The sequence below is a fragment of the Xenopus laevis genome, chromosome 8L (assembly GCF_017654675.1).
Source record: "Xenopus laevis strain J_2021 chromosome 8L, Xenopus_laevis_v10.1, whole genome shotgun sequence".
In the NCBI taxonomy this organism is placed as follows: Eukaryota; Metazoa; Chordata; class Amphibia; order Anura; family Pipidae; genus Xenopus; species Xenopus laevis.
Genome location: NC_054385.1, coordinates 5,379,633 through 5,523,811, shown reverse-complemented (window position 1 = coordinate 5,523,811; position 144,179 = coordinate 5,379,633). Strand labels below are relative to the sequence as shown.

The window sequence follows — 144,179 nt, the reverse complement described above, 5'->3', positions numbered from 1 at the left end:
CATTTGGGTGGGTTGGCATAATTGGGAAATAGCTTGGGCAGATCAGGGTGTAAGTGACGTGTGTATTTTTACCAACAACCAGTAGGCTAATAATCTGACCCTTGTGGGGGAGGGCCCTGCTAACTTCATTTGTGGCCCCATAATTACCTGCGCCTGTCTTGTCTGCCTACCCATAATTCCGGCCCTGCAGTCAATTCATTTGATCGGTGGTCTATTGTTCAATGTTGGACCAGGATGGTCACTTTGAGCAGACATCTCCTTGTTAGGTGACCCATTGTGATCCAATCATTGAGCTTGGGTGATCAACGCCCACTCTGCAAAATGAACGGATCTTGCTTTGTAGACCCAGACAAACAAGAGAAATCTAAGCAAGGCAAAGGCAACAACTCCACAGCAGTTTTATAACCTGTAAGTGAGCGGTGACATTTTCCGCCAGGTTTTGCCTTGAAAAAAAAACGCCCCTAGGCCGTACTACATGTAGTACCCATTGGTTGTAGGTAGCTACTGACATTTTATATGTCTTATTAAAGGGTAGTCACTGTCCCTTTAACAGGAGAATGGAAGTGATATCTCCACTGACCCGGAATGATGATATGACAAGGGACGGGGCCCCATTAGCAGTTGAAAGGAGCCTGTCTGACACGGAGCTGCTTGGAGGACCTTGTGCCAACTTGCCGCATGCAGAATTGTCTCAAAACGGATTTTTTTTGTAAAGAAATGTGCAACGTACTCAGCAGCCCATCTGTCCAGCCCATCGATTTCATGTCTATTTGTTTGGAAACACTTCATCAGCATCTCTCCCTAATCCGCACTCGCCTGTCCGGGCAGAACCTTATCTGTCTCCGCCGGATGATATCATTGTGCCAAGGCAATTAATAAAGGGCCGATTGCATTAGGATGTAGTAGCAAAGCGTGTAAGAGCCAATTACTGCGCCGCCTTGATTTACAGTCAATTGGGACCATATGTCTCCGGCACGTCACTGTATTATGTAGTCTTCCCTCCGGCTGGTTTGTGGGTCGGTATCAGAAAAGGAATTCAGCCTGTGGGCCCTATTTGATTCAACATCGTCAGAATGGACCTGTCTGTGATATCGTATCAGGAACCAATAGCCAAGTACATGTGGCTTTAACATAATTGGCATCAGGAGGGAAATTGCAGAGAGCTAATTTACTTACAAACTCCAAACCACAAACTTTAGGCCACAATTCCAACGCTATTGTTTATTTGTGGCTACAGAACCTCCCTACGGACCTTTATTATCTCTCTCATTTCCAGCAGGGGACCAAGTCTCCTCTCTGTTATTAACCTCCTACATACTTAGCAGCACTGCAAGGGGCTTTTCTCTTTCATGACTGTGGCATTTTCCAAACGATTGCATCCCATAATTGTCTGCTTCTGCCAAGTTGTCTGAGAAGGCCTCTCTCTTTCTCACATACACTTAGATTCAGGGAGGAGAAGGTGAATGAGGGGGGGAGGAAAGTACATAAGGGGGACTAGAAGAGAGATTGGGATTACAGGTGAAGGTACTAGAGGGAAACAAGGGTGTAAATGGAGAACAGGAAAGAGAATGGCTGAGAAGATAGGAGAAGAAGGCGATATCAAAAGAAGAACAGAGGATGGGGAAGAACATTAAAAGGGGAATAGAAGAGAGCAAAATTGAACAGGAGAAGAGAAGACGAGATGAGGAAAAGTTTGGGTGTGAATAGTAGAAGGGGTAGAATTAACAGGGGGAACTTGCTGGATAGGGATTTGGGGAGAGAAGGCGATAGAGAAGAACAGAAAGTGTAGGTGGAGAGAAATGAAAAAGGAAACAAAAAGCACAATTACTACTGTAATAAGGCAAAGAAGGTAAGAATTCATGGACCTTAATGAAGCCTCCTTTGACCATGAGCTCCCTGACACCTTCTCAGACAGGACTCGTGTTCTCATGAAAGCCATTGCCCAAGGGACAGAACAGAATGGCCTATGTAGAGAAGACAATGTAGGAGAGTGAAGAAGACCCAGCGTTACTTGGATCCCAACTGTCCCTACGTTAAAGCAGGGACCCCCTGATTACATACTGCCTTAAATATATAGGGGATCTTTATAGAGATTAAAAGAAGTTTGTAGAATTTATCATGTGACAGTATCTTCTCATGTGACAGTATCTTCTCCTGGTCTGGTTGTCCCTCCGTCGTCCACCTAATGACGGCCCTGCCTCTTTATTGGTCTATCCCTGTGAATGTTCTAGTCTCTGATTGACTGCAGGTTGCTCTAGCTTTCTGAAAATTCTGTTGCTTTTGCTGCTGGTTGGTCTAGCCCTGTGAAGGATCTAAAGCTCTTGTTGGCTACAGTTTGGTCTATCCCTGTAAATGTTCTAGTGCTCTGATTGTCTGTGGGTTGGTCTAGCCATATAAATGGCCAAACGCTCTGATTGTGGTGCAGTTCGTCTAGTCCTGTGAATGTTCTCAGAGCTCTCATTCGGTACATGTGGGTCTAGTCTGTTTAAACCAACTCTGGTAAGTGTTACTCAGTTAGTCAGTGAGTAGGACAAGCTCATACCATCATATACGGCAGAGGAACGAGTCTTGGTACTGTTATGTATCAAAGTTGAAAATGTTGAAATGATTCCCCCCTCTCAAGTCACAGATGATTTAGAGACATCAACAGACCTCCTTTTTGTTTTTTCCTGTAGGAATAGAAGTATCTTCTCCTAAGGAAATGAGCCATGTTCTCCCTCCAGCTCACCATAGGGTAACTCCCTGCAAGCCTCACACTTCTCCCCTACTCTCCCCATGTCAGCACTTTCCCAGCTTCCTACACTGCATGAAATAATGTGCTACACCCAAACTGTGGTCACACTCTGCCTTTTATATACTGATCTACCTCCTGTGGATGAAATAAGCCATTGCTTCCTGAAATCCTGCCTGGTTTTACATAAAAGCAGAATTTACACATTTCATGTCTATGTTTTAGTCTCCGTGGTTTCCCATGTTGTCCCCGAGCCAGACATTGTCCCAGTTATTTATAAGAACTGTTATTTATTTTTTAACAAGAGTCTGATTTAGCCTTAAAGGTAGAAACATGGTGCCGACACCCCCAAATCCAGCCCCCCATAGACTTGCAATGAACTGCAAGTGACTGCACAAACCCTACAGGTGATTTATCCTCAGAGGTGTTAATTAGAGCTGAAACGATGATGATGATGATGATGATAATGGGATGATATGGCTGATTCTCTAATGTACAGTTAATGGTATAATGTACTGAACATATGGGGAGAATTTAGTGCTATAACAAATGACAGAGCAGAGTATATTGAGCAGTTATATTGGCACCCTGTTTCCATCCATCTTCTCTCTGCCCAATGGAAATGAGGGCTGACAAGTGTCTAGCCGGCCAGCTGTGCTCATGTTTCTATATCAAGTCTCAATCTCTATATGATGAGAATAAAATAACCATTTATTTCCCTGCATGCTGGACAGTGTATACAAGTATTATTGTGCCAATGGACAATGGAATTGCCATATTGTTTCCCTTAGACAGTACATTATGAGGGTATAGCTTATTGTGTGCCCAGAACATTCCTTCTCTGTATATTTGTATTTATACATATGGGAGGAGGAGGTGCCCATATTGATTCCCTTAGACAGTACAGTATGAGGGTATAGCTTATTGTGTGCCCAGAACATTCCTTCTCTGTATATTTGTATTTATACATATGGGAGGAGGAGGTGCCATATTGATTCCCTTAGACAGTACAGTATGAGGGTATAGCTTATTGTGTGCCCAGAACATTCCTTCTCTGTATATTTGTATTTATACATATGGGAGGAGGAGGTGACATATTGATTCCCTTAGACAGTACAGTATGAGGGTATAGCTTATTGTGTGCCCAGAACATTCCTTCTCTGTATATTTGTATTTATACATATGGGAGGAGTTGCCATATTGATTCCCTTAGACAGTACAGTATGAGGGTATAGCTTATTGTGTGCCCAGAACATTCCTTCTCTGTATATTTATACGTATAGGTTGTGTGTATATTGTGACTGCTCACACCCCTCTTGTCTCAATGAGATTATGCACAAGGAGCAACAGTCCGGGGCTTAATTGGTAACAATATCAGACAAGGACAGATGACTCACGTGACTCCATATTGGCTCCCATGCTCTACACACAGATGTCGCTGCAGACTTATCCGTCTCCTGTCACAAAAGTTTTATGGTCTGATTGGGCATCGGAGGGGAACATTTTATTGGGAGCTGATGGCGGCAAACCAACCATAAATAATAGGGGGACCCTCAGGCACAGGCAATCAATCAACAGATGATCCCCCCGCCCTTCACTGTGGGGTGCTAGCCACCTTCCCAAAAGCAAGCAGCTTCTGCCTTCCCCTCCCGAGAAAGGGTTAATGATCTTTGTCGTTGACCGATTTCATTCCCATGGTTTTTCCTGAGCAACCATTGCGACTCCCCTTTAACTCCATTTGCCGTCAGTGAAGTAAATGTTGGTTTACTGGAGTCGGTCTATATTCCCTTTATTCCTTTTTTTGGTTTATTGATATCATGGGGAGCGGCCATGTTGTTTCTCCTCAGAGCAACCAGCTAACTGTCATCTGCACTTGCAAACTAGGATTGTCACCATTTGTCAAGTTTCTATCTCATCCCACCTTCATCCAGATGATCCCTAGTGATGTTGTAGTAACCACGGAAACAAAAAATCCATTGCTAAGCCATCCCCCCCTCTCATTCCCCTTGATAAAATAATAAGTGAGTATACAAGAAAAGAGTGACAAGGGGGGGGAATGTCTACCGAAGACGTTTGAAGGTCTCTGACGTTTCAGATGATGCGTTGAGATACGTTGCTTGGAAACCAGATGACACTATATTACGAATGCAAATTGCAGACAGTAAATTAAATTGCTCAGACGGATACTTAAGTAAATGGATGTTGGTCCATCGCCACCCCCTCCTCGCTTGTCTCTCATTCCCTTGAATCCCGCTCTGAAAGAGACGTGTCCTTCTCAAAGGGAAGAAAGCTCAATACCTTGATGCTGTGTTTATGGATAGACATCATTTTGGCAGTTGCTCACAAGTTTATGAAGGAGTCTCAGCTACTGAATTGTGGATGTCCTTTGACAGACATAAGGGCCCTTGACCCACATGACCATGGAAGGGATGTCCTTCAAGAACATCATTTAGCATTAGTCTTGTCATAATCATCTCCAATCCAACTCCAATAACTGAATTGTATTTGCCAGTCCTTGTTCAAGTCAACTGCAACCTCACAAGCCCTTTCTTGTCTTCCTCATTCTTGTCCCCTCTGAATACTGGCACATCTATTTATAATTCTTGTGATTATTGAATGGAAAAGTTGATGGCCTTCAAGTGAGGTCACCAGTTTGTTGAGTCAAGTATATTCTTTGCCAAGTCAGTAGTGTTCACCAATGCCTCCTTAGATATCTAGATATTTACACCGCACACTAGGGCAGTCTTTTAGTCTACATTGCCTAGTTCCATAGGCACTTTGCTCCCCTTAGGAGACCGTTTACCTTGGATGACAACATGCTCCATGAAGTGGACAGCTTCTGGTGCCAAACAGTTTTTCAATCTCAGCAAGGCTCATTGTAATAGGTATCACCCAAATTGGTAAGAAGTCATCAAACTCTTTTTAGAAAGTTGCCTACAGCTTTACCCACTGAATGTCTCAGACACCCAGTTTCTAGATATCAAGAGAACTTGTTGGTCAAAACTCTTAAGTTCTTTTGATGACACCTGAAGATGTTTTTTTTTGGCACTCTGTCCTTTGACTGTTGTGTAAATATCTAGATATCTAGAGACCTGTTGGCTTTAGCACTAAATAGCATACAGTAGAACCCTCGTTTTATGTAAAAATCCAGGAAATGCAAAATCCAGGAAAATGTAAAATCAGCGAAAGGTTTTATGCATAATATATAGGTGGGACCACAAAACAACAATGTAAAATGAGGGAAAACTTAAAATCAGGGTTCTTCTGTAGTTGCTTGGGTTATTTTTTACCCAAATGCAGTTAGGTGCACATCTCTGACCCGACCACAGGCCAACTAATTCTCTCCAGTGCATGTACTGAGAAACCATCTAGTCAGATATCGACCTTGCTGCTCAACTGTTTGTGTGTGTACCCGCATATTCAGAAATCCCTTCTCGATGTGCCAAAGCCTAATGGTGCAGATTCAATAGGGGCACCATTAGATCTTTTTGGTGGTATGGACATTAGTTCTCTGTTATTTCCATTGAGTGCTGCTTGTTTTGGCATTTGGCTTAATAAATTAATAAATGGACCAGAGCAAGTCGTACAGTTGCTTCAAGGGGTGGGATCAGTCAGCCAAGAGCCAAGTAGTCCCATGCATGGTCCCCAGACAGCACATGGTCCACAGACCAACATAACTCAGGGTCGAGTTGCAGAGTTTTGTTGTTGAGTCCCTGTTTAAACTCTAAAATATTTATTTGAAATAAGTTGCCTTAAAGACAAATATTGTATATCCAGGATAGGCCATGAAGAGAGGCATGCAGTGGGCGGTGGTGGGACGTCACATCGGAAAAGGCTGAAAGCCCATCAGTGTTTCTCTTGGAGGGGAGCAAGGCAAATGCCTGTGACTCTCTAATTAAGAGAAGAGAGCTCAGCATCTCCATGGCAAACTGCTCTGCCAACAATAAACAAACCACTTGAAGAAGCTGAAACGCTCAGAACCTTCGAAGAAACGTTTGTCTGGGCTTTATTTTCTAAATGCTAGAAACAAAAAAAAACAAACAAACATTATTTTGTCTAAACTTTCCATTCTCCTGTATTCATTTTTGTTAACCCTCACAATTGGGCCTGAAGTAAAAGATACTCAACTAAGTTCATTATACACAATGCAGTTCATGAATGCAGTTCAAGATAGAGCTCTTTATTATCCCAAGGCAGTAATTCCCATGTTGTGGGACTGATCCCTCTAGGTGAGCCCACAGTAGAGCTAAGGGCAAAAAAATATGAAAGCCAGGTGGGTTGAGATACGGATGAAAATGCCTTTTTTTTTAAAAAATACTTCTGGGATGAGGGCAAGTTTTGGGGTGAACTATGACTGAGAGCAATGTTTTCATATTTCTGATGCTGTTTATAAGGGGAACCATGACCAATATTGGACTTTAAAGGGGGAATGAAAAAAATATATAAAGACTACTGCCTTAAGGTAATGCTTCCTTCTCCATTGACTTCCCCTAGGTAATAGATAGCGTTTAGCAAAGCAAACCGGGAGCCTTCTATCAGACTTTCTTCTCAAACATGGAACTGGCCTTGGGCACAAAGGTAGGCAAACCACCCATCTATCTCTCTTGTAAAGTCATGGTGCCTCTTTCCGGTACTTCTTTCTGGGTAAAGACTTGATGGGGCAGCTCAGTAGGCCAACATTGACCTTCATCTTCTAAAAAGTTCCAAAATAAAGGTGGTTCCTGTGATGGCACAGCTGGGACCAACTAAATTGCAAAGCTGAATGTAGAGTCAGATTTGGAGACTGAACATGGCCGATCAGTCTAGACTCCCAGACAAATAGAAGATCTCCCAGTGGGCCACTGTCAAGCAGATTTCCCATCATTTTATCCACCTTCCATCTATGTGACACCTATTCAACTTAGCACTGTCTCTTCTAATTGAGTAGGTCCTCAATGTCAGGTTGGTTCAAGGAGGCCAAGCCCGACCCTGCGCCTGAGGCATGCTTACCTCCATACTTTGATTCCAGTTGTCCATTATTTAGCAGCCCACATTAACTTCATGCCATGTCTTCATTTTCCCAAAACGTCATGGACCTCTGGTGGTTACAATAACTCATAGTCTGGTACCATGGTATTTAGGGCTTCTGGCGGTAAGTGTTTTATATATAATTGTCCTGATGACCTGATGACTCCCTAATGTTTACCCCATTACTTCCACGTGTATCAGTTAGCTACAAGGGGATCTTATGGCACCCTAATACTCCAATGTAGATCCAATTGCCCCATCAAGTAGCACCACTGGTCAACCATAGTCTATAGGACCACCGTAGGTTCAATTCCAGCCAGGACACACAATGGTTTGACTGGTTTTAACAGTTGTCCATACTGGGTCATAAAGAATTATGGGAAGAAGGCAATGCATTAAATCATATAGTGCTACTGAGGCTGAACAGTAAGCAGCATTCTGCACAGCTGAAAAAAGGAAAATTATTTTTAAATTCTCATTTCTGAGCCAAAATAAAATGACTGTACGTTGCCCCGAGGTGAGTTCCGTACCCCACAAGGTCTGCTCTCGCTCTCTGCACATTATAATTTAATCAGGAAAGAATGCAGAGACCGTCTGGTCCCATAAAAGGTATTCTAACCTTAAATCACATTAGGCTGTTGCAGACATTAAACCGGGGCTTAGGGGGAGAGAATGCGTGGAAGACTCGTAAAGAGACTTTGTGTAAGAGTCATCAGATGCACCGTTAACCCCTTCAGCTTCAGCAGCTGGTTGTGCTTTTGCAAAGGGCAAGCTAACCTTGCAATAAACAATATATTGATGAATTCACTTTCAGATGTAATTGCTACTGCAGGTTCCGACTCCAGAAGCAAAGTCGGCGAAAGGAGCATTGAGTTTTGGTTCTCGCTTCAAGAGTCAGAACCAAAAAAGCGACATAGAACTTGTAGCCAAAGCTGAGTTCCCCAACTCTTTATTTTTCTGTTACTTATTTCGGAAAAAGCTTTCAAAAATAATGGACCCTTTTACAAAGGATCAGTGTGTTCTTTAGCCGGAATGCTAGAACATACAAATAAAAAAGAGACATTTCAGTGAAATGCCGGCCTTTTCAGTTTCCTAATAGCAGACTAATGGAAAATTCCATCCCAGCTTGCGGGGAGTAATGGAAGGGTTAATATGGGTTTAAAGTGTCCATTATTGCAGGCAGCTAATAAAATCAGCGGCGGCGCTCCATTAAGCCTCCGCCGTTTGGTAGTCGGACCATCTTCTGCCTTTATTTTGTTTTTTTTTTTCACTCAAAACCCGCGATTTCCACCCATTTCTGCACATTCCCAAAATAATAATAATAAAAAGAACCCTCGCCAGAGTGACTCATAAATGTGCATGAATGGGGCTTTTGTGCGGCCGCTCAAAAAGACGAAAACGCAGTTGGCTTAACCCCTTGTCTGCTGGAGATTTAACAATGGAAGGGTCGGAACATTGGGGAGTAAACGGTTAATTGATAGGTGGTGGGAACATGACTGGTGCTCCCATTCAATTTTTGGTGCACCCAGTAATCCCAACTCAGTTTCCCAGTATTTGGCGTGTTCCACTGGGGGTTGGCGTCTAAGGAATGGGGATAACATTGGTTGACGGCTTTTGAACACCATTTAGTTAATGGGAGAAAAATACAAAGATCCCAGTGGGGTACCGCACTCCCCTATGGTCTTGATTTAGGCACAGTCCAAAGTGTATCCCCAAAAGAGCTTAGCAGAAAGTGGGTGAAGTTTGGAGGGGTGTAAATATGTAAGAGTTATGGGTTACCCCCTGTTGCCAAATCTGCTTCCTGGTCAAGGAGACCCAACAGGTAGTCAAGGGGCCCCCTTGAGGGAGAGACCACACTGGAGGGACAGGGTGAGGGGTGACACCAAGTTTTTAGTGTCTCAATGCAACCTATCTAGAGAGGGTTTATAGGGCACTCTCCTTTCTTCACCCATCACCCTTGAAACAACTCATTGGAGTCTTCACCTCTTTGGTGGAGGCCAACCCTTCTGGGTTTATCGAAAGTGTCCCTCTTTCTAGGTGGAGCAAGATGATGTCATAGGGTGCCACGGCCAAAAATCTCCTGGATTTCAATCCTGAGGGTAAGACCTTTCTCTCTTGAGGTCTCTGTCCAGTTTGCCTTGTATGTAAGAGTTATGGGTAACCACCTGTTGACATATCTACTTCCTGGTCAAGGAGACATAACAGGTAGTTAAGGTGCCCCCTTGAGGGAGAGACAACACTGGAGGTACAGGGTGAGGGGTGACACCAAGTTTTTAGTGTCTTAATGCAAACTATCTAGAGAGGCTTTATAGGGCACTCTCCTTTCTTCACCCATCACCCTTGAAACAACTCATTGGAGGCTTCACCTCTTTGGTGGAGGCCAACCCTTCTGGGTTTATTGTAAGTGTCCCTCTTTCTAGGTGGAGCAAGATGACATCATAGGGTGCCAGGGCCAAAAATCTCCTGGATTTCAGTCCGGCGGGGATGGCCTTTCTCTCTTGAGGTCTCGGTTCAACTTGCCTTGTTCTTGTTGAGTTAGAGGTCCAAGTGACTGGGTACCTGTGCTGGAAGATCTCTGGGTAGATCATTTGGTACAGCCACTGTGCCCCCTGCTGGTTCCACTTATTTGCACCTAGTTGTGACCCCACTTGGAGCAAAATGCCCAGTATTATTCTGTCTGTTTAAGGGGGAAATAAACCACAGAAGGTAGAAGCAGGTTAGTTCTCACAATGAAACACAGACAAACCTTATGTACTCTATGCTGCCCAGACTTGCTCACTGTTGACTGTCAGGCAAAGTTCAGCCATTGTCAGTCACTGTCATGTACTGAGCCAAGGGAAAGCCCTCAGTTCCTGCTCCGCCCCTGGCCCCGGGCCCTTATTGAAAGGCCTTTTTTAACCCACTCACCCTCGAGCATCTGCTTCCCTTTTATTCAGAAGACAGGGAATGGCTTCAGAATACAACCCCTTGATGTGACCTCTCTGGGCTGATTGGCTCTCACTCTGTTGAGCTCCTAATGGATCATGAGATATAGCGGTGTAGCCTGCGGCACATTGCCCCAACACCTTTCTCCTTATGTTCTCACTAGAGTGGGCTCAGATTTCACCGAGGGCCTGTCAGGCAGCCTTGTCCTGAAGCTTTGAACTCCCATTGGGTTGGACACAAAACATGATGCCTTAGGGGGGTGTCATGGGGCTGGGGGACCCCTTGTACACGGATCTGGGCAGGATCCTACATGTTTTCAGTGCCTGTTAACAAGCTTTACACTCAGGTTAATCCGCCCATGATGAGACTGTAAAATCCCCTTTTATCTGCTGTGTTGGAGCTCCTCAATATCCTTAGATCATTGGTCTACCCCCCCTGCATGGATTTTGTCCAAAGGAGGCAGCTCTCCTGTTGTTGGCTTTCTAGGAATGCTGGGAGATGTAGTTTAGCAATAAACAGATGGAAGTGGGAAGTTAATATTAACTTCGGCAGTCCAGCTGGAGGCCCATGGCCAAGTTGTGGCCCTCCAAGACTTTCCCGCCACCGCACCCTGAACCCCGCAGACTCCTTTGTATGTGAGCTTCATAGTTATACCCCTGAATTTTCCATGTGATAACTATGGGCAGCAGAAGTGTTTCCCAACCATCAGGGCAGGTATGATGTCACAAAATGAGTGACGTCACAATTGGCAGCCAGTAGCTTAATTTCATGTGTCGATTATGTCACTAGGTCAAATCTACTAAAAAAACCCCCAAAACTGCCCCAATACAGGGGTAATTCTATACGGCACCCCAAGGGGCTTTACCCATTACTGTGTATTATGATGGAGCAGAAGAGAATGGAAAAGGGAGAATAAGAGTGAGATTAGTAAGGCCTCATCTACCATTTCATAACTGTATAAATATAGCACAGGGGCAGTCTGAGCCCCACCCAAAAACTATCTGAATTGGCAATAAAAAGGCACAAGCTCCCCCGTGTTAAAGGGGAACTCCACCCAAAAACTACCCAATGAAAGATCAAAGAATTCAATCTAAACAACTTTCCAATGTCCCTTCATTCCTCATTCTAGAAAGCTGCCTCAGTCTGATCTCTTTTGAAACAATGTATCCGAGGCCCCAGAGGAAAACCAAATTCGGCTACATTGTTTCATGAACCAGAGACCAGAAATGGCGAGACAGACAATCGCAATGGCAGCTCCACGTAAATATAAACCAGTGAGAATGAGCAGCGAATGGATATTGGGAAGTGGCTTGGAATGATATGTTCTATCGGTAGGCAAAAAACTCGTTTAGGGCGTAGTTGCCCTTTAAGGCGGAAAAAAAATATCTTTATCAGTCCCAAACAACACATGCCTGTTTCCCAGCATGCATTGCGCCACAGCCTGGCCTCTCACCGGGACTGGGGGGGTTAAAATTTTAACTAATTTCACATGTTTTTTTTCTGTTAGTGAACTTTACGTGACACCCGCAGGCATGCAACTTCTGTCATCAGGTTACACTTCCACCATCACCCGTAGCCTCGCACAGTCCTACTTTGTATCAATTAAACGCGCCGTTTCGGAATCGCGGCCTCAGGCAAAACTTTCTGGCAGAGAAAGCAGAATTAGAGCTCGGGATAGAGAGAAACATGTAGGAATGGGGTGGTGAAAGGGGATTTTATGTTGTTTGGAGCCAAAGATATTGATTTATGTGGGATAATGTACCCCCTACTGTAAATGATAAGGATATTAGAAGTCCCTGAGGGGTTGTTCTGTGACCATATAAAGGCACAAGGGTGCAGGCTGAGTTATACAGGGAACTCTGAGTATCACTCATGTATTATAAGGGATAATGTACCCCCTACTGTAAATGATAAGGATATTAGAAGTCACTGAGGGGTTGTTCTGTGACCATATAAAGACACAAGGCTACAGGCTGAGTTATACAGGGAACTCTGAGTATCACTCATGTATTATAAGGGATAATGTACCCCCTACTGTAAATGATAAGGATATTAGAAGTTACTGAGGGGTTGTTCTGTGACCATATAAAGACACAAGGCTGCAGGCTGAGTTATACAGGGAACTCTGAGTATCACTCATGTATTATAAGGGATAATGTACCCCCTACTGTAAATGATAAGGATATTAGAAGTCACTGAGGGGTTGTTCTGTGACCATATAAAGGCACAAGGCTGCAGGCTGAGCTGGGTTGTTCTGTGACCATATAAAGGCACAAGGCTGCAGGCTGAGTTATACAGGGAACTCTGAGTATCACTCATGTATTATAAGGGATAATGTACCCCTACTGTAAATGATAAGGATATTAGAAGTCACTGAGGGGTTGTTCTGTGACCATATAAAGGCACAAGGCTGCAGGCTGAGTTATACAGGGAACTCTGAGTATCACTCATGTATTATAAGGGATAATGTACCCCTACTGTAAATGATAAGGATATTAGAAGTCACTGAGGGGTTGTTCTGTGACCATATAAAGGCACAAGGCTGCAGGCTGAGTTATACAGGGAACTCTGAGTATCACTCATGTATTATAAGGGATAATGTACCCCCTACTGTAAATGATAAGGATATTAGAAGTTACTGAGGGGTTGTTCTGTGACCATATAAAGGCACAAGGCTGCAGGCTGAGTTATACAGGGAACTCTGAGTATCACTCATGTATTATAAGGGATAATGTACCCCCTACTGTAAATGATAAGGATATTAGAAGTCACTGAGGGGTTGTTCTGTGACCATATAAAGGCACAAGGCTGCAGGCTGAGTTATACAGGGAACTCTGAGTATCACTCATGTATTATAAGGGATAATGTACCCCCTACTGTAAATGATAAGGATATTAGAAGTGACTGATACAATAGATAGTGAAAGGGCCGGTTGGTTTCTATCTCTGTCTGAAATACCCAGGCTGATAATTAGGTCTCTATAAATGAAATCCCTGTAATTACATGTTTAGATGAGATGACTAATCAGCACAGATGGAAACAAGTTGAAGTTATTAGCAGGGGCCCCTATGTTGAAAATAGAGATTTACTTTTAAATTCTTAAATCTCAGGCGCTTGTTCAGTTGTACGTTTCTCCCTTCCGCAGGTCCGGACTGAAATGCTAAATAGTCCCCGGCATTTCATGTGCACAGAGGCCCGAGCAGCGCCCCCCGCAGACCCCGTTTGGTCACATGTATTGATTGATTGTGTTTCCATCACACACAGATGGGATATCAATAGTCAGCATCATGGTGACCTCAATGTAATTATCTGACTGTCCCACTGACCAGTTATCCCCTGATTGGTTAGTAGAGAGGGAGGGGCAAAGGTTACCTAGATATAAGTTATATAGGGATGGAGGGGTTGTCACTTGTACAGAGGCTCATGGGAGATCAGGGATGTTCAAGGTGTATTTGTTGGACTACAACTTCCAGTCTTTGGTTCTTCAGGGGTTGCTGGCAGTTTGCAACTGGCACTTAGGCTCTATTAGATTCATATCAAGCTCTTGTTGTAAATATAGCCGCCGCATAAGGGTCTGAAAATCTGCCGGCTTCTAAAAATAGGTTCCAAACAGGAGTGTAAATATAGAGAAGGAAGATGCTGGGACTGCACGGGGAGCCCAGATGGTGTAAGGGGCCCAATGAGCAGCTGATTTATAAGAGGCCTTATCAAAAATGTCTCATAATTAAATGTGGCTGGGCCCTAAAATGATTGTGTTGTGGATTCATAAAATTCTAGTGAAACCACTGGTTCCATGACACTACCCTAAGGGAATCAATATGGCACCTCCCTCCTCCCATATGTATAAATACAAATATACAGAGAAGGAATGTTCTGGGCACACAATTAGCTATACCCTCATACTGTACTGTCTAAGGGAATCAATATGGCACCTCCTCCCATATGTATAAATACAAATATACAGAGAAGGAATGTTCTGGGCACACAATAAGCTATACCCTCATACTGTACTGTCTAAGGGAATCAATATGGCACCTCCTCCTCCCATATGTATAAATACAAATATACAGAGAAGGAATGTTCTGGGCACACAATAAGCTATACCCTCATACTGTACTGTCTAAGGGAATCAATATGGCACCTCCTCCTCCCATATCCCATATGTCACTTTTATTAAGTCAAAAGAATTTGAAATTTCAGAGACACATAAAAAATGTGGGAAGGACTTTGTTTTTCTTGCTGAAATGTAATATGTAAAATGTAATATGTGACTGATTGTAACTTTTTTCTAGTTTGATTGATTTATTGTAAATCTGAATATTTTTAAATAAAATTCCCTCCTCCCATATGTATAAATACAGATATACAGAGAAGGAATGTTCTGGGCACACAATAAGCTTTACCCTCATACTGTACTGTCTAAGGGAATCAATATGGCACCTCCTCCCATATGTATAAATACAAATATACAGAGAAGGAATGTTCTGGGCACACAATAAGCTATACCCTCATACTGTACTGTCTAAGGGAAACAATATGGCACCTCCTCCCATATGTATAAATACAAATATACAGAGAAGGAATGTTCTGGGCACATGTAATATAATAAACCACAGTAGAGAATTGTGAGTGCCCTTCATGGCATTTCATACAGGAGACGGGGGTCAGTATAGATTTCCATTAAACAAGAAAATGTACATTTATACTAAGTAATTCATAAATCTTCCCTTTGGCTTGGGGAAAGCAGCAGTGGCTTGTCCCTCTCACTCTCTATAAATGTAGAAATGTGCGCCAGGCTGCCAACTACATTTTCTTACTGTTTTTTTTTTTTTATTATTATTGTTTATGTTAAAATGTTAAATATGGTGATATAGGATTGAGGCTATTTATCATAAGACTAAAACTAAGGCAGATATGATGAATAGCTCAATTACGTACATAATGCTGAATGGCAATTTCAACTAATATTCTGTCTTTGTTTGATATAGTTTGGCTTAAGTATTTCTCCCTCTGAAACTCTATTTCATAGATGGTGCCTATAGTAACAGTGTGTAATAGTCTCTGGGAAGGGAGTGTGATTGTGGGATAGCAGGTATAGTAGGGAGAGATGGTGCCTATAGTAACAGTGGATAATAGTCTCTGGGAAGGGAGTGTGACTGTGGGATAGCAGGTATAGTAGGGAGAGATGGTGCCTATAGTAACAGTGGATAATAGTCTCTGGGAAGGGAGTGTGGCTGTGGGATAGCAGGTATAGTAGGGAGAGATGGTGTCTATAGTAACAGTGGATAATAGTCTCTGGGAAGGGAGTGTGACTGTGGGATAGCAGGTATAGTAGGGAGAGATGGTGCCTATAGTAACAGTGGATAATAGTCTCTGGGAAGGAAGTGTGACTGTGGGATAGCAGGTATAGTAGGGAGAGATGGTGCCTATAGTAGCAGTGGATAATAGTCTCTGGGAAGGGGGTGTGATTGTGGGATAGCAGGTATAGTAGGGAGAGATGGTGCCTATAGTAACAGTGGATAATAGTCTCTGGGAAGGGAGTGTGACTGTGGGATAGCAGGTATAGTAGGGAGAGATGGTGCCTATAGTAGCAGTGGATAATAGTCTCTGGGAAGGGGGTGTGATTGTGGGATAGCAGGTATAGTAGGGAGAGATGGTGCCTATAGTAACAGTGGATAATAGTCTCTGGGAAGGGAGTGTGACTGTGGGATAGCAGGTATAGTAGGGAGAGATGGTGTCTATAGTAACAGTGGGATAATAGTCTCTGGGAAGGGAGTGTGACTGTGGGATAGCAGGTATAGTAGGGAGAGATGGTGTCTATAGTAACAGTGTGTAATAGTCTCTGGGAAGGGAGTGTGACTGTGGGATAGCAGGTATAGTAGGGAGAGATGGTGCCTATAGTAGCAGTGGATAATAGTCTCTGGGAAGGGGGTGTGATTGTGGGATAGCAGGTATAGTAGGGAGAGATGGTGCCTATAGTAACAGTGGATAATAGTCTCTGGGAAGGGAGTGTGACTGTGGGATAGCAGGTATAGTAGGGAGAGATGGTGTCTATAGTAACAGTGGGATAATAGTCTCTGGGAAGGGAGTGTGACTGTGGGATAGCAGGTATAGTAGGGAGAGATGGTGCCTATAGTAACAGTGGATAATAGTCTCTGGGAAGGGAGTGTGGCTGTGGGATAGCAGGTATAGTAGGGAGAGATGGTGCCTATAGTAACAGTGGATAATAGTCTCTGGGAAGGGAGTGTGACTGTGGGATAGCAGGTATAGTAGGGAGAGATGGTGTCTATAGTAACAGTGGATAATAGTCTCTGGGAAGGGAGTGTGACTGTGGGATAGCAGGTATAGTAGGGAGAGATGGTGTCTATAGTAACAGTGGATAATAGTCTCTGGGAAGGGGGTGTGATTGTGGGATAGCAGGTATAGTAGGGAGAGATGGTGCCTATAGTAACAGTGGATAATAGTCTCTGGGAAGGGAGTGTGACTGTGGGATAGCAGGTATAGTAGGGAGAGATGGTGCCTATAGTAACAGTGGGATAATAGTCTCTGGGAAGGGAGTGTGACTGTGGGATAGCAGGTATAGTAGGGAGAGATGGTGTCTATAGTAACAGTTGCAGGTATAGTAGGGAGAGATGGTGCCTATAGTAACAGTTGCAGGTATAGTAGGGAAGGATAATGCTTTCCCTCTACACCAGTGTAAAATGAGAGTAAAAAAGTAAATTTATGGCTCATAATAAGAACGACGACTCATGGTTTTATGTTTAATTTTGGAGTCCGTATCCCAGTTTTATCTTCCCATTCATGTTGCAGTTTTTGTATTGCGCAGGGGAGACAATTAAGCCCCCGTGTCTGAGAATTAGAAAAAGCAGCTGTTGTTGAACTGGAGGGTGAAGCGTTGGGAGAGTTTGTGCATATTGTCTAATTGCCTAAATTATCTGCTCCGGGCAAATTGGAAAAAGGAGGGAGGACGGAGTCAGAGGGAGGGAGAGAGAAAATCACTGAATCTTTTGCTAATTAGTTAAAGAGAGAAAGGGGGGAATAATAAAGATCTAAGGAGCAGATGCACCCCATTGTGTTGCTTTTGCTCAACAGCAGATTTCTATTGCATAGCAACACAGGGAGAAAGACAGAGTAAGAGGCCCCTGAATGACAATGGAAGACAGAATCATTTTTTAACAATCTTTTCTCTCCTCTCTCCCCCCCCCCCAAATATCAATGCCGAGAGCTGCCATGTATCTCATGAACTGGGGAGGGGGGCATTGTAACAGGACAAAAGAACCAATCTGGGTCTGTAGCATCTTTCCTAATGGAATCCAGAGTAATGTTTAACTCATTCATACTCCTCACGGTCAGTTTGTCAGGAATATCTAGAATCTCAGCTGCCATAAAGCAAGACAGGACTGCTGCTTACAATGGGGATCAGATAGGATCTGTGCAGCCACTGGGACAGAATGCTCTGTTATACAGATAGCTAGAATCTCAGCTGCCATAAAGCAGGACAGGACTGCTGCTTACAATGGGGATCAGATAGGATCTGTGCAGCCACTGGGACAGAATGTTCTGTTATACAGATAGCTAGAATCTCAGCTGCCATAAAGCAGGACAGGACTGCTGCTTACAATGGGGATCAGATAGGATCTGTGCAGCCACTGGGACAGAATGCTCTGTTATACAGATAGCTAGAATCTCAGCTGCCATAAAGCAGGACAGGACTGCTGCTTACAATGGGGATCAGATAGGATCTGTGCAGCCACTGGGACAGAATGTTCTGTTATACAGATAGCTAGAATCTCAGCTGCCATAAAGCAGGACAGGACTGCTGTTTACAATGGGGATCAGATAGGATCTGTGCAGCCACTGGGACAGAATGTTCTGTTATACAGATAGCTAGAATCTCAGCCATAAAGCAGGACAGGACTGCTGCTTACAATGGGGATCAGATAGGATCTGTGCAGCCACTGGGACAGAATGTTCTGTTATACAGATAGCTAGAATCTCAGCTGCCATAAAGCAGGGCAGGACTGCTGCTTGGGTAGCACTTATCTATAAAAGGTATTGTTGATCGCACATCCTATAATCATAGTTATGAAGGAGGTTGCTCATATCTCTCCGATGTTGAGAAATGTGTTGTTCTCATGTGAAGCCCCCTCTGAATGGCTTTGTGTGGATCCCCCGCATGGTGGTTTATCTGTTAGGGAAGGCTCATTAGTCCCTGTCAGGGGGGTTTCTCTCATTCATAACACCCTGTGTCAGTCTATCAGCTCAGTCTTTACACCAGGCCGGACCCCTGGGGTGTCGCTATGTGTCTGGTCTAAACACGGGGAGGTGACCTGACTTTGGTATTCGGTGCTGCCGGGATGACCCGTCTTTGACCTGGGGGCTGTTGTCCCCTCGAACTCTTTCTCCCGTGTGGGACAAAGCAGGAGGGACAGGACTGTTAGAGACAGTGTAACGGATGAGCCAATGAGGGTGGGAAGCTACATACACTAATTATCTGTACTGTATATACAGTATATCCCCCAGGTACAGAAACAGCTCAATATCTGCAAGTTTTGGGGCTCCCAGAATTATTTTGCCGTGGGGCCCCAGTAATATCTTTTTTCACCCACTCCCAGATTAGTGGGAAGGCCAATAGGCTTAGGGAGCAGATAGAGTGACAGTGGATGTTATCAATGAGAGAAATAACTGTTGGGGCTGTTATACAGTTTGGGGGGTTCCTTTCGTGTTTCAGCCTAACAATGCTCCCCATGCACAGAGCCAGGTCCCTACAGAAATCATACCTCCCAACTGTCCCGTTTTTAGAGGGACAGTCCCGCTTTCGACAGCTCAACTCCCAGTCCCTCGTTTGTACTGGAAAGCCCAGCTTTTCTCTGCACGGAACAGCCAGAAAAACAAAGTTTCTAACTTAATTGGCTTTTGGCAGAGAGCTCAGAACAACCACAACTGCAGATAAGATACTTTTGTAACAATTTCTAGATAAGCAAATAAGTAATTGTAACAATATAAGATAACAGGTCCCTTGGGAGAAGTCAGACTCACAGCTTAAAGGGCAATTCACCTTCATTAGCAAAACTGTAACAACTGAAAAAAAACACAGAAATATGTTCAAAGTTTCATAACCTGACAAATTTTGTAAAAGAAACATGGTAATTAGGGGGTGTGGCCACAAAAATGGGCATGGTTAAAAAATTGAGGCAACTTTTTGTCCCTCTTTTTATTTCCAACATGTCGGGAGGTATACAGAATGGGTTTGCTGAGATGAGAAGAACCTCATGGAGCCGTCAACCCAACGGAACCCCTGTGGGATGAATTGGACCCCCGACTGTGAGCCTGATCCCCAACATATACCCAAGGGTATGGGCCATAGTTGAGTTTTAGGCCAGTAGCACAAGATTAAACCTCCAATAGGGAACACACTGCCTCACCATCTGGAACACCACTAGAGTAAACAACGGGTACATATAAATCTTCTATGTAAAATTAATTTTAAGGCTGATATTTTTATATTTTCACCCTCGCTCACCCTGGAGCCATTACACCAACGTTCCCCAGCGTTCTGGGGTGTCACTGGATGCTAAGGCTCCACTCCCTGGATTAAGGGGGTTCAGCAAAGCTTTCTCTATAACCAGTGAGAGGCTTCAAGCTCAGACACGTCCCTTGGGAGCTTGGGAAGCGCACTTTATTAAGGGAAGATTATTAGGGAATCGGGTCTGAGGGACTAACCAGCTAAGCTCTTCTTCTCCACCGGAAGTGCCAGTGATTTGGGAGGTCCCAATTCCGTGACCCTCATTCCATTTGACGGATCCCTCCTCTCATTGCCCCTTACAGTTATCTACAATATTTTTGGGGGTGGCAGGGATTCTAGTTGGATATCAGTCAAGTTGCTCAAATTAAACAATTTGGCCGAGTTGCCTCTTAATTCTACCCCACTTGCCGCCAGTTTCTGATTTAGTCAAACTCGTTCATCCAGTTCCCATCCCTCTCCTGTACTGGGAGGTGTGTGGGCGCCCCAGAAGGAATAAATGAGGCCCCACCAATCATAGCACCCTGGCTGGAGTTTATATAGCAGGCAAAGTTAGAAATGGGTGCAATTCACTTTAAAGGGGAACTAAGAAGTGCTAAGAATTGTTTGCGCTATGGCCAGTGCATGGAGCTGCTGTACATGAGCAGACATACACTAGCTTGCTCAATTACTGCCCTGATCTGCCACTAATGGGGCCTGTAATGAGAGTAATGGCAGGTAGAGCTGTCACTCAAGACATATGGGCTTTTCACACCCCCCCCACCCCCGAGAGGGGGGGTTGATTTCCTATTCACCCTTTTAACTCGAACGACAATGTTCTTGGATCCTATTGCTCCAGTGATCAGCCTTTTACTTTTTCTCTGATTAAAACAAACAGAAACTCCACCTACATTGTTTCAGGAGTAAGAACCAGCAGTGCATTGAATATAAACAGACAGACAAAGCAATGCAATGCACGCCCCAGTGAGCAATGAATGGTTATTGGGAAGTTGCTTAGAATGACATTCAATTTCATAAGGCAAAAAACAGTTGCTGGGTGGAGTTCCCCTTTAAGTAATCCCTCCATCTAAAAACTGCTATATCTGTGTCCCTATTAAACCATCTCTTCTTTACCAAACAACATCCCAGCACCTGTCAGGGCATGTTTAATAGGAAAATACACACAATGTATCTGTAATATTTACTTTTCATTTGTTCTCCTTAAATAGTGTCATGTGAGGCTACTGCTGCTACTGCTGCATACTGTCTGCGTTTGTATGGGAGACGCCATGTTTTTCCCCTAGAACTCCCCTCTGTCTGGGCAGGTTCCATCTGTGGTTCCTCATTCTGTATGTATCCCTCACTTTCCCCTCTGTCTGGGCAGGTCCATCTGTGGTTCCTCATTCTGTATGTGCCCCTCACCTTCCCCTCTGTCTGGACAGGCTCCATCTGTGGTTCCTCATTCTGTATGTGCCCCTCACCTTCCCCTCTGTCTGGGCAGGTCTATCTGTGGTTCCTCATTCTGTATGTACCCCTCACCTTCCCCTCTGTCTGGGCAGGTTCCATCTGTGGTTCCTCATTCTGTATGTACCCCTCACCTTCCTCTCTGTCTGGGCAGGTTCCATCTGTGGTTCCTCATTCTGTATGTGCCCCTCACCTTCCCCTCTGTCTGGGCAGGTCTATCTGTGGTTCCTCATTCTGTATGTACCCCTCACCTTCCCCTCTGTCTGGGCAGGTTCCATCTGTGGTTCCTCATTCTGTATGTACCCCTCACCTTCCTCTCTGTCTGGGCAGGTTCCATCTGTGGTTCCTCATTCTGTATGTGCCCCTCACCTTCCCCTCTGTCTGGGCAGGGTCCATCTGTGGTTCCTCATTCTGTATATACCCCTCACCTTCCTCTCTGTCTGGGCAGGTTCCATCTGTGGTTCCTCATTCTGTATGTGCCCCTCACTTTCCCCTCTGTCTGGGCAGGCTCCATCTGTGGTTCCTGATTCTGTATGTGCCCCTCACCTTCCCCTCTGTCTGGGCAGGCTCCATCTGTGGTTCCTCATTCTGTATGTGCCCCTCACCTTCCTCTCTGTCTGGGCAGGTCCATCTGTGGTTCCTCATTCTGTATGTGCCCCTCACCTTGCCCTCTGTCTGGACAGGGTCCATCTGTGGTTCCTCATTCTGTATGTACCCTTCACCTTCCCCTCTGTCTGTACAGGGTCCATCTGTGGTTCCTTATTCTGTATGTGCCCCTCACCTTCCCCTCTGTCTGGACAGGCTCCATCTGTGGTTCCTCATTCTGTATGTGCCCCTCACCTTCCCCTCTGTCTGGACAGGCTCCATCTGTGGTTCCTCATTCTGTATGTACCCCTCACCTTCCCCTCTGTCTGGACACGCTCCATCTGTGGTTCCTCATTCTGTATGTACCCCTCATCTTCCCCTCTGTCTGGACAGGCTCCATCTCTGGTTCCTCATTCTGTATGTGCCCCTCACCTTCCCCTCTGTCTGGGCAGGTCCATCTGTGCTTCCTCATTCTGTATGTGCCCCTCACCTTCCCCTCTGTCTGGGCAGGTCCATCTGTGGTTCCTCATTCTGTATGTGCCCCTCACCTTCCCCTCTGTCTGGACAGGCTCCATCTGCGGTTACTAGTAAGTAAATAGCGAGAGTTATTATTCCTGTCTTGGGTAGGTTTTTGGAGCAGTGTGATGAGAATTGTTTTCTCTTTTGAAATGTATCAAAGGTCTATACTGATTAAGTTCTTTGTGTCAGACATTCTTAATTCGAGTTTACTTCCCCCTTAGTTAAGTGAAACAATAACCCCCCATGGTTACAGATACAAATACCAAGACTCTTCCCTAAGAAGAGTAGAAGGGTAGTAGAAGGGAAGGGTGGCTGGCGAGTGTTGTGTAACTGTGCCCACTCTAAATATAGTCCCCTGTGAATCTGCCTCCTGGGTAGAACTAGGGTTGTCACCTTTACTGGAAATAAATACCGGCCTTCCTATGTATTTCTCTTCTCTTTTACCTATTAATATTATTGGGATCAAGCATCATGTTTAATGGCCAGGCCAGTAAAATACCGGCCAGTGGCAACCCTAGTTAGAACTAAGTGCCCTCTGTACCCAGTGCCGTCAGTAATTGGGGTATAAAAGTCTGAGCACAGATCAGTATTGACAGAGGCTAGAGAGGCACACGTTACACGTAACACGTTACTAATGCACTTTATATGTACACAGACTTATTTATACAACACACACTGTTATGGAATGAGATGTTCGGCCGCTGGGCGAGGGACTCACAAGTAACAAAAGTGGCGCATTTCATAAACACTCTGTGATTGTACATTAAACAACCCGCTGTCCCCGAACCAGAAATACACACGTGTGCCTACTGGCCACATACATGAGTGTGACTAAAGTTTAGCAGGAACAAAAGCCAGTTAGCCTCTAGGAACTATAAAACTATGGCAGCATAGGTATTCCCTGTACTAAGCACAATTCAGCAGGAACAGCCCCCTAAGTTTGCTCATAGTCTGTACAGAGAGATCCCATAAAACTATGGCACAATAGGTATTCCCTGTACTAAGCACAATTCAGCAGGAACAGTCCCTAAGTTTGCTCATAGTCTGTACAGAGAGAGATCCCATAAAACTATGGCAGCATAGGTATTCTCCTGTACTAAGCACAATTCAGCAGGAACAGTCCCCTAAGTTTGCTCATAGTCTGTACAGAGAGATCCCATAAAACTATGGCAGCATAGGTATTCCCCTGTACTAAGCACAATTCAGCAGGAACAGTCCCTAAGTTTGCTCATAGTCTGTACAGAGAGATCCCATAAAACTATGGCAGCATAGGTATTCCCTGTACTAAGCACAATTCAGCAGGAGCAGTCCCTAAGTTTGCTCATAGTCTGTACAGAGAGATCCCATAAAACTATGGCAGCATAGGTATTCCCTGTACTAAGCACAATTCAGCAGGAACAGCCCCTGGACCAGGATTTTATTTAGGAACAATGTCCAGTTACAAGCTGAAAGCGCTTATGAAGTTTGTAACCTAAATCTGAACTTAATCTGCCTCTGGAAAAAAAAATCCTGTTAAATTCAATGTACATTCCTCGCTCTGAAGAACAGGTTCAGATTACAGGGGGAAAGCCCCAGCATTGCTGTTCTGACTCCATACATCTGTTTTATGTTTAAATCCATATCTATTACAATAAGTTAAAGGAATATTACATTGTGGAAGCAATAAATCTGTTTTATGTTTAAATGTTCAGATATTCCATGTGATGCCAGGAGGTTATTCTTTTTTGGGGTGGGGGGTAGTAAAGCCACTGGTCAGGCTTTGCTTAAAGTTTCTAACTTCTAGATGCCCAATCAATATGAATTGCTGTTTGGTTGCTATTGGCAACTGCACCTTCATTCATTATGCTGGTGTTTGTGATGCAATTAAAGGGTCACTATATAATAGTTGAGGTTGAAGCAGACTCCTGTCCGTCAGGTTCAGCCTCTTGGCTCCATTTATACCATCTTAAATTCCCCAATGTTTATATTGATATAAGAAGGGTTAGTTCTCCTTTAAATTAACATACTGTATACGTGATAAATTGCAGTTGGTCTCTGGTTCTTGGCATCCCATTTTCCCTAGCAACAGGTGGCAGTTTGAATGGCTGATAAATAGCAGAGGGTCTAAATTAAAGGGTAAGTAATAGAAAAAAGGATTCCAACATGGCATTCTAGCATTTTTACATACGAAATCCCCAATGGGGGGCGCTTGTCACTAAGTGAGGAAGAGTTGGTAGGGAGGCAGTGGCGGGGTGATAGGGGGGATAGGAGAGAGAGTCCTTTGCCAGGCAGTTGAAGATGAGAGAGTCCTTTGCCAGGCAGTTGAAGATGAGAGAGTTCTTTGCCAGGCAGTTGCGGGAGAGAAAGTACTTTGCCAGGCAGTTGAGGGGAAAAGTCTGTGCCAGGGAGTTAGGGAGGTAATGGCAGTGGCTTGGCCATTGCTGCATCCTTTAGTGGGGCTTCTATTGAACTGAATTGCAGTCCTATTTCCCTTATGCTGGTCTGTTGAGCTTGCACCTCGGTCTGGGGCCCAACTCTGGTTTGGTTCTACTTCCCCTTTGTCCCTAGCAGTCCCAAGGTGCAGCTCATCCTTTTTTCGATTCTGTTTAATGGCTGCCAGCCCACCTCCTTCCTATCCAGCTCTTATGAACCACACAGCTCCTGGGGCATGCTGGGTAAGGGTTGCTGGTTGGCGGTTTCTCAGCCAAATTGGGATACTAATTTAAAGGCCAGTCGGGTTTTGAAAGTACAAACTAGCCAAGGTACAGATTTGGGCTACTTTTGGGGCCTTTGGCTGGTTTGTACTTTCTTGCTCTAATGTGCCAAGCCTGCGTCTCCCAATGCATGTTGGGTAATGTAGCTTTTTTTATTAACAATTTGCCAACTGCCAAGTTTAATGTGAGATTACAATACCCAGCATGCAATGGGCCTGACTTGTGTAGAAGCCGGGAGTTACCAGATTTTGGGCTCTGCATCCCAGTCTCCCGTCATTCTTAAACATTTTCGCATCTTCCGGTGACTTTCCTCAATTTCAAAGAATTTTTGGGGCAAAAATCTGCTGGCCGCCAAAATGCCACGAGGTTGAGCAGTTTCCCCAATATTTATTGAAATTATTTATGTATTAGGCCTTATGGGGTATAAGTGCCTATTGGCTGGTTTTGTAGCCGACTTTAGCTGGTTTTGAACATGAGACCTGACATCCCTGATGCTGGGAGTTGTAGTTCAGAGCAGCTGCAGAAGCCACAGGTAGAAAGGGATCCGGCTCTGATACTTTAAACTGGGGAATGAGCAGAGGGAAAGAGCTGCCTGGTTGGGGGGTGGTATCTTTATTCTGCCAGTGGAGGGGGCAAATTGTATATACAGTTTGGCAGTGTAAAGGTTAAATGATATCCTTATAAACTGCGACTAGTGATGTCATCAGTTAGAAATGGTGAGTAGTGATGTCATCAGTTATAAACGGTGAGTAGTGATGTCATTTCTGTCACATGACTCACTGAAACTTGTGTATTATAATAAATAAAGTAGCCCTTGTTGGAAAATATGAGAATATTATGAGTAACTTCGGAGTTCCATGACCTGTATAAAAGCACTTGTACTCGTAGGTTCATGGAACTTCTCGGTGACATAATATCCTTTTAATACACAAAAGCCAGGAATATCTTGTAAATTATATTCTTATAAACGGTGAGTTCTGATGTCATCAGTTATAAACGGTGAGTTCTGATGTCATTTCTGTCACATGACTCACTGAAACTTGTGTATTATAATAAATAATGTTCCCCCAGTTGCAAAATATGAGGATATTTCCATGTCCTCGGCCTTATGTTTTTATGTTTTTATATGGACATGAAACTCCTCGTTGACTTATAATATCCTTATAATTTACAATAGGGAGTGATTTATGGTCTATATAATGAATGGCTCACACTGAGCTGTAGTGAATCCCATAATGTACCATTGAGAGGTGAATAATATAGTTTGTCTGCCAGTGACTGTGCCTAATTGTGCTTCAGTTAAAGGCTGTGGCACTATATAAATACATAATCATATTTATGATAATAATAATAAAAAAATGAGTGCCCTGCTCTGCAGCTGTGAATGCAGTATTATGTGTGTGAATGCCGTGCAGTTTTTGGGTGAGTAAAAATTGCTGTGACACTGGAGCAGCATTATAATGAATGGCATTAGTGCGACAATGCGCCAGGGCGAGTGATTTCGCGCATCATTTCGGAAGAGGCGCATTTCCAAGTCCCGCCTGTAGGGGGCGGCCGCGCAGTCTTTTCTCCCCCTCTGAGCTGTGTCATTGGTTCGGCCGTCGCTTCTCCCCTCGGCGGGGCCCCGTTGCTCTGCAGCCCGAGGAGTTGGAGCGGGAGGCAGGACAAATACTTTCCTTACATTGTTGGTGAGTTTGCAGCAAGTCCTCCGCCTGGGCCCCCGACCCTGCTGGATCCTACTGTCCCCGGGGCCCGTGGATTCCCCACTCCCTGGCCGACCCCCGCTCTCCTGGCCGACCCCTCGCTGTGGGATTGATTGAGATGAGCAGTCTCTGGGCATGAGTTCAGCAGCCATGGACACCAAACATTTCCTGCCACTGGGTGAGTACTGGTCTCTTATTACTCTCACTGACCCCCAACATTCACTCCCAGCCCCCCTCACCCCCAGCAGTCACTGGGCACCAGAACGTGGCTACAAGTTATTGGGGTCACTGTCACACTCCTTCCTCCACAACTCAGGGGCTGCAGGGCATCATGGGACTTGTAGTTCATTCCTGCAGGTACAAAAGTTATTTGGCTCAAGTGTAAGTTGGGGGGGTCCTGCCCTGTCACATATGACTGATCCCGGGACGTATAGACTGTCTCCTATTTTATCCCGTGAATGTCGCTTAACCCCTTTTCTGGCATCACAAAGCTGAGACCATTGTTAGAGTTGTTGCACTACAGTTCCCAGCATGCTTCATTGTCCGTCCTGGGACTTGCACTTAATCAGAGGCTACGGGGGTACGTGCAACCCTTAGTAGACATGGCCCTCTGCGTTGGACAAACTTCACTGATTTTATTCGTCTCGCCGAACACTTTCCTGTGCCCGTCACCAGCACCCTCTCCTGCTTCTGATTGCAAGCATTTGGGACAAGTACCCATAATCCCGTCTGTTCTGTGACCCTGGGGAGCAGAACCACGATCACCCCTATAAATGCCCATCTAGTGCCCTCTGATAACCATGGGACCGGCAATGGAGACGGAAAACTCATTTTTTAGTATTTTATTCAGTTCATGCATGCTGCAGGCTGCACTGATTTCTGTTTTTAAAGTACCGCACTCAACGGGAATAATACTTGTGAAAAAAAATCAAGATTTATTGAAAAAAATCAGATGTTTCGAACACCAACTGTGCTGTTTCTCAAGGATAACAAACCAGACTGTGACCAACAGTTTTATATTATATATACAGTATAAATATATATATATATATATATATACACATACAGGTATGAGGCCTGTTATACAGAATGCTCTGGACCTGGGGTTTTCTGGATAACGGATCTCTCCATAATTTGGATCTTCATACCTTAAGTCTACTAGAAAATCATATAAACATGAAATAAACCCAGTAGGCTGGTTTTGCCTCCAATAAGGATTAATTATATCTGAGTTGGGATCAAGTACAAGGTACTGTTCTATTAATACAGGCATGGGACCTGTTATCCAGAATTCTGTGGACCTGGAGTTTTCCAGATAGCAAGTCTTTCTGTATTTAGGATCTTCATACCTTAATTCTACTAGAAAGTCATATAAACATTAAATAAAGCCAATAGGCTGGTTTTGCTTCCAATAAGGATTAATTATATCTGAGTTGGGATCAAGTACAAGCGACTGTTTTATTATTAAGGAGAAAAGGGAAATAATATCTGATTATTTATTATTCCTGTAATTCTGAGCTGTCTGGTTAACAGATCCCATACACACACACATGCCCAAGCTCAGGGCTGAGAACTGTAAATCACTGGCACTTTTTTGGGCTGGTGTCATTCTGATCAGAGGGTTGGTGGTTTCATGGTGCTTCTTCGTTGGCAGGAAGATGCCCCGTGTGACTTCGGCCTGACTGCTGACGTCACAATGTAACTGCATGCTGATACAACACTGGGATGTCTATGGGATAAGCCACACTGGGTGATCACACCTGTTTCTGCATATATATGTCTGTCCCCGTCCCTTTTTTTATTCTATTCAGTGATGGGTAACGCCAAAGGCACAGACTTTGCCCCGGCTCAATCTACTGCACCAGAAAATGAAATAAACAAAAGCTGAATTCCTTCCCAATTAGTCGGGTGCCTATGAAGTTGCAGTGTGAGGGGTCCATGTCCCAGGATGCAGTTCTCTGCTGGTTGGCACATCTGATTCCCACGGCTGATGCCCTTTCCCACCAGACTTCTCTTCTCCCTGAGAACCTCTTGTCTCTCAAGTGTTTTGCCCGGCACCCAAATGACGTACGAGAAAAAAACATTGGGGCAACTTTGGGCCGGGTACCTTTGTGCTAATGAGACTGTCTCATGGGAACGGGAGGATTGTGAGCGGATACTTGTTATAATGAAGGGCAATGGGCATTGGAGATGCCAGGCACAATCAGCTCCCTTTGGATTTTGTAAATTAATTGCAAACAGATCCCCCTGATCTCTGCGTCACGTTAAGGACGCTGCACCCTCAAGGGCCACACATGTTGCAGCTTAATTGTGACATCAGATTCGGGTATCAGTGTGGCTACTGGATAGGGCAGTGTATATGCCAACTTGAAGCTCGTCGGGCACAGGGCAGGGACAGGAGGGAGGTGAATATTCCAGGGTGTAAAGTCCATGAGCAACTTGTTGTGCAGTGATTCTGCTGATAACTGTCTGAGTGCCGGCCCCCGATACTGAGCTGAGCTATAGCAAGAGGTGTCTGAGGAGCCTTTCTCTATAGGATTCATTTGTTGCACCCAGCAGGGCCCTGATAAAGTAATATTTAATAATATTTAATAGCAACGGGCCACAGGAGTTTGGTGTCCCAGATCAGGCCCCCTCCCAACTTTACTATCTTAGTGCACCGCAATGCAACTGTATTGGAAGCAGCATCTATCCTCTCACTGTCTGTTTTGACCTATGAAACAATGTAGCAGAAATGAGTTCCCCTCCAGGTCAGGGAATCTGCTGCCTTCTGCTACATTGTTTCAAGAGAATATAAACATAAGATAGTGACAATTCCACATAACTAGTGAGAATGAGGAATGAAGGGATATTGGAAAGTTGTATCAGGAGTCAGAGGCAGCAGTGCAGAGAAGAGAAAGGGACAGACACAATGACAGTTACACAGAACTATAAACCCAGTGAGAATGAGGAATGAATGGATATTGGGAAGTTGTATCAGGAGTCAGAGGCAGCAGTGCAGAGAAAGGGACAGACACAATGACAGTTACACAGAACTATAAACCCAGTGAGAATGAGGAATGAATGGATATTGGGAAGTTGTATCAGGAGTCAGAGGCAGCAGTGCAGAGAAAGGGACAGACACAATGACAGTTACACAGAACTATAACCCCAGTGACAATGAGGAATGAATGGATATTGGGAAGTTGTATCAGGAGTCAGAGGCAGCAGTGCAGAGAAAGGGACAGACACAATGACAGTTACACAGAACTATAAACCCAGTGAGAATGAGGAATGAATGGATATTGGGAAGTTGTATCAGGAGTCAGAAGCAGCAGTGCAGAGAAGAGAAAGGGACAGACACAATGACAGTTACACAGAACTATAAAACCAGTGAGAATGAGGAATGAATGGATATTGGGAAGTTGATTAGAATGATATTGACTTTCATAAGGGAATAAATAGTTTTTGGGTGGAATTCTCCTTTAACCGGCTTCCAGCTCTCACTGTCATCCAATCAGAGCTCAGCGTAGGCCTGGGGAGCAGGTTTAGCAGTTGCAGTAGTTGTGAATGGACGGACACAGTGAGATTGGCTTAACCCTCTGGGGGGGGGACTCGCATCAGCTGCATGGAAGAGGTTAACCTCCGCATTGCTGGAACAGCGAGTGGTTTATGCCACTCACACTGGCACTGATTGCACATAGCAGGCTGTATGTCGGCTGCTGCAGAACCACTTGTCACTGAGCTCTGTATAGTTACTGTATATAGTCTATAACCCTGAAGAGTGAGCGGACTCTTTGGCTTTATGTGAAGGCTCTTCCCCCCCCCGTCCTCATTAGATTCTACAGGAAATGCCAACGCAATTTCAATCCTCGCTGTCAGCTCTGCTGCGTTAGTGCATTAATCTCACTGTTGCTATGGAGTGTGAGCGAGTGTGCAAATCCCATGTGCAGCAGGATGCATTTGTCTGATAGGATTGAATGTGGGAAGGGGAAGAGAGATCCGGTATTGTGGAATTAAGAGGGTAAAACCAGCCCTGTGCCAACTGAAACTGTGGCCCTTCTAAAACTACATTTCCCATCATTCTTAGCCAACTTCACTTGGGCCCTCCAGGAGTGGGTGCACTCCCTCATCTTGGGGCCAGTGAAACTCGTAGAGCTGCAGAGCAGTTTCTGGGTAAATGGCACAAAATGCAGAGTCTTTGTGTCACCAGGAAGAGGTGCGGTTTTGGTGGTTAAAGCAGAGTCTTGTGACTCCGGAGAACAGAAAAAAGAGAGGTTTTTCATTTAAAGGGATATACCGTGTACTGAGGGAGGGGTGAGGGCACTTTTGAATCTGCGCGTGATCAGAACCGAGTAACTGGACAGCCTTGTTAGTGATTGACAGATGCAGTTCCGTGACGCGGAGACTTTGAGAGGATCAGAACAGCCCTGGGGGCAGCGAGTCGGCTCTGTATTCAGGGAGCACGTTTCTAATTGCAAAGTGTTTTTTTTGTTATTGGTATTTGAAGCCAAAATAAATATATTGGCGATTATCGTTTGTTGGTAGATTATGTATATTTCTGTGTATGTTCTGGAGTTTCCAGATGGCCTTTAGCTGAGGCAGGCAGTATGGCATCTCTCGTAGCTACAAGTCCAGATATGCAGAACAAGAATCCTGCGCAAGCCAAGCTCTAAGATAAATGGTGAAAACAGTTATTGTAAAATGTTATTGGACAAGCGGAAGATATGGCACAGGTTTAAGGGGAGAGCCTCTAGTTGTGAGGTTGCACGCTGGAGATCTTTCATTGGCTGAGGTCAGTATAAGTCAATATAGGTAGCTCTGTGGTTGGCATTGCCTTGACTTGATTTTTGACTTGAGCACTAGTGATGTTGGGTTGACCTGAAACATGAGGTGCCCTGAGGATTGACCACCGGTTGGGTGGATTTGGGTTTATATTTGGCCAACCATTGTTAGGGTTGGGTGCAAGTCAGACTGGGGAAGTATACTCCTCCATTGTTCTTGAAACCAGAGGCGCACACAGAAGTAGTGTAGAGAGGGAGAAAACACAGGTATTGGTTGGGTGTGGGTCCTACAGTGGCAACTTTTTGTGGGTTATGGTCATTTGCTGGTGTTGCGAGTTAGGGGCAGGTTGAGTTTTTCCTGAAACGGTCATCACTACTGGGCACTAACTGCAAGGAGTCTTCTTGTCTTGGTTCAGATGGAATGAAATATGTAGAGTTACCAAGATGGAAAAAACACGACTACCCTTGTTGGATAATAGTGTCTGAGGTCATGGGCTCCAGGGGGTCTGGTACGAACAACCAGAATGGTTTTGTCTATTTCAACAAATGTAAGGGCCTAGGGTTCAATGAACAGAAGATGGGCAGATCCAAGCGTTAAGATCTTCCGTATAAGTGCTAAATCACAATTGTCCTCTTTTCCATTAGAAAATGTTCTCTTATAAAGTTCTTCTCGTTTGTAAATAGAAGGTGAAGAGGGTCTTCCATTTCCCTAGACGTCTCCAAGAACAAATGGCTTCCTTGTCTGAGGAAGAGCCTGGAGTTGTGGGGTTGGCTCTGCATTTCCCATGTACTTGTCTATATCTAGACATATATATATTCCCTTCTGTATCTCCAGAGTTTTCATTCCCATTGTTGGTTGGTGCTTTTGTGTCTCCCACAATGAAATAACCTTCACATGTAGAGTGAGGAACCTTTTCATGGAATTTCCTGTAGAACACTTTGCGTTGGAGTTGACTCAGACATTAGAATTAGTAGAGTTTTTCCTCTGTCCAGATTTATCTAAACTCTCTTCCAATTGTTAGTCGGGACAGTTTGCTGCCCCTCTTTGGACTGGAGCTTGGCACCAATGAGAAGGTCTAACCAGTTGAGGTTTTCATATCTCTAAATGGACTCGGAAGGGGTTGAAAGAGTCAACTGTGTAAGGACCACTTGGTGGTCTCCAGGAACAAATGGTTTCATTGTTTGAGGAAGAGCCTGGAGTTGTGGGGTTGGCACTGCATTTCCCATGTACTTGTCTATATCTGTGTATCTATATATTCTCTTCTTTATCTCTAGAGGTTTCATTCCCATTGTTGGGCAGTGCTTTTGTGTCTCTCACAATGAAATAACCTTCACATGTAGAATGAGGAACCTTTTCATGATATTTCCTGTAGAATAATTTGCGTTTGGAGTTGACCCAGACATTAGAATTAGTAGAGATTTTTCTCTGTCCACTCTCTTCCAATTGTTAATCGGGACAGGTTTCGGCACCTCCTGGGCCTACAGCTTGGCACCAATGAGCAGGGCTGTATTCTATTTCTAGAAGGTCTAATCAGTTGAGGAATGGACTTGGAAGGTGTTCAAAGAGTCAGCTGTGTAAGGTCCACGTGGTGGCCTTATTTCAGGGATTGCAGAAGATGGTATCATTTCCCATTTGCCAGATTTATTGATTACTTTTGCTCCGGATGGAAGCAACTGGTTCTTGATACCAGAATATAATAAGATAAGGGTAAATATACCAGTTTATATTGATTTGCAGAAGATGATATACGTCTACTAGTTGAGTAAAGATGGCTGTTGACTTGGCTATGTGGTTGCTAGAGTTCTTCAGCCTGACAACCAGAAAGTAGACTGGATACCAGGAGGGTTCTGTTGAACATGTTTTGTGCTTTTTATAGCTGGTATATCAGTCAAAACACTTGCCCGTAGCAACAAGACCAGTCGGCTGAAGGACATCATTGCTAAAGTCAAGCGGAGATTCGTCGTGATTGGCTAAGAGTGAGCAGCCTGTGGCCCTACAGACCCACGCGTGCGGCAGCAGAATGAGTCAATTCATCTGGCAGTTTCGAAGCAACCGGCTTTCCTTTCCGTCTTGTTTTGTCTTGAGGCATATGGAATCTTCTCCACTATCTTGGGATTGTATGATAAAAATAAACCCGTACGAGGCGCTTTATAGAAACCCATGGCTGCCCTTCGTATGTATCTCCTGTTTTGCAGAGTTGTAATGGTATGGGCCTCCGGTAGGATGTGGTTGGTTCAGCAGCGAGACGGTGGAGCAGACGTGAGTCATGGGGCACAGTTCAGACGAGGAGGGCAGCTAAAGGGCCTGGTTATTAAAGGGAATATAAACCATTAAGCACAAGAGGCTCTTGTGTTGTTTAAGTGAATAATGTTCCTCAATGCAGCCGCCCGCTGTCTCTGTATTTGTCGGGTTCAGCAGAATCTTTCTGTATCATGTGGTTTGGGAATCATTTCTGACTCCTCAGTACCCGGATACTCTGATAGATGGGACATAGATCCAACCCATTCTTATGCAAATAGTTGGAATGCTTTTCGCCTTATTTAAACGTGTGTGTGTGTGTGTCTTTTAAGGTTTGAATAAATAAAGTGTGTTTTAAAAAACTACATTCCCAGCATGGGGATCACTTCTTTAGTCATTTCTCATTTTCTTTAGTCTTTTTTTTTTTTCTCTCTGTACCTCAATATTACTTAAGGGAGCTCCAGGGTACATTTCCCCTAAATACTGGGATTTGTTTTGGGCATTTATGTTGCACCTCAAAGCTCAGTGTTGTGACGCCCCTTTTTCCAGTTGACAAGTCTTTGTGCCAGTCCTATTGCTCCGTGCCTGGCATTGTTCCTGCCAATATTGGCCAACGCGGCTTTTGCAGCCAACGACCGGCTGGTTCAGTAGCTCCGACGTGCGTGCGGCTGGAGAGCAGAAACAAGGTGTGGTGTGATAATGACTAATAAAAACGCAGAGCATTTTCCCACCTGCTTCTGCCAACTTTCCTGGCACCTTTAGATTGAAGGCTCATGCCACATGTAGAGTCTGTGCCAGCTGAGAAACGCCCCATACCCGCCAACCTGCACCTCTGAAATGCTTAAACGAGCCATTTTCGGGTTAAATAAACCACTTGCATGGCGAGAGGCAGCTGCCATTATTTTTGGAGACAGTGGGCACAGGGAGGGGTGCCGTTATTACATATCACTTCATTAAGGAGAGGGGAACATGGATTTTCTTGTGCTGTGACAAACTCTATGTTCTGATTGGGCGTCTCTTTGCCATAACCGGCTCCTATTTGTTGCCCCACAGGGGTCTGAGCACCAGCATCTTCACAAGAACATTGCTGCTAATAGCCGTGACTGGACCCAGGAGGAGATTTGGGCTTAATGTTCATGTGCTCAATGTTTAACAAGCAAAGGGGAATTTTTACATTTCAATAAATCCTTCTTTTCTGCTCCAAGTCCCATTTATAGTCCCACCTGTGCGACGCTGATTTAGGCACGGCCAGACAACGTTAATATTCAATATATATATATATATATATATATATATATCAATGTGAGAGATTTGTGCATAGAAAGCAATTCATTACTGACCCTAAGAGCTTGCAGTCAAATCACGACCCATTTTGTAGTTGTAATTGAAGACAGAATGGATACTAGAAGTTACTGAGGGGAACTCTTGAGTATCACTCATGTATTATAAGAGATAATGTACCCCCTACTGTAAATGATAAGGATATTAGAAGTCACTGAGGGGTTGTTCTGTGACCATATAAAGGCACAAGGCTGCAGGCTGAGTTTTACAGGGAACTCTCAGTATCCCTCATGTATTATAAGGAATAATGTACCCCCTACTGTAAATTATAAGGATATTAGAAGTCACTGAGGGGTTCTGTGACCATATAAAGACACAAGGCTGCAGGCTGAGTTATACAGGGAACTCTGAGTATCACTCATGTATTATGAGGGATAATGTACCCCCTACTGTAAATGATAAGGATATTAGAAGTCACTGAGGGGTTCTGTGACCATATAAAGACACAAGGCTGCAGGCTGAGTTATACAGGGAACTCTGAGTATCACTCATGTATTATAAGGGATAATGTACCCCCTACTGTAAATGATAAGGATATTAGAAGTCACTGAGGGGTTCTGTGACCATATAAAGACACAAGGCTGCAGGCTGAGTTATACAGGGAACTCTGAGTATCACGCATGTATTATAAGGGATAATGTACCCCCTACTGTAAATGATAAGGATATTAGAAGTCACTGAGGGGTTGTTCTGTGACCATATAAAGGCACAAGGCTGCAGGCTGAGTTATACAGGGAACTCTGAGTATCACTCATGTATTATAAGGGATAATGTACCCCCTACTGTAAATGATAAGGATATTAGAAGTCACTGAGGGGTTGTTCTGTGACCATGTAAAGACACAAGGCTGCAGGCTGAGTTATACAGGGAACTCTGAGTATCACTCATGTATTATAAGGGGTAATGTACCCCCTACTGTAAATGATAAGGATATTAGAAGTCACTGAGGGGTTCTGTGACCATATAAAGACTCAAGGCTGCAGGCTGAGTTATACAGGGAACTCTGAGTATCACTCATGTATTATAAGGGGTAATGTACCCCCTACTGTAAATGATAAGGATATAAGAAGTCACTGAGGGGTTGTTCTGTGCCCATATAAAGGCACAAGGCTGCAGGCTGAGTTATACAGGGAACTCTGAGTATCACTCATGTATTATAAGGGATAATGTACCCCCTACTGTAAATGATAAGGATATTAGAAGTCACTGAGGGGTTGTTCTGTGACCATATAAAGGCACAAGGCTGCAGGCTGAGTTATACAGGGAACTCTGAGTATCACTCATGTATTATAAGGGATAATGTACCCCCTACTGTAAATGATAAGGATATTAGAAGTCACTGAGGCGTTGTTCTGTGACCATATAAAGGCACAAGGCTGCAGGCTGAGTTATACAGGGAACTCTGAGTATCACTCATGTATTATAAGGGATAATGTACCCCCTACTGTAAATGATAAGGATATTAGAAGTCACTGAGGGGTTGTTCTGTGACCATATAAAGGCACAAGGCTGCAGGCTGAGTTATACAGGGAACTCTGAGTATCACTCATGTATTATAAGGGATAATGTACCCCCTACTGTAAATGTGTGTGATACAGGAGGGCAGAGCAGCTGTTAGAATGTAATGTCTGTGGTTCTACAGAATCAGATGTTGAGCTGTCTCGGCTTAGTCCTCGCACTGTTCATCGGGGAAGTGGGGTAAGTCGTTGGCTCCCGTGGGCTTCCTGTTGATTCCAATGGAAATTGACTCAATTACACGACGGTGGCAAATAAAGACATAAATTCCTCGGCGGGAACCCGTAAAGGGAGGAACAAGGATTACGCTCTCCCCTTCTCCCGGGGAATGTTCTACGACAGTCTGGGGGCAACTTCTTTTTGATTGTGCTTTTATCTTAATGTTCAGTAAATGATTACAGTAAAGGTGCAGTGAGACTTGCGTCTTTTTACGGCTGAATAGAGAGGCCGTTTAATTTTATATACAGAGAAGGGATGGATAAAGCCTGGGCATGGCTCTGTCCAATCCTTCATTCCCCTAAAAAGTCCTTTGTTAAACCATGGGAAAAATCTTACCGTGTGCCATTGCCCTTAAAGTCAGTGGCCGGTGGCACAGTTGGTGACAGGCGAATGCCACTGATTCTAAGGGCAATGGCACTAGGGATGCACCGAATTCACTATTTTGGAATCGGCCGAATTCTTTGTGAAAGATTCAGCCGAATACCGAACCAAATCTGAATCCTGATCTACATATGCAAATTAGGGGTAGGAAAAAAAAACGGATAACTTTTTTTGTACTTCCTTGTTTGGTGATGAAAAGTCGCATTATTTTCCTTCAAATCTGCATATGCAAATTAGGATTTGGATTCGGTTTCAAATGCTGAAAAAGGCTGAATCTCTAACCGAATCCTTGATTTGGTGCAGCCCTAAATGGCACACGATAAGATTTTAGCCGGAGACAGCACCTGAGCCTTCTTCCTATTCTTTTCCGGGCTCACGAAATTAAATAGGGGGTCACATTGGATGACAAAACTCTCCCCACGTGGGAACCCCCCCCCTCGTCTCAATGATGTTTCGTTCATTTCCATGCCTCGCTGGTATTGTTCTCGAGAGCATGCGGCCCTTTCACGGAATACCTTTCTAAAGAAACATTAGGCAACAATCTAATTGTTGAGATTTGAAATGTTTCTGCAGATAAACATAATGAACAAAGAGCCGTTATGGTAATTAGAGAGAGAGACGTTGGATACAAGACTTATTTTATTCAAACCATTCCACTGGAGGCCTGCGTGCCAACATCCCATGCCTGTTCTGTATTTTTGGGTAGAGGAGGGACCCCCTTTATGGGTTTTTTATATATTTGTAGTTATACATGTAAGAGGCAGAGTACAGTATGAGTCTATGGCTTCTTGTGTGCCCAGAGCATTCCCATGTCTGGAGAGAAGGAAGCTATACTGCAGGCCCCAGATTAAAGGATAGATTAGATAGCTTCAGCAATTAAACCAATTCATATGTTAACGCGGATGCTGTTCCAGTGTGAAGAGCTAAAGGGATTCCTATTGTTCGTCGGACAATGGATGGGGCCTTACAGAAGGGGCAGACGAGCTTCTTCCCAGTGTGCGTGTCAGGGGTCTGTATAATCTTATCATACTGAATTCCTGGAGGACAATGGCTGAAGGAGCAGACTAGCCGGGGCTAACAAGTTAGGTGCTGCCGGTGCAGCCGGGCTGTTTAGTTGGGAATTTCAGCTTGGCAGGTGGGTGACAGAATCCGGTGCCAATCAGATGGACTCTTGGGAGCACTCATGGGTCACGCGATATTGGCTGGAAATTTTGGCTGCCATGTTTTTGGTCAACTGTTCCCAAGTCCAAGGACTTACCATTGTAAATTCCGAGCAACTTGTTGCCCAGGTGGCAAAGCATCTATCACCATCATCATCATCCTTTCCCTTAAAAACTGAGCTTCTTCTCACGTTGTTTAAATCGAATTTCACCTTTTAGCCTCTCTACTGGAGGCCTTGAGTGACAGGAATAACAGGCACAGGCATCTCCTCCTGATCCGCGCAACCAGCTCTACACCCCAAAGGGACGCGCCTCTCCGCTTTCAGAAAGGGCAGTTGATCCATATTTCTATCCCTCTAAGCTTCATTATACCCCCCCCCTCCAACTACCTCGGTACAAATAAGTGATACATTTGACATCTGCAATAGGCATTTGGTGTCAAGGGTGCAGCACATTTTTAACACAAAATAATATTCTAAATCCACAGTTTTTTTAAAAAAAAAAAATTCCGTTGGCTGATGATGAATAATTTTGTACTGTTAAATGTCAAGGCAACGTTGAAAATTCAATAAAATGCCATGCTTGGTACGTGTAAGCTATTAGCTGTAAGTTATAGTTAAAATATGTCCTCTGTTTATTTTCTTTTAAATAAACCAAATAGAACGTGGTATATCTTAATGTGTGCCCAGAACATTCCTTCTCTTTATATTTGTATTTATACATATGGGAGGAGGTGCCATATTGATTCTCTTAGACAGTACAGTATGAGGGTATAGCTTATTGTGTGCCCAGAACATTCCTTCTCTGTATATTTGTATTTATACATATGGGAGGAGGAGGTGCCATATTGATTCCCTTAGACAGTACAGTATGAGGGTATAGCTTATTGTGTGCCCAGAACATTCCTTCTCTGTATATTTGTATTTATACATATGGGAGGAGGTGCCATATTGATTCCCTTAGACAGTACAGTATGAGGGTATAGCTTATTGTGTGCCCAGAACATTCCTTCTCTGTATATTTGTATTTATACATATGGGAGGAGGTGCCATATTGATTCCCTTAGACAGTACAGTATGAGGGTATAGCTTATTGTGTGCCCAGAACATTCCTTCTCTGTATATTTGTATTTATACATATGGGAGGAGGAGGTGCCATATTGATTCCCTTAGACAGTACAGTATGAGGTATAGCTTATTGTGTGCCCAGAACATTCCTTCTCTGTATATTTGTATTTATACATATGGGAGGAGGAGGTGCCATATTGATTCCCTTAGACAGTACAGTATGAGGGTATAGCTTATTGTGTGCCCAGAACATTCCTTCTCTGTATATTTGTATTTATACATATGGGAGGAGGAGGTGCCATATTGATTCCCTTAGACAGTACAGTATGAGGGTATAGCTTATTGTGTGCCCAGAACATTCCTTCTCTGTATATTTGTATTTATACATATGGGAGGAGGAGGTGCCATATTGATTCCCTTAGACAGTACAGTATGAGGGTATAGCTTATTGTGTGCCCAGAACATTCCTTCTCTGTATATTTGTATTTATACATATGGGAGGAGGTGCCATATTGATTCCCTTAGACAGTACAGTATGAGGGTATAGCTTATTGTGTGCCCAGAACATTCCTTCTCTGTATATTTGTATTTATACATATGGGAGGAGGTGCCATATTGATTCCCTTAGACAGTACAGTATGAGGGTATAGCTTATTGTGTGCCCAGAACATTCCTTCTCTGTATATTTGTATTTATACATATGGGAGGAGGAGGTGCCATATTGATTCCCTTAGACAGTACAGTATGAGGTATAGCTTATTGTGTGCCCAGAACATTCCTTCTCTGTATATTTGTATTTATACATATGGGAGGAGGAGGTGCCATATTGATTCCCTTAGACAGTACAGTATGAGGGTATAGCTTATTGTGTGCCCAGAACATTCCTTCTCTGTATATTTGTATTTATACATATGGGAGGAGGAGGTGCCATATTGATTCCCTTAGACAGTACAGTATGAGGGTATAGCTTATTGTGTGCCCAGAACATTCCTTCTCTGTATATTTGTATTTATACATATGGGAGGAGGAGGTGCCATATTGATTCCCTTAGACAGTACAGTATGAGGGTATAGCTTATTGTGTGCCCAGAACATTCCTTCTCTGTATATTTGTATTTATACATATGGGAGGAGGTGCCATATTGATTCCTTAGACAGTACAGTATGAGGGTATAGCTTATTGTGTGCCCAGAACATTCCTTCTCTGTATATTTGTATTTATACATATGGGAGGAGGTGCCATATTGATTCCCTTAGACAGTACAGTATGAGGGTATAGCTTATTGTGTGCCCAGAACATTCCTTCTCTGTATATTTGTATTTATACATATGGGAGGAGGAGGTGCCATATTGATTCCCTTAGACAGTACAGTATGAGGGTATAGCTTATTGTGTGCCCAGAACATTCCTTCTCTGTATATTTGTATTTATACATATGGGAGGAGGTGCCATATTGATTCCCTTAGACAGTACAGTATGAGGGTATAGCTTATTGTGTGCCCAGAACATTCCTTCTCTGTATATTTGTATTTATACATATGGGAGGAGGAGGTGCCATATTGATTCCCTTAGACAGTACAGTATGAGGGTATAGCTTATTGTGGTCGGGTTGGTCGAAATGAATGGTTATATATATATATATATATTCAGCCATCATATGATCTGACCGTGCTAAGTGATGACTTTCTGCCGACTGATACCTTAATATTCACGGGTGGCTTTTCTTATCTTCTCATCCAGTAGATGCCGTTCTCCATTCATTAATGGTTTATTGTTCTCTAGGCTGAAGGGTCGATGTTAAGATCATTCGTCACAGAAACGATCTCCGCACATTGTCTCTTTGTTGCTGGTGCTGGAGAGACATTATTTCAGCTGAGAGAGTGTTTCATTAATCCAGCGGGGCCAGGCCCGGACTGGCAATCTGTGGGTTCTGGCAAATGCCAGAGGGGCTGCTATAATGTCCTATAGAAAGTCAGTATTTAGTGGGCTGTGGGAGCTGTTTGGGCCTCTATTTGGGCTGATGGGCCTCTGTGTACCTGAAATTCCAGGGCCTATTTTAATTCTCAGTCCGAACCTGAGCGGGGCTGACATACTGTTACGGGAGCTTAACGGGGCCAGTACAGTTACCTCTAGCCACCAATCCACAGTGAGTTTTAATCAGACTAGTCCAGTTTACAAGATTAAAGAAGAGATCTGATTGGTTGTCGTGGGTAACTGCGTCGGTTCAGTTTAGCATCTATCTTGAGTGAACCCCCAGTGTGTATAGATGTTGGATTATCTACTTACAGAGTAAAGTCCTTATGTTTTTGTTTAGAGCATTTACACTTGGCTAGAATAGACCACCCCGGATACAAGTAGTGTGTATAAGGGTCTTTATTTAATAAAATCCGCTTCCCAATAAAAGTTTCCTCAATATTAACACCAGTTTTGTGTGTGTCGGTAGCTGTCTATTGTGTGTATAAGGGGTCGGCTGCCCCACTGTTTGGATTTTGGTGTATAGGGGAAAGGGAAAGTGAATGCAATAAAATGCATGAGGGGCTTTAACGGGGCATTAGGCCTTTTTGAACCTCCGTGGGAGGAACAAATGTTGCATAGCAGCGGCTCAGCTGATCCAGATGATAAGACATTCATAGCCCCAATTTTACTACTCTATAAAATGTGACTCAGGAACCTGGAATCCGAAATTAGGAAACAACCGCAAGCCGAGGAACGGGGAATATTCGCCATGTTTCCATCAAAGCCCCGGGGAGGGCAATGGCACAAAGTGGGGTCACCTCCTGCTGAGATCAGATGGACAGCCCTCCGAGTACATTTTCCAATATCCTAATGGGGTTATTAGGCTCCCCGACTGCCATACCTCGCAGCTGGCGGAAAGCTGACGTGCCGTAACAGATACTATAAGAGATTAGACCCGTATAATGAAATCTAAGATCTCCTATGGCTTTAGTTTCCTTTGTCTGCCGGTACTTTGTGTATACAGGGAAACCAATCCATCTGCACGGGATCAAGCACCGGCGGAGAAATAGAAAGTCAGATGAAATTCCACTTTCTTCTGACTTCTAACTGTATATATATATATATATATATATATATATATATATATATATATATATATATATATTAGGGATGCACCGAATCCACTATTTTGGATTCGGCCGAATCCCCAAATCCATCTTGGAAGATTCGCCGAATACCGAACCGAATCCGAACCCTACTTTGCATATGCAAATTAGGGGCGGGAAAGGAAAAAGTGGAAAAAAATTGGTTTGCTTTCTTGTTTTGTAACACAAAGTCGCATGAAATCCCGCCCACCCCACAATTTGCATATGCAAATTCGGATTCGGTTCGGCCAGGCACAAGGATTCGGCCGAATCCGAATCCTGCTGAAAAAGGCCGAATCCCGAACCGAATCCTGGATTCGGTGCATCCCTAATATATATATATATTTCATATGGACCAGTCATCATTAGAGAGGGGCAAATAGGAGTCCTGCATTTGAGAAAAAGGGATCTGCATTGATGGAGGCCCAGGCCTCCGAATTGGAAATTGGAGAAATATCAGTTTGGTGCAGGGAAGGAAACTTGTTCCGAAGAGCTTGCAGTCTAGGGAGTTAACAAGGCTGATAGGCCGCTCTTTCCTCAGGAAGTGATTTTTCTAATGGACACGTATTGACTTTTAACAGTTATGAAATGTGTGAAAATCAGAAGACGATGCCAAATAAAATCAGACACACGGCGGCAACTTTGGATATAAATCTTCCCAGTTTTCAGCCGTGGGTTCTTAGGCTTGTGCACAGGTGTGTGTTTATATATATTAGGGATGCACCGAATCCAGGATTCGGTTCGGGATTCGGTCAGGATTCGGCCTTTTTAAGCAGGATTCGGATTCGGCCGAATCCTTCTGCCTGGCCGAACCGAATCCTAATTTGCATATGTAAATTAGGGGTGGGGAGAGAAATCACGTGACTTTTTGTCACAAAACAAGGAAGTAAAAAATGTTTTCCCCTTCCCACCCCTAATTTACATATGCAAATTAGGGTTCGGATTCGGTTCGGTATTCGGCCGAATCTTTCACAAAGGATTCGGGGGTTCGGCCGAATCCAAAAAAGTGGATTCGGTGCATCCCTAATATATATATATGTGTGTGTGTATATGTGTGTGTGTGTGTGTGTGTGTGTGTGTGTATATATATGTGTGTGTGTATATATGTGTGTGTGTATATATGTGTGTGTGTGTATATGTGTGTGTGTATATATGTGTGTGTGTGTGTGTGTGTGTGTATATATATGTGTGTGTGTATATATGTGTGTGTGTATATATGTGTGTGTATATATATGTGTGTGTGTATATATGTGTGTGTATATATATGTGTGTGTGTATATATGTGTGTGTGTATATGTGTGTGTGTATATATGTGTGTGTGTGTGCGCTCTTGCACAACAAAAATAACTTTATTAGGTTAAAGTCTGTCCCTAGGGCTCTATCCTTGGACTTTCAACCCGGGACGGAAGGTACATGGCGCTGCAAATATGGAACCTGCGGAGCTCGGGAAACTCGTTTTCGGTTTAGCGGAGAGCACAAGAGTTTTGTCAGATCACCTTAGTTTCCAGGGCTGATTATATAACAAGTCTTGTTCCAGGGCCAAGCGGAATCAGCACTAGTAAAAGAAATCAAACCTCTTTCCCACTGGATAATTAACCCCAATATTAAGATTCGGATTCGGGTTGGCTGGGCAGATGGATTCGGCCGAATCCGAATCCTGCTGAAAAAGGCCGAATCCCGAACCGAATCCTGGATTTGGCGCATCCCTAATTCTATTCAGAGGGTTCACGTGTGTGTCAGGCATTTAACACATGAAACCTCAGCAGTCCAATAGAAATGTCCTGTCTGTCCCGTATGTCTGTGCCTCCCCCTTGTGAATGTTAAATCTTGCCGTGAGTGTGAGCGCAGATAGAAGAAAATGTCAGATTTGACTGCCGCCTCGGGCAGTGGGGAAGATGCGAGACTACTCTTGTTACTGCAAACAGCTCAACTTAGGGTGAGTGGCAGAGCTTGCCAGGCAGGCCTGTTAACCCCTTGGCAGCTGGTACCCAGCTACTTGCCCTTTCTCCCTGCTGCTGTTTATTCCTTTGGGAATCTAAACCCCAAAGAGGTGTTAAAAAAAGACTAAACCCCACCGGGAGACGTTCTGGTGCTCTGACAGGCCAGTCCGGCTTCTTGTGGTATTCCATTAGCAGCATGGTAGTGGCGTGTTATTGTTCCTTTAAAGGGATACTGTCATAGGAAATTTTTAATTTTTTTTCCAAAAAGCATCAGTTAATAGTGCTGCTCCAGCAGAATTCTGCTTTGAAATCTGTTTCTCAAAAGAGCAAACAGATTTTTTTATATTTAATTTTGAAATCTGACATGGGGCTAGACATATTGTCAATTTCCCAGCTACCCCAAGTCATGTGACTTGTGCTCTGATAAACTTCAGTCACTCTTTACTGCTGTACTGCAAATTTGATTACTATCACTCCATTCCCACCCCCTAGCAGCCTAACAACTAGGGATGCACTAAATCCAGGATGCGGTTTGGGATTCGGCCTTTCTCAGCTGGATTCGGATCCTGCCGAATTCTTCTGCTAGGCCGAACTGAATCCAAAACCTAATTTGCATATGCAAATTAGGGACAGGGAGGAAAATCATGACTTTTTGTCACAAAACAAGGAACTAAAAATGGTTTCCCCTGCCCACCCCTAATTTGCATATGTTCGATATTCGGCCGAATCTTTTGAGAAGGATTTGGTGGATTCAGTGCATCCCTACTAACAACAGAACAATGGGAAGGTAACCAGATAGCAGCTCCCTAACTCAAGATAACAGCTGCCTGGTAGATCTAAGAACAACACTCAATAGTAAAATCCAGGTCCCACTGAGACACATTCAGTTCCATTGAGTAGGAGAAACAACAGCCTGCCAGAAAGCAGTTCCATCCTAAAGTGCTGGCTCTTTCTGAAATCACATGACCAGGCACAATGAGCTGAGATGCACCTACACACCAATATTACAACTAAATACACTTGCTGGTTCAGGAATGACATTTTATATTGTACAGTGAATTATTTGCAGTGTAAACAGTGTCATTTAGAAATAAAAATGCCTATAATGTCTGCTTAAGAACGCTGATTGAATAAATGGGAACACAAGAGTGAATAGAAATCTGCTGAGTGGCCTGGAATTGGCTCCCTACCCCCCAAAGCCTTGTTTAAGCCCCAGCCAGATAAACAATGAGTCTTTATTTGGCATCTCGTTAGTTGCGGCAACAATCTCGTCGTCTCGCTGCCCCCCCAATCCGCCTGCACTGTCATGTGACCCGCGCCACTGGCATACTGTGCCTCGTGAGTTAATGACCGTATAATATCCCCATAGTCTCTCCACCACCCGGCAGCAAAAATCACACCTTCAATTAGCAGCATTTGCCTTAATCCCGGCCTCATTTAAATGGCAGCTTTGTCGCGGATATAAAGGCAAAAACAGAGAAGAATTTGCAGACGGGAGGGAGGCGGGGGGTCCCGGAGGCGCAGGACCGTAGAACGTGGTTCCATGAATAGTTCACGCTCACCCCTAAGAGATCTGTTTCTGTGGCATTTAAATCGGAAAGGTTGATGCAGAGCAAATGGCAAGAAGAATGTCGGCCGTGGGGCATTGGGTAACGTGGCCACCGGATTAAAGGGGACGTTTTACTTTAGAACAACAGTATTAATTAGATTGTACAAAGAAGTGTCGCTTTCGGGAAAAAATGTGGGCAAGAAAGCTGAGCAAACAAAGCTATAAAACATTACGAGAGCACTAGTGATGGTTGAATTTCTCCCGTTTTGCCGAAAAAATTGTGAATTTCCTGCAAATTTCGTGAAATGGCGGAAAATTTGCAAAAAAACCCCGCTAAATCGGAAAGTTCACAAAAAAATCGTGACGTTCGAACGTTTCCCCCCGAAAAAATAGGGAAATTCGAACGTTTCCACAAAAAAACCCGCAATTTGCCCCAAGTTTTCACACAAAAAATCGAGCAATTCGAAAGTTTTCACGGCAAAATCAAGCAATCTGAACGGTTTCACTAAAATCGAACGTTTTCACGGAAAAATCTAGCAATCCGAACGTTTTCAGAACAATCTGAAATTGACTTGAAACGTGGAAATTCGCCACAAATTGGTGCCAGGCAAATGTTTTCGCCCATCACTAGTGAGCGGAGCACCCGTCCATATGCTGCAGGGCAGAGTTTTGGGAGATGGGTTCCTTCTATCTGTAGATTAGTACAACAGCCATATGACTATTCTATTATTTAACATTCCCTCACTGGCTGCACCTGCCAAATATATTTCCCTCCTGAATCTCACGGCCTCCAAAATATAAAATCCCCTCCGCAGTCCCTGGTTCCGTGGCCGCTTGCCCTTCCCGTGGCTGAAGGTGTCGGGATTGTATCTGCCCTCGTTTTGCTCTCTCCCTTCACACCTTTCCTATCGGTGACATGAGCCTCTGGGGCTGCTGCTTTCTGCTTCTCCCGGCTGATTTTTGGCTCTGTGCTTTCACAATGACTTTGTGTTTCCCCCTCGCAATGACTCCCCCGCCATTCATTATCCAACAGAGACGTGAATCCTGAGATAAGGGACTTAGAATCCTAGGCGGCCGGCCAGACACTACTGAAATCCTCACTGCAACTTGTCAGCGCCTCTTCCCTGCTTTTCAGCAGCACAAGTCAGGGAGTAGGATAGAAGGTTGTGGGGATTTTAATCTCGGGGGAAGACAGACATCACTCCTATTAGTGTGGGCACCTATTTACAAATATTGCTCTGCAGATGCTAATGCAACTAAATATAATGGGAAATTGGGGCCTGTCACCACCATCTCGTCTTGTCCTGCCCCATTGTCTTGTCTTGTCCCCACTGTCTTGTCTTGTCTTGTCCCCACTGTCTCATCCTGTCCTCACCATCTTGTCCTGTTCCCAACCCCTTGCCCTGTCCCCACCATCTTGTTCTGTCCCCACTGCTGTCTTGTCCAGTCCTGTCCCTGCAGGCTTTTCTTTTCTCATATTGTCCCCACCGTCCCGTCTTGTCCTGTCCCCACTGCCTCATCCTATTCTCAACATATAGTCTTGTCCCCACCATCTAGACCTGTCCCCACCGTCTCTTCCTGTCCCCACCGTCTCGTTCTGTCCCCACCGTCTCATCTTGTCATGTCCCCACCATCTTGTCTTTTCTTGTCCCCACCATCTCGTCTTGTCCCTACCCATGATTAGACATGCCCAAATACACTCAAACCTGCTACTTTTTGATAAACCCCATCCCCGTGATTTGAGGCTGTCCCCACTAAATATGGCCAGTCAGGAGGTTTGACTAACCTGTACTCTAGGAATGGGACCAGCCCTTGTACACGTGTCCAGAAGGGATCATAGATATGGTGCACCATATAGGTGGGGAGGGGAGATGTTATCTAATGCATATTCTGTGCAGTAGATACATACATTTCTTTATGTATTCAACCTCACTAGGGTGGTTGGCCAAAGTGACAGGAGCACCCAAGCCATGGGTCTCCTGGAGAAAGGTCAGGTCTGCTTGAGACTTATTTATTCTTTCTTAATGTTCAAAAAGTTCAGTGCATTGATTCTGAGGAGCATCTTAGTAGACTGAACCTTGGCTTGGCTTTTGGTTCTGGTCATGATAAGTGACTTTGTCTATAGCTTTCCCTCTGTGGATTCCCTGGTAGGGGAACCGATGGCCTTTCTTCATGACAAATAGGGATGTAGCGAACGTCGGAAAAAAAGTTCGCGAACATATTCGCGAACTTGCGCAAAAATGCGAGCGGTTCGCGAACGGTTCGCGAACCCCATAGACTTCAATGGGAAGGCGAACTTTAACATCTAGAAAAGACATTTCTGGCCAGAAAAATGATTTTAAAGTTGTTTAAAGGGTGCAACGACCTGGACAGTGGCATGCCAGAGGGGGATCAAGGGCAAAAATGTATCTGAAAAATCTGCCTGTGTGTGCTTGGAAGAGATAGTGTAGGGGGAGAGCTGTTAGTGATTTCAGGGACAGATGATAGTAAGTTTGCTGGCTAGTAATCTGCTTGATACTGCTCTGTATTGGAGGGACAGAAGTCTGCAGGGATTTGAGGGACATTTTAGCTTAGGTAGCTTTGCTGGCTAGTAATCTACTGTTCTCTTTAAACAACTGCCATACGTTGACCTTGTAGGCATTGTTTGCCCAGTTTTTTTGGACGCAGCCACTGAAGCACAGTTGCCAGAAAAAATATGCCATATAAATGCTGAAAATAGTCATTTTTCGCCATACGTTGACCTTGTAGACATTGTTTCACCAAACAATTTTCCAGCGTCACTTTTTGGAATCTTAGAAATAATTCACACTACGGGTCCTATGGTAAATCAACAGATACGGGAAGGCATTATAAATTAAACTATTTCATGTTTCCATTCAAAATGCCGATTCCAGCTCACCCTTAAGGATCGTTGGTCCGGGTGCACCATGCCCCGGACCCCTCGCTAGTTCACTGGATACAATTCCCAAAAGGATTAGAAATGTGAGATCTTACCCGGACTCCGTTGTGACCCAGGTGCAGCCGCCCTGAGTCTGTCGCTAAGGGAGAACGCAAAGTTGCACACACAAGAAGTTTTAGGCAACGCACTCTTCGGATCACCCAAGGAATCGCTCAGTCTTCAAATTGCTGGTAAAAGACTTTAGTTTTATTGAAGATTTAACATTTTAACAAACTGTGTAATCCTGCGCCATGAGGTCTGACGCGTTTCGTGTCACTGCACTTCATCAGAGACCTGGACAGTGGCATGCCAGAGGGGGATCAAGGGCAAAAATGTATCTGAAAAATCTGCCTGTGTGTGCTTGGAAGAGATAGTGTAGGGGGAGAGCTGTTAGTGATTTCAGGGACAGATGATAGTAAGTTTGCTGGCTAGTAATCTGCTTGATACTGCTCTGTATTGGAGGGACAGAAGTCTGCAGGGATTTGAGGGACATTTTAGCTTAGGTAGCTTTGCTGGCTAGTAATCTACTGTTCTCTTTAAACAACTGCCATACGTTGACCTTGTAGGCATTGTTTGCCCAGTTTTTTTGGACGCAGCCACTGAAGCACAGTTGCCAGAAAAAATATGCCATATAAATGCTGAAAATAGTCATTTTTCGCCATACGTTGACCTTGTAGACATTGTTTGCCCAGTTTTTTGGACGCAGCCACTGAAGCACAGTTGCCAGAAAAAATATGCCATATAAATGCTGAAAATAGTAATTTTTCGCCATACGTTGACCTTGTAGACATTGTTTGCCCAGTTTTTTTGGTTGCAGCCACTGAAGCACAGTTGCCAGAAAAAATATGCCACATAAATGCTGAAAATAGTCATTTTTTGCCATATACGTTGAGTCAACGTATGGCAAAAAAATGACTATTTTCAGCATTTATATGGCATATTTTTTCTGGCCTCTGTGCTTCAGTGGCTGTGGCCAAAAAAACTGGGCAAACAATGCCTACAAGGTCAACGTATACACTACTACAGCGGTGGATACGGATTACGTAAAATATATGAATGCTGCTTGAAAAAAGTGACTCCGGTGTTTTTTCTGGAGACGGTAATATTATGGATATTTAGACAGAATGGGAACAAGGTCACACAGCTCGATGGCGGGTTGAAGAAAACAGTGTGCAAATAATGCCTACAGGGCAAAATAATGCCTAAAAGGTCAACTTATACACTACTACAGCGGTAGTAAAATAAAAAAAAGTAAAATAAAAAAAAAATGAATATTAAAAAAAAAAAATTAAAGTTGGTGCTGCTGAACTACTAGGAGCAGCAGATTAGCACACCAGTCCCACTCCCCAACACTGCTAGACTAATAGCACTGGGCTCTTATAGTAGTAGTAGTAGTAGTAGTAGTAAAACAACAAAAAAATAAATAAAAGCAGTCCTTACAAGGACTACTGTTATTGCAGCAGTCAGCAGATGAGATCAGAAGCAGGACAGCTGCCCACTGCAGCTACATACAGAGCACTGCAGTAGAAGGTAGATTACTAGCCAGCAAAGCTACCTAAGCTTAAATGTCCCTCAAACCCCTGCAGACTTCTGTCCCTCCAATAACAGAGCAGTATCAAAACGATTACTAGCCAGCAAACTTTCAACTGTCCCTGAAATCACTAACAGGCAGCAGCTCTCTCCCTACACTATCTCTTCAGCACACACAGGCAGAGTGAAAAAACGCTGCAGGGCTTCGGTTTTTATAGGGAAGGGGAGTGGTCCAGGGGAGAGCTTCCTGATTGGCTGCCATGTACCTGCTGGTCTGGGGTGAGAGGGCAAAAAAAAGCGCCAACAATGGCGAACCCAAAATGGCGAACGTCGCGCGACGTTCGCGAACTTCCGGCGAGCGCGAACACCCGATGTTCGCGCGAACAAGTTCGCCGGCGAACAGTTCGCGACATCTCTAATGACAAATACGGTCAATACTTATTAGAAAGCAACTTAATCCAGTTTTTGGGCATTTGACCAAATATTTGGTCGTTGGGTATTTTCAGGGCAATACCACCTCCAAGCTTTCTGTTTGTGTCCCAGTTGTCGGCACCCAGGCCGTTCATGCCCATCAGCTAGAGATTCCTGGTGTAGAAGGCGACAGACAGAATGATTCATAGACATGAGCCATTACTGATAATCAGCCTAATGTTAATAGGTGCTCTGTCTGCACTCTCTGTACTAGAGATCTCATACGGGGAAATGTCCTCATCCTTAACGAGATCACGTCGTTATTTGTTCTCTGCCAGAAAATCTTTACTTTAAGATGTTTCGTGTCTTGTTATTAGAGAATTATTTATGTTTGGCCTGGTAAACACTACATTCAATGTCTAGGTTTCGGAGCTGCCATATTGCTTGCCTGAGTAATTCCAATAGAGCAATGGAGCAGATCCTTTTTATATCACTGTCGGTTTATTGGGGGAAAATGGGTCAGAGGTGGGTGGTGGGATATATTTGTCAGCCCCCTTATCATATTATTTATAGGAAACCAGGCCTATCATTAAAGGGCTGGTTCACCTTCAAGTTAACTTTTTGTTATTTTATAGAATGTTCAGTCCATATCAACTTTCCAATTGGTCTTCATTACTTATTTGTTGTCGTTTTGAAATTTTTTGCCTTTCCTGCTTTCAAATGAGGGGGGGTCGCTGACCCCAACAGCCAAAAAACTGTTGCTCCATGAGGCTATCATTTTATGCTTATTGTTACTTTTCATAACTTATTTTGTCCTCTCCTATTCATATACAGGTATAGGATCCCTTATCCGGAAACACGATATCCAGAAAGCTCCGAATTACGGAATGTCTCCCATAGACTCCATTTTATCCAAATAATCCAAATTTTTTAAAATGATTTCCTTTTTCTGTGTAATAATAAAACAGTAGCTTGTATTTTCTCCCAACTAAGATATAATTAATCCTTATTGGAAGCAAAACCAGCCTATTGGGTTTATTTAACGTTTACATGACTTTCTAGTAGACTTAAGGCATGAAGACCCAAATTACGGAAAGATCCATTATCTGGAAAACCCCAGGTCCCGAGCATTCTGGATAACAGGTCCCATACTTGTATCTTATTCAAACCACCGAATCCACTATTTTGGGATTCCGACGAATCCCGGAATCTTTGTAAAAACAATATCGGGCCGTATACCGAACTGAATCTGAAGCCTAATTTGCATATGCAAATGATGGCTCGGAAGGGTTAAAGAGAACCTCACGCTCAGCGAGCAGTTAAAAACATTTTTTACTTTCTTGTGCACTTGGATTCGGCCTGAACCGAATCCTGGATTTGGTCCATCCCTAATTCTGGTTGCTAAGGTAATTTGGCCCCTAGCAACCAGATAACTGCTGGCTGAGCAAAAACGGAAACTATAAAAAATAACGACCGATTGAAAATTGTCTCAAAAGACAAAATTTAAAGGGGAAGTACACCTTTAAATTGTTCCCCTAGAAGCCTCATCGGGGAGTGGAGAAACCATTAACAGCTGAGTTACTGATCCCATTCTATCAACATATCTGCCTCTCCCTCCCTCCCTCGGTCCGTCTGTCTGTCTTGTGTTGGAAAAACAAATCCATATGTTAAACCCCTATTTTTTTTTTTTAAAAAAAAAATCCTTTTATAATGCGAGTCTGGCTTTAGATTGCAGCTGCTCTGGCTTGAATTACCGTCTCTTTAATCAGAGGGGGTTAGGAGATCTATACGTATATGCATGTAAAGGCGCGGGCCGGGGCGCAGGCAGGTGTTCCCATGTTTTAAAGATGATTTGCCCTTTTCGGAACCCGACGCCAAATACGTCACCCAAAAAAAAAGGTTATGATTATGGCTCAGGCCGGGGGTAGCGTCCGAATCTCAGCGGCGGTTTCGATTTATTGTCCAAATGTATCAGATTCAAAGAGATAGGAAATAGAATTTACAAACAGGAAATAATGATGTCACAGTAAACCTTTTACTTCCTTGTCTGATGCACACAGAGTGCCTGCAGAACTCCATCTCTCCTGGGAGAGCAGACGCGTAGGTGTGTGTGTGTGTATTCGCACGCAGAGGAGCTGTGATACATTATCTCGGGGGTTAATCATTAACTTATTATACAGCCTTTTCATACTGCGCCGTTGCAGCGACAGATCGATCCACATTATATAACGACACAATGTCTTCCCCATTGACCATAGAAAGACTCTGTTTACTCGTGATGTGGTGCAAGAGTATCATTGTGACCCGTGTTGACACAAACGCACACACTCACACCCCTATGTGCATGTGTCATTGTACAAACGCTTGCGGAAAAGCATTAATCCTTACAAATTGCCAAATTGGATAGTGATGGTGTGTTAATGCTCATGAATACTAAGCACAATTCAGCAGGAACAGCCCCTACGTTTGCTCATAGTCTGTACAGAGAGATCCCATAGAACTAATGCAGCATAGGTATTCCCTGTACTAAGCACAATTCAGCAGGAACAGCCCCTAAGCTTGCTCATAGTCTGTACAGAGAGATCCCATAAAACTATGGCAGCATAGGTATTCCCTGTACTAAGCACAATTCAGCAGGAACAGTCCCCTAAGTTTGCTCATAGTCTGTACAGAGAGATCCCATAAAACTATGGCAGCATAGGTATTCCCTGTACTAAGCACAATTCAGCAGGAACAGTCCCCTAAGTTTGCTCATAGTCTGTACAGAGAGATCCCATAAAACTATGGCAGCATAGGTATTCCCTGTACTAAGCACAATTCAGCAGGAACAGCCCCTAAGCTTGCTCATAGTCTGTACAGAGAGATCCCATAAAACTATGGCAGCATAGGTATTCCCTGTACTAAGCACAATTCAGCAGGAACAGTCCCCTAAGTTTGCTCATAGTCTGTACAGAGAGATCCCATAAAACTATGGCAGCATAGGTATTCCCTGTACTAAGCACAATTCAGCAGGAACAGTCCCTAAGTTTGCTCATAGTCTGTACAGAGAGATCCCATAAAACTATGGCAGCATAGGTATTCCCCTGTACTAAGCACAATTCAGCAGGAACAGTCCCCTAAGTTTGCTCATAGTCTGTACAGAGAGATCCCATAAAACTATGGCAGCATAGGTATTCCCTGTACTAAGCACAATTCAGCAGGAACAGCCCCCTAAGTTTGCTCATAGTCTGTAAAGAGAGATCACATAAAACTATGGCAACATAGGTATTCCCTGTACTAAGCACAATTCAGCAGGAACAGTCCCCTAAATTTGCTCATAGTCTGTACAGAGAGATCCCATAAAACTATGGCAGCATAGGTATTCCCTGTACTAAGCACAATTCAGCAGGAACAGTCCCCTAAATTTGCTCATAGTCTGTACAGAGAGATCCCATAAAACTATGGCAGCATAGGTATTCCCTGTACTAAGCACAATTCAGCAGGAACAGCCCCTAAGTTTGCTCATAGTCTGTACAGAGAGAAATAAAATAAAACATGGCACCTATTCTTTTGTACTAAGCACAGATTAGCTGGAGAATGTAACTGCCCCTTAATTAGTGCTCATTAGTGACAAGGATTTGCAGTGATTATCGCGGCTTATATGACAGTTGCCTCTAAAGCTGGAAGCCTTTGGGGTTGAACTGAAAACCTGTCTGAAATGAAACAAAAAAAAAACCTTTGGGAAGGCCATGTGACCAAGCTGCTAATTCAGGGGGTTATTACTCTATCACCTTCAATGGGTTTAGTGCCTATTTATTGAACTGTTTGTCAATGAACACCAGAGATTAAACTTGAAAATGGCTGCGCAGACTGTGGCCCTTGGCTGTGCTGACCCTCCAGTCTCTTCCGCTTCTCTAGTGTTGCAAGTGCCTAATAATCCCGCAATCCTTTCATGTGCCATTGTACAACCTCAGCTGTCCCCGGTCATAAAACCAGCAATACATTCACATCCCTTTCAGCCCCTCCCCCACCCTCCCCAATCTGCTGTGGGAACGTCGGGGGCTTCAGAAATACAACCTGTGCGGCACGATTTATGGGGCCTCGGCGTGAAAATAGCCATTCGGCGGCTTCTCATCTGCATGAGTTAATTTTTTCCCCATGGAGATAATAGCGTGTTATTATATCATATAGTATTATATTATAAATTATATATTATGTCTGTATAGAATATGTGCATTACAGCGCATTAACCCCACTGCATTCGCTGCAGCCACTTACTATAGAGGGAAAAGGCCACAGTGTCCCCCAGAGAATCCACTGAACTCAATATTGGTGCATGGATCATCCCAAAAACCTGTGGAGCCATTGATTGGGTGAGAGGATCCCATGAAAACATCACATTGGGATGGGATAGCTTAGGATCCCCATAGCTCATTAAGTTGCTTTTTTTGCACAGCTCTACTCCCCATGGAAATTAAGCCGAAAATTCCAGTAGGGACTACGTAGAGCGCCATTTTGTTTGATTGGCCACACCTCCACACTACTTAAGCCCCACCCACTGGCCATATCCCACTTCCTTTAATAAAAATGCAGCCATACATGCCTGGAAATGTTCAGAGCATTTATATATTAATCTCTTTCCAGTTTAGGGTGGGCTTCCCCCCTCCAAAAAAGGACCCCCCCCCCAAAAAATGACATTATTAACTGAGGTTCATAATACAGAACCAGTTCTTATTGGCCGCTCACTCTCCCCCAGAGAATCCATTGAACTCAATATTGGTGCATGGATCATTCCAAAAACCATTGATTGGTTAAGAGGATCCGGCCAACATGATGTTTGCACCATTACCCTGCTTTAAAAATCCCATGGAAACATCAAATTGGGATGGGGTAACTTAGGATCCCCATAGCTCATTCAATTGCTTTTTTGCACAGCTCTACTCCCCATGGAAATTTAGCCGAAAATTCCATCTAAAGTAGGGACTACGTAGAGCACCATTTTGTTTGATTGGCCCCACCTCCACACTACTTAAGCCCCACCCACTGGCCATATCCCACTTCCTTTAATAAAAATGCAGCCATACATGCCTGGAAATGTTCAGAGCATTTATATATTAATCTCTTTCCAGTTTAGGGTGGGCTTTCCCCCTCCAAAAAATGACATTATTAACTGAGGTTCATCATTAATTCAGAACCAGTTCTTATTACTCTGCACAGAGTGAATCCAGTATGGTTGTAGTATTTAGAGTGTAAGCTCCTTTGCACACATTTTCCTGTCCCTGTGTTATGGCAAATATATATTTAACTCTCTGTATTCATGGTGCATGGAGCTGTAACTATTCTATCTTTTTTTTCTATGAACATTTTAAGTTCCCCACCCCTTTGGCTCGTGACTTTTATTTTGTGTGTCGCTGGCACGTAGGGGGCGGATAGGGTTAAAAGCCTTGATATTTCCGTCTCCGGCCTCTGCAAAAACTCCCTTCGGCCCAATGACATTTTTAGCTTTTTGAATCTTTATTAGTTGTGAAAAGGGAAAGTGTGACAGGAGGGAACAAGAGATTGTAACAAACGGGTGCTGGTGGGTGGGAATCGCTCTCGATCGTCTCTGTCTCTTATTTACCCCGAATGCCCTACTCATTCTCCTGATTTCACTCTACTCCAATGTTCTCACGACTTTTGGTCCCTTTCCTTTGGGAGAAACTTATTTACTCACATTTTTGAAAAAAAATAGTCACCGTCACTTGTGTGTTTGTGTAGTGAAGTGATCCAGTTAAAAGTGCGGTACCGTGTCTCAGGATAGGACTAAGTGTCCCTAGCAGACACGAAACGCGTCAGGCCCTTGCTTTTAAATTATGGAAAATAAAATGTAATTTTTTTTTAACTTTTAACATCTGGCTCCTGCTTTTTCTACTTGGTGTGGTTCGTGTTGTGTCAGCCTTGTATGTTAACTCTTACAGGGCAGGACTGCTGCTTACAATGGGGATCAGATAGGATCTGTGCAGCCACTGGGACAGAATGTTCTGTTATACAGATAGCTAGAATCTCAGCTGCCATAAAGCAGGACAGGACTGCTGCTTACAATGGGGATCAGATAGGATCTGTGCAGCCACTGGGACAGAATGTTCTGTTATACAGATAGCTAGAATCTCAGCTGCCATAAAGCAGGACAGGACTGCTGCTTACAATGGGGATCAGATAGGATCTGTGCAGCCACTGGGATAGAATGTTCTGTTATACAGATAGCTAGAATCTCAGCTGCCATAAAGCAGGACAGGACTGCTGCTTACAATGGGGATCAGATAGGATCTGTGCAGCCACTGGGACAGAATGTTCTGTTATACAGATAGCTAGAATCTCAGCTGCCATAAAGCAGGACAGGACTGCTGCTTACAATGGGGATCAGATAGGATCTGTGCAGCCACTGGGATAGAATGCTCTGTTATACAGATACAGCTAGAATCTCAGCTATGTGTATATGATCGTGTCCACGCTCTGATAACTACATTCATTGCTTTTCTTACCAATGAATCCACTGCAAAACCCTACGATAAATTCCAGTTTGGCTACAGGACGCTTCTCATTCTGCTGGGGCTCGGGCAGTTAGTGCAGTTAAATACAAGGCTCCGCTTGTCTCTCTCCTGCTCGTTCCTGACTTGGCACCGCCGGGGTCGTTTGTCTGGGAAATGCCACACTTGGGAAGAGATGAAAGTTTTAGTGCCGATATATAGACAGATCCATAAAGACCTTTGTCTCCCTTCCTTTTTTGCTGTTGTTTTCATTTATTTATTTATATATATATATATTTATCTCGGCCTGGAAGGAATTCGGCCATGCTACATAAAGTTCCTCCAGTCGAAACAATGTGATTGGCCGAAGGAATTCCGGAGCTGTCATTTTCCCACAATGCCCTATAAATTTTGTCCTGGGCCGATTGTCTTGCCCAGAATAGGATCAGAGATTTCTGGGTCGTTATCTCCCTGTTATTCTCTCGTCTCCCCTTTTTTCCCCGGAGCGAAGCCGATCCTAACGGCCTGTCACTCCGCTTTCTGCTTTCGGGTGAAAAACTGCCCGTCCCGATTAAAATGGCACCAATGGCTCTGAACTATGGCGCTGGCATGTTTAATAGGGTAAATGCGGGTGACTGACACCTTTTCTACGAAATCAGACAAGCAGAAATTGTGCCTTTAAATAGTTTTCTTCCAAGGGGGGTTTTCAGCGAAGCACCATTTTTCTTCTTCCTTTCAGGGGGTGTTGGGATGGAAAGAATGATGGGTTGGTGCATATTTAAAACTGCAGGCTGCCATTCTCCTTGAACAGTAAGACGTTTCTTTTGGTTAGAAAGCAAAATGATATAATTTAAAATGTAGCCTGTCCTTGCAAAAGCCGCCCCATTCTGATAATGTGCTTTATGTATGTCCATTTATTTGTCCCAAAGAGGTCAGTGTTCAATATTGATTCCCTTAGACAGTACAGTATGAGGGTATAGCTTATTGTGTGCCCAGAACATTCCTTCTCTGTATATTTGTATTTAAACTTATGGGAGGAGGGAGGTGCCATATTGATTCCCTTAGACAGTACAGTATGAGGGTATAGCTTATTGTGTGCCCAGAACATTCCTTCTCTGTATATTTGTATTTATACATATGGGAGGAGGGAGGTGCCATATTGATTCCCTTAGACAGTACAGTATGATGGTATAGCTTATTGTGTGCCCAGAACATTCCTTCTCTGTATATTTGTATTTATACATATGGGAGGAGGGAGGTGCCATATTGATTCCCTTAGACAGTACAGTATGAGGGTATAGCTTATTGTGTGCCCAGAACATTCCTTCTCTGTGTATTTGTATTTATACATATGGGAGGAGGGAGGTGCCATATTGATTCCCTTAGACAGTACAGTATGAGGGTATAGCTTATTGTGTGCCCAGAACATTCCTTCTCTGTGTATTTGTATTTATACATATGGGAGGAGGGAGGTGCCATATTGATTCCCTTAGACAGTACAGTATGAGGGTATAGCTTATTGTGTGCCCAGAACATTCCTTATTTGTATTAGGGGGTGACATAGAAGATGAGAGCAGAATGAGAAATGGTTTAAGAGGAAGAAGTAATTTGCAGTTTGGCACCAAGTTAAATGGTAATGGTTTGATGGATAATATTGGGCAGGGGGAATGGCCATAGACATAGATAGTGATGGATGGTCGGTCACTTTTGTGCCTGTTGAACTAAGAATCGGTTTGTCCAAGACAGCGAGGACCATAAATCTCCTTTGTTTTCTGAACGACTTCACTCTTGTCCCGTGTGTGTCCCAGAGCAATTCCCAGGGCCGGCTCTTTATTCTGGAGGAACACAAGGCTGACATTCTTTCCCAGCATCGCTTAAAAACAGCGACCCCCCCCATTTGCTATGTCGACCCCGTGCCTGAAGCTCTTGGCAAATTTGGGTTTCGCCCCCCCCCAAATAGAAAATAAAAAGTGAAAAGGAGCCCACCCCAAGAAATAGTATCTCGGTTCTGTACTGCTGAATATTTCATGGTGGGGATTAAATATTTAGGTGCGGGTGCCGCTGTCATCGCGGAGAGAGAAAAGCGGAGTCTCATGTTGCCGGGATGTCGTTACTTTTGTAAGTTACCCGTGTCCATTGGAAAATGACATGTCTGCTTAAAATGCAGTTCCGCGAGCCTCTTTAATTAAGCCACAGACATAATAACAATCTGCTCTCATTAATGAATTATTAACCGCTGCAGCGAGAGCTGAGTGACGCAAGGGGCGGCTTTCACTTGTACCAATTCATTTAGTGAGTAGTTAACCCTTACCTGCACCAAGTCAGTATCCTATAGCGGCCCGGCACCCTCATGCCTCACCCCGAGTCCCGTAGCCACATGTTTCTGAGGGTCCCTTTGCACACGAGTATTTCGCCTGGTGCTGCACTTGTTTTGCTGAAAAACGAAAGTCATGCCTGGGCTCTGTTACGGGTCTGTATATTATCCCTTATACAGTTTCATGGTTGTAAGTGGAAATGCGCGGGGCTCACGGGCTGCCTGTAACGTGATTAGTGACTGTAAATTGTCTGTAAGGAAATATCCCAATGAGAGTTGCAAGTGATTTCAGGTAGAATGAGAACAAGTGATTCAAGGTACAGAGAGGGAAGTGACTGTGGGTAGATATATATATACATATACATATATAGGTGCCATCTCACGGGTGCTTGGCCTCTGGATGTTTGTGGCTAAACCAGCAGTGCAGCTGAAGGGGAGGTTCTGTTCCATTGGCGACTTGTGAATGCGCAGTATGTAAAATGTACTAAATAGAGTGTGGTCCATTCTGGTGACTTGGGTGTCTGGGGGGGAAAGATACAGCTCTGACAATTTTGGGCAGAGGAAGGACTGGTGATTTGTGGTAAAGGGACAGTTTCGATTTTGGGAAAGGTGACTTGAGGTGGAGTTAGAGCTAGTGACATGAGGTACAGCTGGTACAACAACAATGGTTGATAAAGGGCCCGAGTGGTCCGAAACGTTGCCTTTTTCTGTATTCTTTGGGGTGAATACATTTTAAACTCTTTCAGCATTCAGTGGAATGCCACTGGAATTTTTCTATGAGGTAGAGCTGGTGGCATGAGGTAGAGCTGGTGGCATGGGGTAGAGCTGGTGGCATGAAGTAGAGGTGGAGCTGGTGGCATGAGGTAGAGGTGGAGCTGGTGGCATGAGGTAGAGCTGGTGGCATGAGGTAGAGCTGGTGGCATGGGGTAGAGCTGGTGGCATGAAGTAGAGGTGGAGCTGGTGGCATGAGGTAGAGGTGGAGCTGGTGGCATGAGGTAGAGCTGGTGGCATGAGGTAGAGCTGGGAAATGAGGTAGAGGTACAGCTGGTGACATGAGGTAGAGCTGGTGACATGAGGTAGAGCCAGTGACATGAGGTTGAGAAGGTGGCATGAGGTTGAGTTTGAACAGGTGGCATGAGGTACAGCTGGTGACATGAGGTAGAGCTGGTGACAAGGTGGAGCTGGTGGCATGAGGTGGAGCTGGTGGCATGAGGTAGAGGTGGTGACACGAGGTAGAGCTGGTGGCATGAGGTAGAGGTAGAGCTGGTGACATGAGGTAGAGCTGGTGACATGAGGTAGAGCTGGTGACATGAGGTAGAGCTGGTGACATGAGGTTGAGAAGGTGGCATGAGGTTGAGTTTGAACAGGTGGCATGAGGTAGAGCTGGTGGCTGAGGTAGAGCTGGTGACATGAGGTAGAAGTAGAACGGGTGGCATGAGTTAGAGGTAGAGCTGGTGACATGAGGTAGAGCTGGTGACTTGATGGAGAGGGAGTGATAGTAACTTGGGTAGAGCTGGTGACAGGTAGAGGGACAACTGGTGCTTAAGGATCGAGGTAGAAAAGGTGACTTGACAAAGAGCTGGTGACATGGGGCAGAGGTAGAGCCGGTAATTGGTGTAGACAGCAGTGCAGATCGATGGCAGTGGCGCCTGGGCTACAGCCCCATCTTGAGTACATATAAGTAAACAGTTACTAAGCGGAGTCTGAGCAAACACTGTTGTGGCAGAAAGTAGGACTAATTGGTGAATTGGAGCTTTACTAATCCATACGTGTCTGGTCCTGCACGCGGCGCAGAAGAGTAGGAGGGGAAGCATCGAGGGTGTGAAGTCCGTGAGCTCCACAACAAATCTGTTTCATAGGAACCGAAAGTAAAAGATAAGACAGAAAAGGTCGTGCCGAGATAAGAACCATTCCCTGTAAGTGCAGTCCATTTGTATAGAGCCACGGGTGTAAATGGGCAAACACTAAGCACTAATGCCCAGCTCCAATCAGCCATAATAGACAAAGACCATTTTCAATGCTGCTGATTATGTGGTAAATCCCAGAATCCTTAGCCAGGCAGCTCCATGACATTTGTATTGATGGGAGAATCAAACCCAACTTTTTTTTTTTGGCTTTTTTTTCTCATCAACTTTCCAATATACAGTCCTTACAAACGTTCGATGGCTTGAAAGCAGTACCTGTCTGGCCCTTTCTGTTCTCTGCACTGCTAATTCCGACTCTTGAAAACAGGCGCAAGCTAGGTGTGAATGGGAGCGGCGAGACAAATATTGCGGTCATGTGTTTCGCAGCCACAAACGCCCCATCAATCATCCACGGTACTTGGCGTTGGTCATGGATGGAAGGGAAGCCTACCTGTTCCAATCCTTAACATCAATCACACGCATGGGGTTTTAAACCTTCCCAACATCCTTATTCCATCATGAACTCCTGTTTATGGAAGGCGGGGGTCGGCAACGTTTTGGGAACGGAACATTTGCTTGTCTGAAAACGTAACGTTTCCGCTGAGCATGCTGGGAAAGAGCAACTATAGGGGTTACTGGGTGCAGAGAAGATGTTGTGTAATGATTTGTGTTTCCAGTTTGGATGAGAATCAGCCTTTCCACAAGCACAAAGAGGTTTCTCTCCATCATTGAGAGTTGTGGTATGCAAATATCAAACATCATATTTGCATACCACTTACCCACAATTCCTACAGAGTGGTGGAAACATGTGTAGTTGGATATTTGTGCAGGTTCTCAGCCTTCGTGTTCAGGGAGAACATAGGAACTCCTTACTGATGGACCTAGGACCCGAGCTTAGTTTTAGTGCCCTCCTCTTACAGACAGAGGGGAGAGATGGTAGTACAGGCATGGGATCCGTTATCCGGAAACCCGTTATCCAGAAAGTTCCGAATTACGGAAAGGCCGTCTTCCATAGACTCGATTATAATCAAATAATCCAAAATTTTAAAAATGATTTCCTTTTTCTCTGTAGTAAGAAAACAGTTGCTTGTAGTTGATCCCAACTAAGATATAATTAATCCTTATTGGAAGCAAAACCAGCCTATTGGGTTTATTTAATGTTTATATGATTTTCTAGTAGACTTAAGGTATGAAGATCCAAATTACGGAAAGACCCATTATACGGAAAGCCCCAGGTCCCGATGATTCCGGATAATAGGTCCAATACCTGTAGCAATAAAGTGAATAATTTAGGGAACGTTTGTTTCTAGGCCACGTTTGTATCATTCCCAGACGGACAGATACAAGTTTCCATGCCATGAAATAATGCGTCGGAATGACGGAATTAAATTCCATGCTCTGTCCTGTTCACTCGCACCCCGACCGGAATGACCCAGAATCCTTCTCTTCAAAGGAGGCAAATGTTTACAATATATTGAAATTGAATTTCCCCTCCTTAGTCACAATTATTTTTTGAGTTTCCATCCCCTTCTTAAAGCTTTTTGCCGGACATTTGATCTTGGCGGTAGATACGAGAGCTCTATGGTTGGAAGGTACACGTATGATTGGTTGGAGTTTATGCATAATAATGAGTTGTCTCCCTTCTCATACCGTTTAATGTCTCTCTACTTTTGGGGGGTTCGGACGCGCAGACTCCCCTCTGCATTAACATGTCCTGCTCCTTTCAGAGCTCTATAGGCAGACTTTGGCCAACGTTCAGGAATTCCAAATTATCTCCGGGCAATCTCAGCTTCCAGGGAGCGCAGAACAAGTCTGCTTCTGTCTCCCACATCTGGAAAATGTTACAGCGGGGCGTACTGGCTGTCGTCACACCGAGAGTAACAATCGACCCCCCTTTCTAGTACCACATGAGCTTAACCAACTGGCTGCTATTGTGCCCATACCACTGCAGATTGGGGTCCCCACTTGTACCCACACCCCCCTGTAAAGTGGGTCGTTGGTCTTAACTGAGCTGCCATCACTTCTGGTGCACCATGTTATAGCTTCCCCTCCCTTAACTTCAGTTTGGTCTTAAGATTTCCTCATTGTGAAACTATTTACCCATTGACTCCATGTTTTATCTTTCACTATAAAGTTCTGTGTGATTTGGTTTGCTGACATTTTTCTTTGTCTTCAGGTGGCCGTACATGTGCCGATACTCTCAGATGTACGACCAGTTGGACTGCTGGATACGGTATGTCCCCCTTTATTCTGTATAGTTGTATATAGGGAGGAGGGAGGTGCCATATTGATTCCCTTAGACAGTACAGTATGAGGGTATAGCTTATTGTGTGCCCAGAACATTCCTTCTCTGTATATTTGTATTTATACATATGGGAGGAGGAGGTGCCATATTGATTCCCTTAGACAGTACAGTATGAGGGTATAGCTTATTGTGTGCCCAGAACATTCCTTCTCTGTATATTTGTATTTATACATATGGGAGGAGGTGCCATATTGATTCCCTTAGACAGTACAGTATGAGAGTATAGCTTATTGTGTGCCCAGAACATTCCTTCTCTGTATATTTGTATTTATACATATGGGAGGAGGTGCCATATTGGTTCCCTTAGACAGTACAGTATGAGGGTATAGCTTATTGTGTGCCCACAACATTCCTTCTCTGTATATTTGTATTTATACATATGGGAGGAGGTGCCATATTGATTCCCTTAGACAGTACAGTATGAGGGTATAGCTTATTGTGTGCCCAGAACATTCCTTCTCTGTATATTTGTATTTATACATATGGGAGGAGGAGGTGCCATATTGATTCCCTTAGACAGTACAGTATGAGGGTATAGCTTATTGTGTGCCCAGAACATTCCTTCTCTGTATATTTGTATTTATACATATGGGAGGAGGGAGGTGCCATATTGATTCTCTTAGACAATACAGTATGAGGATATAGCTTATTGTGTGCCCAGAACATTCCTTCTCTGTATATTTGTATTTATACATATGGGAGGAGGTGCCATATTGATTCCCTTAGACAGTACAGTATGAGGGTATAGCTTATTGTGTGCCCAGAACATTCCTTCTCTGTATATTTGTATTTATACATATGGGAGGAGGAGGTGCCATATTGTTTCATTGCTGAGTCGGCCAATATGGCAACTTCTCCATATATTGATGCTGAAGGATTCCTCTCTGGACACAGTAACATTTGACAGTTCATTTAGTATAAGAATGAGGCTCTACGTAATTATTGTTCAGCGCCATGTCGACCAATCGGCAATTTCCCTTTCATATTTGTGACACGTGTAAGTGAATGTTACTCAACAAAACATTTCTGAAACAAGACGGGAGGTGGGCGGAGCATGCGATTGTTGGACCTGCCCCGTGATACGATCACATGCAGTAAAGTGCAGAGGACTTTGTACCTCGGGCAGGTGAGGGGTGGGGGCACACATTGGTGTCAGGGAAGTTTCTAGATGTTTCCAGTAGTGAGAAAGTTGTAGGTGGAGAAATATGAAATAAAGTGGTGCCATTGGTCAGGGGAATTTTCCATGAAGATATATGGGGCCCCCCAACAATCACAAGGCCTTTTTCTATAGCTGAACCCCTTGTCCTGAGTAACTCCCATCTGTGTCACAAATGATTCCAAATTATAAAGAAAATAGTACCTGGAGGGCACAACAAATCTTAATCCATCAGATGCCCAAAATACCCATTTGGCACAATGACCTCTATTATTCTACTGATGCCCAAGTTACATAAGAACCCTGGGGCACCTGGAACAATGGCAACATCAATTCATGGATTTGTTTTGTTTTTTTGGTGTTTCCATGTAAGAGCAGTGAACAAAATATGATGTAAATTCCCAGTAAGAGTATGGGTATTAGATGAGAGGCAAGGCATTGCTTGGAGTAAATCAGGCAACACCTAAATCCCAACTGAGTGGTCTCCTTCTCTCTTGCACCTTCACCGCACGTCTGGGCTCATCACTAATGAGCTGTGACCTTCACCATGTCGGCCGCGTGTGCACATGATTTGTGTTATTGCCCGGCTGCAGTCACTTTGGCTACTGGAGACCTTGCCGGCACTTGAGACCCAACACAGAACGGCAATCAACTTCCATTCCGATGGGGCAGATTATTTTTTTGGGGAAGTGAGGGGGAGGGAATGTCACCCTAAACGGCTGTGGCTTTTGCTCGTTTCCAAAGGGGAAATGTTGAACATATGTAGAACATTGTCTGTGCCTGGCGGAACGAGATGGATATCTAATAACTCCGTAAAGCAAAGTCAAACACTGGGACTCGGAAGGCTTTCATCATAGGGATCTCGGGCTCTGACAGTACTTAAAGGGATACTATCATTGCAAAAAAAAAATTGTTTTTTTTTTCAAAACACATCAGTTAATAGCGTTGCTCCAGCAGAATGCTGCACTGAAATCCATTTCTCAAAAGAGCAAACAGATTTTTTTATATTTCATTTTGAAATCTGACATGGGGCTAGTCATATTGTCAATTTCCCGGCTGTCTCCAGTCATGTGACTTGTGCTCTGATAAACTTCAGTCACTCTTTACTGCTGTACTGCAAGTTGAAGTGATATCACCCCCTCCCTTTCCCCCCCAGCAGCCTAACAACAGAATAATGGGAAGGTAACCAGATAGCAGCTCCCTAACTCAAGAGAACAGATCTAACAGCACTCAATAATAAAATCCAGGTCCCACTGAGACACATTCAGTTACATTGAGTAGGAGAAACAACAGCCTGCCAGAAAGCAGTTCCATCCTAAAGTGCTGGCTCTTTCTGAAATCACATGACCAGGCAAAATGACCTGAGATGCACCGACACACCAATATTACAACTAAATACACTTGCTGGTTCAGGAATGACATTTTATATTGTACAGTGAATTATTTGCAGTGTAAATTAGAAATAAAAAATACATCATAAAAACCATGACAGAATCCCTTTAAAGGCCTTCAATTTATGGGTGGTACTTGGGGGAAAATTAATGTACAGGCACTTGTGATAGACAATAATCCCCTCCACCTATAATGAGCCCGGGAGTGATTCAGGGTTTCCAGGTCTAATTTCCAAACCAGCCAAAACCAGCCCAAAACTAGCCAAGAGGCGCAATATTGCGCAGTGAAAAAAAAGTCTAAAAAATAAATGAACATATGTGAAAATACGCCTTTTCCACTGTTTTGCTAATAAATACACAAAGCAAAATGGGACAGATTCGCCCGTCACCAGGGGCCGTAACTGCAGAGAGGGGCCCAGGTAGGGTTGCCACCTTTTCTGGAAAAAAATACCGGCCTTCCTATATATTTATATTTTTTCCCTATTAATAACATTGGGATCAACCATCCTTTTTACTGGCCAGGCCGGTAAAATACTGACCAGGTGGCAACCCTAGGCCCAGGAGGTATAGGGGCCCATAAGGCCTAATACAAATACAATTTCAATACATATTGATAAAACAAGTCAACCTCATTTTGGTGGCCATGGCCAGCAGATTTTTGCCCTAAAATGAGCTGAAATTGAGGAAAGTCACTGGAAAAAGTGAGAATGCTTGAGTGATGGGAGACTAGAGTTTCCACCCGGCAGGGATTTTACCGGCCTAGCCGGTAAAACACCTGCCAAGGCTGGGGCCGGTATTACAAATTTACCGGCAATGCAGTTGCCGGTAATTTGTAATACCCTTTAAAAAAAGCCCCTGGCCTGCCCCCAATTCGCACAGAACGTACCTTTTTTCCAGCGCTGTGGACATCTCTGCGATGTTGCTCCGCCCCTTTTGTGGCACGTCGCGCAGCTCCACCCCCTTTTATGTAACGGACCGCCCCTTTTTTGTGCCCGCCCCCCACTGGCCGGTAATCTTTTTGAGTAAAGGTGGCAACCCTATGGGAGACTGGGGTACAGAGTTTGGTAACTCCCAACTTCTATACAAGTCAACCCCATTGCATGCTGGGTATTGTAGTCTTACTTTCAAACCCTGCCTGGCCTTTAAATTAGTAGCCCAATTTAGCTGGGAAACCGCCCACCTGGATTCACTTGATTTAGGAAAGGGCTATTTTGGTCGGCTGGTCCCATAAGCAGGATGTTCCTGTGCAAATAAAAACACTCCAGTCGGAAGCAAAAATGATCAGGAGTTTCTTTTAGAGAAGGATGTTCCCAAAATAGTCCGGCCGGAGCACAGGAGAGAGCGTTGGGTAAGGGGCACTCGGGAGCAGCGCATTTAGAAACCCATTGTGACGTCGGCAGACACATTGCGTGAGAGACGTTTCACTTGAAAATAAACAAGCGCGACCCAAATCAGGAGAGAGAGTTTCTTTGTTGGCAGGAGCAGGATGTGCTCACAGGCCGGGATTATACAAATCTGCTAAATTGGATTTTATCTATGAAAACATCCTTTTTATTCCCCCCTGTTCTCCGGAGGGGGAGTTGCTTCCAGCTCACTGTGCTGATCTAATGGACGATGGAAACTCAATCGGCCGCTGCGAGAAGAGTTAATAATAATTTTTATATTTTTGGAGGCGAAGTCGGTGCCATGACCAATATTTTCAGCAGACGGAAGCGGCTGATATTTTTATCTGGGAGAGTGGAAATGGGTTTTCATCCCCCCCAACGTCCTGAAGTCACGAGCCGGTCGACAAATAGTCCTGACGTAAAGGAATATAAAATATTTACATTGTAGATACTCCCGAGAATATGGGGAAAATGACAGTTTAAAGGCACAATGACACTATGTGGCCATTTCCATTCTTTCATCTCCTCTCCCAAAATTCCCAGAAGTTAGAACCAGCACTATACCTGGATCAGGGAAGTTATAGAGATATTTTACCCAAAATTAATTTGTATTTTCATACCTCCCAACTGTCCCTTTTTTCATGTGACAGTCCCAATTTTGACAGCTCAACCCACAGTCACCAAAATGTCCCGACTTTATCTTTTATCCCCTGCACTGAACAGCCAGCAAAAGATACAAAGTTTCTAACTTAATTGGCTTTTGGCAGAGACCAGGATATGTGGCAGGTGCACTTAGATAGATTTGTAACAATTTAAGCTAAGCAAAGATACAATTGTAAATATACAAGATAATCAAAGAAACATTTGTAACTATTAAAGATAATCAAAGAAACAATTGTAAAAATACAAGATAAGCAAAGAAACAATTGTAACTATGAAAGATAAGCAAAGAAACAATTGTAACTATGAAAGATGAGCAAAGAAACAATTGTAACTATGAAAGATAAGCAAAGAAACAATTGTAACTATTAAAGATAATCAAAGAAACAATTGTAACAATTTAAGATAAGCAAAGAAACAATTGTAACTATGAAAGATGAGCAAAGAAACAATTGTAACTATGAAAGATAATCAAAGAAACAATTGTAAAAATACAAGATAAGCAAAGAAACAATTGTAACTATGAAAGATGAGCAAAGAAACAATTGTAACTATGAAAGATAAGCAAAGAACCCATTGTAACTATGAAAGATAAGCAAAGAAACAATTGTAACAATTTAAGATAAGCAAAGAAACAATTGTAACTATGAAAGATAAGCAAAGAAACAATTGTAACAATTTAAGAAAAACAGGTCTCTTGGGGGAAACTGTGACTTGCAGCTTTAAGGCAATTCATCTTCGTTAGCAAAACTGTAATAACGAAAAAAAACCCCACAGAAATGTGTTTCATTATCTGCCAAATTTTGTTAAATGAACATCGTAATTAAAGGGTGTGGCCACAAAAATGGGCGTGGTCAAAAACCATTGCTGCAAATCTTTTTGTCCCTTTTTCTATTTCCAAAATATTGAGTAACAGTGTGTATTTTTGTAGAATAACTTTAATTATGTTGCGGTGTAGTAGTATGGCAGATCCCACTGTTCTTAAAGGGATAGTGTCATCCCCTATTTTCTTATTATAGCAATTGTCTAGTTCATACCAGCAGACCACCATCCCATATACATCAATGACACCGCCTACATCAAATTTACCCCAATTGGTTCACAGGCAGCGCATAAACGCCCCCCTGTTTAAGTGCAGTTGGTATCGGCTTAATTGCACAGAGCTCATTGGCCGGCGTGAGAATCAATAAACATAAATGTTCCTGGGATCCAATGAGGGAGTTTTGTACAAAGTTGTGGGAGTCACATCAGGTCCTGGGGCAGAGGAACATTAAACTTGAGTGATAAGGACATGAATGACTTGGATGGCGCCACAGGTGCCGAAATCTGTTACTCCTTGTTGTAATAATAATAATAATAATAATAATAATAACCCTCCCACTGTGGCACTCTACTACTTACTAGCCACTCATTAAAGGGGATATAAACCCAAACTTTAAAATGCAGCCTAATGAAAGATAATTCATAGCAAATTCTATTTATTCCTTATTCTCACTGAGTTTATAGTTCTGTGTAACTGTCATTGTGTCTGTCCCTTTCTCTTCTCTGCACTGCTGCTTCTGACTCCTGATACAACTTCCCAATATCCATTCATTCCTCATTCTCACTGGGTTTATAGTTCTGTGTAACTGTCATTGTGTCTGTCCCTTTCTCTGCACTGCTGCTTCTGACTCCTGATACAACTTCCCAATATCCATTCATTCCTCATTCTCACTGGGTTTATAGTTCTGTGTAACTGTCATTGTGTCTGTCCCTTTCTCTGCACTGCTGCCTCTGACTCCTGATACAACTTCCCAATATCCATTCATTCTTCATTCTCACTGGGTTTATAGTTCTGTGTAACTGTCATTGTGTCTGTCCCTTTCTCTGCACTGCTGCTTCTGACTCCTGATACAACTTCCCAATATCCATTCATTCCTCATTCTCACTGGGTTTATAGTTCTGTGTAACTGTCATTGTGTCTGTCCCTTTCTCTGCACTGCTGCCTCTGACTCCTGATACAACTTCCCAATATCCATTCATTCCTCATTCTCACTGGGTTTATAGTTCTGTGTAACTGTCATTGTGTCTGTCCCTTTCTCTTCTCTGCACTGCTGGTTCTGACTCCTGATACAACTTCCCAATATCCATTCATTCCTCATTCTCACTGGGTTTATAGTTCTGTGTAACTGTCATTGTGTCTGTCCCTTTCTCTTCTCTGCACTGCTGCCTCTGACTCCTGATACAACTTCCCAATATCCATTCATTCCTCATTCTCACTGGGTTTATAGTTCTGTGTAACTGTCATTGTGTCTGTCCCTTTCTCTTCTCTGCACTGCTGCCTCTGACTCCTGATACAACTTCCCAATATCCATTCATTCCTCATTCTCACTGGGTTTATAGTTCTGTGTAACTGTCATTGTGTCTGTCCCTTTCTCTGCACTGCTGCCTCTGACTCCTGATACAACTTCCCAATATCCATTCATTCCTCATTCTCACTGGGTTTATAGTTCTGTGTAACTGTCATTGTGTCTGTCCCTTTCTCTGCACTGCTGCCTCTGACTCCTGATACAACTTCCCAATATCCATTCATTCCTCATTCTCACTGGGTTTATAGTTCTGTGTAACTGTCATTGTGTCTGTCCCTTTCTCTGCACTGCTGCCTCTGACTCCTGATACAACTTCCCAATATCCATTCATTCCTCATTCTCACTGGGTTTATAGTTCTGTGTAACTGTCATTGTGTCTGTCCCTTTCTCTTCTCTGCACTGCTGCCTCTGACTCCTGATACAACTTCCCAATATCCATTCATTCCTCATTCTCACTGGGTTTATAGTTCTGTGTAACTGTCATTGTGTCTGTCCCTTTCTCTTCTCTGCACTGCTGTCTCTGACTCCTGATACAACTTCCCAATATCCATTCATTCCTCATTCTCACTGGGTTTATAGTTCTGTGTAACTAGTTCTGTGCGGTGTCGGAGAATGGCATGTGGCCGTTTAGGTGGGTGTTAATCTCTCTCGGGCAACAATGTTAAGCAGCATGTCCGTCAGTCTCGTGTCCCCTTTATGTGGCTCTCAGTACTATTATGGGATTAATGTGCTCGAGAGCTCAAGCAGATTTGCATCTCGTTTAGAGACGGACTCATTAGGAGGGTTGAAGGCGGCTGCCGCTCTCACTGGCGGTTTTATTCCGCGGAATAACTGTCTCTGCTTTTATTAAACGAGCCGGAACAGGGACCGTGATGCGTTGGATCTGCTGGTACAATAACAATGTCTGCATAATAAACAAGAAGGACTTTTACTGGCAGTTTTTCTGCAATGACAGTTTTTATAAACTTCATGTTTTTATACAAAGTATAATTAGTGACTTGAGCCGAAACTTCAGGAGCTTCATTGGACTCGGGGCAGAACACATAGAAATACAGCAGCATTGGCCTTTCCTGCTTTATAATCCCTAAATCCAGGAATCATGTGACCCCAAAAAAAAAGTTTATCTTGTAAATCTGTCCATATGTTCACCTTTAACTTGTAGTATGATGTAGAGAGTGATATCCGAAGACAATTTACAATTCATTTTTTATTATTTGGGGTTTTTTGAGTTATTTAGTTTTTTATTCATCAGCTGCCTGCTTTCGGCAATCTGGTTGCTAGGGTTCCAGTAACCCTAGCAACCATGCATTGATTTGAATAAGAGACCGGAGAGGCCTGAATAGAAAGAGGAGTAATAAAAAGTAGCAATCACAATACATTTGTAACCTTACAGAGCATTTGTTTTTTTGTGGATGGGGTCAGTGACCCCCATTTGAAAGCTGGAAAGAGTTAAAAGAAGAAGGTAAATCATTTAAAAAATAATAAAAATCATATAGCGAAGACCAACTGAAAAGTTGCTTAGAATTGACCATTCTATAATAACATACATAAAGTTAAGGGGTGAACCATCCCTTTAGACTTTATTTTTGGAATTTGCTTATTGTCAGCATTTGGTTCCTGTCCAACAATTCCTGGTTTAGTGATTTCTCGTAAAGTAAGGCCAATGTCCTATTTGTGGACGAATCTTCCTTAACCACAGAATTTGCCATAGTAACAACGGGGTATGTGACTGGTGTACATCTCCTCTATTTACACTGTAGTACATATGTGTCTGGGAGCTGCCATGTTGCTTGCCCCATCACTGCATTATTGGCAGAGGGATCGATTTTACAAACTGTTGTTGCTCATAAGATCAATATATGGCTTTGAATATTTGAGTCACGAAAGCTCATTATAATCAGTTGACTTGCTGCAGCCTGTACCTGTGTGGCAATACCCTGCACTTTTGATTTTGCATCAATACCTTGCCCTTTGCACTGTGTGATGCATTTAAAGTTGACATTGGATGTTTTTTTTTTTTTAAAACAAACCTTGATTTTTGAACCTCTTGCTAAATTCCACTTTTGGGAAATTACCTTTCTATTATTTAGCTTTGATTATCACTGGGACAAAATGCTCTCTAGAATCTCAGCTGCCATAAAGCAGGACAGGACTGCTGCTTACAATGGGGATCAGATAGGATCTGTGCAGCCACTGGGACAGAATGTTCTGTTATACAGATAGCTAGAATCTCAGCTGCCATAAAGCAGGACAGGACTGCTGCTTACAATGGGGATCAGATAGGATCTGTGCAGCCACTGGGACAGAATGCTCTGTTATACAGATAGCTAGAATCTCAGCTGCCATAAAGCAGGACAGGACTGCTGCTTACAATGGGGATCAGATAGGATCTGTGCAGCCCCTGGGACAGAATGTTCTGTTATACAGATAGCTAGAATCTCAGCTGCCATAAAGCAGGGCAGGACTGCTGCTTACAATGGGGATCAGATAGGATCTGTGCAGCCAATGGGACAGAATGCTCTGTTATACAGATAGCTAGAATCTCAGCTGCCATAAAGCAGGACAGGACTGCTGCTTACAATGGGGATCAGATAGGATCTGTGCAGCCACTGGGACAGAATGTTCTGTTATACAGATAGCTAGAATCTCAGCTGCCATAAAGCAGGACAGGACTGCTGCTTACAATGGGGATCAGATAGGATCTGTACAGCCACTGGGACAGAATGTTCTGTTATACAGATAGCTAGAATCTCAGCTGCCATAAAGCAGGACAGGACTGCTGCTTACAATGGGGATCAGATAGGATCTGTGCAGCCACTGGGACAGAATGTTCTGTTATACAAATAGCTAGAATCTCAGCTGCCATAAAGCAGGGCAGGACTGCTGCTTACAATAGCCCAGACTTCAAAGTCCAGTAATTCAATGTAAAATCTCCTGTCCGTAGAATATTGGGGTGCAATTAGTGTCACAGTTTTACTAGCCAGAGCCCTGGGCAATTCTCCGCTTATGATTGGGTGAATCCGCATTACAGGGGTAAATTAACCTTACGGAGCAAGATTTGCCGTGCCGGCAAGTAACAGCGAGTTCCCTACAGCCCCAATAATACACAGTAGGATTGGGAAGAGTCTGATACTGTGGCTGAACCCGGCACAATAAAAGGGGAAGCAGCTCGGTGCCGTGCAGCTCTCGAGTCTTCTGTTGGTTTATTTGACTTTCAGTGATTGGACCTCTGTGTATTCCCAGGGATCGGATATCTGAACTTTGCATTTTCTGCAGACTTAATTCAAAACGGCCCCATGAATCATGTTTTCCAAAAGCCCAACAGATGCAGAACCGGACAGGAATGATCTGGGTGCCGCCAGTCTCTCTGCTCTGACTCTAACTTAATCTATATGGAGCCATAACATGCACTCTAACGGGCAAACACTGCCACTCATGGGCATATAGTCTCCCTTATAGATTACACATATACAGAGAAGGAATGTTCTGGGCACACAATAAGCTATACCCTCATACTGTACTGTCTAAGGGAATCAATATGGCACCTCCCTCCTCCCATATGTATAAATACAAATATACAGAGAAGGAATGTTCTGGGTACACAATAAGCTATACCCTCATACTGTACTGTCTAAGGGAATCAATATGGCACCTCCTCCCATATGTATAAATACAAATATACAGAGAAGGAATGTTCTGGGAACACAATAAGCTATACCCTCATACTGTACTGTCTAAGGGAATCAATATGGCACCTCCCTCCTCCCATATGTATAAATACAAATATACAGAGAAGGAATGTTCTGGGCACACAATAAGCTATACCCTCATACTGTACTGTCTAAGGGAATCAATATGGCACCTCCTCCCATATGTATAAATACAAATATACAGAGAAGGAATGTTCTGGGAACACAATAAGCTATACCCTCATACTGTACTGTCTAAGGGAATCAATATGGCACCTCCTCCTCCCATATGTATAAATACAAATATACAGAGAAGGAATGTTCTGGGCACACAATAAGCTATACCCTCATACTGTACTGTCTAAGGCAGGGATCCCCAACCTTTTGAACCCGTGAGCAACATTCAGAAGTAAAAGGAGTTGGGGAGCAACACTAACATGAAAAATGATCTTGGGTGCCAAATAAGGGCTGTGATTGGCCATTTATTAGCCCCTTTGTGGATTGTCAACCTACATTAAGGCTCTGTTTGGCAGTGCACCTGTTTTTTAAGCAACAAAAACTTGCCTCCAAACCTGGAATTCAAAAATAAGCACCTGCTTTGAGGCCACTGGGAGCAACATTCAAGGGGTTGGAGAGCAACATGTTGCTCACGAGCTACTGGTTGGGGATCACTGGTCTAAGGGAATCAATATGGCACCTCCCTCCTCCCATATGTATAAATACAAATATACAGAGAAGGAATGTTCTGGGCACACAATAAGCTATACCCTCATACTGTACTGTCTAAGGGAATCAATATGGCACCTCCTCCTCCCATATGTATAAATACAAATATACAGAGAAGGAATGTTCTGGGCACACAATAAGCTATACCCTCATACTGTACTGTCTAAGGGAATCAATATGGCACCTCCTCCTCCCATATGTATAAATACAAATATACAGAGAAGGAATGTTCTGGGCACACAATAAACTATACCCTCATACTGTACTGTCTAAGAGAATCAATATGGCACCTCCTCCCATATGTATAAATACAAATATACAGAGAAGGAATGTTCTGGGCACACAATAAGCTATACCCTCATACTGTACTGTCTAAGGGAATCAATATGGCACCTCCCTCCTCCCATATGTATAAATACAAATATACAGAGAAGGAATGTTCTGGGCACACAATAAGCTATACCCTCATACTGTACTGTCTAAGGGAATCAATGTGGCACCTCCTCCTCCCATATGTATAAATACAAATATACAGAGAAGGAATGTTCTGGGCACACAATAAGCTATACCCACATACTGTACTGTCTAAGGGAATCAATATGGCACCTCCTCCCATATGTATAAATACAAATATACAGAGAAGGAACGTTCTGGGCACACAATAAGCTATACCCACATACTGTACTGTCTAAGGGAATCAATATGGCACCTCCTCCCATATGTATAAATACAAATATACAGAGAAGGAACGTTCTGGGCACACAATAAGCTATACCCTCATACTGTACTGTCTAAGGGAATCAATATGGTACCTCCCTCCTCCCATATATATATATGACCTACCCAGCAGTAGCGGCTCCTTGAAGCTTCCCATTACAGCTGCAATAATCAAGTTAAAACCTACTTTATAACATGATACCCCTTAAGAGGTGGCAGGGCAGATAACATTACCCACCTGGCAGTTGCAAAGCCGGGGTGGGATTTTCCGATAAGGCGCAAATTGTTACGCCGAGATTTGCGAAGCTGGGTGTTTAATTCGCCTGCAGACTGTTAGTGATCTAATAAGGGATCCGATAACCACATCTGCTGCAGGATTTATTTAATGTTTCCACTTGCAGTCCCTGTGGCATCTGTCTGGCTGTAAGACGTGCCAGACGCAGGAAATTCCTGCATGATGCCCTGTCTATCTGTCACTTTCTCTCTCTATCACAGAATCTGGAAAGGGTCTGCCCTCACCCCTTTATAGCTAAATAAATATACCCCCTTATTTCTGTCTAAGGACGACTTGCTGTTTAAGTCAATGGGAGACGTCCATGGATCAATTCTGAGTTGTTTGCAGCTTTCCTGACATTCAAGTTTTTTTCGGAGAAAAAACTCAAATCTAGTTTATAAAACCCAATTAGAGTTTTCGGGTCGATTCCATTCATTTTTTAACAAAAATAAATAAATTTAGATTGGTCGAATTTATGGAAGTTTTTAAAAACTCACATAAATTCGAAATTCAAGTTTTGATAAATGTGCCTCCAAGTGTCTCTTTCCCAATTCAGCCTCACTTCCCAAAAATCAGGTCACATGTGAGACGACGGGGCAGCAGACTGTGAGGGGTATTTTGGACTGTGCCACTCTACAGGCAACGAGGGGGGGGTGAAATATTTTCCTTTGTACTCTCTGTGCCAGTCTTCACCCCTCTCGAGTGTGCCCCAGGCCAAGCATCTTGTCATTTTCCTACAGTGACTGCTAATGGGGCCATAATATTAAACCGAGCATGCTGTAGGGTGTATATGTACCCCCTGTTGTGACATATAAGGATATTTTAAGTCTTGAGGAGTAAAATGACCACATAATCTTCTAAACTTCTAATATCCTCATATTTTACAACAGGGGGATACATTCTTTATTATAATATATTCCTATCAGTGAGTCACTTGACAGAGATGACATCACTAAGCACTTAATAAAGTCGATGACATCACTAAGCACTGATCTTAGTCGATGACATCAGTAAGAACTGATTATAGTCGATGACATCAGTAAGCACTGATTAAAGGCGATGACGTCACTAAGCACTGATTATTGTCAATGACATCACCAAGCACTGATTATAGTCGAAGGCATCGATAAGCACTGATTAAAGGCGATGACATCACTAAGCACTGATTATAGTCGATGACATCACTAGGCACCATTTATAAGGTTAGAATTTAAAGGAGAAGGAAAGGCTTATCAGAAAGGTCTATATAAATACATCAGTAAACCCTCAAAGTAATGCTGCTCTGAGTCCTCTGTCAAAAGAAACAGCACATTTCTTTCCTTCTATTGTGTACTCATGGGCTTCTGTATCAGACTTCCTGTTTTCAGCTTAAACCTCCAGGGCTAGGGCTTGAGCATGCTCAGTTTGCTCCTCTCCCCTCCCTGCTGTAATCTGAGCCCAGAGCTATGAGGGAGCAGGGAGAGACTCAGGCAGGAAGTGATGTCTCACCAAGCTAATATGGCAGCTGCTATCCTAAACAAACAGAGAGAGCTTCTAGAGCTGTTAACTCAGGTGTGGTAAAGCATTCTGCAGAATAAATATAGTGTTATAGCTTACACTATTGTGGCTAATCTATTGGCAATAAACTGTTTCGGTAGCTTTACTTCTCCTTTAAAGGAGGTTCATGGTCCTTGTGTATAGTTTTCAGTGTGTTGCTGTTGCAAACAGTGACTGTTTATATTTGCTGCAGTGCTGGTTCTGACTCCTGAAACAATGTAGACGGAGCCAAAGCCAGCTGATTATCGTTAGACGGGGCCTGTGCCTGACCGGGAACTGGTTATTCCGGTTCTGTTTTCGGCAGGGGCTGTTTTGTACACAGAGCTGAGGTTTTTCTCGTCTTGCCGCATAGCAGCCAAGTCTGACTGGTGGATCGGCAGCAAACTGCTCTGGCTCTTAAAGAAACACTGTCACTAAAATACAAGGGAGATAATAGGGGCGGTTCACCTTTGTGTTAACTTTTAGTTATAGAATGGCTAATTCTAAGCAACTTTCCAATTGGCCTTCGTTATTTATTTTTTATAGTTGTTAATGTATTGGACTTAGTCTTCTGACATTTTCCAAATGGGGGGTCACTGACCTCCTCTAAAGAAATCAAAAGCTCTGTAAGGCTACAAATGTATTGTTATTGCTACTTTTTATTACTCCTCTTTCTATTCAGACTCTCTCCTATTCATATTCCAGTCTCTTATTCAAATCAATGCATGGTTGCTAGGGTATTTTGGATCCTAGCAACCAGATGGCTGAAATTGCAAACTGGAGAGCTGCTGAATAAAAAGCTAAATAAGTCAAAAACCACAAATAATAAAAAATGAAAACCAAATGCAAATTGTCTCAGACTATGCCTCTCTACATCATACTGACAGTTAATTTAAAGGGGAACAACCCCTTTAAGTTTTGATGTGTGTATGTGTGTGTGTGTATTCCAGGTAGCGGATTTGCACTTTATTCCAGGCTCCTTTATTTCCATATGGGAAGGGAGGATGTAGGTGGAATAACATAAGCCCAGGGGATGCAGGGACTGATTAATGGAGGAGCGTGCGAGGAGAGCGCTGGGAGAATGAGACAGACGGACAGAGAGTGCAAGGGAGCACTGCATGACTCACGCATTTTGGCAGAAATATAGAGAACATCACCTCAAGGTCACTGGTTCAAACACAGCTCAGTTCTGCTCCGGCAAATAACCATTTGCTATTGGCTCCCCTGCACGGCCCGGCCTTTCTTCATTCGTAGAGATTCTTCCATGTAACGTTCCACCCTAGTTCTGCATTAAAAGGGTTGGTTCACCTTTAAGTTCATTTTTAGTATGTTATAGAACGGCTAATTCTAAGCAACTGTTCAATTGGTCTTCATATTTTCTTTATAGTTTTTGAATTATTTGCTTTTTTCTTTCTTCCGACTCTTTCCAGCTTTCAAATGGGGGTCGCTGACCCCATCTAAAAAACACAAATGCTCAGTAAGGCTACAAACGTATTGTTATTGTGAGTTTTCAGTACTCATCTTTCTATTCCGGCCTCTTCTATTCATATTCCAGTCTCTTATTGTAATCACTGCATTGTTGCTAGGGTAGACCCTAGCAACCAGATAATTGTCCAAGGGCTCATCCTTGTTTCAAGGGGGTTTCCAAAAAATGATGTTCTATTCCAGTTAAATGATGGGGCTTTGGCTTATTTGCCGTCACTGGGTTTCCTGCAGAGCGATATTTAGGAGCCGCTGCCAATTGCTCCTCTCGAGCACATCCCGGATGTACAGGGACTGACTTCCACTGTTGGGAAACCACAAAATTTGTTGTTTTTTTATTTTTAATGGGAAGTGACACTAAAATGTATTTTTATAGATACAGTTATGGGACCCGTTATCCAGAATGCTCAGGACCTGGGCTATTCCAGATAATGGATCTTTCCTTAATTCGGATCTTCATATTTACTAGAAAATCATATAAACATGAAATAAAGCCAATAGGCTGGTTTAGCTTCCAATAAGGATTAATTATATCTTAGTTGGGATCAAGTACAAGCGACAGAGAATTATTATTAGAATTATTACAGAGAAAAAGGAAACAATTGTTTAAAAATTTGGAGTATTTTGATTATAATGGAGTCTATGGGAGCCATTCTGTAATTCGGAAATTTCTGGATAACCGGTTTTCGGATAATGGATCCCATACCTGTATATAAAAAAAATTGCATGACTTCATATGAATATAACCGCGTAGATGTGTGCTGCTACTGTGTCATATGCTATAGGAATGACTTGATTAAAGGAGAAGTAAACCCCCCGATCACTGTAGGCAGTGATTTATCTACTTAGGGTAGAGCAACCACATATTGTGCTGAATTAAACAGGGACTAAATAACTAAAAAAAAACACAAGTAATAAAAAATGAAAACCAACTGCAAATTGTTTCAGAATATCCCTCTCTACATCATGCTAACAGTTCATGTAAAGGTGAACAACCCCTTTAAAGGAGTAAAAGGACAACATTTACAGTCACGGGCCTTACATAGTTGGGTTAGTTCTCCTTTAAATAGAAAAAACCCAGCAGTAACTTTGTGTTATTGTTTCGGGGGGGGTCTCCATTGTAGAGTCCAAAGGTTTTAATGCCAAAGTGAAGACCAATAGAAATCATGTAGACGGCTCTTCTACCTGTAAAATAATAAAGGAAAATCATTCCTTTCCCTTTAAACCTATTGAGGTGTTAAAGGGATGCAGCTGACCTGGAGGAGACCTGACCTCTGCTGCTACATTGATTCAAGAGTCGGATCCATAAAGCAGCAGTTCTGGCACTAACAACTGAATTTAAAAACCTGGAGGGTATCGGCCTGAAGCTACCTGGGGGTCCCCAAGACTGTGATTTGGGGAAAATCCCGCCCCTAAACAGCAGCTCTTTTGTAGCTTTGACTCCAGTAAAGATGTAGGTTTATAGTGACTCACATTCAGATGCTAAAGAAGTTGTTGGACTGTACAGGACAGATGTAAATGTGGGCGAGGCTGGAAATATCCACCGGCTCCAGAGAATAATTACCTACAAGTGACACTCTAATGTGCAACTGGATTATCACTCACACACATACTTGTTTCCTTTCAGCCTCCCTCACAACTAGAATTCAGCCTCCTCACCAGGAAGAAAGAGTGCGTGTTGTAATGTGTCCCCTCAGCTCCCTCCTCCCATATGTATAAATACAAATATACAGAGAAGGAATGTTCTGGGCACACAATAAGCTATACCCTCATACTGTACTGTCTAAGGGAATCAATATGGCACCTCCTCCCATATGTATAAATACAAATATACAGAGAAGGAATGTTCTGGGCACACAATAAGCTATACCCTCATACTGTACTGTCTAAGGGAATCAATATGGCACCTCCTCCCATATGTATAAATACAAATATACAGAGAAGGAATGTTCTGGGCACACAATAAGCTATACCCTCATACTGTACTGTCTAAGGGAAACAATATGACACCTCCTCCCATATGTATAAATACAAATATACAGAGAAGGAATGTTCTGGGCACACAATAAGCTATACCCTCATACTGTACTGTCTAAGGGAATCAATATGGCACCTCCTCTTCCCATATGTATAAATACAAATATACAGAGAAGGAATGTTCTGGGCACACAATAAGCTGTACCCTCATACTGTACTGTCTAAGGGAATCAATATGGCACCTCCTCCTCCCATATGTATAAATACAAATATACAGAGAAGGAATGTTCTGGGCACACAATATAAATTTGGCAGTAGGTAGCACCCACCAGTCTCCCAGGATCTTTATAAACTGGCAACACTTTACACATTCATATATAATATATAATATATAATAAGTCTTGCCATGCTCACCTTCACATACAGGGTGTTCTCCTCCCCCGTGAAACCATACGTAATAAATAATGATAAATAAATAATAAATAAGCCCGGTATAATGGCAGCTACACAATAAAGGCCTCTATTAATGGATATCACACGGCACATAATGAGAGTGGAGAGGAGGCACAAGTTACAAGGACACAGACACTTTGTCTTTTCAATAAAAGGAAATACAAACAGCAAAAATAAAGCTGCCGAATCATTCCAGCTCTCCTGTCTATATCATGCACAGCAATTGCCCCTTTGTTGGCTTTATTGTGTGACTTTGGAGACAAGTGAAACAAGTTCCGTGTTGCTAACTGCTCTTCACCCAATCAGAACCTGCATACAGAATCATCAAATCCCCATTATTTTCTTTCCACCACAGTGGCTGCACAGATCCTATCTGATCCCCATTGTAAGCAGCAGTCCTGTCCTGCTTTATGGCAGCTGAGATTCTAGCTATCTGTATAACAGAACATTCTGTCTCAGTGGCTGCACAGATCCTATCTGATCCCCATTGTAAGCAGCAGTCCTGTCCTGCTTTATGGCAGCTGAGATTCTAGCTATCTGTATAACAGAACATTCTGTCCCAGTGGCTGCACAGATCCTATCTGATCCCCATTGTAAGCAGCAGTCCTGTCCTGCTTTATGGCAGCTGAGATTCTAGCTATCTGTATAACAGAGCATTCTGTCCCAGTGGCTGCACAGATCCTATCTGATCCCCATTGTAAGCAGCAGTCCTGTCCTGCTTTATGGCAGCTGAGATTCTAGCTATCTGTATAACAGAGCATTCTGTCCCAGTGACTGCACAGATCCTATCTGATCCCCATTGTAAGCAGCAGTCCTGTCCTGCTTTATGGCAGCTGAGATTCTAGCTATCTGTATAACAGAACATTCTGTCTCAGTGGCTGCACAGATCCTATCTGATCCCCATTGTAAGCAGCAGTCCTGTCCTGCTTTATGGCAGCTGAGATTCTAGCTATCTGTATAACAGAACATTCTGTCCCAGTGGCTGCACAGATCCTATCTGATCCCCATTGTAAGCAGCAGTCCTGTCCTGCTTTATGGCAGCTGAGATTCTAGCTATCTGTATAACAGAGCATTCTGTCCCAGTGGCTGCACAGATCCTATCTGATCCCCATTGTAAGCAGCAGTCCTGTCCTGCTTTATGGCAGCTGAGATTCTAGCTATCTGTATAACAGAGCATTCTGTCCCAGTGACTGCACAGATCCTATCTGATCCCCATTGTAAGCAGCAGTCCTGTCCTGCTTTATGGCAGCTGAGATTCTAGCTATCTGTATAACAGAGCATTCTGTCCCAGTGGCTGCACAGATCCTATCTGATCCCCATTGTAAGCAGCAGTCCTGTCCTGCTTTATGGCAGCTGAGATTCTAGCTATCTGTATAACAGAACATTCTGTCCCAGTGGCTGCACAGATCCTATCTGATCCCATTGTAAGCAGCAGTCCTGTCCTGCTTTATGGCAGCTGAGATTCTAGCTATCTGTATAACAGAACATTCTGTCCCAGTGGCTGCACAGATCCTATCTGATCCCCATTGTAAGCAGCAGTCCTGTCCTGCTTTATGGCAGCTGAGATTCTAGCTATCTGTATAACAGAGCATTCTGTCCCAGTGGCTGCACAGATCCTATCTGATCCCCATTGTAAGCAGCAGTCCTGCCCTGCTTTATGGCTGAGCTTTTAATGCTGAGTTGTAACCACCCACTGGCACTTTATCTGCTATAAACTTGTTTTGTCTGTTACATTTAAAATCTCTGACGTATTCTTTTTCAAGGTTAGTTTAAAACGCTTAATTTCATCGTATTCAGTGGGTGAAATCTATTGGGCTGTGATATGAAAACATGTCACTGGTAGTCTCCCCCTCTCATTTTCCCCCCTACTCTGATCCTGCATACATTGACTTAAATCTACATATATAATATCAGCTATTTCTCTATAGTACACATTAAAACAAATTTAAAATCTGCCATTATTTTTTTTTGTTATTCCAGATGAAAGTTATTAAGGAAAATGAAAAAGGGAACATTCTATAAATTATCGCTCGATTGTAAGCTCCTCTGGCACAGGGGCAGATGGAAATGATGTATTCTCTCTGTACAGTGGGATAAATAAATAATATTATTGGTTGGGAGTGGGGCATAAGCAAGCAGCTATGTTTTGGAGCAGGTTCTTTTGGCGCATAAAGGGTGAATTGTTTGCACACGCAGACACATACATGTAGAATGACAGGGGGACACGCTCAGTAGTAAAAGTCAGACACATAAATCAGGCCGAGCATATGAGGAAGCCCAGGGGAATCTCCTGCCTTTTATCTCAGGGCCATTGAGAAAGCTCAAACATCCAGGTCTGTGAATGAGCAAGAGAGAAAGACAGAGAGAGGGAGACAGAGAGAGAGAGAGAGACACACACACAGAGAGAAAGACGGAGAGAAAGACAGAGAGAGAGAGAGAGAGAGAGACACACACACAGAGAGAAAGACGGAGAGAAAGACAGAGAGAGAGAGAGAGAGAGAGACACACACACAGAGAGAAAGACGGAGAGAAAGAGAGAGAGAGAGAGAGAGACACACACACAGAGAGAAAGACGGAGAGAAAGAGAGAGAGAGAGAGAGACACACACAGAGAGAAAGACAGAGAGAGAGCGAGAGAGAGAGAGAGACAGATAGAGAGAGACAGAGAGAGAGAGACACACACACAGAGAGAAAGACAGAGAGAGAGACAGAGAGAGTGATAAAGAGACAGAGAGAGAGAGAATCAGACAGAGAGAGACAGAGAAAGAGAGAGACAGAGAAAGAGAGAGATAGAGACAGAGAGAGAGAGAGAGAGAGAGAGAATCAGACAGATAGACAGAGAGAGATAGAGAAAGAGAGAAAGACAGAGAGAGAGAGATAGAGACAGACAGAGAGAGACAGAGCGAGACACGCAGAGAGAGAGAAATAGAGACAGACAGAGAGACAGAGAAAGAGAGACAGTGAGAGAGATAGAGACAGACAAAGAGAGAGAGACAGAAAAAGAGAGAGAGACAGAAAAAGAGAGAGAGACAGAAAAAGAAAGAGAGACAGAAAAAGAGAGACAGAAAAAGAGAGACAGAAAAAGAGAGACAGAGAGAGACAGAAAAAGAGAGACAGAGAGAGAAATAGAGACAGACAGAGAGACAGAGAAAGAGAGACAGTGAGAGAGACAGTGAGAGAGATAGAGACAGAGAGAGACAGACAAAGAGAGAGAGAGACAGAAAAAGAGAGAGAGACAGAGAGAGAGAGAGAGACTGAGAGAGACAGAGGGAGGGACAAAGAGAGAGAGAGAGAGAGAGAAAGAGAGTGAGTAACTGTCCCCTCGCTGACGGTGAGACCGTACAATAAACAGGGCCATTAGCCTTCCTCTGTCCACATATAGACTGCCAGTCGCCCCCCCATAATGATTACATAGGATCTTGCACTTAGTGGCCTGTAAAGTTAGATCAGAATGCGGTTGCTAGGGTAACTCTTCTTGGAAACCAGACTGGGCTTTGAAAGTGAACATGGAGAGAGAGAGAGACAGCTGATTTGGGGTAGGAAAATGTTTAGTTTAAAGGCAAATTCAAAGGCAAATAATGTTTAAAAATAGATCCGGCAGCCTTGAACCTGCTTCTGTGTAGGGAAGATAATTAGTATAGTGTTGCCTTGAGGCTGCTTAATATTCTGTTATGTGCCGAGGCTTATTCCTCTCTCCTGTGACTGCCCGTCAGTATACCGGCCTGCGAGGGAATCTGGGACGCAACCGTATAGTGAGACTGAGCGCTGAAGGTTTTGGGTTGATGCTAATTAAATTCAGTGCAATTGTAAATCTAAGGTGTTTTAGCTTTAAACTACAATTCCCAGCACCACTGATGGTCAAAGACAGTTCCTGCTGAATTGTGCTTAGTACAGGGAATACCTATGCTGCCATAGTTTTATGGTATCTCTCTGTACAGACTATGAGCAAACTTAGGGGACTGTTCCTGCTGAATTGTGCTTAGTACAGAGGAATACCTATGCTGCCATAGTTTTATGGGATCTCTCTGTACAGACTATGAGCAAACTTAGGGACTGTTCCTGCTGAATTGTGATTAGTACAGGGAATTCCTATGCTGCCATAGTTTTATGGGATCTCTCTGTACAGACTATGAGCAAACTTAGGGACTGTTCCTGCTGAATTGTGATTAGTACAGGGGAATACCTATGCTGCCATAGTTTTATGGGATCTCTCTGTACAGACTATGAGCAAATTTAGGGACTGTTCCTGCTGAATTGTGCTTAGTACAGGGAATACCTATGCTGCCATAGTTCAATGGGATCTCTCTCTGTACAGACTATGAGCAAACTTAGGGGACTGTTCCTGCTGAATTGTGCTTAGTACAGGGAATACCTATGCTTCCAATTCCAAGGAAAGATAAAAAAGAGACTTGAGTGTACAGTGTCCCTTTAATACACCACTCATCAGATACATTCAGCATTGTGGGGCACTTTGGCTTCAGCGCTTAATAAATCCCATCAAATAACCATAATGTGTTCCATACGGCCCCTTTAAATGGTCTCCTCGCATACATTCCTGGGGTCTCAGCAGCGCTGCCTGTACATAAGGTTACTGCTCTGCCTGAAATAACTCTAAAGGAATGTGCAAATAACAGGGAGTGGGGAAAATCGGAAATTGGTACACTCTTGAACCTCCCTGCAGGACGGTGTAGAGCGGGGGACTGGGAAGGAGAGAGAGGTACTGGGGAAGAGAAGGGGAAACGATTGGGGGATTTCTAATCCCAGTCTCCTCTATCGAGGGCCCCCCAGTTTCTGACTCTGTTTGAAACCCTCGTTGGATTATACATGAAAGCTCTTGTATTTCAAAGAACGTCTGTACATATATTAGTGGGGTCGGCTGTAAGGGTTGGGGTCACTAGGATGCACCCAGATGTCTTCATTAAAAAACATAAAACATATACCCCTGGGTCATCTGGAATGAGCTGTTTAACATTGGGAATATACTGGTGTATTCAAGCAGGAACGGCCCCCGTTACCCAATAAACTGCGCTACGTTGGGTCAATGAAGACTTGCTCTCTCCTTATTGGCTTGTATATGGGTCTCACTGAAGAAGATCTGGCCCGAAATTGGTCTGATATCGACCAGGCAGGTTAGAAAACCCCATCATATAAAGGAGGGGTGAGCCCCATTTCTGTTATAGGGATACTGTCATGGGACAAAAACATTTTTCAACCCATAATAGAGCTGTTCCAGCAGAATTCTGCACTGAAATTCATTTCTTAAAAGAACAAACATTTTTTTTAATTTAATTTTGAAATCTGACACGGGGCTAGACATATTGTCAGTTTCACAGCTGCCCCCAGTCATGTGACTTGTGCTCTGATAAACTTTAGTCACTCTTTACTGCAGTTTGGATTGAAATCAAATTGGGTTAGCAGGTAAAACCAGCAGTAAGATGAAAATCAAGTCTTGTCCGACGCGTTTCGCAGGAGCCGGTAGAGCTTGCTATGGGCCCTGTGTCTCATTTGCTTCCAGTGCTTTTCTCATCTGATGAATGGCTGTGTATCAGTGCAGAGGGGAGAGGGGATGTTTGCTTAGACTTGCAGAGAAGCAGGGTGTCCCTGGATGGGGGGCAGGCAAGAAGGAAGCGCCCCGCGGAGAGGGAAACCTTCACTAGGGTTGGACCCATTGGCCAGAGCTCAGACAAGTCCTAGCACAGGCTGACTTTCCCTTGTGTCGGAGCAGTAAATCAGGCGCGGGGTGGGGAAGAACAAAGCCGCTGACACGTTCCAGTAAACCAAAACATGCTCAGTAGTCGGATACCTGACCCCCGCAGTGATTATGGACTATTCCTGTAAGACAAATGGTGCTCAGAACGTTCCTGCACCGATATCAGACATTTCAGCTCCAGTATTTGTCTGAAAATGCAATTGCTACAAAGTTCCCCCTTGAAACGTGAGGATGAGTAGCAGATAGCCCTACAAGTGACGCCCAGCGACAGCTTTAACTTTAGTCTCAGAGATTGATCTGGCGATTGACAAGTGCCATTTTGGACAATGGTCGGCCCTTGTGGATTATTTAATGTGACTCTTTGGCACCAGCGGTAGAAAACAGTTACAGTAAAGTCCACTTGCAGATAAGGGCTATTCTCCATAAGATCGGAGTTTGCCTTTAAGGGTCAGGGCTCAGATTCGGGGAGGTTTAGTGGCCCGGCGACAAATCTCTTATTGTTCGGGGCGACTAATCTCCACAAACTGCTTTCCCCGGCTAGAATGAAAATTGACGGCTGGATGGCAATTGGAGCGCTTTGTTTCCGATGTTTCCTTGTGAGGGAAAAACAAAGCGATCCAATTGCCATCCCGCCGGCGATTATCATTCTAGCCGGGGAAAGCAGTTTGTGGAGATTAGTTGCCTGGAAAAAGAGGAGATTTGTCTCCGGGCGACTAATCTCTCCCCGAATCTGACCATGTGTCTCTGCCCTAAGGGTAAGGGCACACGCTAAGATTCAGGGGGATTTAGTTGCCTGGTGACAAAGCACCTCTTCTTCGGGCGACTAATCTCCCCGAAAAACCTTCCTCGTCAGACGACTTCACTCAGGGTGCCATCCCGCCATCGATTTAGATTCTAGGTGACAGGAAGGCATTTCGGGAAGATTAGTCACCCGAGGACGAGGTGCTTTGTCACTGGGCGACTAATCTCCCCCTAATAGTATTGTGTGCCTCTAACCTATGAGTTGGCCCAATAGCTGTGTATAGTAACTGCATCTCCTCTCCCCCCCATGGTGTTTCAATCATCTGGTCCTCATTAGAACAATCCACTTGTCTTGCCTGTTCCTCTTGTCTAGGAGGTGAGATTAAGGTCCAGCGGAGGTGGGATGAGATATAGAGAGGGGGGACACGTGGAGTGGAAAACGTGTATCGTTACTGCAGTGTTCTTTCAAGGCAAATATACCCCCTTTATTAAAACTGTTCATCATTAGGCCTTTGTTACAGAAAGTTCTGTTTTCTCCAGCGCGTTTCGCTTTGTCGTATTCTGACCTATATATATATATATATGTGTGTGTGTGTATTGGACCTGTTATACAGAATGGTCAGGACCTGGGGTTTTCCTTATAACAGAACTTTCCGTAATTTGGATCTCCATACCTTAAAAATGTACTAGAAAATAATGTAAACATTAAATAAACCCAATAGGCTGATTTTGCTTCCAATAAGGATTAATTATATCTTAGTTGGGATCAAGTACAAGCGACTGTTTTATTATTAAAGAGAAATATATATATATATATATATATATATATATATATATATATATATATATATATATATATACACCTTCCTAGACAGACCGCTGTCTATACATTTGAGATTGCAAGCTCCATGGGGCAGGGACCTCCATCCTTGTGTCTCCTTGATGCCAAACTCTCAAAGAGGCGGTTCACTTTCCAGTTACCTTTTTATAAGATGGTTAATTCTAAGCAGCATTTCAATTGGTCTTTCTTTTTCCTTAGAAATCTTGTAATTATTTGCCTTCTTTTTCTGACTCTTTTTCCAGTTTTCAAATAGGGGCCACCGACCCCACATGTATTGTTATTGCTACTCTTTATGTCTCATCATCTCCTATTCATATTCCAGTCTCTTGTTCAAATCAGCGCATGGTTGTTGGGGTAATTTGGACCCTAGCAACCAGATTCCCGAAATTCCAAACTGCTGAATAAAAAGCTAAATAAGTAAAAAAAACGCAAATAATAAAAAATGAAAAATAACTGCAAAAAACAACCCCTTTATGTTAACTTTTAGTATGTTATAGAATGGCTAATTCTCAGCAACTTTCCAACTGGCCTTCATCTTTTCTAGTTTTTAAATTTTTTGCCTTCTCTTTCCTGTTACCTTTAAATTTAAATTACACCCCCCCCAATTAGACATGTTATTTACCGCTGTAGGGCGCTGGGAGTTGTATTTGATCGCCGGGCCTGTATTGGGCTCAGGAATGCCAATTCCAGTACAAGTAAAGAAAACGAAAACCTGTGATGGATTGAGATAAAATTGCGTCACTTTTTGGCACAGGTTAAAAGCGACACGTGAAATCTGAAATTCCCCTGCAGTTTAATGGCTTGATCGTGCTTGTTCTGTTCTTGTTAACGTGAAAACCATTTTTTTTTTTTCTTTCAAAGACCCAGCCGACCCCTAATTACAAGCAGATCCATTACATTAGCCAAAGAGTCGGATCAAGAGCCAATGACACACAATGCGGGACCCGTTTAAACAAAATAAACATTGATTTCCCCTTTTCTCTGCCTTCCTTCTGCCCCCGAGCAGGTAACTGTTGGGGTGTCCGAGCTCCCCTTGATCGGAGAAGGGGTTAAGGCTCTGGGAATGCTTTTATCTTATGAAGATGGATTTATTTCTTGGGATCTGTCAATGATACAGACCCGCCGCCTCTTTAAACACACAGCTCTTATCAGAAGCCTTTTCATGTGCAGATGTTGGAGAGAGGGAGGAACTGGGCTCGGCTCAAACTTATCAACGGCTACTGGTCACATTTTTATTATTGTTTCAGGAAATCTTCAGACTGTGACTTCTCACCATCAGCTGTTTTAGTTTTAACCCATTATGGCAGAGACACACGTTCAAATTTGGGGAGATTTAGCGGGCCGGCGATAAATTGCCTCTTCTTTGGGGCGACTAATCTCCACTAACTGCCTCTAAATGGCCGGTAGGATCGCACATTTGGATCGCTTCGTTTTTCGAAGTCGCACAATGTTTCCTCGTGATTGACATCCCACCGGCGATTTAAATTCTAGCCGACGGGAGGCAGTTCAGGGAGATAAGTCGCATGACCAGGGGCATCTGGGAAATTGACAAAATGTCTAGCCCCATGTCAGATTTCAAAATTGAATATAGAAAAATCTGTTTGCTCTTTTGAGAAATGGATTTCAGTGCAGAATTCTGCTGGAGCAGCACTATTAACTGATTCATTTTGAAAAAATGTTTTTTTCCCATGACAGTATCCCTTTAAGTTAACTCTTAGTATGTTATAGAATGGCTTATTCTAAGCAACTCTTCAATTGGTATTTATTTTTTATTTTATCGTTTTTGAATTATTTCTTCTGACTCTATCCAGCTTTCAAACGAGGGTCACTGACCCCATCTAAATACAAACTTGGTAAAACTACAAATGCATAGTTATATAGGCCTCTCCTATTCATATTCCAGTCTCTTATTCAAATCAGTGCATGGTTGCTAGGGGAATTCGGCTGAAATGGCAAACTGGCAAGCTAAATCGGTCAAAAACCACAAATAATAAAAAATGAAAACCAATTGCAAATCGTCTCAGAATATCCCTCTCTACAATTTTTTACTATGGTCTGTTAGTTATGTAACACTAGGGTAGACTGTAAACTAAATAATCTCTAATATAATAGTAGTAATTATTTTCTCTTGGCTTTGGTTCATTTTCTCTTTTCTTAAAAAAGTGTTCATGTCTCTTTAAATGGGCGTGCGTTTTCCCTTACGGCTGTCTGGCCAGAGGTACTTTTGTCGGAGAGTCATAAACAGGTTCTTTTTTTTTTCCCCAGTGATTCTACGCGTCACATTCTGTTATTGAGATTGATATTTAACCGAAAACAACATAAATACCAGCGTAGGCAAATCATTGTTGGACCATTTGTTTTTGCCTTTATAAGACTGACCAGTCACCTGTTTCAGACTCTTATAATGGGGCTTGGGACGTATAAAAGTCAATCAGAGAGATTTTTACCCGTATTATCACCACCACTAATGTTACAAATACCACTTTGGCCGAGCAGTTAATATTGGTGCCTATGTGGGGCCCATAGAGTACAAAGGAAATGATGGGCCCAGGAAAGGAAAAGAAACTGCATTGTCAAAATAAAAACGATCCAACGTTGACCTGTAGTAGCTCTTTAACCAAACGTCTTCCAGGAAAAATCGTTTTGCTATATATTCGAAGCACGGATGAAAATGGAAAGCTGGCGTACCTCGAAATTACTGGGACCCACACCAAAATATTTTTCAGGCCCCTTGATCAGTGATCCCCAACTATAAGACCGTGAGTAACATGTTGCTCTCCAACCCCTTGAATGTTGCTCCCAGTGGCCTTAAAGCAGATGCTTATTACACGCTTAGAGGCAAGTTTGGCTGCAAAAAACCAGGAGCACTGCCAAACAGAGCCTCAATGTAGGTTGACAATCCACATAGGGTCTACTAAATGGCCAATCACAGCACTTATTTGGCACCCAGCAATATTTTAATGCTAGTGTTGCTCCCCAACTCCTTTTACTTCTGAATGTTGCCCATGGGCTCACAGGTTGGGGATCCCTGGTCTAGAGGTTGAACCGTTTTACCAATATTTATTGAAATTGTATATGAATTAGGGCCCTCGTGGGGCCCCTTTACAGCCTGGACCCCCTGCAGATGCAGGGTCTGCTTCCTCTGTAGTTATGACCATAGATGCCGAGAGCCCTCATTTTTGGTTTATGCAGAGGTACACCAGGTTCTGTGACTCACACGGATTCCATGATTGCTCACGGGTGAAACAAGGACTGAGACAGTGCAGCTACATGCGGAGACATGCATGTCAATGTCTATTTATTGTTATTTTATGGAACAAGTAAGGAAAAGTCCAGGGAACCATATGCCAAAACGGAAGTCACCTGAGATAGATCAGAGGTTCCTGCACACACGAATCAAAGAATATAACACTGTTATGATTTCCTATATCTTCTCTATCAAAGCAGCTTCCAAGGAGACACATGTTTTTACCATATTTAAACATCCAGAATGCTCAGTCTAGATTTCCTCCCCTGGGCCTTAGTTGGGGACTGGCTGACCGATATTATCCAGCTCCTTTTATTTATTTATTTTGACTTTATTGGGAACAAAAAGCCTCCAACCTGCTGACCCTGGAGAGAGCTTTGTGAGACCTCATGCAGCCCATGCAGGTTCCCTACAGGAGGAGGCAGACAGCTTGTTGCCTGGTGGGACTCGGGTTACCACCGTGGTGTCGGTTCTACTACGTGTAACTGATATATTTTCAGAGACCTACTCCAAGCGGCGTGCAGAAAGTGGGGGGTTAGACGTGGTGGGCCTCCGTTGCCCTCAGATCTGTTTATACAACAACACGAGGCTGGTTGAGCTATTTATCACAGCCCATAACTCTGCTCCTTAGGGGCTTGTACTGGCGGTGTTCTGTTCCCATCTTTGTGTGTGTGCTCTTGTGTCATCGTTCTTTCCCTGGTAACCAGAACCAAGAAGCTCAGCTGGTGGAAGGGTCATGTTTGCACAAGGTGTAAGGTGGCATGTGGAGATGGTTAGCGAGGGAACGAGACACTTCTATGGCTGCTGGGGAATATTAGTGTTAGAAAGTAGACTTTTCAATGAATGGGAACTGCATGTAAACCCCAAACATTGTGTATAGACCTCCACTGCCCCTTCTCTTTCATCATTATGAGACCCCAAGTGTTTTGGTTGTGCTTTGGATCAGTCCAACAAGAACTTACTAATCCGTTGCTGTTGGCTCACATGGAGGACATCGGATTTCTTCAGTTGACCCAACATTGTTTGTTTGATGCGTGTGTGATGTTTTCTTTCACAAACGAGACCAAACCATTGCCGCAGAACCTTTAGCCAGTTGCCAAGGAAACCGTCCCACATTATAGCTTTCATATTGCTTACATGGGAAATTATTGCTATTTCTTTGTGCTGCCAACAAAACACACTCTCGGCACTGTCTGGAGCGTCTCTTCCCCCTCCATCGGCCAAGGATTATTGGTCCCTCTGTGGAGCACGAGGTGGCGGGGTCAGCGTACAACTCAATTACACTGATAATTGGAAGAGGTCACATTGTTGGGATATTTATGTTTTCTTATTGTGTTCAAGATGCGGCACAGCCGGCCTCTTAAGTGGAAATTTCCACCAGCCTGGAGTCTGTTGTTAAGGAGAGCAGTGTATCTGTAGAGGAAGCAGACCCTGCAGTTGTTGGGGGGCTGAAGAGGTACAGGGGGGCCCAGCGGGGCACTGACTAATTAGTTACACCAAAAATGTCTTATTCCCAAACTTTCCGGAGGGCCCAAACTCAGTGTCAGACGGGGGAGACAGGGCCGACTGCAAAACCTGAACTAAGGACCCCATACAAGGGCCCACCACTCCGGCACCCCCATGATTCCTGTAGAGGAAGCAGACCCTTCAATTGTTGGGGGGCCAGAGGTACTGGGGGGCCTAGCACTGACTAATTAGTCCATAGGACTAGGTGGAAAGGGATCATTCTCAGTAGATGTAGAAGATGTAGGAGGGTGTTTGAGGCTGAGATGAGTTGTTTTTATGATGAATTCTAAGAATGCTACAAATGTAACAGTATGTTCCGACTCATGCCACTCCGCATTGTATTCTCCATCACATGGGCTGATGCATAAAATACAGCCTGTTCTTACGCCTAAGGAGCACTTTGTAACTATTGCACTGTATTCTATACAATGTATCTGCACTCAGGAAGGAAACTAAACCGGCCCTATTAATACATTCTCTCGTAAAGGGGAAATTAACCCACAAGTAATCTTCCATGGAAGAAAATGTGATTTTGAGCAACGTCTGTGTAACTGTCATTGTGTCTGTCCCTTTCTCTTCTCTGCACTGCTGCTTCTGACTCCTGATACAACTTCCCAATATCCATTCATTCCTCATTCTCACTGGGTTTATAGTTCTGTGTAACTGTCATTGTGTCTGTCCCTTTCTCTTCTCTGCACTGCTGCCTCTGACTCCTGATACAACTTCCCAATATCCATTCATTCCTCATTCTCACTGGGTTTATAGTTCTGTGTAACTGTCATTGTGTCTGTCCCTTTCTCTGCACTGCTGCCTCTGACTCCTGATACAACTTCCCAATATCCATTCATTCCTCATTCTCACTGGGTTTATAGTTCTGTGTAACTGTCATTGTGTCTGTCCCTTTCTCTGCACTGCTGCCTCTGACTCCTGATACAACTTCCCAATATCCATTCATTCCTCATTCTCACTGGGTTTATAGTTCTGTGTAACTGTCATTGTGTCTGTCCCTTTCTCTGCACTGCTGCCTCTGACTCCTGATACAACTTCCCAATATCCATTCATTCCTCATTCTCACTGGGTTTATAGTTCTGTGTAACTGTCATTGTGTCTGTCCCTTTCTCTGCACTGCTGCCTCTGACTCCTGATACAACTTCCCAATATCCATTCATTCCTCATTCTCACTGGGTTTATAGTTCTGTGTAACTGTCATTGTGTCTGTCCCTTTCTCTGCACTGCTGCCTCTGACTCCTGATACAACTTCCCAATATCCATTCATTCCTCATTCTCACTGGGTTTATAGTTCTGTGTAACTGTCATTATGTCTGTCCCTTTCTCTGCACTGCTGCCTCTGACTCCTGATACAACTTCCCAATATCCATTCATTCCTCATTCTCACTGGGTTTATAGTTCTGTGTAACTGTCATTGTGTCTGTCCCTTTCTCTGCACTGCTGCCTCTGACTCCTGATACAACTTCCCAATATCCATTCATTCCTCATTCTCACTGGGTTTATAGTTCTGTGTAACTGTCATTGTGTCTGTCCCTTTCTCTGCACTGCTGCCTCTGACTCCTGATACAACTTCCCAATATCCATTCATTCCTCATTCTCACTGGGTTTATAGTTCTGTGTAACTGTCATTGTGTCTGTCCCTTTCTCTGCACTGCTGCCTCTGACTCCTGATACAACTTCCCAATATCCATTCATTCCTCATTCTCACTGGGTTTATAGTTCTGTGTAACTGTCATTGTGTCTGTCCCTTTCTCTTCTCTGCACTGCTGCCTCTGACTCCTGATACAACTTCCCAATATCCATTCATTCCTCATTCTCACTGGGTTTATAGTTCTGTGTAACTGTCATTGTGTCTGTCCCTTTCTCTGCACTGCTGCCTCTGACTCCTGATACAACTTCCCAATAGCCATTCATTCCTCATTCTCACTGGGTTTATAGTTCTGTGTAACTGTCATTGTGTCTGTCCCTTTCTCTTCTCTGCACTGCTGCTTCTGACTCCTGATACAACTTCCCAATATCCATTCATTCCTCATTCTCACTGGGTTTATAGTTCTGTGTAACTGTCATTGTGTCTGTCCCTTTCTCTTCTCTGCACTGCTGCCTCTGACTCCTGATACAACTTCCCAATATCCATTCATTCCTCATTCTCACTGGGTTTATAGTTCTGTGTAACTGTCATTGTGTCTGTCCCTTTCTCTGCACTGCTGCTTCTGACTCCTGATACAACTTCCCAATATCCATTCATTCCTCATTCTCACTGGGTTTATAGTTCTGTGTAACTGTCATTGTGTCTGTCCCTTTCTCTGCACTGCTGCTTCTGACTCCTGATACAACTTCCCAATATCCATTCATTCCTCATTCTCACTGGGTTTATAGTTCTGTGTAACTGTCATTGTGTCTGTCCCTTTCTCTTCTCTGCACTGCTGCCTCTGACTCCTGATACAACTTCCCAATATCCATTCATTCCTCATTCTCACTGGGTTTATAGTTCTGTGTAACTGTCATTGTGTCTGTCCCTTTCTCTTCTCTGCACTGCTGCCTCTGACTCCTGATACAACTTCCCAATATCCATTCATTCCTCATTCTTACTAGGTTTATAGTTCTGTGTAACTGTCATTGTGTCTGTCCCTTTCTCTTCTCTGCACTGCTGCCTCTGACTCCTGATACAACTTCCCAATATCCATTCATTCCTCATTCTCACTGGGTTTATACTTCTGTGTAACTGTCATTGTGTCTGTCTCTTTCTCTTCTCTGTACTGTTGGCTCTGACTCATGAAACATGGTAACTCCTTTAACAACCTGATCAAATGTGTTTGTGAATGGGTTGGCAATTTATCCAGTCATTTAAACCAATTTTGTTTTTTTAGTCATGTGCTTTAGTAGTTTGAGGATATGTCTCTGACTGGTTGTAATTTAACTTACTTTCACAGCTCGATAGTTTTCGGTGTGGAAAATATAATGTGTCTATAAATAGGGCTTATCTTTTACTTATTTTCCGTTAAATAGGGCTGCCCACAACTCTGTACATTGGTATTTATGGATATAGTTGACCTTCATAAAAAACAATACTAAGGGAATATGGCACCTCCCTCCTCCCATATGTATAAATACAAATATACAGAGAAGGAATGTTCTGGGCACACAATAAGCTATACCCTCATACTGTACTGTCTAAGGGAATCAATATGGCACCTCCTCCTCCCATATGTATAAATACAAATATACAGAGAAAGAATGTTCTGGGCACACAATAAGCTATACCCTCATACTGTACTGTCTAATGGAATCAATATGGCACCTCCCTCCTCCCATATGTATAAATACAAATATACAGAGAAGGAATGTTCTGGGCACACAATAAGCTATACCCTCATACTGTACTGTCTAAGGGAATCAATATGGCACCTCCTCCTCCCATATGTATAAATACAAATATACAGAGAAAGAATGTTCTGGGCACACAATAAGCTATACCCTCATACTGTATTGTCTAAGGGAATCAATATGGCACCTCCCTCCTACCATATCTATAAATACAAATATACAGAGAAGGAATGTTCTGGGCAGACAATAAGCTATACCCTCATACTGTACTGTCTAAGGGAATCAATATGGCACCTCCTCCTCCCATATGTATAAATACAAATATACAGAGAAGGAATGTTCTGGGCACACAATAAGCTATACCCTCATACTGTACTGTCTAAGGGAATCAATATGGCAACTCCTCCCATATGTATAAATACAAATATACAGAGAAGGAATGTTCTGGGCACACAATAAGCTATACCCTCATACTGTACTGTCTAAGGGAATCAATATGGCATCTCCTCCTCCCATATGTATAAATACAAATATACAGAGAAGGAATGTTCTGGGCACCCCATCCTATATCTATGTGGCCCTAGTAAGAAAGCAGTCAGACTGGCCTTTGCTTACAGATCATGACAAGGTGTGTAAGCAAGAGAAGAGAGTGAGTGAGTGTAGCTGTGTTTGCCTGTGTGAGTATATATATATATATATATATATATATATATATATATATATATATATATATATATATATTATATATATATATTTAGTTGCTCTTGTTAGATGCCTCACTCATGGAACGCAGAAGGACTAAAATATAGATTATTGTCTGTGATCCGCAGTGATCTCCACCCTCACTGCAGCTCTTACACCCGTGGGTGAGTAATATTAGGGTAGGACTAGGCCTCGGATGTTTCATTCTGCTCTATCTGAAGTCTGTGGAATAGGCCGAGACACACTAGCAAGTGCCATATCTGCATATCAGCTATGGGCCATTCACTGATGCGTCCAGCCAATCGGTTTCATCCTTCCGGCAGTATCAGTCATTGGTGCAGCCAATCGGTTTCATCTTATCGGCATTATCAGTCATTGCTGCAGCCAATCGGTTTCATCTTTCTGGCAATATCAGTCATTGCTGCAGCCAATCACTTTAGTTTACAAAAATGATCATTTGCAAACCAATTAGCGCTCCCAGAATCACCCGGTTCTACAGTTCCCAGCATTCCCCTCCCATATTTTCATCATTGTTGTCCCTTTAACGCGGGACCCCGTGCTGCAGTGACTCTTGAGTTCCCCATACTCAGTTCCTGTTTTGAGATCAGCACTTTCCTCACCGCATGCCCTGCAATCTCTCCGTGCCCACGTCATGCCCCTTCCTTCATTCCGCTGCGGTTTGGACTCTGTGTGATGTATCAGGTGTCGCTATTAAATGTCAGTAAAAAGAATTCATTTGAGGTTAAATTAGGAAAGAAAAAGCTAAAAAGCCGTTGCAACTGCTCGGGAGTTTGGGAAACTGGTGTTGACATTAAAGTGTGCCAGTTTTGTACCTGCCCGGCTCCCTCTAATTATGTTTGCCATCATGGAATGCACCGAAATGTCAGCTCAGAAGGTTGTGCGTCTGTCTTAAAGGGAAAGTATTCCTAAGTAATCTGATTCCCCCTCCCCACAATGAGCTGAAAGGAGAGATAATCTATTGATTCCAATGAAGCTGCGGCCTCCATAGAGTCCATAGGGTTCTGGGGAATTTACATTGTCATTTAGGGTTTCCACTGTTACAAAGTAAAGATAATGGAAAAGCAGTTTCCTTTGCACTCCTCACTTCCTGCTCTCTAGAACAGGAAGCTGCTTCCATGTCTCTGTTGTAGGGCTACTGTCAATACCCAGCAGGAACATAGTGTTCATGACTGTTGGGCCCTCGGCATTCATAGGGCTGATTTTTGGACACTTGTTATCCTCATATCGGAAGCCCCAGGTTTCCTACATTGCCCCCCGTTTTCCCATCCCCAAGGAGGATATGAAATTGATTAACGTTGTCAGTTTAACCCTGTGAATGCCAGTGACATAGATTAGTGCCGGGAGGGGGTAGAATCTGTGTTTTAGGGTTTCATCTCTAAGTCTAAAAGGGGTTGTTCACCTTTGCGTTAACCGTTAGTACGACATAGAGAGGTATATTCTGAGATCATTTGCAATTGGTCTTATTTTTTTATTATTTGTGGTTTCTGAGTTCTTTAGCTTTTTATTCAGCAGTTCTGCAGTTGGCAATTTCAGCAGTCTGGTTGCTAGGGACCCAATTATCCTAGCAACCATGCATTAATCTGAATAAGAGACCGGAATAGAAAGCTGAGTGATGATAAAGTAACAATACATTTGTAGCCTTACAGAGCTTTTGTTTTTTAGATGGGGTCAGTGACCCCCCATTTGAAAGCTGGAAAAATAAGAGGCAAATAAATCAAAAAGTGTAAAAAAAAATAAATAAAAACCAAATGAAAAGTTGCTTAGAATGAGCCATTCTATAACATACTGAAAATGAACTGAAAGGTTAACCCCCTTTAAATATGAAGAGAGCAGGGGGTCGGGGGCATGAAATGTTTTTTAGTTACTGATTTCCTCGTAAAGAAGAAACATCCCCATAGGGGGGAATCCCAAAGTTTGGAGGTGGAGCTTGAAATCTCCGATCCATGCCGGGGTGGGTGGGACAGTAGATTTGGTTGCTGAATTGTTCAAATTAAATCCCCTTCTGACTGTAAAGCTGCAAAAACATCAAGGGGAATTCTGGTTCCCGGGGGCCCTCCTGCCTGTGAGCCGCTGAAATGAAGTGTAAGCGAAGGGCACAATTAGTCATACGCCACTCGGCATATAAACACGTGACCACGAGAAGCGATCAGTTCATAGGGCTGAATGAGAAACGGGGCGGATTCGCTCTTACACGTGATGCAATTTGTGGTTTGACATTTAGAAATAACTTTTATAGTGTAAGTGAGAAAAACGCAGAGGTTTGTGTTTCACCAGAAATCAGCGTCAATGTCAATTCTGGGCAAAAGTGTTAAAATTAGAGAGGATTAAAATTTATTAGTAATCTTCTATTAATAAGGAAACATCTTATTGTGTGCCCAGAACATTCCTTCTCTGTATATTTGTATTTATACATATGGGAGGAGGTGCCATATTGATTCCCTTAGACAGTACAGTATGAGGGTATAGCTTATTGTGTGCCCAGAACATTCCTTCTCTGTATATTTGTATTTATACATATGGGAGGAGGAGGTGCCATATTGATTCCCTTAGACAGTACAGTATGAGGGTAAAGCTTATTGTGTGCCCAGAACATTCCTTCTCTGTATATTTGTATTTATACATATGGGAGGAGGAGGTGCCATATTGATTCCCTTAGACAGTACAGTATGAGGGTATAGCTTGTTGTGTGCCCAGAACATTCCTTCTCTGTATATTTGTATACATATGGGAGGGATGTGCTGCTGTTGGAATATAAATAAAGTAAAAATCAGGGGTCAGTATGTCAGGGTGAGAAGGAAAGTGCTCTGAGCTCTCGCTGTGCTGTCTCTGCTCAGGGATGTTTATGTACAGAGCGACTCGCTCACAATACAAGGATATCCGCTTTCTCTTTCTCCTTTTTATTTTATTTACTTCAATCCGCTGACATGTTCCCCTGGCCGCTCCACTTATTGCTATTTACATTCTGTGCGACAAGTAGCTCTAGCGTGAGAATAGGTTGCCCCTGCCTAAGTAAACAACGGCTCACTCATAGTGGCACAGGGCAACATACTTCATAAGTACCAAAATAAATTATTCTTTTCACAAGAATGAAGCTTGGTGCATAGGTATTTGCTGTACTATTTACATTTCAGCAGGAACAGTCCCTAAGTTTGCTCATAGTCTGTACAGAGAGATCCCATAAAACTATGGCAGCATAGGTATTCCCCTGTACTAAGCACAATTCAGCAGGAACAGCCCCTAAGTTTGCTCATAGTCTGTACAGAGAGATTCCATAAAACTATGGCAGTATAGGTATTCCCTGTACTAAGCACAATTCAGCAGGAACAGTCCATAAGTTTGCTCATAGTCTGTATAGAGAGATACCATAAAACTATGGTAGCATAGGTATTCCCTGTACTAAGTACAATTCAGCAGGAACAGTCCCTAAGTTTGCTCATAGTCTGTACAGAGAGATCCCATAAAACTATGGCAGCATAGGTATTCCCTGTACTAAGCACAATTCAGCAGGAACAGCCCCCTAAGTTTGCTCATAGTCTGTACAGAGAGATCCCATAAAACTATGGCAGCATAGGTATCCCCTGTACTAAGCACAATTCAGCAGGAACAGTCCCCTAGGTTTGCTCATAGTCTGTACAGAGAGATCCCATAAAACTATGGCAGCATAGGTATCCCCTGTACTAAGCACAGTTCAGCAGGAATAGCCCCTAAGTTTGCTCATATGTACAGAGAGATACAAGTATGGGATCCATTATCCGGAAACCCATTATCCAAAAAAGCTCCAAATTACGGAAAGGACGTCTCCCATAGACTCCATTTAACCAAATAATTAAAAATTTTAAAAATTATTTCTTTTTTCTCTGCAATAATAAAACAGTAGCTTGTACTTGATCCAAACCAATAAGAAACAAGTCTATTGGGTTTATTTAATATTTACATGATTTTCTAGTAGATTTAGAGTATGAAGATCCAAATTATGCAAAGATCCATTATCTGGAAAACCCCAGGTCCCGAGCATTCTGGATTACAGGTCCCATACTGTACCATAAAACTATAAATGTTAGAATAAACTAGAATGTTAGAGAAATGTTGGCTACAGAATTATTGAGTTGTGTGAGTGTTAGTTACACACATTGTTAACGTTTCCTTTTTTTTTTTTTTTTGTATTACAGATTTTTCCAGCCAGGTAAACTCTTCGTCCTTAAGCTCCTCGGGCCTCCGTGGGTCTATGACTGCCCCTCTGCTCCATCCGTCCCTCGGCAACTCTGGCTTAAACAACTCCCTAGGTTCCCCTACTCAGCTCCCCTCTCCCCTCAGCTCCCCCATCAATGGAATGGGCCCACCTTTCTCTGTTATCAGCCCTCCGCTGGGCCCATCAATGGCCATTCCTTCGACTCCCGGCCTCGGCTATGGAACAGGCAGCCCTCAGGTGAGTTGCTGAGCATTGTGGGAAAGCCCCCAACATGACTATTTAAAGTGTTTTGCTCCAAATGTCAATGGCTCCATGTTCCCCACAGGTAGTAGGGGCACAACCCAATTGGCAAAAGAAATGAATAGTTTAAAGGGATACTGTCATGGGAAAAAATGTTTTTTTCAAAACACATCATTTAATAGTGCTGCTTCAGCAGAATTCTGCACTGAAATCCGGTTCTCAAAAGAGCAAACAGATTTTTTTTATATTTCTTTTTGAAATCTGACATGGGGCTAGACATATTGTCCGTTTCTCAGGTGCCCCAGTCATGTGACTTGTGCTCTGATAAACTTCAATCACTCTTTACTGCTGTACTGCAAGTTGGAGTGATATCACCCCTTCCCTTTCCCCCCAGCAGCCTAACAACAGAACAATGGGAAGGTAACCAGATAGCAGCTCCCTAAAAGTGGCCATATACGGAGAGATCCGCTCGTTTGCCGATGTCGCCAAGCGAGTCGATCTCTCCCCTATATGCCCACCTTGAGGTGGGCAATATCGGGCTGACCCAATCGTGGGCCCTTGGGCCCAACGATCGGATCCTAACAGATTGTTACGGGCAGGCGGATCGCATCAAAGAACAGATGCGGCCGCGACCCGACTGGATTTTTAGTCCCATCCGAACGAGATCTGGCCAACTTTCGGCTAGATCTCGATCGGGGAAGCCCGTCGGGGGGCCCCATACACGGGCCAATAAGCTACCGACATGGTCTGTCGGCAGCTTTTATCGGCCCGTGTATGGCCACCTTAGCACAAGATAACAGCTGCCTGGTAGATCTAAGAACAAAACTCAATAGTAAAATCCAGGTCCCACTGAGACACATTCAGTTACATTGAGTAGGAGAAATAACAGCCTGCCAGAAAGTAGTTCCATCCTAAAATGCAGGCACAAGTCACATGACTGGGGGCAGCTGGGAAACTGACAATATGTCTAGCCCCATTTCAGATTTCAAAATTGAATATAAAAAAATCTGTTTGCTCTGTTGAGAATTGGATTTCAGTGCGGAATTCTGCTGGAGCAGCACTATTAACTGATGTGTTTTGTAAAAAACATGTTTTCCCATGACGGTATCCCTTTATGTAATGGGTCATGCCTGAATAAAGTGCAGCTATCAGGTCACTCTCGTTGGCACCTCTAAAGGCAGAGAAGTGCCGCCTGATGAAAGATGGTCTCCATCTCTTTGCCCCCCCCTAGCAGTACAGAGATGACACTAAAATAAGTAACATGGCAGCCAGCTAACTGCCACCTGCCACAAGTCATCTGGGCTTTGCCACTTTATCCATGGCGCCAAGCTCGTGCCAGCGAATACGGATCACAGGGCATCAGCAATTCACTTTCCTTTCAAGTATTTTATTTTAGGGTCTGGAGTCAGACGAGATGCTCTGGAGGGTATAACTAAAGAAGAGCTCTGCCCGCTGACAAGCGTGCCCATTAGTGCATTAGCATGGGCAGAGATTACAGGCTGTAATTAGTATTATTAATATAAAGCATGGGGTCCTATGGGTTATGTTCTGAGCCCTTCCCCTTGCAGCTAAAGGTGAGATGCCAAGGCAGGTGTCAGTTTTGGGCACCTGCAGGGTGTTGTTGATGCCATATTGGCAGTTTAATGACAGTTTTCTATGGAAGGAGCAGGGGAATAATGACTGAGCCTGGCACTGTGTTGCCTTTAATCTGCTTGTTGTCAGAATTGATTGGTCCTGCCCGGGGCTGCTGAACGCAGAATTGCCTTTTGTAGGACATAATCATAATATTGATATCACTGCCACGTCCTCTATAGCCAAACTGTCATTTTCTCATGCGCAGACTTAAACGCTGAGGATTATGCCCTTTCTCTATTGCCGTGTGCCATTTTCATCGTATTATGAAGCTCTGCAAAGCCGGGACTTTATTAGTGGGATTTGGGTAAATATTAAAGAGCGCGTAGCAGAGGAATTTGTCCTTGGCACGCAGTCCCTCCAGTGATGGAAGGTGGGTTAAATCAGATGGCAGATGTTGCTTGTGATTAAGGCTCGCCTGGTTGGCTTCTGCCGGGATATCCGAGCGGAAAATCCAGCCACTTTCTGAGGGGGACACGTAGGAGTCGCTTGGTGAGAGAGAGAGACATGGGTGCCACCCACAAGGGGTGCTGTATAACTCTTGATGATCACCTGGGTTCTTACCTTACCCACAGGCTGGCAAATGGGCACCCCCCAAAGCCAAGACCCTGATGCAGAAATGAAAGCTCATCTCTGTGATCCCATTGTAATGGGGATTTTGGGACCTGCGAGAGCTTCCCCGACCCCTTTACCTGGAGAGGAGGTGGAACACCTGAGGCATGTTCCCTTAATAAGCCCACTATTATCCTCCCGTCATCTCCGGGGCCTCTCTGTTACCTGTTAACCACAACTCCGGCCTATCAGGGGGCCCTGCATAAAAGCAGGTTTAAGTGCGGATACAATGGAACTCCCCCAGGCTCTTAGTCAACATGGAAAGTAAAAGTATTCATCTGTTCTGGAAGAGTTTGGATTAGCCTCTTATATGAGTGAATGCACCTCCAATTAACCTGACTTGGGTTCATTACTACTCTGCCAGCCTTAAAGAGAAGTTGTTACTAGTTCTTCTCACTGAAGCAAGTGCTCACTATATGTGCCCCAAACAGCTAGTTCTTCTCACTGGAACAATCAATCTCTATATGTGCCCCAAACAGCTAGTTCTTCTCACTGGAACAATCAATCTCTATATGTGCCCCAAACAGCTAGTTCTTCTCACTGGAACAATCAATCTCTATATGGGCCCCAAACAGCTAGTTCTTCTCACTGGAACAATCAATCTCTATATGTGCCCCAAACAGCTAGTTCTTCTCACTAGAATAATCAATCTCTATATGTGCCCCAAATAGCTAGTTCTTCTCACTAGAACAATCGATCTCTATATGTGCCCCAAACAGCTAGTTCTTCTCACTGGAACAATCAATCTCTATATGTGCCCCAAACAGCTAGTTCTTCTCACTGGAACAATCAATCTCTATATGTGCCCCAAACAGCTAGTTCTTCTCACTGGAACAATCAATCTCTATATGTGCCCCAAACAGTTAGTTCTTCTCACTGGAACAATCAATCTCTATATGGGCCCCAAACAGCTAGTTCTTCTCACTGGAACAATCAATCTCTATATGTGCCCCAAACAGCTAGTTCTTCTCACTAGAACAATCAATCTCTATATGTGCCCCAAACAGCTAGTTCTTCTCACTGGAACAATCAATCTCTATATGTGCCCCAAACAGCTAGTTCTTCTCACTAGAACAATTGATCTCTATATGTGCCCCAAACAGCTAGTTCTTCTCACTGGAACAATCAATCTCTATATGTGCCCCAAACAGCTAGTTCTTCTCACTAGAACAATCAATCTCTATATGTGCCCCAAACAGCTAGTTCTTCTCACTGGAACAATCAATCTCTATATGTGCCCCAAACAGCTAGTTCTTCTCACTAGAACAATCAATCTCTATATGTGCCCCAAACAGCTAGTTCTTCTCACTGGAACAATTGATCTCTATATGTGCCCCAAACAGCTAGTTCTTCTCACTAGAACAATTGATCTCTATATGTGCCCCAAACAGCTAGTTCTTCTCACTAGAACAATCGATCTCTATATGTGCCCCAAACAGCTAGTTCTTCTCACTGGAACAATCAATCTCTATATGTGCCCCAAACAGCTAGTTCTTCTCACTGGAACAATCAATCTCTATATGTGCACCAAACAGCTAGTTCTTCTCACTGGAACAATTGATCTCTATATGTGCCCCAAACAGCTAGTTCTTCTCACTGGAACAATCAATCTCTATATGTGCCCCAAACAGCTAGTTCTTCTCAGTGGAGCAAGAAGTGAAAGTTTGCAGAGTATCCGCTGAGCAGACATTGCTGATGTCCATAGGACAGATTTTTAGGGAATTGTAGGAGTAGAATGTTGGACAGGGGCCGCCATTGAATGGAGGAAGGGAGTTGCAAGGTGGAGAAGCATCAACAGGAGTGTGTAAAAAATGTTATACAGGATGAGAGTAAAGTGAATAATCCTCTACTAAGATATACAACCACGTGGTGATCCAAGTCCTTCTCTTGATATAACTGACATGTATGGGAGGGAGCTGCCATATAGAATCCCCATTGTCGGCGATAGTTCAGTCCTCCAAGCCTCCCACAAAAAGAACTGCTGAATAAAACTGCACATTTTAAATATAATATGCCACCACTATGTATCTGGTTCTATGGCTTGAGTCGCTAGGGAATTTATTGCTCTATATTTATGTGTATATATATATATATATGTGTGTGTGTGTGTAATTCTCTCTGCTTTTCAGATCCATTCCCCCATGAACTCGGTCAGCAGCACAGAAGACATCAAGCCTCCTCCGGGAATCAACGGCATCCTTAAAGTACCCATGCATCCCTCCGGAGCTATGGCCTCTTTCACTAAGCACATCTGCGCCATCTGTGGTGACAGATCTTCAGGTAGTGATGCGGCTGTACTCTGCTTGTGTGTCTTTTTATAGCTTATTGTGTGCCCAGAACATTCCTTCTCTGTATATTTGTTTTTATACATATGGGAGGAGGGAGGTGCCATATTGATTCCCTTAGACAGTACAGTATGAGGGTATAGCTTATTGTGTGCCCAGAACATTCCTTCTCTGTATATTTGTATTTATACATATGGGAGGAGGAGGTGCCATATTGATTACCTTAGACAGTACAGTATGAGGGTATAGCTTATTGTGTGCCCAGAACATTCCTTCTCTGTATATTTTTATTTATACATATGGGAGGAGGGAGATGCCATATTGATTCCCTTAGACAGTACAGTATGAGGGTATAGCTTATTGTGTGCCCAGAGCATTCCTTCTCTGTATATTTGTATTTATACATATGGGAGGAGGGAGGTGCCATATTGATTCCCTTAGACAGTACAGTATGAGGGTATAGCTTATTGTGTGCCCAGAACATTCCTTCTCTGTATATTTGTATTTATACATATGGGAGGAGGAGGTGCCATATTGATTCCCTTAGACAGTACAGTATGAGGGTATAGCTTATTGTGTGCCCAGAACATTCCTTCTCTGTATATTTGTATTTATACATATGGGAGGAGGTGCCATATTGATTCCCTTAGACAGTACAGTATGAGGGTATAGCTTATTGTGTGCCCAGAACATTCCTTCTCTGTATATTTGTATTTATACATATGGGAGGAGGTGCCATATTGATTCCCTTAGACAGTACAGTATGAGGGTATAGCTTATTGTGTGCCCAGAACATTCCTTCTCTGTATATTTGTATTTATACATATGGGAGGAGGAGGTGCCATATTGATTCCCTTAGATAGTACAGTATGAGGGTATAGCTTATTGTGTGCCCAGAACATTCCTTCTCTGTATATTTGTATTTATACATATGGGAGGAGGGAGGTGCCATATTGATTCCCTTAGACAGTACAGTATGAGGGTATAGCTTATTGTGTGCCCAGAACATTCCTTCTCTGTATATTTGTATATATACATATGGGAGGAGGGAGGTGCCATATTGATTCCCTTAGACAGTACAGTATGAGGGTATAGCTTATTGTGTGCCCAGAACATTCCTTCTCTGTATATTTGTATTTATACATATGGGAAGAGGGAGGTGCCATATTGATTCCCTTAGACAGTACAGTATGAGGGTATAGCTTATTGTGTGCCCAGAACATTCCTTCTCTGTATATTTGTATTTATACATATGGGAGGAGGGAATGTACTTGATGGGCCCTCATGTGCTGTTGCCGTGCAGATCTGATTAACGACAGGATTCAGTACAAGCCCCTCTCGTGAGTTTGATGAAATCATAAAAGGAAGTTTGTGGTGCCCGGGGGGCTGTGGCCGGGGGGGGGGGGGGGGGGGGGGTTGTGCTTTTTCATATGTCTGTCTCCACCGTGTCTGGCGTGTGGTTGCAAAAGGCAAAGAAGGGAATCTATTATGTTATTTAAAGCTTATTGCAAGTCAGAAATGACCCTCCATGAATGTGAATGAGGAAATGGGAAAGGAATAGACTGTGGAAGGAGCGGCTAATAAAGGTCCATTTAGCCCACGCTGCCGGAAATACCAGTTCATCCTACAGGCCAATGACCTTCTGCATAAGTTCCCAAATGTGATGGGAAGCAAGGTCGTCTGAGATTGCTGCGGTGATTTAGAAGTGGGTTGCTAGGGTTAGTGGGACCCTAGCAACCACAGTAGAAGGTGTGCACCCATAAAGTAGTATTAGTTTAACTATTCAGACAAGTGTCTACTGGAAAATAATTCCTCCAATGGGAGAATGGGCACATGCTGGGATTTGTAGTTCAGTTACAGCCGCTAGTCTGCCGACTCTCCACGGGAAAAGGCTTTTTATTAATGTCATGTTCTCCCACAACATGCCGGAGCCGAGGCACCATATGGCCCAAACATGCCTTATACTTAATTGCGTAGATTATCGGATTGTGCCGGGCCCTTAAAGCGACGGTAACACAGGAAAGCACTGATTTACAAAAGGAGCGTGCAGTTACATTTCCATTGGCAGGCGGCAGCAAGAGGAGAGAATTGTGCAGTTTTAGCTACAACTATGAGGCTAAATCGACATTGTTTGGGTTTATATCCCCTTTAAACCTGACACAGGTGAACTGCACTTCTCTGGCTAGGAGAAGCAGGCGAGCGGCGAGGTTATCTGCCTATCAAGATACATTCGCCTGCAATCAATTATAATAAAGCGATTGTTTCCCACACGTAGCCGCCGCCGCTAAGTCGTTCGTGCCAAACGCCCAGGTGTGCCGACCTGTCACATTCCTGCTGTGATTGGCCGCGGTATCGAGAGCAAATAGAGGCGGCTGCCAAAATAGCAGCTGTAGGTAGGGCTCAGCTATTTATACAGGGGAGCCGGGAGAGAGGAGGGACGTTTAAAGGGACAGGAACTCTAAAATAATAAACCTTGAAAAAGGGGTCGCTAAGTAGTAAGATGATTACTCAACGTGCAGCGCCCTAAGCCCTCAGCATGGGAAGCGGACAAAGCAGAAATTCTTTGGAAAATGCAGTTGAATCAAAGTGTCAGTTTATTGTCCCCACAGCCGTACGCGTTTCATGTTACAAACACTTAGCCAGAGGCTTAGCTCTGTACAGATAACCTATGACTTAAGGTGGCCATAGACGTAACAGTTACCATCTTTCTTGGGAAAGATGTTTCCAAAAAAGATGGTTCGTTTCAATACACACGTGTAGAGCTGAATGGTCAGATATACAGATATAATACACAAAAGCCATGAATATCTTGTACATTATATCCTTATAAACGGTGAGTTCTGATGTCATCAGTTATAAACGGTGAGTTCTGATGTCATTTCTGTCACATGACTCACTGAAATTTGTGTATTATAATAAATAAAGTACCCCCTGTTGCAAAATACGAGGATATTAGAAGTTACCTCGGGGTTCCATGACCTGTATAAAAACAGCCTTCGGCCTCGTGTTTTTATATGGTCATGAAACTCCTCTGTAACTTATAATATCCTTATATTTTACAAGAGGGGGTACTTTATTCACTATATAAACAATAGAATTCTACCTGTATCTGATGATTCAGCACTAACAATGGCACCCGATCAAAATTTTCCGTCCAGCCCGATCGGCGAGCCGACCAATATCCAAGTCTTCTGCCAACTCTTTTTCCACCATACACACACCAAATATCGTACGAAAATTTGTTTCTTACGGTATTATCTGTGCGTCTATGGCCACCTTAAGGGGGTTATTTATCAAAGTCTTGATTTTATATCAATCTCATCAAATCAGCTCGGGTTTGTTACGCTTATTTATTATTACATTTTCCCAAAATTTGCTTTGCTGGACTTTTTTCGGATTTTTCACCCAAAAACTCAGATATTTTACCTGAAAACTCAAATTTCTTATGTTTTTTGCCCGAAAACTTTGAGGTATTGCACGAAACCCAGCGCACATCAAAAAATCATTGGGACTTCTCCCATTGACTTATGTGCAACCTCGACAGGTCTGAGATACCGGATTTTCTGATTCGGACTTTTCCATCCTCGGGGGTTTAATAAATTCTGAAAAATGCGTGATTTTTTAAAAGTCTGATTTATTTATATATATATATATATATATATATATATATATATATATATATATATATATATATATAAAATCACAATTTTTATGTGATTTTTGCATTCGGAGTTACCCCCTACGTGTTTGTAGCACGAAACGCGTTAGGCTGTGGACAAAATAAACTGACACTTTGATTCAACTGCCTGGTGGAAAATTGCCTTTATTTGAGTGCCTGCTCCAAAGAATTTTCAGGAACTCTAAAATACTACTGAACCCTGCGGCTGCCATTTTTTAACCCTTCTCTCTCTCTCTCGCAGGCAAACATTACGGGGTTTACAGCTGCGAGGGCTGCAAGGGGTTTTTCAAGCGGACGGTGCGGAAGGACCTGACTTACACGTGCAGGGATAGCAAAGACTGTATGATCGACAAACGCCAGAGGAACCGGTGCCAGTACTGCCGGTACCAGAAATGCCTGGCCATGGGCATGAAACGAGAAGGTAACGAGTTATTTTGCCGGTGGGTTTTACTCCAGTATCTGGCAGGAGCTCATGTTGCTGCTGTACATGGCAAATCATACACCAGCCCTGTTCTTAGATGGAATCTTAGCGACGTTTTATACCACTTTATATATGTGTTGAGTAAAATAAAGTGATATTATAGGAGAGAGGAGAAAGAGGGCAAAGCAAGGCCTCAGTACATTGAATTAAATGACGGAGCACAATGAGAACTAATTAAAGAGGGAGGCGTGTGATTAAGATGATGTTGCTTTGGAATGACGGTAGGATGGCACGGAGAATGGCAGTTATATAATTTACAGCAATAAAGAGGTAACCGTAGCCAGAGGAGATGCATTGGGTGGGGGGGTCTGTTAATTAGGTGGGGACTTTGATAGAACCGCACACAACATGCGACCGTCATTCGTTCTTGCTGCAGTTTAATTGCTGTTGGTCATCCCGTGACATTATTGGTGATGCTACTGAGCCACCCCAAGCAGCAGATGTTCTAACAGGAGGTGATAGAGCAACGCTGGGAGACGTGCTCCCCTAAACTGTTCTTACTCCAGTTGGGACCTGATATGGCCATGCTGGGTGACTTATTCCTCTATCAGCTCCTGTGAGTATGTAGAGTTTAGGGGAATGGGTGTCCCAGAGTGGCCCTAACAGGACCTGTTCCCCTAACTGTACATACTCTTTAACGGGACCTGATAAGGCCACTTTGGGAGACCTGTCCTCCTAAACTCTACATACTCCTGATGGGACCTGACAGAGGAACAAGTCACCCAACATGGCCCTATCAGGTCCAAACAGGAGTATGTAGAATTTAGGGGAACAGGAGTATGTACAGTAGTGATGTGTGGGCCGGCTTGATACCCGCTAGTCGGGAGGGTTCGGGCCGACCTCGGACTCCTCTTCTCGGGTGGTGGGCGGGTGTGGGTTGAGCTCTTCTCCTACTCTCCCCGCCCCTTTTGTGACGTTGGCGCCGGGTCTATAAAAGGAACCCGGAAATCTGATGAGGGCGGGCGTCGGCTGAGGGAGGGCGGGTTAGGGTCATGCGGGTCAAGAAAAACCCGACCTGCACATCACTAGTGTCAGATCTTATTAGGATTATGAACACTTAGGGTAACAGGTCTCCCAATTTGGCCCTATCCGATCTCATTAGGATAATGAACAGTTGGGGGAACAGGTCTCCCAGTTTGGCTCTATCAGGTCCCTATAGGAGTATGTACAGTTAGGTAAATGGGTTCCATTAGGGCCATACTGGGAAACCCATTCCCCTAAACGGTACATACTCATATTGGGAACTGATAGGAGTAAGTAGAGTTAAAGGTTAAAAGGTCTCCCAGTAAGGCCCTATCAGATCCCATTAGACCAGTGATCCCCAACCAGTAGCTCGTGAGCAACATATTGCTCTCCAACCCCTTGGATGTTGCTCCCAGTGGTCTCAAAGTAGGAGCTTATTTTTGAATTCCAGGCTTGGAGACAAGTTTTGGTTGTATAAAAACCAGATGTACTGCAAAACAGAGTCTCAATGTAGGTTGACAATCCACATAGGGGCTACCAAATGGTCAATTACATCACGTATTTGGCACCCCAAGAACATTTTTCATGCTGGTGTTGCTCCCCGACTCCTTTTACTTCTGAATGTTGCTCACGGGTTCAAAAGTTTGGGGTTCCCTGCATTAGGGGAACAGGTCTCCCAGCATGGTCCAATAAGGTCCCATTAGGAGTATGTTCAGTTAAAGGGAAACTCGTCTTCCTGTGTGGCCCTAATGGGTCCTGATAGGGCCACACTGGGAGACCTGTTCCCCTAACTGTACAATGTTTACTTTGCGGGTGCCTGGGGTATCTGAGTGCAAATGGTACAGACCGTATTTTTATGGGGGGAACAGTCCCAGGGGTCAGTGATGTTGGGGCAGATAGGAATCTGTATTCTGAATTCTGTAATCACGTGACAGGCCGGTGTGTTTGTCACTGAAGTGGTGTCTGAGTTCTTGCCGAGTCTCTGATTGTGCCCTCGGGGGGCGAGAGACAGACCTTGGAAATCAAATCTCAAGTTCTATTATGAGAATAGAAAGCTTCTCGGGGGGAGCTGCGTAATCATCTGATGCTCTTCTCTGGATATTTGCAAGAAAATCATTTAACCAGAGACACATAAAAAAAAAAAATTGTTTTGGCTGTTGTAGATCTTGTTTATCAGAATTACTTATAACAATGACTTGGGCTGCTCTTCTGAGCACTTTTGCAATTTACATAAATTCATTTTCATGACATGAGCTGCTTTTTACCTTGGTATTATCATTGTAACCTGGGTGCTCCTTGCTCTTCAACCTTAGGCCAGGCTCAAGGAAAGTGCTTAATTTATAGAAGCTGGAAGCATCTCCTGACGCTCCCTGGCTCTGTCATTTGTAGGTAGGGTTGCCAACTGGCCGGTATTTTACTGGCCTGGCCGCTAAAAATGATGGTTTGTCCCAATGTTATTAATAGGGAAAAAAGCTAAATATATAGTAAGGCCGGTATTGTTTTCCAGAAAAGGTGGCAACCCTATTTGTAGGGATCCCCCGAATCCAGGATTCAGTTCGGGATTCAGCCAGGATTCGGCCTTTTTCAGCAGGATTTGGATTCGGCTGAATCCTTGAGCCTGGCCAAACCGAATCCTTATTTGCATATGTAAATTAGGGGCAGGTAGGGAAATCACATGACTTTTTGCCACAAAAGAAGAATTGTTTCCACTTTTTCCTTTCCTGCCCCTGATTCGGTTTCGGTTCGGTATTCAGCCGAATCTTTCATCCAAGGATTCACGGAAACGGCTGAATCCTAAATAGTGGATTCGGTGCATCCCTAGTCATTAGACCTATGAATGGAGTTTGTGCGATTGGAGAGAAACCCCAATCAAAAAACCCTATTAGCTCTGCCGGAACAAAATGGACTTTTCAGCTGAGCCCAAATGATGCCGGAGCACAGGATCAATAGACTCCGGGCAGGGCCATAAAGAGCAGCGACGTAAATGCTTTAATGGGAAGAATTTGGAACCTTAATTGAATGTGAATTGTGTTCTTCCGCCTGTGTGTTTTTAAACAGTTTTATTGACGGAAAGAAAAGCCAAATCATGTCTGGAATTCTATTCCGAGCTGAAGTTGCAGTGAAGCTGCCCGTGTGAACAGAGCAGAGGAAAAGCCATAGAGATGAATAGGGATGTATTTGCCCAGGAAACTGACGGATCAGTTGCTGCTGCACAGTAGTCAGTAGTAGGCTGGAGACATTGTTGTGTTTTAGTTGAAGGGCCCTTCTCCAGCCAAGCAAAGGGATGTTTAGCCGGACATAAATCTGCCTTTTATCTCTCTATTGACACAGCAGCTGTTGCAGCAGATTAAGGCCAATGATTCATTGCCTTTTTAACACATAATTTAACTCCTGTCCCGTAGCAATTAGCAGGGCTAGGAGGCAGCAGACACCTTGTGCTCCCTGTCAGGGTTTAAACGATATCTCAGGGCTCCCGGGAGGGGAACAGCCGCACTCTCTCCGGCACTATCAGGGCAATGGCAGCCAGGGAAGGGCCCCGCTTCTAACTGGATACAATTTGACTGCTTAATTATTGACACGTTTTCACTGTCGGACCATTGGCGAGTCACGTGCGCCCACGAGAATTGCACAGGCCTAAAACGAAAGCTGAACGGTGTGGTCAATATCATACAAGGTCAAATCCACTGAGCAAAAAACAAACCGGCAATTACAGATTCTGCCGTTTACCTGCTCCGTTGTTAAATGCGGGATATTGAGCATTTCCTGCTGTATCAGAGCCGGAGATTCCCACATTTTAATATCTATATATATATATATATATAGAGGTGATACACTCCTACTGTATAATGCACCCCCTTATATAGTGGAGTATTGCCCCCCATTATTCATTATATAGTGAATAATACATCCCTACTGCATAATGAATCATATTTTAAATTGTACAGTGTATAATATACCACTGCTGTAAATTATATAAATGTTAACAAATTCTTGGGAAAAGACTCGGTAGAGTTAGTTTGGATAATGTTTTCAGATATCAATAACCTTTTTATGGACTAAGGAGGGCTGTGACCAAATTTTCTATCTCAAACTGAGACTGAAAAAGTCCCCCCCCCCCCCAAAGGCCCCAAAGGAGATCAAAGGCCCATGAGCCAAAGGCAAGGATAAGTGGGCACAACCCGCAGAACCACATTCAGATTATTGGGATCGGTGCACAGTTTGGGGCACCAATTGGGTCTGTTCAGCAGTGAGCCTATTAGTCTGTTTATGGGGGTCTGTGACAGATGGCAGAATATACTTCTTTCTCTTTAAGTCAGAACAATTGTTATGGATCATTTACTGGACAGCATGAAAGTATGGCACATTAAAGTACAGAGGGTGCAGTCATGGTCTGATGAGGCTTAAGCTGGCTGTACATTGAGAGAACCGCCCGTTCGGCAAACAAGTGGATCTTTCCCAAAATACCCAACCTGAGGTGGACGATATTGGGCTCATCCGGTCTTTTGGTCCTTGGGAACACAATGACGGGCTGTTTAGATGAGAACTGCATCACCAATCCATTGCCCCAGTAAGATTTTATTATCTGTCCGATGGACATCTGCTTGATTTTCGGCCACATATACGTCTGGTAGGTCCACCAGTGTGCCCTATAGTGGGGCAGGTAATCTGACTAAGGAACTGAATTGGCAGCTAAAATCTTACGGGTGGCTATAGACGAGCAGATCCGTTTGTTTGGAGAGGTCACAACCAAGTAAATCTCTCCCCGATATGGGCTGATCTGATCGTGGGCCCTAGTTCCCAGCAATTGGACCACAAGGCCAGGAATGCAGGTGGTGGGACTGAGGACCATCGGTAGCGGTTCATTGACAGGAATTTTAAACCTTCCTGATTGACATCTGAACAGTTTTCGGCTAGATATCAGTTGGGGAAACCCATCGTAGGGCCCCATACACTGCCCAATAAGCTGTCGGCTGTGTGTGGCCACCTTTAGTGTTGCACTGGTCCACCAGAGAAACTTAACATCCCAGGCCCACTCTCATAGCAGTCAGACGGAGGCAGTGCCAAGTGATCTAGACATAATATACACGAGGCTTGTGTAGGAAATGAGGTGGCCATGGGAATTTTGCCAGTCATGGGCTCACTAGGGTCTTGGCCCACTGGGAGGTCTTCTGGTACCCTGGTCCAACCTAATGAGCCTTGTCAGATAAAGCTCTTTAAGTAACTAGAGGCCAGAAGGCCACATGTTGTCTCTCATTGCATTCCTATGGCTCCCAGCCCACCAACGTTCTACATAAATTTCTTTGCATAATAAGATTTTTCATAACCCAGCACAGCAATATGTTTTGTAATAGATAATTGGCTCATTACATGGAAAAAAAAGTTGGACGGAGCGTTGCTCTAAAGCATGTGTATTTTTCATTCATGTGAATCTTGGGAACGACCTCAAATCTCAGTGCAAGAAATGTAGCAAACTTCTGCCCCCTTGTCAACATTAATGCCAGTCTGTTTTTGGCACAGAGGAAGGAAGGCTGACACTCAGCGTTAAGGGACTTTAGCAAAGCCGGTGGTTTCGGTGGCTGTGCCGTGGCAGAAGAGGAGAAGCCGGGATCAGATAAAATAATCAGGAAGGAGCAGAGCGAAGCCCTTTCCCAGGCTCTTTCAAGCCTCCTTGGGAGGTCCATGAATGTGAAACTTTTTCTGGTCTCCGTGAGATGCTCAAGCTGGAAATTGCTGCCCATTCTCCTAAGCAAAGCGTCTCGCAGGCCTTTTGTAAGGAGCCTGGAGGCAATGGGAATGTCGTCATAATAACCGGAGCACAATAACTGCCATTATACCTGGCACATCCTTTTGTACTGTACATTCCTGCGCTCGGATTATCGGCTTTTCTTATAAAAGAGTAAATCATTTAGTTATGACACATGCTGCTCCTATTGAAGTGCAAGCTCTCCTAATCCCAGGGATAGAGCCTTTCCCATACTGGTACCCCTATTTATAGCACAGCAGCTCTTTGGTAATAGCTAACTTTATTTTATATTTATTTTTTGGCAGTGAATGCCAGTACTGGTTCTGTTACCCAGAAACCCATTTTCCAGAAAGCCATCTCCCATAGATTCCATTTTAATCAAATAATTCACATTTGTAAAAATGATTTCCTTTTTCTGTGTAATAATAAAACAGTAGCTTGTACTTGATCCCAACTAAGATATAATTAATCCTTATTGGAGGCAAAACCAGCCTATTGGGTTTATTGAATGTTTACATGATTTTCTAATAGACTTGAGGTATGAAGATCCAAATTACGGAAAGATGCCTTATCTGGAAAACCCCAAGTCCTGTACATTCTAGATAACAGGTCCCATAAGTGTATTTATAAAGGTCACTATAGCTTTTTTAGATTTGCCATGGCGTTAAGAGGGGATGTTTGAAGGCCCTGGGTCAAGTTTATGTTGGTCATGGAACTCCAAGATGACAACTATCATTATAGTTTAGGGTTGTGCTGAGTGAAGGTGCAAAGTGGGAGCAGAGCACCTGTGAGGAGGTCATTGGCTGCATTTGTACCAGTATTTGGCTGAACTGAGGGTAGTGGGCAGGTGAAGTGTCCACCAATGTTCTGTAGAGGGTCTGCGACCAAACTAGAGGTGCAACCTATAACCCATAGGCATAATGAGGTTACATTGGTACATTGGGGTAGGCCCCTATATTGGGCAGGTCCCTATATTTAATCTACTAGGGGTTGCTGGGTCTTGTGTTATTGCAGGACATCAATAAGTCTTTATGTGTAGTAAGGCCTGGTAGTTAGAGGTGCCAATGGTTATAGGAAGCCAAAAGGGCCCCTGGGGTTATTGTAAGCTGAGAGAGCCCTGGAGTTATTGGAAGCCAAGAGAACCCTGGGGTTATTGGATGCCAAGAGGGCCTCTGGGGTTTTTGGACGCCAAGAGGACCCTTGTGGTTATTGGAAGCCAAGAGGGCACTTGGGATTATTGGAAGCCAAGAGGGCCCCTGGGGTTATTAGAAGCCAAGAGGGCCCCTGGGGTTATTAGAAGCCAAGAGAGCCCCTGGGGTTATTAGAAGCCAAGAGGGCCTCTGGGGTTATTAGAAGCCAAGAGGGCCCCTGGGGTTATTGGAAGCCAAGAGGCCCCAGGCCACATGTGGCCATATGAGACACCACATGGAGGAACTGGTTTGGAGTGTGTCACACGCTCACACGGCCGGTGAGAACATTTGGTTTGTGTCCAGATCACGTGTGTAAAGGGGGGGGGGGAGATTTAAAGTCAATTAGATCTCAGAGGAAGGAACATAAAAGTGCTGGGTGAAAAATCTACAAAGCCGCAGCTGTGGAAATAAAGCTCGGGTGCACCCCTTAAACTTAATGATGTCTGCAATCATGCACGGCCCGTGGTTAGGGGGTAAGCGTTTATTATAACAAAGACCATATGCTTATTGGGGCAATTTTTTTTTTTAAATCCTTCATTGAACTCTGAGAATCGCTACATTGTTACAAATATAATGTTTATTGGCCGAGGATAACGTAACTAGGGCACCGGCGAATACACAACTGGTATCATCCCAGTTTCACTCTCATTGGCTTACGAGACCTGTACCTATTATAATAGATGAAATAATAATCCTGATATTGTGTAACATTCGCAACCAATTTTGCACAAGGATTTACACGGGCGCGTGTAATGGTTTCACGTACAGGGGTGCTGATGTATGTACGGAGGCGGGAAAAGTGAATAAAGAAGTCTTATGTGCCAAAGGAATTGCTCAAAATAGCTCCTTTTCCAACAATCTGCTGCTTGTGCCAAGCACGGGGGTAGCGGGGGGGTCTGGCTGTTTATATACGTGGGGGAACGTGCGAGAGATGTCTTTGTCCAAGTGGATGAGAAAATATCCTCTGCTGTAGGCTGGCCAACATTTGGTATGTTAAAGGGGCACTTATATCGTTGGGTATCGGTAGTCTTGTCTCAAAGAGTAAAAAGCTGTTGACATATTTGATAGACGCGATCATCAAGTGTTATTGCAACGTAAGGCATTAGTAGCTTTGTGCCATGTTTTAGGGGCGCTCCCAGACACAGTAAATACAGACAAACCTATGATCCTAAGAACCCTCCTGATAAATATGTAATATTCCCCCTGTAAGCCTCAAGGAACTCCTATAGCCACTTGCCGTACAGCCATTGACATGTAGCCGCAATACAGTGATTTGCATCGCTGCGAGAAAAGAGATACAATAATCGTTGTAAATTTTATTCTGTTACAGGGATGGAACACCATCCATCCCAGCATTCCAGAGATCTGCGATGTCAGGCGGAACAAGGTATTTCCAAAATTACCCTGCTTTACTCACGAGGGGAGCTCTGGCTCTACCTTGTTTTGATGATAATGCTAAAACCATTGATTTCTCTTGTTGTATTGTGTTATTGTGTCCAAAGCAAGATGATGAGGATGCATACCTGCCATGCTGTTGTTCCCTCGCAATGCTTAAAGGCCAGTGTAGTATGTGTATATATATCTGAAAAAGGTAGATTCCAGGTTGATGACCTACTTGAAAACCCATGCTATGTGGCCTGGGCTTGGCCAGTGGATGGCTAAAGCTGGGCATACATACCAAGAACCACATGGTTGTTGAGCATCTTTGACTTGGCCACCCATATGATGGGCCAAATCAAGTTAATATGATCACTAGGTCCCCCACACCAACGTTCAGATGATGGGCCTATGCAGACCCATCAGGAGAAGACTGCATCAACTTGCTGATGTGGTGCTAGTTCAAGAAGAGTTTCTAACCTGCCCTATGGACTATTGCCCAATTTTTAGGCAGATAGTGGTCAGACAGACCATCAGAGAGGTCCCATTAGGGAGTTGGCCCATGCATGGCCACCTTAAAGCTTTTTGACATCACCCTTATAGAATGCTACCCCACACATGGGACACTCAAGGTTCAGGATGAAGGTGCAAACGTATCACCAAATGGAGACCCATTATTTTTCCAGAATATCTTACTCTAGTGTGTCCCAAATGGCAGGGTTGCCCATCCTGGAGGGGGGGGGGGTCTCAGCCTTAAGGCCATTTAATGTGAAATTTGGGAAGAATGACTGTTTGGTGTTCTAGATACACCTGAAAGCCCACCTTGAAGTTCAATTATAGTGTTTTTTTTTGTCCTATGTCTGGACAGCTGATATACCAATGTTTTACTGAGTCTGTAACCTGGATATTTGCAACGGTTGCCCTGACCAATGGTTGAACCTCCAAGGGAGGCTTCTACTAAATAAAGTCTGACAACCACCGCCTTAAACTTTCAGGCATAAGAGAGCAGGATCACGTATCACTTAACACTCTCTCATGTCCACTTCAAAGGCCCACATTTTAATATCTATGTGTCCCTTGCCACCCAGGATTGTCTTGCCTCTTTTTGGCCCAACAATGGCATTCTTCAGCTGCAGCAACGTGAGCTTTTAAAGCAACAAAGGCTTCTTATTCAGGTGACAAAGCTACTTTTGTGCCTCCGTTTCTTAACCTTTAAGCACTGCCAATAACATAAATAACTGCTCCGTGAAATTAGCATAGGGAAAGGTTGTATTACAGAGTGGAAATGAGAGGACACCAGACAGAAGCACTAAGTATAGGAATTAAGTAGCGAGAGGAACTAATTGCAGAAACAGGTGTGTAGGCCTAGCCAGGGAGTGATCAAAGACTTTTTCTGCTTACAATCATTTGGGTATTTGGCCTTCCGCACATGACCTACAGGGATTAGTAACTGGTCGATGATCAAAAAAAAAAACCTAGAATCTCTATATAATACACACACACACACAAAAACATGGTATTTGTATAGCAAAGATGCTATAAAAACATCCTTGGTTATCTTCCTAAAGCTGATCTATCTCAAAGCCCACCACCTGACTTCCACCAGTACTCTAGTGCCCCTAGGAACCTTAGGATGCATTCGTTATGTCAGTTGCAAAGGGGTGCTCCTGTAATTTTATTGAGGTGCTAGAGACATGAGGGGTTTGGATCAGATCTTTCAGGAGTAATCGTTGGGGAACATTGTCAACCTAAATACGGGCTTAACAATCAGAAGCACAAGATGACACTGCAAATCCAAGCAAGAGCTCTGAGAAGGACAATTTTATGGTGCTTATAACTGTTAGCTCCAATGCTCCTCCAAATAAAAATCAAGGGTCAATAGCAATGCAAGTATAAGAAGCAATGGGCACAGCCAGCCTCCAATCCTTCAACGAGAGTTTTTGTTCTTTGTTTGGCCATTACCTGCTCTAATACCAACAAGTAATTGGATACAGTTGGCCAAGTGTCAGATGATGGATGTCTTTATATTTAGGATTCTGTGTCAAAAATACCACCATTAAAATGTTCCTATATAACCCAAGCCACAGGGGCATTAGTAGACCTACTATGAGCTACTCCATGTTTTCCTTGCTAGGTGGGATGTGGAGGGTCATTCAGAGCAGTATCTGAACACCTTTTCATGAAAGGTGATACAAAGGAACACTTTTGGTCTACCTAGTCTTTGGTTTGTGTATGGGGTCCTTTGCAATTCCATTAAATTTATTTTAGTCTAGTTTTTTTTTTATAGTGGCCTTTACCCATAATTCCCACAGCACCACCTGTATGTACTTTTTAAGAATCTAGCCTTTATTTAATGATGTGAATGTCTAATAGTCAAGGAGTTACATCAGGATTTGGGGTTTGCTGCATCTTATTCCAGTCTGTCTGTTACATTCAGTAGCCACTAATGACTGGAACAAGTTCAATGCTCTGTTTTCAATAGGAGGATCAGGTTCACTTCTCTTTGTTAAATTTTTAGGGATGTCCCCAATGCCGGTTCATCGGATAGTGGCGCCTTTATCATGAAACCACAGTTTGAGTCTCAGGTTTCTTGCTAACTAGAATAAGTCCACTTGAAAATGAAATAGCCCTGTGCTGTGCCTTGGTACAAAACTTAATCCCTTGTAGATCACTCGGCACTTGCTAGGCTTAAGCGTGTGAGAAGATATTGTGTGATAGTGTGTTAATCTCTTGGTTACTTCTGCATTAAAAACAGTCACCATGGTACTCAACAACAACTAACACCATGGTACTCTTGGGCATTTTGATGGGAAGGTGCAATATATAGGTCACTTCTTTTTCTCCTTCAACAACTTCACAGCACAGGTATTGGATTATAATTTGGCATGGCATACAGCACCACTTGACACTGCGGTTAGTTCCCTACTCAACAAGTTCTCCAAAAACCTGTATTATAAACCCACTGATAAGAAAAGCATCTGTATGTACAATAGTTTTAAGGTAGTTAATGTGGTGACAGTGGATATCTTCTGATCAGTCTATTTGGAGGAGATCATGTGAAGGAGATCATTTCAGAGAAGACATTTATGTATTAGGTTTTTCTGGTGCCGTTGGATAATTTCTGATGAGCCTATCCTGAGGAACCTGAAGGAGATCATTGCAGAGAAGAAATGTTGGTATTAGGTTTTTGTGGTGCCATTGGATAATTTCTGATGAGCCTATTCCGAGGAACCTGAAGGAGATCATTGCAGAGAATAAATTTAGGTATTAGGTTTTTGTGGTGCCATTGGATAATTTCTGATGAGCCAATCCCGAGGAACCTGAAGGAGATGCAATAGTATTCCTCATCCTGCCACCTTTATGTACATCCTAAAATACTATTAGCAAATATTGATCTTATTGAATGACCCACATCTAGGATTTTCATAGTGTTTCCTGGTAATAACCTGGGAGATGACCGTCCATAAGCAAAGAAATGCCGTAAGGGAATCCCAGTTGAAAGCATACATCAGGCAGCCAATTCCTTGATGAATTTAAGCCTAGAATCTAGCAGAGGTTGGATTTGGAGGCAGAATCTTAATGAGGCAGTGCCTTATAGTTGCACCAACATCAACCCTTGCTCTGTCATTTGTTTACAGTGGTGGAGAAGCATTATCTTTTTTCCTTGGGGTCTAGTTAACAAGTATGAGCTTTGAATTTAAATAAGTAATATAACTTTGTGCTTTTTGAGGTTCCTCAAGCTGGCCATGGATGAAGTACAATGGTCTAGTTTGCTTTATAATGTTGGACTTTGACATGGACATGGACTGTGGGCTTATTGGACATTTGCCTAATTCCCTAACCCTACTCAAATATATACATATATTAGAGCAAATGTAATAAAAACGCTATACCCTCATAAAGCACTGTGCTAAGGAAACAGTATGGCAGCCCTCATCTATATGTGTACATATACAGAGAAGGAATGCTCTGGGCACAAAGTAACCTTTACCCTCAGACTGTTTTGACTAAGGGAATCAGCATGGCAGCTACAATTGATTTGTTTAACTACTACTAATAGACAGAGTAGGCAAAACGTTTGCTCGTTGTTCTCGCAGAGGAAGCAAAGCATCTGAAACAGGAAGCGGTCTCTGGCAGTCACGGCACTAATGGTTTTTTTAACACTCACCGCAATCTCTAGAGTGGGTGGACAGGAAAATCGGAGGGGGGTAAGGTAATTGGGGAAGGACGTCTAAAATATAATTGTAACCTGTGATTACTAGGTGTCCGTATCGCATAGGACCAACTGAGCACGCAGTCAATATTTAAAGCGGTTCCTTTGGCGGGGGACCACTGGCTCGTTAAGTGGCTCTTGTTGTTGGGTAGGGTTACTGGGGACTTTTCATGAATATGTATTAAATGGATGTGGGTTGTTTAGACAACAGAGAAAAGATGGCTGCTCCCAGCAGAGCCAATAAACATAAACGCCAGGGCGTCATTTTCATTTTTGATGCTACTGGTAAATGAAGTTGTTGAGATGACCACTTGTCTTGGGACCAGATATATAAATATTAAAAAAAAGTCCAGTGCCAAGTCATGAGTGACTTGAAGGGAACAGATTCTGTGGGTGTAAAATTATTGGACTGTGAGTACAATCAGAACTATAGGTGGGGTATACAAGGGGGCTTTTTGGGGTGACAAAATGCGTCAGGTATTAAAATTAAACTGGCCACACACAGAGCTACTCACCTGCGCCTAAAGTGATCTGTGTGGGTCATGCCAATCCCACCCCCAACCACACTCCTGATCTACCATAACCATTCTCCTGGCCTGGCTATTTTTAAAGATTTTGGGTGCAACTTCTGACTCCAAAAATGTGGGGTTGAGTTGACATGTCTACATGCAGCAACTGATAAAATAGGTCAAGATGCAAATATAGTATTCAGAGCAAGCTCACCGAATTTCTTTGTTGGCTTCTTCCACAGGTATTCTGTGTGTAACTCATTATCCCAATAAAGAACTTTGCAGACAAGTTGCTGCCCTGGATTTGTTCCACAACTACTGAATGCATTGATAAAATAGGTCAATATGATGTTTGGTACATGCGTGCTGGCTGGATGATCCTGGTATGGTTGAAACTGCTGATGCCCCATATTGGCCAGTGGATGACAATGGCAGATGAAGAAGTGAAGAAGGGACCACAGCTCCCCAACACTTTCTGCCTAAATGAACAAAACAAAAGCAGCTATGCAGTCTGTGGACCCATTTATGAGATCCATCAGTTGAATACTGTACAGCGCGGCTCCCCAACCTTTTTTTACCCGTGAGCCTTATCCAGTTGTAAAAAGAATTGGGGAGCGACACAAGCATGAAAAAAGTGGGTGCCAAATAAGTGGTGTGATTGACTATTTGTTAGACCCTATGTAGACTGGCAGCCTACAAGGAGGCTCTGTTTAGAAAGTACACCTGGTTTTTATGCAACCAAAATGTGCCTGGATTTCAAAAATAAGCACCTGCTTTGAGGCCACTGGGAGCAACATCTAAGGGGTTGGTGAGAAACATGTTGCTCCTAAACCACTGGTTGGGGATTATTGCTGTACAGTATTGGGCACATTAAAAACTTAACCATTACTATCCATCAAGACCCTCAGCATGTGCATTGTACATATGTCACAGCCATGCAGATATCTGTGATGGCCTGCAACATTTAGTCAGTTGTCGTTAGACTTAACAAGGCTGATGCCTGACGGGACCCCTGGTAGGAAGGCGTCTGTGAGGAATTCCCTTCTCATTCCTTGCCACCAGCAGCAGGATCTCAGTGTTCTGTTTAAGGTGGCCGGCTTCCAAGGCCTTGCCCCCTAGTCGCATTCCTTGCGTGCTTCTGGTGACACTGCCAGAGTGTTGCAGGGAAGGGCTGGTCCCTGTGTTTCCTGCGTGCGAGCTGCAGCCGGTTGATTCAGAGTGCAAAGTTGAGTGTGGTTGAACCCTAGTAGGCATCGATCAAAACACGAAAAACAAAGGGAAAGTCATATCATTTATTGACTAAATACATAGATTGTAATATAGAAGCCTGTCGGCACTGCTTAAGTCTCTTCAAAAGGTTTAACCTGTTGCTATTGGTCCTGTTTGGATGGATTAGCATGGAGCGTGCTAATAATAGTGATTAGCAGTGGTAACCAGTACCCGGGCGCGGAACTGTTGCTGCGGATTTACAAGCCTCAAGCCCACATTTGATGTAATTAGATTTCTGGTGTCCTGGGAATTCCGGAGGCTGCTGATTGCACAAATCCCAGGCAGCTGCATAACTTTCCCAGGCTTCCCATTCCCTGCGCCGGTGGCCTCGGAATGATCGTTTTTTCTCGGCTTATGGCACAAAGAACTATATTCAATGCAACCCGACACGCTTGTTTTCTTCAAACCCTAATGGAACAAAGATGTTTGTTTAGCTTTGGAAAAGGTGGCAGCGATCCGGTTAGGTGTTCCGCAGCACGGAAACGCCTCCCATCCAAGTACTCAAAATGAGGTTTTTCAGATATGGAAATAAAAGATAAGGTTTGCATAAGAAGCCCCTTTCCAAAAAAACCTGCTGTGTCGGTGTTTTGCTGACATTTTACAGGGCTGTTGTATGATTTCCCTGGTGCTGGAGCCATAGGGAGCAAAGGCTTTGCCTCCAAGTGATATTACAATCTCTGGGAACTTTGGCTTTAAAGGGATTCTGTCATGATTTTTATGGTGTTGTTTTTTTATTTCAAAATTACACTGCAAATAATTCACTCTACCATAGAAAATTTAATTTCTGAACTTTTTTAGTTGTAATATTGGTGTGTAGGCGCAATCTCAGGTAATTTTGCCTGGTCATGTGCTTTCAGAAAGAGCCAACAGTTCATGATGGAACCGCTTTCAGTCTATTGTTTCTCCTATTCAATGTAACTGAAGGAGTCCCAGTGGGACTTTGATCTTACACCAATCCAATTTGCAGTGCAGCAGTAAGGAGTGACTGAAGTTTATCAGAGCACATGACTGAGGGCACCTGGGAAACTGACATGTCTAGCCCCATGTTCAAAATTAACTATAAAAAAATCTGTTTGATCTTTTGAAAAATGGATTTCAGTGCAGAATTCTGGTGGAGCAGCACTATGAACTGAAAAAAAAAAAACGTTTTCCAATGACAGTATCCCTTTAAGTACCATTTTGTTCCCCAGCATACTGGGCAGGGTGTTCTTCTTGTTAGATTTCTAGAAATCATTTTCTCCACTTCTTTTGTGTGTAGCAGTACAGGAGGAGAGACAGAGGGGGAAGGAACGAAATGAGAATGAAGTAGAGAGTAGCAACAGTGCCAACGAGGACATGCCGGTGGAGAAGATCCTTGAGGCGGAGCACGCGGTGGAACCAAAGACAGAGACGTACACTGAGGCTAACATGGGCCTTGCTCCCAACTCCGTAAGTGACCTCAAGTACCTGGATGTTATTCCTTGAGATATCTAGACATGTCTTTTTATAATTCCTTTTCATTTGACGTTGGGGAATAATGGAGATCCCAATGGGAACCCAAGCAGCAACTCTTGTTTGGTGCCCTTTTCGGATGTCCTGGTCAAAAACTAGAAAACCGAGTAAAGCTCACCTTGAAACTCATACTGTACAAAGGGAGAGGTACGGATGGACAAGGTGCTATGATGAGTCAGTATGGAGTGTGGGGGCTACTGTGATACTGCCTATATTTGTATATACTGTGCGTCTGTTCACAGGGCATTTATATATTGAATTAAAGGTGTGATGCTCCACCAGGGTCATGATAACATCATTAGTGGTGCTAGTCCACCAGTAGTGCATCTCCAAGTGACCAACCTTGACCTTTACTTAGATGTGTCTTTGATGATGTCATATTTTCCCCCACTGGAAACCTCACTCTGTGTTTACCCCTCACAGCCCAGCGACCCCGTTACCAACATTTGCCAAGCAGCAGACAAGCAGCTCTTCACACTGGTCGAATGGGCAAAGAGAATCCCGCATTTCTCTGAGCTGCCGCTGGATGACCAAGTTATCCTCCTTAGGGCAGGTACGCTTTTATGGACATCTGTCGGTGCTTTTGCAGTTCTTGGTTTCCATCAGGGCCCTCCAGGTCATAAGGGTGCGTTAGAAATCTGGTGCAAATCCTGTCAATGAAGAGGGTCCCAGAGGGCATGAAACTTGACAGTTTTGAAAGCCTTACATTTATTACATTCCATAGCAGAGAAGCATGTGAAACTATTAACGTTGTTATAGAGTGCTTCATGTATGATCCTTTTTAGGCTGTACGTGAATCAGCAAAAAATCAGGCCCAACACACTAATACACTCTCCAACTGAATATACACACCTGCCCATCACCTTATACTCTTTGCAAAATTGCCCTGGGCAGTCACTTACATTCCAAACAAGCCGTTCTTGTAATTACTTTTGACCCTAATGTTATTTTCACTAAGTAATTGCAGCTAAAATACAAGCATTGGGTAAGTCAACAATTGAATAACCACGTGTCCCTACATGCATGGCTTCAATCAGGCTGTCTACCAGATTTCATCTACACTGCCCCATTATCTTGACATGAATGTCAGCTTGGAGGGTCAGTCTTGACTGATCCTTTTGAATCGCCCATTGAACTTTCCAAATTAAACTTAAGAATGAAGGAGTGATTGGCTGGTCCTGTGTCTTATGAATGATCCTACACCATCCATACGTTCAGCCATACACAGTCCATTCCTTATCTAGACAGCTTCTCCAGTAGCTATCAAGACATAGACCATAGGATATATATATTCTAAGGCAGTGGTCCTCAACTTTTTTTTCCTTTGAGCCACATTCAAATGTTAAAAAAGTTTGAGAGCAATAGAAGCATGCAAAAAACATCCATGGAGGTGCAAAATATGGGTTCTGATTGGCTATTGGTAGAACCTATGGGAACTTGAAGCCTACAGAAGGATCTTTTTGGCAGTAAACCTGGTTTTTCAAACCAGGAATTCAAAAATAAGCATCTGCTTTGATGCCACTGAGAGCAACATCCAAGGGGTTGGAGAGCAACATGTTGCTCGCGGACCTCTAGCTTGAGATCACTCTTCTACGGTTTGATTTGTTCTTAGATCCATTTGCAAATTCCATACATTCCATACTGTTATTTACTTGGACGAGCATTAAAAATCTCAGTTTCCTTCTACATCAAAGACAAATAAGAATCTCAAACTGTTAACGGTGCATTGGATATGAAGGTCGAATCCCAGCAGAGTACGACTTTTAAACTGCTATAGATGTTGTTCCCACCGCGCATGACTCTTTAGGGGGAAGAGCGAGCGTTGCCTTATAAAAACGACATTACTTATTTAAGACCCAGACACTGCTGAGTTAGAAGTCAACGCATTAATTGCTGCAGACAGTGCACTTCACATTCGGAGCTCCAGTACCAGTTTCCGAGTTGTTAAAGAAACAAAAAAAAAAAGACTTTGGTGACTCAGTTGTTTCCCTGGCAAGGGCTGAGTTTTTTTGGACTGGGACCAGCAGCCTGGCTTTGTCTTAGGAGTCCCAATTGCTAAAGGTTTCTGCTCGATGCTTGAAATAATCTCCCTGCAGTATTTTATCTAGTGACTTCATGTATTATTTAGCAGCAGGAACAAGCTCCAGGGAATAACCGCACATGAAACATTCACATCCCAACATCTAGCTAACAGCGCTCCTTGATTCAACTCATGCGTCCACTAATGAGGGAAAGCAGGAGCTGACATGGCAGAAGCCTTTCTGTGCCGCCGCTTACTCTTCCAGCTGAAGGAACTCTAGAGAATTGACTAGAACTTCTCCCAGAGGAACCTTCTTTATATTAAGTCATGTTGGCCACTACAGTTCATTCCTAGATCTATCTATACATTGTTTGTAGTCTCCTGCAGTAGGGTTTTAAATTTAATACCAACAAATGAGCACTTATTTCTATACAGTGTTGAAACTTTAAATAAAGATAGCCAGGTATAAATGGGACTCAACTGCTCGCCTCGTGGTCAACCAGTAAACTAGTTGCTTCCACCGACTATTTCTTTGCTGACGTGTGGTTGTGGTTTTCTTCAAGGGTGGAATGAGCTCCTCATAGCCTCTTTTTCCCATCGGTCGATAGCCGTCAAAGATGGAATCCTTCTGGCCACAGGACTTCACGTACATCGGAACAGCGCTCACAGTGCAGGAGTCGGTGCAATCTTTGATAGGTGAGGAATTACTCCTCTGGGTTCTTTAATCTTCTCCGTGTAATTGTGTTGGATTTCCAGGAACCTTGGTGGTGGCTTCATCACTTGACCAGTTTTAGTAGGACACAATATTCCCCATTAAAATAACCCAATATGGGTGCAATAAACTGAGGGTAATTACATATTCAATATGGAATGTGAGGCCCAGGTCAAACACTCTAAACATCTTTTTGAAGTCTACATTTTGGACTTGGTCTTATGAAATTCTTGGCTGGATCTTTCCTTGGAAGGCCACAATATCAATCATCTATTAAGTTTGCTTATGTTTCTGTTTGATAAAGGACTCCAAGTTATCATTTAGTGAGATGTTTGAGCCAACATTTAAACAGTATGGGTTTGGTAGCAATTAGTGAGGTCACCTCTTCATTATGTTGTCATTTTTTTCTTCTATAATTTATGGTTATTAGGTAAACTGGATAATTGAAATGTTTCTTCCTTTCCCTCAGGGTCCTCACTGAGCTGGTGTCCAAAATGCGAGACATGCAGATGGACAAAACAGAACTCGGTTGCTTACGAGCAATTGTCCTCTTCAACCCAGGTTGGTTGGTCGATGTTCCCCAGGTTCGATCCAAATGAAAAGCTTCTGTAAAGAGTCTGCACTTAAGGGTAGTTTCAACTACTATATACAGTAGTGCACTGAGCAGACCGACTCTGCAGTAGCTTAGGATGAGTAACTTGTCGTGAGGGCTTCATTTACAATATGGAGAAAGTCAGGCAACTATTATACAGAAACTACCATGGCAACTTGCTCTGAGAATTATATTTCAGCTCTTTCTTTTGATTCATTGCCTGCATAGCATCGCAACAGACAAGTTCATAGCGTATTGAGCCCACAGAATTATCCTTGTCTGTACTTTTGTATTCTTCATAAGTGTTATGTTGTGGGTAGTCCGAGGATGAGTAGAGTATAACAGTGCTTTATTAGTAGAGTCATGCAGGCATTACACAACAGTAAGCTTTCACTTTTAAGCTACCAGGAATTATGCACAGTATAAGTATGAGCACAGTGACATCTACAGGCCATTTGTATAATGGCTTTACCTTTAGATAAGAGGGTATAGCTTATTGTGTGCCCAGAACATTCCTTCTCTGTATATTTGTATTTATACATATGGGAGGAGGTGCCATATTGATTCCCTTAGACAGTATAGTATGGGGGTATAGCTTATTGTGTGCCCAGAACATTCCTTCTCTGTATATTTGTATTTATACATATGGGAGGAGATGCCATATTGATTCCCTTAGACAGTACAGTATGAGGGTATAGCTTATTGTGTGCCCAGAACATTCCTTCTCTGTATATTTGTATTTATACATATGGGAGGAGGTGCCATATTGATTCCCTTAGACAGTACAGTATGAGGGTATAGCTTATTGTGTGCCCAGAACATTCCTTCTCTGTATATTTGTATTTATACATATGGGAGGAGGGAGGTGCCATATTGATTCCCTCTTAGACAGTACAGTATGAGGGTATAGCTTATTGTGTGCCCAGAACATTCCTTCTCCGTATATTTGTATTTATACAAATGGGAGGATGGAGGTGCCATATTGATTCCCTTAGACAGTACAGTATGAGAGTATAGCTTATTGTGTGCCCAGAACATTCCTTCTCTGTATATTTGTATTTATACATATGGGAGGAGGTGCCATATTGATTCCCTTAGACAGTACAGTATGAGGGTATAGCTTATTGTGTTCCCAGAACATTCCTTCTCTGTATATTTGTATTTATACAAATGGGAGGATGGAGGTGCCATATTGATTCCCTTAGACAGTACAGTATGAGGGTATAGCTTATTGTGTGCCCAGAACATTCCTTCTCTGTATATTTGTATTTATACATATAGGAGGAGGGAGGTGCCATATTGATTCCCTCTTAGACAGTACAGTATGAGGGTATAGCTTATTGTGTGCCCAGAACATTCCTTCTCCGTATATTTGTATTTATACAAATGGGAGGATGGAGGTGCCATATTGATTCCCTTAGACAGTACAGTATGAGAGTATAGCTTATTGTGTGCCCAGAACATTCCTTCTCTGTATATTTGTATTTATACATATGGGAGGAGGAGGTGCCATATTGATTCCCTTAGACAGTACAGTATGAGGGTATAGCTTATTGTGTGCCCAGAACATTCCACAGTTCACTACAAGTAAATTTAAAAATGTATTTATTTTTATTCCCCTAAAACCCAAAGGGGTTCTAAATAGGGGGTAAAAGGTGAAAGGGCTTTTTTTCATTGTGGTTGGTACATTTTACAGACTCAAAAGGTCTCTCGAACCCTTTGGAGGTTGAGGCTCTCCGAGAGAAGGTCTATGCATCGTTAGAAGCCTACTGCAAACAGAAATACCCCGAACAGCCCGGGAGGTGAGTCATATACAAAGTTGCTCCTTAAAGCTTCTTCTTTAGTGTGGGAAAACTCACAATAGGACTTTTGGACTTTGGACTATTGGCACCTAAAATTATAAAATGCACTTCCACATAGGAAAGCAAGTTGGAACGGAAATCCTGACTATAGGTTGGTATTTTAGGCCTGTCCAGTGCTCGGTCTCTAAGGAACGTGGTCTGAGTGACTCTGCTTCTCGCCTCAGTAAAGGAAATCCATGTTTTTATCTCTTATTGTCAGATTTAAAATGCTATTTTGGACCTTTAGTGTGTTTAAAGCCGGTGCCAAATGGACACATTAGTTGTCTGACTTTTTCATTTCTCGTCCCATTTGAGGTCAGACTTTGGTAAGTCTCCTCCTTAAAACATAATAATGTAACAGATATATAGGAGAACATTGGGGTATCAGCCATTCAGCCATTGTTTTAATAATATCACTGGACAACAAATAAGTGTTTGCCACAAATCTTACCCTAACTGGCCTTCAAGGCATTCTCTTAAATCTCACCCAAATTATCGTTGAAACCCAATGCAACTTCTCTAGGCTCGTCTAGTGAAGCTTGCCCACAGTTGAGAAACCACTGCTCTAATCAGTCTGTTCTCCATGTAAACACCAATTTCACACATCAGTTGCCTTCTACGGTTGACACAATGCTCCTTGGCTGCCATTTTGCAGCAAGTGACCATGGGAGATATAGGATGTACTGGCCGTGATGGAGTTAAGCTCCTTTCCGCCAGATATCATATGTTTTAGTTTAAACTTTTTCAAGTTGAACTTCCTGGATGGTGCTCCGAGTAGCTTGTTTTTCCTGGCTCTCCCAACTTCTGTTCTCAACAGCTCAGCAGAAATGACCCTCTTTGGCACCTCTCCAGCCTCTAAATGGACTTTCTGTAATCCCCCCCCCTTAAAAAGACATTGCTTGTAGGGGTATGTTTTACATCACTCCAAGCCCTGTAAACACTTAATGAAAATTCTTAATTTTCTAGCGAGAAAACAGAAGGCTGTGGCCATCTACATCTACAATGTCTTCTGTAAGATTAAGGTCATTGTGTGCAATTGTCCCTTCTCATTCTGTATACATTTACATATAAGAGTGCAAGCTGTTTGTCTCGGCCGAGACATTCTCCATTACTTTAATCAGAATTGCAAACAACATCGCCACCTGTTGTTCATTTTGGCCAAACTGAGACCAAGAAAGTCTTCTGGTGATCTTCTTCTTAGAACTGACCAAAGAAATATCAGCTAATGCTTCTCTTTACCTTCACTAACTCTAAATGTATATTTGCACATTGTAATTGGTATTATATTCTTTTTTCAGATTTGCTAAACTTCTCCTACGCCTGCCAGCTCTACGATCTATTGGCCTCAAATGTCTGGAACACCTCTTCTTCTTCAAACTAATAGGAGACACACCAATCGACACTTTCTTAATGGAGATGCTGGAAGCCCCTCACCAAATGACTTAAGAAAAATGGAGATCTTTCGTTTGTGCGTTGAGGGCTATGGACTCCTTGTTGGACGCCCTCAGGGACACTTTGGTCTCCAGGACACCTACAGCGGGAAAAAAAAGAAACCCATCATGAAAAAAAAAAAAAAACGTCCAAGAGCCCTTAACCCTATGTCACATCTGCGCCTTTACTCCATCCACAGAGATAGGGAAACACTCTATCGTTAAGAAAAGTGGAGCAGCAACGGACATCAGGGATATGTTGAAAGTGGGCTCCCCGTATTTGCCTCTTTGGGAGAGATGGCTTGTTTTGTCGCTGCTGAGGCTTCAGTTGTTGATATTGTTTGGCTCCATGTTCCCCTCCATCCCCGTCCAAACACCAGCACCTGGAGTCAAGGTGAATTCGCACAGATATTGGAGAGTGAATGTATTTCTTTTTTTTTGTGTATAACAGCTGGACTTTTCTGATCTGATTCCTGCGATGGCCACTAAAATGTAGAGGGGGGCACATGCCTTCTTAACAAGCTACGAGGAGAAAAGCTGCGTCGCAAAGGTCTCCACTGGGGCTTCTTTTGCATTTACAGCGTTATGCCATACTTGACTTTAGGCCTTAAAAATGAAAGAACAAAACCCATCTCAGAACAGAGCTTACCTTTTATTTTTTCTCCTCAAGCAGGCATATACTATGATGAATATGGCCATAGAACCGGACTATTTTATTCTGTGGTATACTTGCTAAAGAGCATAAAGGTAGCTCCACTGCCTAATTCATTGTGTAGAGCAGAGATGTTGAATCTGCAGTCCAGCGGCTGTTGTGGAACTCTGTTCTAATGGGGCTGAAGTTCAACAGCAGCTCAAGGAACGCACTTTGGACAACCCTGCTGTAGGACAACCATTGGGGTGATTGTTATAGCTTTTCTATAAGGCACTATAGATCAAGGCACTACAGACATACTTTGTATTTTTACAAACAAAAGCTATGACTAGGATTGCCCAGACGATACAATGGGCAGCAAATCCAAGTCATTTTGTTCTGGTTAGACAAAGTAAGTTTTATTGAATTTGTTTCCCTGACCTGAGGGTACCGCTACAGATTTCTGGAGGAGATGGTAATGTTGAAGATTGGTTTGATGGAGTCAAGTTCCTTTACATTATTACTTAAGACCTTTTTGTTTCTCTGGGAAGATAGACGTCCCCTTCAGAGGAACCAAATATTCACTGTAGAAACCTTAAAGGGCCTCTTCTGCCAAAGATCTAGTGGCCTCTTCTGATAACTCCATCACAACCAACTATAGCCTTTATAGGCCACTGTATTGTATGGCGTGGTCCCATTTATTAAGGTGCTTGTGGTCTCCCGAAATGTACCCCGCACAAAGGTATTAGTCTGGTACTGGATACATTATGAGAGGCAGCATCACACTGCAGATGTTGATAGAAGATGTATTGAGCTTTAAGCAGGCCATACATGCAGGTATGAAATAATTTAGTATTATTTTTTTGGTGCATGTAGGGTGGCACAACGATTCTCACTGATATCGATTGCTGAATGGGCCAGTCTGCCAGTGCATGGTGCATCAGCAGACATGGAAGTAAGGAGGAGCTGAAGCTATTGGCTTGAATTATTGGAAGAAAACTTAGGTGGCCATACTATGTATGGTCCTTAATATAGTATAAATATTTGTGAGGCCCTCAGCCTGATCAGTCCAATACCATGCATGGTACAGGATTGGCCAGTAAATGGCCGTCTTTAGATTGTATCCAAGATTCTCCTCCTTGAGGCCCAGGCAATGTCTGTAGCCACCAATTACACAAGCTTGGCTACAACAGGAGACCTAAGCCTCCAATTTGTTTGTAGAAAACAAGGCACTAACTTCAGTTTTTGTTAGTGGATCTCCACTTTGAGGGTCTCTCTCCTGAAATCCTGAGCGGGATATAGCGAGAAACTTTTCACTCGACGTGTCCTCTTAACGGGCCGTTTCCAACATCGGAAATGGAATTGTTGGTGAACAGAATCACAGGGAACCTTATAAAAGCTATCTTGCATTTTTTTTTATTTTTGTTTTTTTTACAGGGTAGGTCAGTGCAAGTTTTGCATTAGTTGAACTATTTGGCCTTTTTTTTTTTTTCTTGTAAAGTGTAAATGGTATATATGTATATTTTCCAAAGATATTTGTTCTCTTTATCTTCTTCTTCTTCTCTCTTGCTCTTGGCCTGTTCTGTGAAAAAGAGCGAGTTCATTTTTGGAATCTGAGCCAATGCTATTGCACGCTTCCGTGAAGCTTTTTCTTTCCTACTCTCTGCCCGCAACTGGTCAAGCGCTTTTATTGCCTTTGTTATACCTCTTCTGTAAATCTCAGTTTCTACGTCTCGAGCAGCAGAACACACTCGCTTTTTTAATCGATCATCTAGTGTAGGCCAATAAACTTTGCAGTTGGGAGGGAGTTTTGGCCTCAGCGATCAGTTGATTTTTACTTAAGGGCGCAACTCTGGACTTTATCCAGTCAACCAGTATGCAACTGGTGGTGCCGGCACATCGGTAACTCCTATAGACGTACCTCCGAGGGTTCTTAAGTTAAAGCAATTTTGGATGATGAGGGTGCGATCATGGATAGAGGTCCAGTCAATGAAAGCCAATGATCTCAAGGAATTTGGTCACTCATAAGGGTTTGTCTAAAGATGTCCAGTATAGCACTTTTGAATCACACAAACCTATGGTTGACATCATGAAGGCCATTGGGCTTAGCATTATAGATTAAGACCAACTTCAAGTGTCCCCACACTGTGGCCAAATTCGACGTCATCTTGGTGTTCTTCCACTCCGAGGGTGGTCATTCCAAATTCTAAAGTTTTGAGTAGTTTTATTGTCAATGTGGAAAATGCACTCTTCAGTATGAGAACGTATCTTTTTGTTAGCCTTGTTTTAAGAAAAAAATCTACTTAAGCCTCTTCTGGCCCTCTCTGAATGGCGTTTTCATGACGGTTACTCAAATATACCAAGTGCCTGTGTGGCAATGTTCTTTATTGGGGTTTGAGTTTTTGTTTTTCTCCTCTGCTGGAATGGGATACTTTCAGCTCAAAAACAACTTCACTTGAATGGAATGCAGTCATATTTATAGCCGGGAGGGGAAGGAGTTTTGGTTCCTTGAATAAGATGAGAATTCGGAGCACGTTTCTGACCTATGACATGACCAGACCAAGACACCAGCATTTTTTGGTTTCATTTACTAAAAATCTGCAGAATGGGGTAAAACCTAAATGAAGGTTTCTCTGTGCAAAACACCAATCACTCAGGTACTTTGTGTTTAGTGTCGAGTGGTGGGGATGCCATAACTTGTAAGAAAGAAACGTTGGTAAATGCAGATGACTTACTGTTTTGCCTACAGTTCTATATGGGAGAAAGGTCCCAAAACAAAACAAGTCATCAATAGCCTGGCCCACTCAAAATGCAACCAATTTCCATAGATCAGATTCACTGTACAGTAGAGGACACTGCCCTAAAGGAGGCGCTGTAGAGCACTTTTGTTTAATAACCAACCACAAGCCCAACACCACTTACTACTAGTGCCTTAACATACTCATGATCCCTAGCTAGGCAATAGTAACCGGTCTTAGTGCCTTACTCCATGCACCAAAACACCAGCGTGGGCATCAGGAAGGCTGGCAATCACTTCAACCACACCTTTTCCAAATTCACGAGAAGCAATGATGGAAACCTGCAGGGATAAGTGAAATGCCTTAAAGCATTAAGCATCCCAAATACTATCATTATCACACGCCGCTCACATTTGCACGCACACTGCTCCATGTCTAAACCCCAATGAATGTTTTGTGTTCTTGTGATAGTCCCATTCTTTAGAAGACCCGGTGTAGACATTACTTGCATACACCTAGTTGAGCCTTCAATGAATTATATACTCTGCAGAGTGCAAATAGTAATCTACGTGCCTAAAATAGACCACAGTCTTCTCTAAACCCCATCCACTAGAATAGTGATTGCTCTGGAATGAGTCAATACTGAAATCTCTCTCTTAACAGTAAGGGCAAGTTCTTCCATCGGAATGTCCCCAATGGAGTCAATGCATTTACCTACGGATCTTGTCCATCCTCCTGTTATGTGGATCTTCTACCATACTTCTTGAAGGTCTTCTGGACTGTGGAAATGTAAACACTCAGGGCCACCTGCTGTTCATTTCAGCTGATTAGTCACAGTTGGCAGAAAATTACGTTCCTGAGAACGGAGATGACTTTCCTCTGACTTAAATTTATGCCGACTGTGGTCAGTTGGCTGAAATGAACAGCAGGAGGCGCTGTTCTTCCAAATGCATTATATCAGAATTATAAAAATGGGCAAATATCACAGAAAATAAGGTGTAAAGTGCAAAAAGTATTGTGAGCATTTGCAAGGGTTTACATTTCCATTAAGTTGATCTAGTTTCAGTAGGGCCAACCCATACTCACACCTAAGATGTTCTTTGGAACCTCTAACTGGAATGGGATCAAGAAAGGTGAAGACCATTTTGTTTATCCAATCAGATTGTATAGGAAACAGCCCAAAGCTTGCAGTCTCTAAGAGGCCTACCTATAGCATTATAGCTATCGTCAGTATCTATAGGCCAGGGTTAAATCAATGGCAGTGGAAGGGTGGGCAACGATAGGCAAAAGGTCTAGTGCATCTGTTTTGAGATGTTGTGTGTCGCACAGAATTCATAGGTAGTTACTGGTATCCGGATCGTTTTTACCAGCACAAAGAGATTATGTTGTATTGTGCTTGTGATACGGTGTAAAAAGTTATCTATTAAAAAAAATAAAAAAAATAGTTGAAAGAAAAAAAATTATCAGAAAGGGTAAAAGAAAAAAAAATCTATTGTATCAGCAAAATAAAGAAAATCTATTTTTGTATGGAAGAAAGTTTATCCCTTTTATTGCAGGTTTTTTTTTTTTTGTAATCACTTTCGATGTGTTCTTGCCTATTACACTTGGTGGAGCCAGCGGGGGGCTGCCATCGGTATGCCCTCATTGTAGAAGTGGGAGTCAATGATGGGAAATAGGACAACTGGGCAAAATGTTAATGGGGAGCCAGGACTAGTACCAAATCTAAAATCTCATCCTGAAGGCCTAAACTTTGCTTGGTTTAGATGGGTGGGAAGCAATGATGGGAAATAGGACAACGGGGCAAAATGTTAATGGGGAGCCAGGACAAGAGCCAAGTCTAAAATCTCATCCTGAAGGCCTAAACTTTGCTTAGTTTAGATGGGTGGGAAGCAATGATGGGAAATAGGACAACAGGGCAAAATGTTAATGGGGAGCAAAGCCAAGAACAAAGTCTAAAATCTCATCCTGAAGGCCTAAACTTTGCTTGGTTTAGATGGGTGGGAAGCAATGATGGGAAATAGGACAACAGGGCAAAATGTTAATGGGGGGCCAGGACAAGAACCAAGTCTAAAATCTCATCCTGAAGGCCTAAACTTTGCTTGGTTTAGATGGGTGGGAAGCAATGATGGGAAATAGGACAACAGGGCAAAATGTTAATGGGGAGCAAGGACAAGAACCAAGTCTAAAATCTCATCCTGAAGGCCTAAACTTTGCTTGGTTTAGAAGTTCTGTTATTGGGGTGTAGGACTGGGAAGACCATCCGACATTAGTTGCAGAACCCATTGACTGTGCAGCCTCATTGGAAAGTTTCCAATGGGGCTGCAGAGCCAACGGGTTCTGCAACTGCGATGTCTCGGCCCATTGGGTAAGAACCCCTGGTGGAAGGCATTGATGGTAGCCCCCCCATTGGCCACAGTATTATCCCATGTTAGAGTGAAAGGTGGGGCGAAGGCACGGCTAGGGTATTTATATACCAGTTCATGGCAGCTAGGTGGTATATGAAATCAGCAGAGACCCCCGCCCACCAAGTTCAAAAGCAACCAATCGGCTGTGTTCATGTGACTGCCTTCCCGCTCGGCTCTGTTTTACTGTGAAATCACCTTCTGCACACGTCGGCTTCGAGATGCAACGACGCATTGGGAATCTTGAGTATTTTCTTGACGAATAAATGGTATTAGAATTGTAAACAAAAAAAACTCAGCGTTTTTAAATATAATTCCAAGTTCAAGTTGCGCGGGTCTCTGTGTCGTTCTTTCAGCCAATGGGAAGGGTTTATCCGCATTGAATGACCGTCACCCCTTGTGCTCTGTAGACTCATCTGGGGGAGCTAAGTTATATGTTAGGGGCTGTTCCCCTTTAAATGAACTGTAAGTATAATGTAGAGAATAATATTCTGAGACCATTTGTGATTGGTTTTCATTTTTTATTATTTGTGGTTTTGGAATTTTTTAGCTTTTTATTCAGCTGCTCTCCAGTTTGCAGTTTCAGCCGTGTGGTTGCTAGGATTCAAATTCCTCTAGCAACCAGGCCATTGGTTTAAAAAAAGTCTGGCATATGAATATTTTATTTAAATGGGGTCAGTGACCCCCTATTTGAAAGCTGGAAAGAGTCGAAAGAAGAAGGCAAATAATTCAAAAACTATTAAAAAAAATGAAGGCCCATTTTAGAATTGCTTAGAATTGGCCATTCTATAAAATACTAAAAGTTAACTTAAAGGTGTACCACCCCGTGGATATATATATCATTAATACAGATTTCCCAGGTTACACGCATTAACCCTAATAAACACATAGAGTTCTGCTGCCACCTGGTGGACAGTTGCCTGATGCTCTAAATACCATTTTATTTAACACGTCTCCTACTGACTTGATGGAAACAAAAGAGACAAACCATTGATAAATCAGCTCTGGGAATATCTTTATCAAGATTGTTCGATAATAAATAACATTAAAAACACTGACAGTTTTTAGCAAATGTATATTGTAAGGTTGCTTGGAAATATGGTTTTTATTAAGCAAATTTTTATTTGTGGGTTGACTTGCCCTTTAAGGGAAACAGTATGGCACTTCCTCCCATATGTATAAATACAAATATAGAGAGAAGGAATGTTCTGGGCACACAATAAGCTATACCCTCATACAGTACTGTCTAATGGAATCAATATGGCACCTCCTCCCATATGTATAAATACAAATATACAGAGAAGGAATGTTCTGGGCACACAATAAGCTATACCCTCATACTGTACTGTCTAAGGGAATCAATATGGCACTTCCTCCCATATGTATAAATACAAATATACAGAGAAGGAATGTTTTGAGCACACAATAAGCTATACCCTCATACTGTACTGTCTAAGGGAATCAATATGGCACCTCCCTCCTCCCAAATGTATAAATACAAATATACAGAGAAGGAATGTTTTGGGCACACAATAGGCTATACCCTCATACTGTACTGTCTAAGGGAATCAATATAGCCCCTCCCTCCTCCCATATGTATAAATACAAATATAGAGAGATGGAATGTTCTGGGCACACAATAAACTATACCCTCACACTGTACTGTCTAAGGGAATCAATATGGCACCTCCTCCTCCCATATGTATAAATACAAATATACAGAGAAGGAATGTTCTGGGCACAATAAGCTATACCCTCATACTGTACTGTCTAAGGGAATCAGTATGGCACCTCCCTCCTCCCATATGTATAAATACAAATATACAGAGAAGGAATGTTCTGGGCACACAATAAGCTATACCCTCATACAGTTCTGTCTAATGGAATCAATATGGCACCTCCTCCCATATGTATAAATACAAATATACAGAGAAGGAATGTTCTGGGCACACAATAAGCTATACCCTCATACTGTACTGTCTAAGGGAATCAATATGGCACTTCCATATGTATAAATACAACTATACAGAGAAGGTAAGGTTCCTAACAATGTCCAAAGACTGCCTTCCAGATAAGGCTCCTCACAAAGTCCGAAGACTGAGTTCCAAGTAAGGCTCCTTGAGATGTCCGAAGTACTGGTTCCAGGTAAGGCTCCTCAAGGTGACCAAAGACTGGATTCCAGGTAAGGCTCCTCAAGATGTCTAAAAAAAGCTCCTTAACATGTCTGAAGAATGGGTTCTTAATAAAACTCCTCAAGATGTCTGAAGAACAGGTTCTTGGAAAGGTTCGTCAAGATGGGCAAAAACTGGTCCAGGTAAGGCTCCTCAAGATGTCTGATGAACATATTCCAGGTAATGCTCCTCAAGATGTATGAAGCCTGGTTTCAAGTTAAGGCTCTTCAAGATGTCTGAAGACTGGGATCCAGGTAAGCCTTCTAGAACCCAGGTAAGAACAGGTTCTTGGGAAGGCTCTTCAAGATGTCCAAGTGTCAGACAAGGCTCTTCAAGATGACTGGGTTCATTTCCTCAGCAGAATTTTAAAAAGTCAATACTTAAAGGAGAATTCAACCATTTTCCAAAAAACCTGTACCCTCCATCCCATGTAGACCCCCTCCCTCCTCTCCTCCAGCCTAGCTGCCCCCTGGGGAAATGCCCCTAACTTTATACTTGCCTCTTGGCACAGATTCAGGCATCGGCGCTCCAAAAAGCCATCTTCCGGGTCTTCAGTAAGCTGCGTGGGAGACCAGCGAAGCGGCGCATGCGCAGATGGAGCAATTTGACAGTTTGTGCATGAGCCGAAATAGACGGAAATTGCTGAAGCACCGGAAGAAGGGACAAAGGCCCGGAAGATGGCTGCGTGGAACTCCGATGCCTGAATCTGTACCGAGGGGTAAGTATAAAGTTAGGTGCATTTCGCCAGGGGGCAGCTAGGCGTGGAGTCTATGCAGGGTGGGGGGGTAGGTTTTGTTTTTGGAATACACGAATTCTCCTTTAAGTTTTTATACAATTGCGCAGAACTAAATTCAATCAGCTGTTTTTTCACAAGCCAAGGTGGCCCAGTGGCATTTATCAGGAGTGCAGCTTGGCCAGGAGATTTTAAGCTGCTGGTACATTGTAAAGAAAACCAACAGAGGTGGAGAGGAACATACAAAATCTTACAGATAAAACCCCAGACCTACCTTACCCATCTGCAATACAGGCACCCACATAGAGATTTCACACAATCAACGATGGGATTTGAACTCTGGCGGACAGATTTTATTTACATAGCAGCCCCTACCCCATGAGCCACCTTGCCATTATGCTGATTAACTTGCCTTTCCTATATATATCATGTTTATTTGGCACGTTAAACAGTAAAGGCAACCACCCAAGGCTGGATTCAAACTCATGTCTCAGTGATGTTTTCCTAATGCACTAACCACTATGCTACCAGTTCTGGTTCCAAAGCTTTACTCCCTTATTAATATGGTATTGACCCAACATTCCATCGCAAACACTGCCAACCATTTCTTAGAGCAAGAAAACAAGAGACTTCTCTAGCCTTCAGGTTGGGTTGCTCCAGGAGATACCACAGTGGCCCCAGCTTTATAACCTGGAAGTGATTGCTCCGTTACAGAAGAACTCACACGTAAAAAAGCTGAGTCGGTGGCAATGGAGAGCCATGAGCAGAGAGGAGGTAACTAAACTGAGATGTGGTTTAATGGGGCCTCCATAGAGGCTGGTCTGGATGTATCAATCTGCATTTACTGTCCTGTTACACATGCATCGTTTGTTTTATGCTTTGCTTTTCCTTGTTTGTCCCATCTCCCCTCCTGTTGTCTCCTCTGATCTCTGTCTGTTGGTTTACTCCACTTGTATATGCTCGGCTCCATTTTGAACCACAGTTTTCGACGTAACCACTTGAGACAATGAGTTGGCGTCCACAATTGAAGAGCAGGAGCTCCTGGAAATTATGAACAAGGAAGTTGACCAGGATGACTCCGACAGCTGGGGAGCCCCCCTACAATGTTGTGCCCCTAGAAGGAGACTATCAAATAACTGCAAAGGCACAATTTGCTTCCTTATAGCGCAAACTTAACGGGAAACCTGAGATGGGAATCATAGGAAAGGTCCCTGAAAACATTGGAGCACAATTTTTCCGTTGCATCCTTAAAGGAGAACTAAACCCCCCATTGGCCCCCTCCCTGCCTCCCCCCCTTTTACCCCTGAATTCTTTCCCCTCTAGAAATAGCGAGCGAACATGCAAAGTGAGCGCAGCGGAGCTGACGGGCGCCATTTTCTTCTTATCGGTAATCTTCGTGGAGTAAACGGCGTCAACTGCATCAAAAGAGACTGAAATTGCCGAAGGGGAGAAAAAAGACACGAAGAGAGTAGTGATGGGTGAATTTCTCCCGTTTCACGTCGCCAAAAATTAACGAATTTTCCCGAAATGGCGAAAAATTCTCGAAACTCGACACCCGCATCAATTCTGATGGCCAATGGGTGTCTGAATAGTGTTAACGCACAACAGTTTGGACTCGAGCGCCTTTTCTGATGCGCATCCAAGTTTTTTTGACGCCGGCAAATTCTTGCGGGAGTTTCGGGAATTCGTGCCTGTCGAATCCATTCGCCCATCACTACCAAAGAGAAGAAGATGGCGCCCGTCAGCCCCGCTGCGCTCATTCTGCATTTGTGTCGCTATTTCTAGAGGGGTCAAAATTTAGGGGCAAGGCAGGGAGGGGGCCAATGGGGACTTATGACAATGAGGGGTTTAGTTCTCCTTTAACCAGTGCCA

The 144,179-nt window shown here is 43.4% G+C and overlaps 1 protein-coding gene across 3 annotated transcripts; it reads left to right on the top strand.

Annotated features, from left to right (window-relative positions):
• The first annotated feature begins 27,011 nt into the window (after positions 1–27,011).
• rxra.L (retinoid X receptor alpha L homeolog) lies at positions 27,012–139,733 on the top strand. Of its 3 annotated transcripts, XM_018229492.2 has the most exons (12): positions 27,012–27,307; positions 64,162–64,218; positions 102,333–102,589; positions 106,966–107,116; positions 111,042–111,221; positions 119,509–119,565; positions 126,805–126,974; positions 127,461–127,590; positions 129,621–129,753; positions 130,239–130,330; positions 132,058–132,163; positions 133,501–139,733. In XM_018229492.2, exons 1-12 carry the CDS (start codon positions 27,265–27,267, stop codon positions 133,646–133,648), a joined length of 1,524 nt encoding a protein of 507 aa, XP_018084981.1. In that variant the 5' UTR covers positions 27,012–27,264; the 3' UTR covers positions 133,649–139,733. The 3 variants fall into 3 exon arrangements, with proteins under 3 accessions (XP_018084981.1, XP_018084983.1, XP_018084982.1); XM_018229494.2 differs by lacking the exon at positions 119,509–119,565 and having other exon boundaries at positions 27,013–27,307; positions 126,808–126,974; XM_018229493.2 differs by lacking the exon at positions 119,509–119,565 and having other exon boundaries at positions 27,014–27,307.
• Positions 139,734–144,179: the final 4,446 nt, after the last annotated feature.

Bases quoted from the DNA above. Each gene is read 5' to 3' on its own strand.
- rxra.L (XM_018229492.2), top strand. From the start codon at position 27,265: ATGAGTTCAGCAGCCATGGACACCAAACATTTCCTGCCACTGG. The intron at 107,117-111,041 runs GTAGTGATGCGG...TCTCTCTCGCAG, and splicing joins CTGTGGTGACAGATCTTCAG to GCAAACATTACGGGGTTTAC. The intron at 130,331-132,057 runs GTTGGTTGGTCG...TACATTTTACAG, and splicing joins AATTGTCCTCTTCAACCCAG to ACTCAAAAGGTCTCTCGAAC.